At 41.9% G+C, this 125,797-nt stretch overlaps 4 protein-coding genes across 4 annotated transcripts; 1 reads left to right on the top strand and 3 right to left on the bottom strand.

Annotated features, from left to right (window-relative positions):
• Positions 1-13,057: 13,057 nt before the first annotated feature.
• DYNLT3 (dynein light chain Tctex-type 3) lies at positions 13,058-20,352 on the top strand. Its single transcript, XM_032100908.1, has 5 exons — positions 13,058-13,161; positions 14,155-14,196; positions 16,016-16,139; positions 17,087-17,164; positions 18,144-20,352. The coding sequence occupies exons 1-5, from the start codon at positions 13,132-13,134 to the stop codon at positions 18,218-18,220; spliced, it is 351 nt and encodes a 116-aa protein (XP_031956799.1). The 5' UTR covers positions 13,058-13,131; the 3' UTR covers positions 18,221-20,352.
• Positions 20,353-34,426: 14,074 nt separating this feature from the next.
• Positions 34,427-56,456, bottom strand: LOC116440296 (cytochrome b-245 heavy chain). Its single transcript, XM_032100907.1, has 13 exons — positions 56,351-56,456; positions 54,027-54,122; positions 52,531-52,641; positions 48,630-48,714; positions 47,538-47,683; positions 46,599-46,789; positions 42,932-43,061; positions 41,923-42,015; positions 40,356-40,609; positions 39,890-40,052; positions 38,918-39,064; positions 37,608-37,732; positions 34,427-36,929 (listed from the first exon to the last, which is right to left on the bottom strand). The coding sequence occupies exons 1-13, from the start codon at positions 56,393-56,395 to the stop codon at positions 36,803-36,805; spliced, it is 1,713 nt and encodes a 570-aa protein (XP_031956798.1). The 5' UTR covers positions 56,396-56,456; the 3' UTR covers positions 34,427-36,802.
• An 8,341-nt stretch (positions 56,457-64,797) lies between these two features.
• On the bottom strand, positions 64,798-82,404 carry XK (X-linked Kx blood group). Its single transcript, XM_032100906.1, has 3 exons — positions 82,096-82,404; positions 73,715-73,977; positions 64,798-68,779 (listed from the first exon to the last, which is right to left on the bottom strand). The coding sequence occupies exons 1-3, from the start codon at positions 82,338-82,340 to the stop codon at positions 67,953-67,955; spliced, it is 1,335 nt and encodes a 444-aa protein (XP_031956797.1). The 5' UTR covers positions 82,341-82,404; the 3' UTR covers positions 64,798-67,952.
• Positions 82,405-84,378: 1,974 nt separating this feature from the next.
• LANCL3 (LanC like 3) lies at positions 84,379-124,821 on the bottom strand. Its single transcript, XM_032100905.1, has 5 exons — positions 124,210-124,821; positions 94,841-94,964; positions 93,623-93,820; positions 92,434-92,641; positions 84,379-91,375 (listed from the first exon to the last, which is right to left on the bottom strand). The coding sequence occupies exons 1-5, from the start codon at positions 124,753-124,755 to the stop codon at positions 91,216-91,218; spliced, it is 1,236 nt and encodes a 411-aa protein (XP_031956796.1). The 5' UTR covers positions 124,756-124,821; the 3' UTR covers positions 84,379-91,215.
• Positions 124,822-125,797: the final 976 nt, after the last annotated feature.

Below are 125,797 nucleotides of genomic sequence, written 5' to 3'. Positions count from 1 at the left end.
AGCGGAGCCGCCTCCACCGCGGCCCCCCGCACCTCTCCCGCTGCCGATCCGGCCCCGCGGCCGCGCTCCCGCAGCGCCTCTCGCCGGCCGGGAGCCGGGCCGGGAGCCGGGGCCGCCGTCCCGACCTGCCGGGAGCGCTCCCGCAGCGGCACCTCTCCTCCCTTCTCCTCCTGCTCTCCTCTCTCTCCCCGTCTCTTCCTTCTCCTCGCCCTCCCCGCTCCCCTTTCGCTGCCCGCCCCGGGGTGCCACCGCCGTCCCATGCAGGGGGGACCGGTGGGGACCCACTCGCCAGGTTAAGTCACCCCATCCTTCCGACGGGGTTGGGAAGGGTGCACGTCTCGTTAGTATCATCTCCTAGTTTTCAGCGGGGTTTTAGTGGTGTGGAACTGGCAGCTCAGGGGGCGATTCGGTGATTTCTGAGAAAGGGTTTGGAAAGGGAAAAAACGCGGTATTTACTTTACAGTTTTATGGTTTTTCAACCTTTAATAAATAATAGCTGTATCTGCACCGGGTTAGGGTAGAGTCCAAAAGGTAAAACTGTATTTAAGAGTGTAATAAAAGGCACTTGTTATAGCTGTCCTCCTTACACCTATAGGCAAGGCTTCTTAAGGTTTATGATCATCACTTCCAAAGGTTCAAGTGAGCTGGATTTATCAAACACGTACAACTATTACAAAATATTCCAAAATCCAAAAATAACACAGCGAAAACAGCATCTCAATCCATGCAGATGAATTGAATGATTCATTCACCCTCAGGTACCTGAAGAGCTCACACAGCAGGCACCTAAGAAAGATAAGGAAACTCATTTAGCACTTACATGCACTTCCTTACTTGTTAAAATACCATTTTGGAATTGGAGCAATAAACAGAGGTAGGCCACATGAAAATACTTGAGCTTTTCACAGCTGTGAAATTTTTTCACTTCCAAAAAAGTCTGATGCATACAACCAAAATCTCCTGCTCAGCTTTCACATAAAAATTTTAGCATAAAATTTGCTGTTTATGCACAATAGCAATGGAACGTTACTCGTTACCCACAAACAATTTTTTAAAAATTGATGAGTTTGTGTTATTCCAAATAATGGATGTGTTGGAAAAATTTTATTATTGGGAGGTACAATATTTACTTGGCTAGTATATAAATACAACACCTTTGGAGTATAATTTGAGTTTGCTACATGCTATGCTTACAAAATTGTTTTTTGACTTGTTCAGGCAAAGCTATTGAATTTATTGCTCTAAATGAAATGCTCAGGTACATCCTCTGCCTGCAATTACCAGAATAACACACTGCTCTCTAGAACAGTGTGAATCATTATCAAAAAAGATACCCAAGTGAATATATTCTGTAATGCATGATTTAATTTAAAGTATTAAAACTACAGCTCCAGATTTACATGGGGTTTTTTACAGTTTCATCTTATAAATGTTGTTTGGGGGGCTGGCGAAAGGAAGGGCTGACACTTATTTGCACATCAAGAGCTCAGGTACAGCATTACCAACCAGATATCCGAGTACAAGGAGAATTTCTGAGAAACATCACAGACCTTTTGTGTTTCTCCTGGAACCGCAGGCACTGGAAAGCAGCCACTCACAGAGGCTGGAGGCCCCATATAAATTAGGTAGTACTGCCCACATCAGGCCATACTTATTAATCACCCTTCGTGGTCCATAACAGACCACATGAACCAAGGGATTTGTAAATCAGGATTACAGAAATCTGTGGCCTATTTAGAACAAAGGTAAAGTGTTCCTGTTGTTATTTCTTTGGTGGCTCCAATGAGATCAGTAACACTTGCACTGCTGTAAAGAAGTAGCCAGCTATGGTCCCAGACTGCTGCTTTATTAGGGATGAATTGCAGTGCTCCTGGCCCTTTTCCAGAGTGCTGCGACAACACTCTTGTCCTCTGGGACACCAGTTTTGCAGTCAGTTTTCTTCTCTGGATACAGAACTGCTATAGTTCCATGCACCAGAAATCAAGGAACTTCACCATTTATTGGTATCCTGGTTCACACAGCAACAAATTCTCCCAAATGTGAAGAACTTGTGCAAATTACAGAGGACAGTTCAATAACATTAACGAACAAAACCTAGTTTGCTTCCATTTCAGGTATCATTGAGTGCTCTGCAAGCTTTTATTTCTCTTCACCTTTATCTAATCTACCAGTAAATATCAGAAAAATAGGCTATCAATGCAATTTTCTAAACTTCAAGGTTTTGAGTTAGAGATCATATGCCATGAAATAGAAAAGAGATTTTCAATAAACACCCGCAGCTGTTAACAGCAAGAGCTCTCTGGCATAGCTATTTACATTTCTCTCCATGTGCTAGGAGCAGAATTTGAAAACAAAATTAAAAAAAAAAAAAGCCTTTGTTGAGGAAGCTGAGATATGCAAGTTCTCATCGTCCAGTTGAGCACTCCCTGGGCTATTTTCCAGAAGTGTAATTGCAGTCGTCATGGAGAGAGGAGTGCACAGTTTGCCAACTCTGTGCTCAAGGTTTTGAACTATCGTTTTCTGGAGGTATTCATAAAAAGTAGAGACCTCAGAAGTACCTTTCAATAGTCAAGAAGGAAGATATTTCAATGAAAGTGCCCTCTTTCTGTGGTTTTGTTTTTTTTCTTTTTTAAGCTATTTGAGATCTTGTATATTCTGCATTTTAAATTAAGGACTTTTTGGCATTTCTGTAAAAAGTCTCTCTGTTAAAATTTTAATGTGGCTTGTGATACTGATGTGCTTCTTTTCACTTCCAGCTAAAAGGGGAAAAATCAAATTTATGTTTGGAAAAAATACCAGGTTTGATGCACAAATGAATAAAAAGGCAAGATAACATTTCAAGAAGAAATACACTAACTGCTTTAGGAGGAATAGCACCGTGTTTCTTCAAACCATTCATCGGTTCACTCAGAGTTCCTTCTTGAAAAAAGCCAATTTAATTTAATCAATGTTATTATGCCTGCTGTGTTAATTTTATTTAAAATGCATTTAATTTCATTTGAGACTCTTCCTTCACAATTCCTGCTTGGTGAGTGTGTGACGTACAAGGTTTGTTGGAATTTGACATAGCCCCAACAATCTTTTTTTCAGTGTACATCATAAATTTTCATGAGATCAGTGCAACCAAGTAGCCATGGAATCCAGACCCGCCTGCTTTTCTTAGGACTTGGACTTTGTAACAATGGCATTGGGCTGAAAGTCAGAGGTTCTTGTCCCTGAGCTTACTTGATCCACTGTTTTTACTTACATGACAAGAAGAGGTTTTCTTATTACAAAGCCAGGCTTCCCTCTGAGAGGAAAGTGATATTTTTCAAGCGTCATCCCAGTTAGTCACTGTCACCTCAGCCTTCTCTTCCTCTCCATACTAAATAAGCATTGTCAAAACCAAGATGCAGGAAATGTTATAGAAGAAGAATGAAGCCTCTTGTACAAGAGGATAACACTTTGAAGAGGTTTTTCTTAATGTTAGTAACTATACCAACAGAAAAATCACGTCACAGACTTAGACAAGAAAAACAGAGAACTGATGACACTAGCTATTCTGAAACAAGGCCGTTTCTGTTACAGACACTGAAAAGATTTAGAAAAGCAGGTATTTACAAAAAGCCTTTCAGAGTAATTACAGCATCTCCTGTTCCTTTTAAAGAAGTTAAAAGCAGACTCAGAGAAATATCAAATGCAGCAACATATTTGTTCTTCCCTCTCTCACATCACAAAATGAGGAATCCATTTGCTTTCTCCTGCTTTTCTTTAGTACACTTAAAAGAAAAAGAAGAGAAGGCACTAATTGGTGCCTCACTGTGCTGTATGAAGCCAATATTTGTACTACTGCCTAGAATGGACTCATACAAGCTAAGGGAACGCTCTTACAAACCCCATTACTCTGGGTACTATTTATTTAGACAATTATTTTGGTGTCAGCTATGCCATTATCTGCACAAGAAAGAACTACGCAAAGTGAGCCAGAGCTGTAGAATGAAATGCTGCATAAAGAAGGGTTCAGTTAATATCCAGGTACCTGGTGTTTCATGTTGAAAAATATTTCTCCAGGCAGCACAGAAGGAACCATTGAATGAACTTGAACATTTATGATGTTCCTGCAAAGCACAGACTGGCACTCAAACATATAATTTCACCCTAAGTACTTTTTTAGAATTACCATTTTACTTCAAAATAACTAGCTACAATTTTACTAATTAGCAAATTAATCAGTAAAATAATTGTATTTTTCACAAATGTTTTATTGAAATAATTTTAATGGCCTCTACAAACTTCAGAAATGTTTGATGAAACCAGTTGATTTCCTATATATAAAATTTGTAAGGTTCATCAAGAATATAGTTCAAGGCACCTAAATGTTAGTTATCTTGTGTCAGTTGACAAGATTTAGGACTTTTTAGAAGGTGCAGAGTAAAGAACCCCAGAACACCCTTAAAATTCCACACAATAGAGAAGGAAGAGAAACAGTCTTCTCCTATCTCCTTAATTACTTTTTTACACTTAAACTCAACATTTTTGCTGGACCTGTGAAGAGTTATGGCATTTCTTCTAATAAAACCTCCCTAAAATTCTACAAGAGTTACATTGCTGAAAACGCAGACACAGACCCTTAGAGCCTGTCAATAATACGTGGATTGCAAACATTTCTGGGTTTTCAGGCAAAACTCTTCTTTTTCCTCTGCTGTCACTGAACTACTCTAAAGCCAAGATATTTCACCAAGATATTCACTGCATCATCCTGACTCACTGCAATACTTTGGTATAAGCCAACCAGAAAATGAGTCTATAAAACTGCAGGGTTTTACTGGATTAACATGGTGTACCAACTCGTTGATCCTCAAATTTGTCTTTCTATGGAATTATCCTGCTGTAAGCAAAGGTGCTTGTTAACACCAGCAAGAAACGTTTAAGGCAGGCTTTATTCTTTATGCTTCTCATTCTGGTCAGAAACTGGAAGGATATATTAGCTCAAACAAATTGGTTCAACTTGTCCTTGACAAGGAACACTGCTTGGGAACTGAGAAGCTGCGTTCTGCATTTAAAACAGGGTTTGGAAAAATAACTAGGGTGACAAACTTATATCTGCACAGCAAAAAGTACTTCCATTTCTTTTATAAACTAATTCTTCACCCTTTAGAAAGCTCAATGAGATGGAAAAAGTCTCTAATTTGTTTTTCTTTCATTTGCATGATGTTTTGCTAAATGCGCTTGTTCACAGTTGCACTCTTATGAGGTGATTATTGCTAAGAGAAAAGCCGTAAACTCACAAGGGGCTCTGAGCAACCTGGTCTAGCTGAAGGTGTCTCTGTCCCCAACAGGGGGTTGGAACTGAATGGTCTCCAAGGTCCCGTCCCAACCAAAACCATTCTAAAATTCTTTGATTCTATGATCTTGAATCAAGTGCTTCTCCAACATGGTTTAAGTGACTTATAACTACAGTCCAAGTGTGTTGCCTTGAACACTTGTAGGGGATGCCAGATACCCATGAAAATCTCTCTGTCACTCCCCTCCTCGGCTGGACAGGGAGAGAAAATATAACGAAAGACTTGTGAGTCAAGATGAGGACAGAGGGAGATCACTCACCCGTTGCTGTCAAAAGCAAAACAGGCTCTAATTGGGGAAATGAATTTATTTCCAACCAAATCAGAGTTGGATAATGAGAACTAAAATCAGACCTTAAGGACATCTTCCTCCCATTGATCTCTTTTAGCCAGGCTTAAATTCACTCCTAATTTCTCTACCTCCTCCCCTCCCCAGCAGCACAGGGCAGAGAATGGGGGCTGGACCACTCTGTCTGTTGGCACTGAGCTTTCCCATCAGCTCAGCTGTCTTGTGGTGTTTGCTCCACCTTAAAAATAACATGTGTTTGGGGGTTTTTCCAAACCACAAAATAAAAAAAAAAAAAAAAAAGAGAATTCAACATCTAATAGTGTGGCATTTGTATCGGTCACAGCAAGAAAACATCAGGAGTGTATCCCAGTCCTGTAACACTTATTTTCATCTCAGTAAAGCAAATAATACTGTGAAAGATAAGTGCACTGGTCATGGTAAAGAGCCACAAGTTTTATTTAACTTTCATGCAATTAAGGTCTTGCATTCCAGAAAGGGACAGCAGTGTGCCTGCTTTTAATGCTGACACTGAAGCATTTGTAAAGTATAAAAGTCTGAGGTTAAGACTGAAATTAAGACGTTTTTATGCACAGCACACTATAACAACATTCACAGGCTGGGTGTTTTTAAACAAAACCTTTTAAAAACAGTTCTTATTTTCACTTAAATGTTTATACATCATGAAATCTGTCGTCTTCAAACACACATGTTGGGGGAATATTTGGGCACAAGCTCTCAAAATTTATAATCTTACAACAGCATTATGATGTCTGCTTGAATAACATTTAAAATAACACCATTTCCATGTATTTTAACATATTATCTAATCTTATTTTCCAGAAGCAAATGAAGAGTTACAAATATGTGAATAGGCAGCCTTGGTACATTTTGATGTTTGCGCAATAAGGTCACTGAAGGTCATTTTCTTTACCACACATGACTATTTACAGAAATCTTGACAAATAAAACAGTTGTCTCAGAAATCACTCAAATTTCTGAGCCTTCGTAGTCATATAAATAGCCTTATCTAAGACTTAACTTACTTCTGGTTCTCTGACTTGGGAGGTTACCCTTGTATTTAAGTAAACCAAATAAATTGATATTGCAATAGAGAGATCACACATTGTTCCTGAACCATCTGTGGTAAATTTTGTTTTGTAGGAGGAAGTAATTCAATACATTTTGAACAAATAGATCTGGAGCCATTCTCAGTTGAAATCAGCCAATTTCTGGTTTAAAAAAAAAAAAAAGTGTATAAATTCATGGAATTTATTTGCTTTAAGGCATTTATTTTTAAATTTGGATCACTAGAAATTACCACTAAATTACTTTGCACATTGCTTTGCTAGTGGCTTTGGAAAAGTAAAATATATTCTATAGTGCTCTTTTTATCTACTTGGGAAATTAAGTATTTTCCACTCACACATGCAATTATACATTGAATTTTTAAATTCCAAGTAACAGCTATAATTGGTCCAAAAAATGTTGTACACTATCATGCCTTTGTCACAGATGTAAAAAGCTAGCGATATATCCAAAATACAATGTCCCTTGCTTTTGACTGGTTTTATCTTCCTGGAACAAAGACATGCCTTTCTGAAAAAACCCCAAACTATAGGATGGAGAATACCTAGTCCTGTTATATGTGTTAGGCTTTTCCTTCAGCATTCTGCTCCTGAGCTGTTCCTGCTGTTCCTGCTCTGTATTTATCACACAATGAGGAAAACGACTGAAGTGGAGCAAATAATAAACAATGCATCTTCCTCTCCTGCTCTAAGAAAGTTGATATTCAAAGGCCTTCAAGTAATACCTGCCATCCTGCTGCCTTTTTGTGTCTCTAATTGCTGAGTATTGCTGAATAAAGTGATGCTGACAGCCAGCAGCTTGGAGAAAAGTGCTGCTTTCAGCTGTGATGTGCAGAGGGGGCTGTGGTCTGTCTGTGTGCTGGGCTGAGGCAGAGCTTGGCTCATGGGCCCAGCCTTGAGCAGTGCTGGATCCATTTTTAAGGAAGCTGGAACCAGCTGTGCCTGACATGGAGACAGCTCCTGGTGTCTTGTCACAGAGATCACCCCTGCAGCCCCCCAGCCACAGCCAACACATCACCATGTAAACTCAGTACAGAAGGTTTGTACCATTATTTGGGACCTCACTGTCAGCACAGAAGGAAACAAAGTGGGAAATCAGATCCCTGTGTTAAGCCGTAAGTATCTTGTTCTCTCCATAGGCAAGAGTTCGCCTATTTCATAAAAGCAACAGAGGGAACTGTCCTCAAGGACCACCACTGATTGTATCAACAAGCCTAAGACCCTCTATCTCTTTATTTGAGGCTAACATCTATATTTAAAAACTGGAAAGATTAATTAGATACTTCACTAACTTTTCTTCTGTTTGGTGCCAAGGTAAATAATGAAGAGCTGATTCCCAGGACAGCTCTTCTTCATATCCTTTCCCTTTTTGTTTTCTCCCCAGCTTTAATTTTGGAGATGCTGGAAGCTTATATGAACATGAAAATCCTGAGAACATCCTTAAGGAAAAGTAACAACCTCTCCTGAGGTAGTTCATTGCACTGATTAATCACTGCCATGTACAGTAGCAATCAGTTCTTTAGACAATTTCTTTCTACATCTTGTCCTACCTTCACCAAAAACTTTTTGTTCTTCATTGCAATATTTGCTTGCTGCTGGCAGGTGGCTCTAACTCGAATGTGTGCATGCAGTGTGAAAGTGTGCAAGTTGTTTTTATCATGGTTTGTTTTGTCCTGTCATGAAAGCCACAACAAACATCTTGCCTTCGGTGAGCAGGTGAGCAGTTCCCACAAACGTCATTTCATTCAAATATCTGCTGAAACTCTAAGCTCTGAAATGTCAGCATTTCTCATGAAGTAGAAATTTAAAATGTTAATCAAGTTTTTTTCCCAAGAATTTGTACATATTTTACATCCCTGTATGTTTGTACAGTTTCCTGGACACAAAGGCAAGACACTGCTCTGTCCATTTCTTGCTAAAGCAGGTTTCAAAGCTTAGGAAGTGAAGGAGGCAGTGCTCTGCTCCCCCTCCAGCTCAGTGGTTCCTGTTTGAGTAGCCATGTTATGGATCAATAATGCTTCTGACTTGCAGTGTTAGAACAAAGAATTTTTTTAAACAGTTGTTTAGTGGCCATTCAGCTCTTCAAAGAACTTCTAGCAAGTCACTGCAGTAATATTAAAACAACTCTCAGAAAAAAAACCCCAAATCTCAGATAATCAAATAATTAAAACTTCTGCTGGGGTCAAGCATCCCTGATCTGGCCAGCAAAAGAGGTGCCATAGTGATTATCCCAAGAGTCCATCTGATCCCGTTTCAATCCCTGTGGTACTGAGCAGTGAGTGTGTGGGAAGAGAGCAAGAACAAGAGCAGCACACTGTGATCCTTCCTCCAGCACCCAGCCACGTGTAGCTTAGGAACTAAGTCAGAAAAATTAAACAGAATTCTACTGATTCTGTATTCCACAGTTTAATGTGGATGTGGAGGTTTAAAATGTTTACAGCAATGTAAAGGATAAATCAAGACAGGAGGTAGACTATTTTAGCTGCTTTAGTATTCACAGTTTTTCCTGGCTGTGCTCAGGCAGTGTAGGATCTGCACAGCCTGCCACCTCTCCAGAGCACCAAATCCTCTTCAAATATTTGCTTTTTAATCAACAAGTAATTTCAACCTCACTGTTTGTTCTCTTTCTTGTTAAAAGCTCCTGTTCTGCATTTGAAAGATGAAAGCCTTCACTTTTTTCACATTTACGGTTGTATTTCTGAGCCATCACTTTCAGCACTTTCCACATCTCCTATCACAATTCTCAGAACTGATTATACTGCCAACCCATTTACATTTTCCAGTCTGCAATTTGCAGTAGTGTAATAAAGAATTAAGCAAAGTTATCAGGTAACGCCTCCTGAAAAGAAGTGTGCTGGCTTCTTATTACAATTTAGTATTGCTCTTGTGAAATCAGTCATAGAATTAGTCATCCTCAGAAAAAAAAAAGGAAAATAATGGTGATTTATGTTATTGATATTAGATAAAAATAGTGACTTTATTAGGAAAGAAAGGAAAGTAACCACTCAATAGTTGTGAAAGTTGAATAAATCTGTCTAAAATTAGCTCAAGAATTATTTAATACTTCCTCCTCTCTAAAGGTTACCTAGATGCTTGGCAGATGTTAACAATGTGTTATTGATCCAGAGAAGGTGATTTCAAAAGCAGGTGTGCTTCAGTGCTTATTCTTATCCTTTGATTTTTTTTTTCTTAATATTTTACATAAATCTCCTTGAATTCTAATTAAAGGCATTATTTCTGGTCCTACCTTTCATCATGCATTGGCTCATTAATTACATTTTCCAGTAAATCACTGTGCAGTCAGAGACGTCTATAAAGAAGTCTGGACAAGGGTGATAAAATAAATGCAGTTCCTCCACTAATCACATTTTCTAAGCTTCCTTTTGGTGCTGCCTTCAGGAAGAATTACTCTTCTCTCTGTCCCACCATCACACTGGGCTGAGAGTTACATTCAATTCCTGATCAACACCAAGCAGAACAAAATGACTGCTTTCTGTGCCTTTCAGGGTACCCTTCAATTTAATTAGTTATTTATAACGTCATACTTGGGTTCCTATTTGTTGTAATTACATATTTTTCTCTGCAGCACTGCTGCCTAGACAATTAGACCCCATTTTGTACTTGTGCATTTGACGTCCAGGTTTTACAGACAGTACTTTATAATTTTTATGGAATCTCTTGTTGTTGTTTTCTCCAAGCTATTCAGTATTTTTAGTTTTGATCCTGTCATTCAGCGTGCTTGCAACTTCTTTCAACATGCTGTCAATAACAAGCTTTTATAGGCACTCTTTTTATTCCATTATTCAACTTATTGTGACTAATACTAATTAGTCCTTAGAGCAAAAACCCACTCATCTTCTTGCATTTATTCCTTCTACTTTCATAAACCTTTATTAGGAATGATTGTTTAGTTTTTCCCCAGATTATACATTCTTATGTGGGGGGGCATAAAAAGACAAATTTACTACAAAATAACACACCTATTCTGCATTTCCTCTTCATCCTTTAAACCACCTGTCCTACCAAAGAATAAAATCAGGTTATTTGACATATACTCTTGACACATCTGTGTTGGATGCTCATGGGTACGCTGAGTGTTTATTTGTAAAACTTCCTGGGTTAATTTAGTTTTGTCATTTTGTTATTTTTCTAGTGGCTCTTTGGATGCTGAGCTGAGCCTCATGGACTCAGCATTTCCTTGGACCTCCTGCTATTCTCTTATCTACCAAGGGTAGCTGGAGAGGAAGGATAAGCAATTTTTTTGCATTAGAACCTACACACACACATTCATCAGTCATTCAGGAAGCCTCTTTCTTTTCCATGTAATTCAGTGATGTAATTATTGACAATATTTCAAAAATTTATTTTTCTTTGAATATTTCTAAACAGAACAGAAAAACAGCCTAGGAACTATTTTCATTTGATACTGTACTGCATCTAAAGATACAAATGTAAAGATGTGAGATCTCTGAAAGATATAAAGGACAAAAAAAAGCCACAGGATGCAAGGATAAGTTATTTAAGCACTGTTAGCTTTGTCTATAGGATGCCAATGCATATACAACAAATGTTTCCACTAGCTTTTATTTCTTTAAAAACCAGCATGCAGTTTCATCCCTAGCTTAGCTCACAAAAATACTGCAGAGATCACAGAAAAAAAACCCCAAACCTTTTATACTGCAGGAGACTTTCTTTCATGTGTTTTCCTATGACCACATCCATCTGCACTTGTTCATAAAGATATGCTTTTGAAGAGGTTTAGTCTTCAGTTTTCTCCTTCCATGGCCATTAGCAAATACTGGACATGAAAGCTATGTTGAGAACAGGACAATAAAAAATGCTTAGTTTTACTTCCCCCTGTACTTTCATGTTTTTCAAACACATTCTTTCCAAAGAATGTCCAATTAAGACTGAACAAGAGACTCTTTTCTAAAATAGGTGTCTGTATGTCCAAACATATTCCACTGATACTGAAACTAGAAGCCTTGGTCTTCTCCGTCATGTTTAATCTGGTTTGGAAATAAAGGAGAAATCAGGAGAAAATGCAGGACGGATCACAGGAGAGAAACCTACACAATATTTCAAGACCCCCCCCCCCCATAAAAATAATAGTAATAATTTAAAGAACCCACACAGAAACAACAACCCCGCCCTTTGAAAATTCTGCAGTTTTGTACGAGGTGCCTTTCCTGTTTCCCAGGCAACTTCAGAGAGACAGCAAAGATCTGATGTATTTATATTTATATATATGTGTGTGCGTGTGTATATGTGTATTGAGTGAAATAAAACTCAAGATCAATTCTTTATAATGAAGGAGAATTTAAAGAACTTGAAATTAAACGTTGCCATTTTTGTAACTTTGGTGGCAACATTACCGGTGCATAATGGTAACTTTGTGTCGGAAACTGACACAAATTCATTCCAAGAAGAGGGAGAGGAAGGGGAACGCACGAACGCAGAGGGGTGTGAGGGCTCCTCTGGAGAAGCCGCTCCTGGGCGAGCTCTGAAGCCCAGCAAAGGGCTTCCCCACAGCAGTAACACAACAGAGAAAAGTTCTCCGCTCTTTTCAGGGACTGTTCTCACCCGCAGTGCCTGTGCCAGGCTGTCCGGCAATGCCGAGAGCCGCAGGAGCGGCAGCCCCGATATCCCTTGCCCCCGGCGGAGGGGCCAGGGGAGGAGCACTCGCTCAGAGAGTCACAGAATCAGAAAATGGTTTGGCTTGGAAGGGACATTAAACACCATCTTGTTCCAGCCACCCCGCCATGGGCAGGGACACCTTCCACTAGCCCAGGTTGCTTCAAGCCCCGTCCAACCTGGCCTTGGACACTGCCAGGGATGGGGCAGCCACAATTTCTCCGGGCAACCTGTGCCAGTGCCTCACCAGCCTCACAGTTAAGAATTTCTTCCTAATATCTAACCTAAACCTATCTAACCTAATATCTAACCTAATATCTAACCTAATATCTAACCTAATATCTAACCTAAACCTTTCAGTTTGAAGCCATTCCCCCTTGGCCTGTCACCACGTGCTCTTGTAAATAGCCCCATCTGTCCTGTAGGCTCCCTTCAGCTCCTGGAAGGCCGCAATTAGGTCACCCCAAAGCCTTCTCTTCTGGAGGCTGAACAGCCCCAATTCTCCCAGCCTTTCCTCCATCCCTCTGACCAACTTGGTGGCACCTCTGGCCTCTCTCCAACATGTCCCTGTCCTTGCTGTGCTGGGGACCTTTCCACTCCTTCTCTTCCCGGCTCGGCAGGGCCTGTTCCGCTCCCGGTCCCCGCGGTGCGGGCGGGTCCGGCCTCCGGCGGGAGCCCCGCCCGGCCCGGCCCGGCCCGGCCCGGCCCGGCCCTGCCCGCCCGGCGGAGGCGGAGCCGCGCAGGACTCGCTGCCGCCGCCGCTGCCGCCGCTGCCGGAACCACCACCGCCCGTGCCGGGGCCATGGAGGATTTTCACCCCCACAACGACGAGGTAAGGCCGCCGCCTCGCCCGGCGCGGTGCCCGGGACCCTCCGCCCGCCCCAGCCCCCCGCGCCGGAGGGGCCGGGCCCGCGGCCCGCCGGCCTGCCCGGGGCTGCGGGTGGATGTTCCCTCTGGGAAGGAGCCGCGGTGCGGGACGCTGCCGCGGGGCTGTCAGACCGCGGCCATTTTTCCTGGGGAAAAATCCCATTTCCTTGGGAGAGCCCCGAGAAGTGCCGGGCCCGGTCAGAGCCGCGGGATGGTCCTGCCGGTTCGAGCGGAGGAGCCGATCCCTCCCCGGCCGCCGCTTCAGGGCTCTGGCCACCAGTTTTCATTTAAAGATAAACCAAAACCCTAAACAAACATTAATGCCCTTGAGGTTTCTGCCCCTGCCCAGGTGTTTGGAATTCGTGGCTGTGAAGTGGCGGGTGGCACAAGGGAACGTGCTGTGATTCCTTTGGGAGCCAAGCCAAGTGCCCATGAGCAGGATAGAGTAGAAAATAGGAGGCATTAAAACCTGCAAGCTTTTTCTGTGCTTGAGAAAGGTGTTTGGGTATGGTAATAACTGTGCGTACCAGTCTTTTTGATATTAGGTTTGCAAAACCGTGTTTTACCCTCGGGAAGCAAGAGGTAACCTGTGGGTTAGCAAGTTTGTGACTCCAGTAAAAACACAGGTTAAGACCCAGAGGAGAAGATTTGTTATTTAGTTTTTCCTGGAGAATATTCGCACGACAAGCATAGACATGGTGGAATTTATCTTTACGGAAAATGTAAAGTGAACCTGTTTCGAAGTTCACTGAGGTCTGAGCTTTTTGGTCCCACTCAAGCATACTAGAAAAGCAATACTAAATAATATATGCATGGAACTGAGGGAAAAAAGTAAGATTTAAAAATTATACTAACAGACTACAATGCAAATAACCAGACCCTAATCAGTTCCTTAGAGTAAAACTATATTTTGTTTACTTTTCTGACAAAAAATGACAATAATTAACTTCTGTTGCAGATGATCTTCAATGCTGATGAGGCCCACAACATAGTTAAAGAGGTATGTTTTAACTAACAGCTGTATTTTAAAGAAATTCTTTACCATACCTTGCACTGTAGTGAAAGCAGTTATTTTTCTTGACCATCCCAGATAAATATAAAATGATATAGAATTGTATTTATATAAAGACAGTGATTAACTTGGAGCTGCTTTAAGGTTCATCTGATTGCTGTCTTCAACTGCCTAAAGAGGAGAAGGTAGATGAGAGGAGAGCCAGATTTGCATTACAGTGGAAAGAGTTGGGTGACAGTCACAAGCTGCAAGGGAAATTCACTCTGATTTGTCTTTTCCCCTATATCCAGCTAGACAGAATCCAATCTCTGGAGAGGCTGCAGGGAGAGCTTGTGGAGTCTCCATCCTTAGAGATCTTTAAAACTTGACTGGACAAGGCTTTGAACAGTGTTATCGGACTTGGGAGTTAGCCTTGGCATGTGTGGGAGGTTGCACTCTATGAGCTCCTTGTTCTAGCTTTTAAAAAACATTTTTACAGAGAAAGAACAGGCTGGAATGAGCAGCCTGATAGTCTAAATTAAATACCTACTTACTAGAGAGTGACTAATGAGGAGCCTGGGGCTTACAGATGCTCTGAGGTTTTGTGGGGAAGTAGTGTTTTGAGACAGGAGTTTCTAGAGGGGCTCTGCAGGTCCTCTCCCACCTGCACTTTTGAAGCTGCTCCAGTACACAACAGCAAGCTCTTGGATGTCAGATAAACAACAATTCAGCCCTTTATGTAACTGTTCCTGCCTTGTAAAGCCAAATACGGTGTGACACAGTCTTCAGGCACTGGGAGTAAAGCCAAGTGTTTCTGCCTCTTATTGGAAGCTTAACCAGGGCCAAGGAGCTCCAGCACTGGGTACATTTCTGGAAGGACCAAAATCCCTGAGAGTTCTTGTCCCTCTTCTGCCTTCTGTTGTGTTTTGTGAATGTTTGTTTCCGCTGACTCCTTTGGCCAACTTTGTACAATGTGGTCAGAATTAACTGAGCTTTTCAAAATCTGGGACACAGCTCTCTTACACAGCCTGTTAATGGAGGATTAGTGCATGGGATACATCTCACTGAATCAGAGGAGAACACAGTTTTATTTCCCTCACCTTTTCCAGGGTTGTGTTTTTTAAGCGAATTCCTCAACTTTAAGAAGTATCCATCAGCACACAATTCTGAATTTCTTAGGAACAGAGAATGCAATTTAAGAGTTACAGTTTGAGAGAAGGATTTTTATTCAATCATTTTAAGTTTAAGCAAGACTGGCCAATCTGTAGCTGTGAGAGATCATCCAATTTTCAAGCAGCTCAGATGTTTCTTGTGCTGCAAGATACGATCCTTGAGTATCTCTCATACCTTTCCCATCTTTTAAGCAGGGATGTGCATTTCACTGTTGTCACTGTTGCTCTAAAGGTTTTGGAATCTTGCTGAAAGGTTGGCCAGCCCAAGCTGATTAGTGATTTGAGTAGTGTCATCCCCATTACAGCAGCTTCTGAAAGCCAAGCTGGAGCAGGCAGTCATTAGGAACAGCGTTAGGATTTTCACTGGTTAATAGATCCATTCACTTGTATCCAAATCATATGGCTGAGGCCTTTCCTGCAAGAAATGTTTAGTCAGAGCCTCATTTTTATTCCTGTGATATTGTGATAAATATGTACTAAAAATAAATTTTCAAGAAGGGTCATTTGACTTCCCATTCAGCAACTGATACTTGATGAGCTTGAGTGATTTAAAGTAACCTAATTGTCAGAAAAAAATTCCTCAGATTATGCAAAACATTTTAAGACTCTACATTTTGAAGTATGTTTACTGTAATATCTTTTCCCCTCTGTTTTAGTGCATAGAAAGTGTTTTAGGCAAGGCAGATTATAATCACAACAAAGTCAACCAATGGACTGCTGCTATAGTAGAACAGTCGCTGACACATCTGGTGAAACTTGGGAAAACCTATAAGTACATTGGTAAGTACAAGCAGCTGTACTTGTACCACAGGCAGTCACAATAAATAATTGCCAAAAGGTTCAGGGGAACCCTATAAACAAAGCAGAGCAGGTACCTGAACTCTTCTGTTACACAGATTTTTAGTAATACCTGCGGTAAAGCTGTGGCAGTTTTACCTGGGCTGAGCATCCTGGCAACACTTAACACAGATTACATGTTACATGGTCTTTCCTGATTGTTGAGCAACCCCAAGACAATTGTGTCAACCTTTTAGTGTCAGTTCAGGAAAAAATTGCTACCTTAAATAAATTTTCAGTCGGATTAAGCCTCCTATAAATACAAACATCTGGAAGACTTTAGTCCTGTATGCAAGGTCATGTCCCGTTATATTTATGTGTATACCTGTGGAAGGAAAAAGGTAAATAAAAAAGTTTAAGCCACTTTGGCCCTTTTGTGGGGTGCTGATGTAATGGCAAGTGTTTACACTCTGTTCTGTTTTGAAAGTCTTGGACTCAGGTTGTCAGTACTTTTGTGACCATTGCAGGTCCATCTAGAAAAGCTGCACATTACTGGGGTGTGATTTCAGAGAGGGGTCAATAAGTATTTTTGGGAAACAACTCTCATCAAGTATGACTTCTGCTGTACCTGTGAGGACAGCACCTGCAATCCCATTCTGATGGGCCAAGCCATATCTAAGTAGTTTAAAAGATTAAAACCCATAATCCTATTAGCAAGTGTTTTGTTGAAGCTGTTGTCTTCATGTGAGTGAAAATAATGATGAAATAAGTAACAAGTTCTTAAGGAAAATACTGGGGGCAAAGGGATTGTCAAAAAAGGTTTTGTCTTACCTGAATGCCACGTGCCAGCCCTTTGAAAATGTAATACTGGCTTGAGTTTGTAAATGCTGAGTGATTCACCTCTTCTGCTTTAATAATTAATTCCCTGGTTTTATGACTGTGTCTTGCAGTTACCTGTGCAGTGATGCAGAGGAGTGGAGCTGGTCTCCACACAGCAAGTTCATGCTTCTGGGATACCACAACTGATGGTAAGTTTCTGTGTCTGAACAGAAAATTTGTGGTCAGAGAAACATTACTTCTTGCTCAGCTGTAGTAGTTGGGTTGAACATTTTCAGGAGTGGCTGTGGAAACAGTATCTTTCAGGATGAGATGCTTGTTTACAATCCCAATAGAAATGTTACCAGTCAGTGCCTGCATTAAGAGCAGTTGCTTTGTAAATTGCGAGAAGTGGGAATAGGAAAGCCTTTCATTCTGAAACAAGAGTCAAAACATTTAATTCTCTCAGCTGAAGCGGCAGAAAACGTTGCTCATAGTAAATACATGTGGGTAGCCCTAAACATATCTGCCTGCTGTGAGGGGACAGCTACTTTGGAGGAAAAAAGAACTTAGTGAAAAGTAGAAATAGTTTGACTTAGAGTATGTGTTTCAGCTGCTTAACTGTCAGCCAGGCTTTGGATGCATTGTATTGCTTCACAATTAGTTCTAAATGGACTTTTTCACAGGTTGAGAATATTACAGGGAAACAATATTACAATAATTTGTTGTCTGTCACAGATTCAGAATGATCTTTTTAGAGGAGGGTGCAAGGTTTAAAACAGAGAGCTTCAAAAAGTCAACCAAGCTTAAAAAAAAATCATGATATGAAGTTAAGTAAACAAGCACAGTTTAATCTTCATGTTTCCTTGTCTGATTTCTTGTCTGACTGTCATGACAATTTCAGTATGGGAATTTCAAGGATTTTTGCAAGTCCAGCTTTTAAAGAAAGATACTGGAATGGTGTTGTCCTGTTAACTATCTTAAGCATTCAAGGCTCATGTTGGGTAGCAAACAATGTATAAGTTAATGAAAATGTTTGGAGGAGTTTAGTCTCTTTATAGCCAAGATGACATATTTCCCTTAAATTACAATTTAAATATTTATACTAATCTGGCATAATTTACACTGCAATAACGTGACTGTAGTAAAGACAATGGAATTCTATTTTAATTTTGCAATAATCTCTTCCAGGAACCTGCACAGTGAGATGGGAAAACAGAACCATGAACTGCATTGTCAATGTATTTGCTGTTGCTATTATCCTGTAGCTGACTGGAAGAGAAATAGAAGCAACACCGAAGCCTTTAAAAAAAAAATCATCGTAACATATGGCTAAATATTTCAAACTCTTATTTGTTTCTGTATGAGGAGCATACAGAAGTTCTCTACAGAGAGCATACAGTCTAAGCCAGTTCTCATAGATTAGTTATGTGAAAGCTAGCAAAAGAAATTTAATATATATATATGTATCTATCTAAAGAGAAAGTTTTAGTAATTTAAATATTTAGAAGTATGTTAATGAGAAGGTGCCACAAAGATCAGTAGAATTTATGTCAAAGCTAATATCAAAGATATTTTATTCCAGAGGAACAAAACACATCAAATCAAAGGAAATATCAAAAGGCAAGCAAGACCTCTCAGGATTATGGTGCCTTTGGGAACAAATTATGAACGCAATTCAGAGTGGATATACTGTAAACAATACTGGTTCTCCATGCTTCACTAAACAAAGCAAACTCTCCCTTTGAATGCTGGTGCTTGTGAAATTGCATGAGCATCACTTTTTGGTGAAGCATGGATGTTTACATGGACACTAAATCCAGGTAAGCTTTTCCCCTGGAGGCAGAGGAGAACTTTGCTGGGACAGAGGTGAAATATACCCAGTCCTAGCAGAATTCTAATTTGTCTTCAAATGAAGAGCATAATATTTGTTAGCAATTCAGGGAAACATGCTGGGGATCTGACACCAGCCCTTAATTCATCATTTATAGACCTGAAAACATTCTGAAGGTACTTAAATTTGATTTTATTCCATGATTATAGAATTTGTGACAAGCACTTTATTGATTCCTTATGCAGTAGCCAGGAGCTAGGGCAGTATGACTGCACCCACACTCCAAGTAGGATTAAAGTGATCAGTGAGAAGGCACACACATTTCTAGAGGCTCTTGTTAGCTTTGAAAGCATTTATCAAAGTAACATATCTGTTCTTTCTAAGAGTTTTTCCTACGTTCTCTAGGTCTAGAATTGGATTTTAGTCCTGTGAAGTAAAGTTTTGAGCACTAAGAATTCCCCTCCTTTAAAGATTTATGCAAGTTCTTAACTTTGCTCATCTGATGAGTCTTAACTTGAAGTATTCCACGTGGAAGAAAAGCATTTGCACACCTGCAAGTATTTGCTGGATTGGGGCCTACATTTTTGTTGATAAATGCACAAATTATATGATAAAGAGATGTATCAATACCAAAAATGCCTAAATGATTGCTGCCACTAAGTGGCAGCTGCATTAAGTTGTTTTCTCAGATGCTGCTTAAGGATAGAGTTTTTTGTTTATACTGTATGTCTTTGAAAGAGGCTGGTAACTACCTAACAGCTACTGTAGGGCTGTTTTGAATTTTAAGAAATGAATATTAAAGCACTATTACGCAGTTTTGTTTGGTTTTGGTTGTTTTTCAGATAACTGACTATTAGGGTATGAAACAAGTGTCCTGTGCAAAGAGCAAGCTAAAGAATATTTTGCTGCTTAAATTGTGTACATGTATAGCTAGTGTGACACTACAGAAGGACCCCTGTGTATGTGTAGTTTACAATACTGTTCAAAATACCTTGCTCTGCAGACAAATAAAATTCTGCTTTTACCGAAGTGCGAGTAAAATGAATACTGTAACACTGCATTTGCCAAAGGCAAGTGTTAAGATGTATGTGTATGTTGTACTGACCTTCAAATGTAGATTAATAATTAAGCATTGTTTGGGTTAGAACAGAAATTTCTGAATTAGGTACGAGCATCCAAGAACCAAATTGTGGAACTGACAAAAATACATTAGTTTTACCATATTTGGGACTGTGCAATGTGAAAAAAATATGTGGGGTAGCAACTGGAAAAGGTTTGGTCTGATCAGTATGGTTGAAGAAGTGGGTGAGTAAAAACAGTGGTGGCTGTTGTGCTCCTTTTATAGGTATTGAGGTGCAATGATCAGAAGAAATATTCCACATAGCCACTTGTAATCTCATTTAGTATTTTTGCTTTACTTGAAAGCCAGATGCACTGAGTGAGACTATCAGTTTAATGAGGCTTGGTGAAGGTCCTCCTGCAGAAGAACCCTAGAAAATACTGCTTAATTATATGACTGTTTCATTTTTCTTTCTACCAAAAAAATAAAGTTTTGCCTTAGTTGTATTTTTGCTTTGTGTTTTTGATCAATATAAAAAGTAACTGAGAAAAATATTCCTCTTACTTCCCTTCACTTGTATATAACAGTGAGAACTTGGGAAATACATTGAAGCTGCACTTTAGACACAAGATCTTGTCAAAGCCTTGTTCCCAGGCTTGCCCTAATTTCTTACACCTCTGGTCTACTCATTTCTCAGACTTCTTCCCCCTACTGTGTCTTGATGATGCATGTTAAAGCTTTTTTACTACAGAAAAATTGTTGTGAAACTGGGAAAAGTATTTTCATTCTGCATCACATCCTAGTAAACTTAATTAGTTTTCCATCTTTCCCCCACTCTGTAGGTACAAAGAGCTACTTTTAACTCTCCTAACAAATGCTGAACATTATTATCTGCTTTTCCAAATAGTTAATTTCAAGAATAAAAGTTATGAATTGCAGACTATGAAAGCCCACAACATTTCACTGGTATTTTCTATAAATACAAGTTTTCTTTGTTGTGGCAATCAGGGGTATGAGTTATGGTTAACAATGGGGGTCTTTTTAATGGGACAGAAGGGTTTGCATTAAGGTGCAGCCCACGTGTATGGAGCTGTGTGTTCCCACGTATGATTTCATGATGAAAGACACCTGCTGTTCTTCCCACCCAGGTTTTGGTAATGTAAACAGAGGAAGTGTGAAAGTTAGGGAGCAGATTTGTTACTTTCCTTCTCATTGCCTGCCGGGTGTCTGCCAGTGACTCATTACCTTTCTGATGGCTGTGATACCATTACACTCGATCTGTGCCACCAGTATGAAGTCTGATGTGTTCAACTCAGATTCAGGCAATCTAAAGCACTTCACAGAAGCCGCTGAAATCCCAGCCCACAGCAAGGCAATGTGGGGTTGGATGTGAATGTCAGCACACTGATATTTTAAATACAGTATAAAGGAGAACATTAGCTCCTGGTAGCCTGTATGCATCAGTACAGTGGCTGCCATATAGAGGCAGACAGGGTTTGTTCTAATTTGAGAGCAGTTCCTGTAATGAGCAATTCTTACCTGATTATTGGGATGTGCCTTGCTGCCTCCTGTGCAGTCTGACCAGGTGTGTTGGGTTGACCCTGAGTTGATGGACAGTCTTTAAGACCAATTACGCTTCTCACAATTTACATATTTAAACCGCACAGAAAGGCGGGACTTCCCCTTTTTTGGGTCGGAGCTCGCCTGCTGGAAGGTGGGGGGGCTCCGAGCCTCCCGGCCCCGCTGGGCCGGGCCGGGGCCACTGCCCCTTTCCCCCTTTCTCAACACCACGGCACGGACCCTGGGTCGCTGGGGGGGACTGTCCCAGAGCCGCAGGCAGCTAAAACCAGCCATGAACTGCTCACAGCTAAACCCATCCAGCGCAGCTTCTGGGGACAGGCGGGTCCCTCTCCTCTCCATGCGGAGCCGGCGGAGCCAGCGGGAGCCGGCAGAGCCTCCTGTCTGCAGCCAGCACACTCCGTGCTGAACTGAAGAGGACACCGTGCAGCCAGCAGCACAGAGGGAGCGAGGCTTTCCCCACCGTCAAGCCCGAACAAGAACACCCTTCAACATGGCGGTTTCAGAGTCAGAGAAAGAGAAGTGAGTCACGTGGGACGGAGCTGGAAATGGCGACGGGAGAGAAGAGGGCGGTGCCGCAATTCTGGCGCGCAGCTTAAAAGAAACCTTCTTGCATGCCGTGGTAAGAAACCGTAATACCACAAACTGTTTGTCTCTTTAATCCAATGAAAGAACATGGGGGGATGGAGTATCCTCGTGTGCCTGTGAAGATTGTGAAGAATGCCTATGCCAGGCTATATAGAAGTAGTGAGAGGCTGTTAGAGACTTGTGGCGAAGAAAAGCCTCTGTGTGCAGGCCAAAATAACTTATCCTTAAAAAGATGAATAACCCCATGTGATGGCCCATGTTTTGTAGTATGAAAGAACTGTAAAATTCTTCATGAGAGAGATGTTCTACACACAGCAGACTGTTTGTTTCCGGGCGGGTGTGCTGTTGGTGGCAGTTTGGGAACCACGTGCAACTGAAGGAAAACCTTTTCTTCCTTAAGCATAAGAGAAAGACTTTTCAAGAACTGCAACACTGACTAACATCCCATGTTCTGTTATCCCTTGTGTGAGCTGGATAAAAAGAGAGAAGTGCTGGAAAGGGGGGGGGGGGGGGAATTTACTTTAATTTTGTTTTGTTGTTTTCTCTTTACTTTTAATTCTGTTAGTAATAAAGCTCTTTCATTGTACTGCAACTGTTTAAGGTTTGTGCCTGCTTTGCTTTTCTCCTAATTCTTATCTCACAGAAGGAAAATAAGTAAATAATGGATATTTTGAATCAAAACCACTACATTTAATTGGTGTTTCCGCCCGGTTTCGAACTCAACCCGCTACATCAATGGTGGAGAATGCGGGCAATTAATGAGCGCTGTGAGATGAAGATTAATTAGGAGAAAATAATAAGCAGAGCAAGTAGAAAGTTATAACATTAAGTAGAATAATAGAAGAAATTTGCTTTGTAGTAGTGGTAAAAATTCTAGGGGTGGAGGTTTATGGAATTTGTTTTCTTTTAGCTCTGGTTTTGCTATTTTAAGTAACTTTTGGATATGTAAATTTTAAGAAGCGAGGGGTGGAATGTGTTGGGTTGACCCTGAGTTGATGGACAGTCTTTAAGACCAATTACGCTTCTCACAATTTACATATTTAAACCGCACAGAAAGGCGGGACTTCCCCTTTTTTGGGTCGGAGCTCGCCTGCTGGAAGGTGGGGGGGCTCCGAGCCTCCCGGCCCCGCTGGGCCGGGCCGGGGCCACTGCCCCTTTCCCCCTTTCTCAACACCACGGCACGGACCCTGGGTCGCTGGGGGGGACTGTCCCAGAGCCGCAGGCAGCTAAAACCAGCCATGGACTGCTCACAGCTAAACCCATCCAGCGCGGCTTCTGGAGACAGGCGGGTCCCTCTCCTCTCCATGCGGAGCCGGCGGAGTCAACGGGAGCCGGCAGAGCCTCCTGTCTGCAGCCAGCACACTTCGTGCTGAACTGAAGAAGACACCGTGCAGCCAGCAGCACAGAGGGAGCGAGGCTTTCCCCACCGTAAAGCCTGAACAAGAACACCCTTCAACATGGCGGCTTCAGAGTCAGAGAGAAAGAGAAGTGAGTCACGTGGGACGGAGCTGGAAATGGCGACGGGAGAGAAGAGGGCAGTGCCGCAATTCTGGCGCGCAGCTTAAAAGAAACCTTCTTGCATGCCGTGGTAAGAAACCGTAATACCACAAACTGTTTGTCTCTTTAATCCAATGAAAGAACATGGGGGGATGGAGTATCCTCGTGTGCCTGTGAAGATTGTGAAGAATGCCTATGCCAGGCTATATAGAAGTAGTGAGAGGCTGTTAGAGACTTGTGGCGAAGAAAAGCCTCTGTGTGCAGGCCAAAATAACTTATCCTTAAAAAGATGAATAACCCCATGTGATGGCCCATGTTTTGTAGTATGAAAGAACTGTAAAATTCTTCATGAGAGAGATGTTCTACACACAGCAGACTGTTTGTTTCCGGGCGGGTGTGCTGTTGGTGGCAGTTTGGGAACCACGTGCAACTGAAGGAAAACCTTTTCTTCCTTAAGCATAAGAGAAAGACTTTTCAAGAACTGCAACACTGACTAACATCCCATGTTCTGTTATCCCTTGTGTGAGCTGGATAAAAAGAGAGAAGTGCTGGAAAGGGGGGGGGGGGGGGGGGGGGATTTACTTTAATTTTGTTTTGTTGTTTTCTCTTTACTTTTAATTCTGTTAGTAATAAAGCTCTTTCATTGTACTGCAACTGTTTAAGGTTTGTGCCTGCTTTGCTTTTCTCCTAATTCTTATCTCACAGAAGGAAAATAAGTAAATAATGGATATTTTGAATCAAAACCACTACATTTAATTGGTGTTTCCGCCCGGTTTCGAACTCAACCCGCTACACCAGGTCATTTTGTTCCCATTTAATTTGGAGAGGTGTTTTTTAGCACAGTCATGCTGTGATACAAGTACAGAGCCAGTCTACACCCCCATCAGAATATTCTGACTCAGGAAGCTCTGCCTGTGTGCTGCAGGACATTCCCAGCTCAAAGCCAGCACCAGTTTGTCTCTCTGGGAGTATCTGAGCTCAGATGCAATATCCTGTAAATGCAGCAATAAACCCAGTTGTACAGTGGCTCCAAAGCTGTGCAGTCACATTTATACCTGATATTGTTGCCTGTGAGCTGCTCTGCCTGCTGGGTCTATGCCAGGTGAGTGTCTGTGGACATTGGTAGTGTATGGAAAGGTTTCTTCCTCACAGACGGCTGCAGCCAAACAAAAGGAGATTTTTTTATACTTCAATGAATCTAAATCACCATTGAGTAACTGGAGGTTTTAGCTCACATGTTCCACCAAGAATCTGTTTTCAGACACAGGATACATATGTGGCAGCAGCTTTATTTGTACATTAAAGTTTTCTAAAAAGAAACAGGGTCATGAGCAGTCACGACAAACATGCAAGCACGTGATAGAGGAAGTTCTAGCAAATAAATCACAGGAACTGTGAAATGGTACAATGTCAAAAACAACTATGGATTTATAACACGAGATGATACAGGGGAAGATTTATTCGTTCATAGAACTGCCATTAAAAAGAATAACCCTGAAAAATATATCCCAAGCTTAGGAGGTGGAGAAGTAGTAGAGTTTAAGATAGTGTGAGGAAAGAAAGGGTTACAAGCAGCAGAGGTCACTGGGCCTCGTGGTGCTTCTGTGAAAGGCAGTATATATGCTAAAAATCGTAGTCATGTTAGACAATATCCCCATTATAAGCACCCCGTACAGCCTCCCTTTCCTAATCCCACCTTTCCCTTTTACCCTATACCCAATATGAACCCTTTCCTAAGTTTACCCCATCCCCAATTTATCCCTAACCAGTTTTTCATCCTATGGCTTCCCTATACAATTCCCTTTCCCTGCAACTCCTCTCTGATGTCGAGGGAGGAATGAAGAGAGGGAGGGAAGAATTTAATTATTGTTGTTTAGAGTTCCAACAGGTACAAATTGAAGAAACCCTCTCCTGCCTCAGTTCCCCACAAAGCATGCTCAGAAAATATCCATTTGGACATTAAAAGACTCAAGAGGGTGGCTTGTTTTGTTTTGAAACTGTCCTTGTTATCTCATGTTTATCCAGTTGTTTTCAATGTTAAGTTTTAAATCTCTTTTTGTTAAAAATAAATGGGTGAAATGTCAGGGTCCCTCCCCCCTGCCATGTAGCCCTGGGAGAGGGGCCCTGAGGGGAGGCACGGGCTTTCCCTGCCCCTGCTCAGCCTCGTTCCCCGTTGGTTGTTTTGTGTTCCCTGCGCGGGCAAGGACCCTCGGGTCCCGTGATTGAGCAGTTCCTCAGCAGAGCCCCAGCCATGCAGCTGGAGAAATAAACATCTCTGAAACATCTATCAATAATCCATCCATATATATTTCTTTTCCACCGGCCTCGTTGTCTGATACACGTGTTGCAGCTGTGCAGTATCCCCATTGCATGCTAGAGGACATGCAGACACCCTGAAACTCCCATCCCACAACTAACCTAGAATGACTTGAAAAGGGGAATCAGTCACGGAAACGCCTCACTGGTTATTATGGTTTGTGTCAGGCACTTACAGTCACCCTCATGCAAAGGAGCAGCCAGGGTCACAGAGCACAAGTGCTTGAAGCAAAAGGGAAAGGGAAGATTTGTAGTGACACCAGCATTTTAAAATTTTAATTTTTATTATATTTTTAAATTAATGACAGAGTTTGTAATCTATGCTTTTGAGGCTTCACAGCATTGAGACCATAGAGTTCAGAATCAAAGCCATTAAAATCCCTTATCCGGGGGGGAGGTGGTGAGATGGACTTAACCGGCTCAGATGCAACATGTTCAAACATCTTTCTAGTCAGCAGGTTCCCATGGGCCTATATAGCATATAATTAAAATAATTTCTGAACAGCACCTCCTAGAGTATGAAACATTATCATGCTAACTGCAAAACATCCATATATGCTTAACCACCTTAGGAAGAAATTAAACATGCCCTGCTTTGTGATTTTGTAGTTTACTGCAATTTTTGAGGCATCCGTTACTCAGTGTTTATTCATGACCAGCTGGGTAAAATTAGAGGTTGGGGGAAGGGTGATGAATGAAATTAAATCCTTATTTGACAAAAAGTAATATGATCTCACACACACACACACATATATATCTAAGTATGTTCATCTCTTTTTATTTATCCATTTCCCTAAAAATTTGGAGTCATTGAGACAATTTTGTTCATTTAGAATTTCATCTCTTGTTGCTTATTTCCACTTCACCCATGTCTAGGTATCAAGACAAGGACTCCAACAGCTTTCATACAAACAAATATCCTGACCAGAAATAATAAAATTCAGCATTTAGGTATTAGCCATCAGAAGTGAGAGGGTGAGGCAACAGCAAGGCTGTGGCTGCCTCTACCAGTGCTCACAGCACTCTGCTTGAAGCTGTCATGGCTTTATCCAACCTCTGTCAATAACTCTGGGGGCTTTTTTCTTGCTGTGTGAGCTTCTACAGCAGCTGTTGAAAGTGGTCTGGCCAAATCTCACAAGAATCTGCTGCAGGGTTTCAAGTGAGGTCATTTTTTCATCTAAAATATCTTCAAGACTATGTAAGAACCTCACAGATCAATGCTGTAGTAGCTGTATAGTGTTCATGCTTGAGTTAAATATTTTAGGAAATGAATCTTAAACAGTAGGCACAGTTGTAGCTGGGTGGACTGGTGATGTTGTGAGCAAATTATAGTTGCCTATTTCATGGTACTCATTGCAGGTCCTCTGAATGATAGTTGAAATGATTTTTTGTAGGGAAAAGCTTTGCAAAAGCTGGTTTTGAAAAGGAAGGAATTGAGTAGCTTTAATTTAAGGTTTATATCTGGATCAGCTGAGGCTTAGGGATCAGAGATGAGACCTTCCAAGCTCACCTCTTTGTAGCATTGCTTTGACATCATAAGCAACTTATGCAGTTGCCTTAGGGCCGTCCGTGTGTGTCTGTGCAAAGTTTAGGTTTCATTTGCATAACAACTGGAAAACGCGTGCTTTCCAGTTTGCTCTCCATGGGTTGCTCCACATGAAGCAAACCCAGACCTCTCTGGCAGTTCTGCTGCTGCTGGTTCCAGGCACAGCTACAGCAGGAGAGCAGTGGGCTGGGGTGGCTGGGGTGGGGCTAGCCAAGGAGGAAATGCCCCAGCCAGCTGCAGGCTTAGGAGTCGTAGCTATAGCATGTAACAGAAATTTGTTACACAACAGCCAGGGGCAGTTATGGTTGTGCCATTCCTCTTGAAACCCATATTTTCTGTGAAATTCTCACAGCCTCCAGGAAACAGGAGGCTGCCAACTGCCTGTCTTTGCTGGCTCGCAGATACCCCACAGATGCTCTTTTTTCTTCCCTGCTGGGAATTTCAGACTCGGGGCCACAGCTGCAGCTGTGAGCTGGGTGCAACAGTCACCTGCCCATCTTCTGACTTGGACTGTTTTGGTATTACCTGTTGGGCCCAGTAAAAGTAAGCTTTTGTACACATGCTTAACTACAGATATTACATACTTTTAATAGCAGTGTTGCTGCTATTAAAAATGCCTTCCCTTTAGAAGAGACACAGGACTGACATTCATGTATTAGACCACAACAGTAATGATATCTATTGATATTGAAGAGAGGTTGGTGAATTAAATATAAAGTTGGTGTTACATATTTCCAACCTCCTTCATCCACCTGCTGCAGCTGGTCAAGGGGCTGTACAGTCTCATAAAAACTTGTACAATGTTTTCTTCTTTATAAGCTGAACCTGAAAGTGAGAAAAGCAAAGAAGAGAAGCAGTGTGAAGGGGCATGGAAAACACCAAAAACTAAAAAAGAAACTGAAGAAAGAACTGACCTTCCAATTTACTTTCTGTTTTCCAGATTCCAACTCAAAGAGCCAGCCCTGAAATGCAGTTGAATTTACAAAATCTGGTCTCCATCTCTCCCTTTTTCAGTAATCTGTTTGTTCCCACAGCTCCTGTCTCATTTCTTTAGGAAAATAGATTAAACAAATAAGCCTAGCTTGGAAACTGATCTTAAGCATTGCTCAAACAGTAGCCACTGGAATGTGTGTTCCTGGTTGTCCACAATAGCAGTACCAGTAGTATTGTTCTTCCCATAGTATTATTACTGTATCATCCAGAAGCACCAAGTTTGGAACTATGTCCAGCTACACTGGATATTATTCAAACATAAAAGAAAATCCCAACTACAGTCTCGAAACCATTCAGTTTGACTGTGGAGAGAAAACTGAAATGGATGGACACAGCCAGTCCTAGGAACACAAAGAAGTAATATCAGGCACTCCAAACTCAGCAGTCCTAGAAAGGAATTTGAGCCCAGCAGTTGTCTCAAGATGAGGACAGAGATGAAGGTCTCTGAGGAAGGTCATTGCTGAGCATGTTGGTGCTGAGTGTTGGGAGCAACAACAACTGAGGGGTAGGGACTTTCCTGCTTAGAAAATTTACCCGCAACATTGAGAGTCACACTGAGGTAGAAGTCAGAGAGAAGAAAGTTTAAGATGAAAACGGAAGAATCAACAATAGTGTAAAATACTTTTTCAGGTATGGATGGAAGAAAAGAAAGTTTGGTAGTTCTATTCACAAGAAATCTTTTCTATTAGCTTTTTAAAATATGAATGCATTCTTGAGTTGGGTGGAGAACAGGACAATGAGGTGAGAGGTTCCCTTTGTAGCTTGTGTGACATTTACAAGGTACACAAAGTCCTGGGCGACCTTCCCCATAGACACTTTCCTTGGCAGGAGTAAATACCTATTTGGCATGTAAGGCAGCTGTTTGCCAGCTTGCCCTGCCAGTATTTTCTCTGCTGTACCATTCCTTATGTAGTTACAAAAGCAAAAGCTGTCCCTGTTAGCTGGTAACGAAGAGTGTTTTCATCATTTGGTAGGGGAAGACTCAACAGCTTGAAAGAAATTAAAGGGCTGTGGACATTACCTAAATAAGGAGGGAACATCTGTTACTTCTGAAGGGGAAGTGACATCTTAGTAGGTTACAGCTTAGTCTTTGCAAATGACTTGAAAGTAACATGATGGCTTTCATAATTTTCTTGGGTTTGGGGCTGGTTTCTGTTGCTTACATAAACGCAAGTGTGCCTGGTACATTTTCCTGGTAGTCAGTTGCCTATATCTATCACCCTCTGACTAAGTCTGAGAAATGCAGATTTTTTATGCAGTGTGAACAGTTGGGGGATGGTGGATTTTTTTACCCAGTCTCACAAGCTAAGACTCATATAGTGTCTGTCATCATGTCAGCCATACCCTGGGCTGCATCTACAGCAGTGTGGGCAGAGGGTGAGGGAGGGGATTCAGCCCCTCTGCTCTGCTCAGGTGAGACCCCACCTGCAGTGCTGCATCCAGCTCTGGGGTCCCAGCACGGGAAGGACCTTGGAGAGGGTCTAGAGGAGGCCACCAAGATGATCAGGGGGATGGAGCACCTCTGCTATGAGGAAAGGCTGAGAGAATTGGGATTGTTCAGGCTGGAGAGGAGAAGGCTTTGGGGTAATCAAGTTGTGGCCTTTCGGTACCTGAAGGGAGCTGATAAGAAAGACGCAGCAAGACCCTTTACAAGAGCCCGGAGTGACAGAACAAGGGGGAATGGGTTCAAACTGACAGAGAGTAGGTTTAGATTGGATATTAGGAAGAAACTCTTTACTGTGAGGGTGGTAAGACACCAGGACAAGTTGTCAGAGAAGTTGTGGCTGCCCCATCCCAGGAAGTGTTCAATGCCAGGTTGGATGGGGCTCTGAGCAAACTGGTCTAGGGCAGGGTGTCCCTGTCCATGGCAGGTTGTTGGAATGAGATGATCTTCAAGGTCCCCCTCCAACCCAACCCACTGTATGATTCTGTGATAATCTCCCTCCAAGATCTCTCCCCAAATGTTGCTACAAAGATCTCCTCTCTAATCCGTCACTGCTACCTGTACCCTGCTTGCTCACAGTTAACCACCCCACCCCATGGAGGTTTTAGAGCATAAAGCACTTACAGAGGGCAGCAGTGCATAAAGGGCTTTAATAGGATATTGTCTTTTTGCAGGCTATATACAAGGAGCAGTGGGAAATGCTGTAAATACACTGGTGTATTGGCCCTGTACTGCAGTGCTCAGGCCAACACTCATCACTGTGGTTACCCAGGAGGACAGTGTGGGGGTTCAGAGTGTTTGCTTGGGGAAAAGCTGCTGGGATGCCCCAGGCAGTGATGTGAGGCTACACAACAGACAAACCCACAGAGTCAGTTCATTTAATATGATGGCTTTTACAGTGGTACCTGCTGATCATCTGACAGATTAATGCAAATACAGGCATTGGAACATTCATTAAATTACCAACAACAATGACTAATTTGAGGCAAGATTCCCTGGCTATGTTTGCAACACAGACTCAGCTCCCTGCCTCAGAAGATGTGAAATGGCGGGGAAATGGCTCACTTCCAGGTGCAGCAACAACTGGGCAGAGACCATAATCTTTAGAGGTTTCCTATAAAATGAGTACAAGCTAGTACTGGGAAACTGAGCATCAGTTAGTCATCTGCAAGCAGAATGTCACTGCAACTCATGTTGCTGTGCTTTACACACAATTTTTTTCATTATTTCCTTTGGATTGTAGCAATAGGTCTTTGCTATCAATTCCTTAATTTATGCATGTGAGTCATGTTGCTGCCCTTTACACACAGTTTTTATCATTATTTCCTTTGGCTTGTAGTGATAGGTCTTTGCTATCAGGTCCTTAATTTATGCATGTGAGATGAACAACAGTGATGGACAATGATCCACATATTTACTTAACCATTTGCAGCTTTATTACAGTGGGAGTATTGCATGAATTTCTAACAGTTGTTGAGAAGAACTTTCATAATTTTGAGTCAGAAAATGGCTGCTCACAACCTGCAGGGTTCTTTTGCTGCTTCCTCAGGAGAATTTGCTTTAGAAAGTGTTTCTCACAGTTGGTTTGCAGTCTCTGCTGATTATTTCCTTTCTGCTGTCTGAGCAAGGGTAAGGTTTCAGAGGGCTTGAGTGAATTCACCACCTGAAAACAGGCTTGAGCTAGCACTGGTAGCCTCAGATGAAAGGGAAGTATAAGAAAAAAGCAGGGAGAGTGATAAAACCTCAGCAGCAGTTGCCTTCACTGACTGCTCATGGGAAGTATCCCGGCCTTGGGTTGTCCTGCAGGGATATTCACTTATGCCCTGGCTCCATGGCATTGCAGGATAGAAAACTCTTTGGTCTATAGAGGTGAAGAGCCTGTGACCTGAAATTGGACAATTTCTGTGCCAAAATGCCCTGCTATTTACACTGGTACTGACAGCTACATTTTGGCCTGTTAACTGCAAGGAGATTATGGCAATTGCCTTGTGCCAGTTCTTCCCTATGTCATTTCTGCACCCAGGAAAATTCCACCTGAATTTTCTCAGTGCTCTCCATCATTCACAGAGAATCTTGCAAAGCCACAGTGCAGATCCCCGACCTTTGCAGGGCCCAGTCTAACTCACAGGAGTGTGAAAAGTCAAAACTAACACAGGAAGCATCCACACTTTACTTGAAAGATGACTTGGCCAAATATGTCTCTGCAATTTGTTTGTTGCAAAGGTCATAAAACTTACAGTGAATGGTATTTGCATATTTTTTGGTCTTAAACCCAGTTGACCTACAAGTTCCTTGCAGGACACTTTGCTTTGTAGATCACTTCCAGAATAAGAAAACATCCCTTCCAAGGAGTAGAGATTCCTCCTTCACTGGCCTTTCCTTCCTACATCCCTTCCTCCCTCTATGATAATGATTTGCAAGGTGGCTCAGTATTTTGGTCCCTCATTTCTGAACAATGAAAATGAAATAAAAGTCAAAAGGAAGGCTTTTTTTACAGGATAAATGTACAAAACTTGACTCACACGCGCTGAAAATCTAGAATACCGCAGCTCACAAATTTCTTTCATTTTAGAATTTAGCATTAAAATCATTAAGAAGGAGGAGATCATATTATTGGAGAGGTCCAAAACAGTCTGGTTTGGCAATCCAGAGGTGGTTACTGCCCTGGTCTGTTTGAAGTGACAGGGGAGGCTGCAGCAGAACCATGTTTTGTGAGATGTGCACTGCAGTGGTTGGAGTTCGGGCTGAAGCCCTCGTGTCTCTCCCTGAACTTGCATTGGGCACAAGCACTTATAACATTGGCAAAAACATCATGAGAGCTGGAGATGTAGAGGAAATCTGCAGAGACTGGGAGAAGGAAGGAATGGACAAGTGAAGCTGGGGCAGCAGCAACTGGTAGAAGAAATGAACAGAGAGAAATCAGCAGTAGCTCTCGGGGCGGAAAGGCACCAGTTTGCCAGGCAGAAGTGTACCAGTGGGAAGGGAGGAAAAGGGGCCAGCAGAGGTGCAGAATGGGACTGGAAAGCATTTGTAATCTTTCAGCAAGTCTTTCAACAATTTTCCACTCCACTGTGATTAATTTTGCTGTTAGTCTGGGCTGGTTTGTGTGTGGTGAATGTAAATGAGACCAGTAGGTTGTTAACATCTGTATCAAATGCAAAAGTGAACGTCTGGTTCATGACAAGTAAATACTGTTGCTTGTGTCTGTGTAACTGATGCTGTTTTACAGAGTCAGGCACGAGGATCTTGATCCTGCCAACCCTTACAGCTGTAGCATCTTAATGTATGCTCCTAAATTCCTTTGAGCATATATAACTATGTGTTCGGACACTTGGCTCTGAATTCTACAAAGAACTCATTGAAAGATGAAAAAATATAAGCAGTCAACATTAACTTGCTAAAAGTACTCCAAAAAAGAGCAGGATCCTCAGAAAAAGTGCCATAATGAGACCCTAATATTATTTCATTTTGTTCAAAAACATGTTGTGTTTCATAGGCAGCTTATGGTTTTTTTTTTTTTTCTGTTTCTAATTTGGTTTAACCCACCATGTGAGAATGGAAAGGCAGAAAATCCCCACCTAGCAGGGAAGGTCTTACAAGACTTCAAAGAGGAAGGTCTCTTTTTCAAATGGGATGGTGTCCCACCAAGCACAGTAGCACTTTTATTGTAGGTTAAAACTTAGGAAAACTTGGATTTCATTTGCCCATATTAACATTTTGCAAGTAGGGAGCAGAGAGAAGTGGGGCTAGATGAGACCCAGACATATCAAGTTCTTGCTTGAATACATTATCTGAGTATGGCCCAGTTCCATGTCCTCTCCAAATCCCCCTTCCAGTTTCCAAAGTCAAGATGAAGCCATTGGGAGCCAGAGCTGCCCGGCACCCTAGAGGGTCACAGTCTTTAAATGTAAGACTAACTACAGTGGATTGGAGAGTGAGAATACCGATGAATTAACTGCTTATTTCATATGACTACACATGGGAAGACAGAGAAAAATTATATAAGAAGGGAAGGAAAACATCCCAGGCTGAGGCCGTAAGTGACACCAACTTTTCTATCCCGTTACTTTGAATTGAACCCATAATTGCTTCCATTAGCTGAAACAGTTATTTTAATAATCCAAAACTGGCTTTTCTTGCCCTCAGCAGAAAAAAGAAAAATTTGTCGTTTGAGTAGCTAATTTTTTGGAACTGAAGCAGAGATCAGACTTCAATCCACTTTGTAAACTCAGGTAGAGCGTAAGTTCAACAGTGTGTGAAAGCTTGCTGCCAGAGCAAGCACATTATCTCATTTACTTTGGCTCCCAACAAATAGGGAGCTTAGTAAAGACAGAAGGAAGAATTTTGTGGTGGCAATTGACCCTCATCAATGAAATATGGAGCTCCCTCAAGTCCTGCTTTCAACCATCCAGTGCCACCCCTCTTGTGCTGCTTCTCTCAGTGGTTCACAGAGCAAGTCTGAGACAGCCCTGACTTTTAGAAAACCTTGCTGGTGCTACTGCAGCAGGGTCCTGGTGCCTGATAGCCTTGACAAAGCTGCTGAGTACCATGTGTAGTGCCTCAAACAAAGGTGAGAGGCCACTCCTTCTTTCCAGGGCAGCCCTTTGGAATCAGCAACTTGACAGCAAAAGTACCAGTTTATTGTGAAAGTGACCCTTTCCCCATCTCTGAGAGAAAACCCCCAAATACACAGAAGCAGGAATTTTTCAGCCAAAAGCCAAGCTGATAGCAATGGTCAGATTGCAAGCAGTGGCATTTGGCCACAAAAAAGGACTCTCCTTGCAGCTCACCTGTAGCCCACTACCCTTAGGACTCAAACTAGTTTGTTTCTTATATTTGTATTTCAGTGCTGTCTGTTGTGCTCTTTCACCCTAGATTTAAGAAAATATTCATGTTCAGATCATGACTGATTATGCATGGCTTGCTATTTTAGCAGGATTTAATATAACAAACTTTTGAAAGAAACTGAAAGACTCTCACTTATTCTTTCATATGTTTTAGGAAGACAATGATTTATTAATAAACACAGAATTACATTCTCTGAATTCAAGATGACAAGCCCTGGTACAAGTTTGCAGCTGGTCAGAGAACATCACTGCAACTGACTAATGTAAGATCCCTGTTGTTTTAAGAATAAACATGGCAATATTTAGAAAATTAATGGTGAATTAAAATACACTCCTCCAACACTCTTATGATAAACATGCTGTCTCCATGTGACCTCTTGCAATTCCTCTTTGCCCACTTTCTACGATTATAAAAGCCTGATCACAATTCCATTAAAATCAAGGGCAGATATTTCAGTGCTCTTTGCACAGGATGAGACCCTTAATATATTTCAGTAGCGATATTTTTCACTCCACAGAAGTTTTTTTGACTATACATATGTTCCATTCTGACTTAATAGGTGTGTTTCAGACAGAATTACTTGGATTTGAATATGGCCATTCTGAGGGAAAGAACTGTAAAATTCCCACCAAGAGTTGATCTTTGCCAACATTCGTCGATAACTGATATTAATAAATAGGAACTGGTAGGCTTTCTGAAGTAGCATTCAGAGCCTGGATAACATTTTAAAATGCTCTAAAGGGAGAACACATCCTGTCTGGCAAGCTGAGGTGTAAAATATGCTGCATGCAAACAGATGGCTGCACAAGCTTGCCTGAAATTGCAGAAGGAGAATCAGCCTTTCTTCTGTGGCTGCAAAAACCTGCCAAGAATGTCTTGTGCTGTGCAGGAGCTAATGCAGGGCTTGGTTGTGGAGTTTAAAAGTCACTAAGCAGGCAGCTGGGACAAACAGGAGACATGGTATACTAAACTGTGTCTTTTTCAAGGCTTTTTGCACTTGCATTTTCAATTTTTTTTCCTATGCTGCTGCTTTTAATACTTTTTTACTCCCTCTTGCCAGTATTAAAAGTTTTTGTTCCCTTTTTCTGTTTGTTTTTGAGAACCTGCTACCTGTAGTGTACACACGGAAGCCCTGTGCTGTGTATGGGAGTCTTGTGCACATGAGAAACTTTACTCACAGCTGTTTCATAACTGTGAATAAATTGACCATTGCTTTCTCAGAGCCTGTTTCAGCATCAAAGAGGAGCAGCTGAGCAATAGGGCCAAAGGCACTGCTTGCATTTACAAGTGCTTCAGAAAATACCCGTTAAATCATTCAGCAACAGTTTGTTTCAGCCTTGAAAGTAAGAAATGGCAATCTTGAAAACACAAAACCTCTTCTTGTATGGATCCCCGCTCCACCGTGTGCCTGAAGATGTGAAACCGAGGGTGTTCAAAGCAGCCGAGCAATGACTCACACGCCAGGTGCGGGACTTGGATTGAATCCGTCCTTGCCCTCCCTCTGCAGCTGGGGTGGCTCTCGGAAGCCCAGGGGGTTCCTTTTCAGTTCTCCACTTTCCCGAGGAGAAGCAACTTCTTCTCAGCTGCATGTTGCAGTTCTCTCTTGCAGAGGAAGTTTGAGGCTTATGTTGGAAGCCTGGAAGGTGCTGGTGCGCAAAGGAGTTTTCCTCTTGTATGGAACTGACTTTCGCTGTCACCCTTTTCCAACTTCCCTTGTTCCAGGGGCTGCCTGCAGCCAGGATAAGCTGTCTCCTAATAGCAAGCTTTATGCTAGAATGCTTTATTGTTTAATAGCACTAAGCTTTATGAGTGTGAATTGGGTCCCCAAAGCACACGGCAGCCTCCACTCTTAGCAGTCATGGTGAATAATAGGAGGATAAAGGCAGTTAATTGAGGGTAAATCCCCTCACACAGACAAAGAAAACAGATTTCTACTAAATAGCCAGCACACAAAGGGCAGTGAAAACTTCCCTAAGGTAAAACTTGACTCTTTTACTCTACCACAGAGCCAAAATAATTCCCAAGAAGCAAAGGGACTTGCGTTAAGTGTAGCTGAAATTTACGAGCTGGGCTGTCCTTCCCAGACTCCAAACAGACAGAGTCAGTCTTTAGGCCTTGCATTTAACGACTCCCACGTGCTTGGGAGCTAGAAATTTTCTTTGTTAAAAATGAAGTGTACTCCTCGTGGGTCAGCTTCTGAGTTGCTGATGCTCTGCTTGTTGAGTGTGTCAGCCAGGCCCTCAGGGCCACAGAGAAAAACACCTATTCTGGAGCTGTTAAGAAAATGAAAATAGGGTCAGAAACTAGGCACGGAGCAGCTGGATATTCTCCATATAAATAATTTTTATGTTCTATAGATGAAAGTTTTTTTCACAATTACAGGAACTGAAGTAGAACTGGATGTCTACCCCTTAAACCTTATAATCCCTTAAAACTTATTGCTGCTTCTAAAATAAATGCTGGGCTAAACCTCAGCCTAAGTCAGTGAAGAAAAGTTTATTGACCCCACTGAATCAAAGAAATAGAGCTTCAAACAGCTTATGGCACAAATTCTTGAGAGGAGCTGTTCTGGTTTTTCCTACAAATTTTGGGTGGTTAGCTAAAGGTCATCCATATTCAGATTTGGTTTTTAGAGGTAAAAAGTGGTTTTGGGTATTCCTATCTACTTCAGCTGGAAGGTTAGGGTTAGTTTTTTCTAAATATTCTGCTAGTAATTAGACACTCCAAGAAGTATCTTGTGAAAAAGAAACGATTTTTTAAAAAATTGTAGGTCAAAAAAATTTGGTCAAGATCATAGATCATGTCCATGGCCAAAAAAAGAATAGAAGACACCTGGAGGTAGGTAGAAAAAAAAAATCTCCTCAAATTTTATCAGCTAAAGGAACAAGATTGTGCTGTACAACCATTAAATACAGGAAGTCCACAGACACTATAAATTTGCACAGGTTTACCCAGGATGCTTCCCCGCAATCGTTTTGAACTCGTTTTCCCAGTTAGGTCTTCCATACAAGGTTTTCTGTTTCAGTCCTGTAATCACATCCTTCTCTTCTTCATGATGCACTACGAAGTGAGTGGCCTGTGGGAAAAGAAGCACAAAGGACAGTTAAATACAGCAGCATTGTGTTCTTGTTAAAAAATAATAATGAGGTCAATACTCATTGAATTGTTTCCCTGATGAGATTGTGGAATTTACGGTGTTTTGCAAGGAAAGCTAAGATTGATAAAATCCTGACCATCAGTGTCTACCCCTTCCTTCTCTCCACACTGGGTGACCTCAAGAGTTAAAGCTACGAAACATTGAACCCAGCAATTAATTGTGGGAGTTTTTTGCAATGAACTGGTTTAGTCTAAGAACTCCAAAATAGGGCTGCAAATTGAAAAAAACCCTTTCCTTTCAGATACAATAACACTACTTCCTTGACCATAATTAAGTCCTGCCAGTTTGTTCTCTGGGAGGTTTGATCCATATCAGCAGGTCTTGCCTGTGTAACTTCCAGGTAGACCAGCTAAGTCAAGTAAAGCCAGAAAGAGAAGATGTGGTTAAAGGCATAAATTCAGGCCTTGCAGAGTTCTGCAGCCCTTTTGTATGAGACAAAAAAAGTTACAGGTAACTTTATCCCTAAGGAAAAATTGTGGGACTTTTCTTCTTTGCTTTCTGCTTTTTTGATATTGCATATGTGATAGCTTCCTTGCTGCTCCCCCTCCCTGTCCCTAGCTGAGCTACAGCACTTTGGGCACATGGTGAATTTTGCAATGGTGAGAGAAAAGTGGTATAAAACATCACTAAAAGTAACAGAGTGAGAGCCTTTCCTGACTCAATCACACATTCTCAAGTGTCTGCTCCTCTGCGCGCCCACAGCAACTGGCCAGCACAGAACCAGACAGAGAACTCATGAGTCCTGAAACAAATATGCTGCTATTGCTCAAACTTTGTGCATTGGCTTCCCTGCTCCCTAAAGCTCTTAATTACATGCTTTAGGCAGCACCAACTGTTTTAGAGACATGTGCATGGGCAGCTGAGGTTGCTCCTGTGAACAAAGCCTGCCTCCCACAGAGCACAGCCAGAGTAAAGCAGAAAGGAAGTCAGTGCAAATGAACAGCGGATCCCACGTAACTTCTGATGGATAACACCTGTCTGCATTCAAAACTCTGAGAGCCAGATGGATGCCCAGGATAAAATATCATTTGAATAGTTATGAAAACAGATTTGCTAGCATTAACTCCAGTTTTATGGCAGTGATATCCTGCACCGTGTGGTTACCTGAGTTTCATCCCAGCCTGTAAGGTAGATGTTATAGCTCAGAAAGTCTGCGTTATTCCTCTCCTGCATTTGAGCCTCCAGAGATTGCAAGAGATCAGCAAACCATTCAAAGGCATGAGTGTCCCTGCAAAGCCAGTAAAAATAAATCTGGAAGAGACAAGAATAAACTGTCAGGGGACACAGGCACTTATGTTTCCCGGGTTTATGTATGCTGACAGAATGAGGATTATAGAGTTCTTGTAGAAAATGTTCTGAACACTTCAGTAGATGGATAGGATGGTATTGAAGCTACGCAGGAATTTTGATGCTGGGAGGGTTATAAAGCTGAATGACTGACTGCAAGAACAAGGAAATATCTTTCTATTTATCTTCATATTTTTAGTTTGCAACATTTCCCCACTTACCTCCTTGTAAAACGGTTTGTTAGGACATAAATAAATGATCTAGAAGTGAACTCGCTTTCTGTCTGCTGGCAGGCAAGATAAAGTAGGTAACAAAACCAGTTCTGTTCCCTGAATTTGACCATAACTGCAAAGTGTGACCCCACATCTCTGCACAGGGAGTTTCCAGGGGCAGGAGGGGAGAGGAGGATGCTTCCATTGCTCTTCCACTGATGAGAAGCCTTTCTCTCTGTGCTGGCAGAAGGAATGCAATATTTGCCCAGGCTGTATTAGCGCCTTGAACTTTGTGTTTCTCAAGTAGATGAACACTATTTCCACTGCAACTGGAAATCCCCAGGGCCACAGTCAGGATTAGCATGTGTAATTTGGCTTGTAGGCTATTTCTCCTTTCGTTATGTTTTTGCTTTAGATCCTCCTGCTTTCCTCCTGCTAACCTTGAGAGGCAAATGGACTCTTCTTTCTTTTAGGACTCATGCATGCCTGGAGCCAGATCACCTTTGCAGTGCCTGCTTTGATTTAGGCCCTTGGACCTTGAACAGCTGCAGGGGTTCTGGGAAAGAGGACACAATACCTTCTTGAGCTTTAGATTGGTGGCATCATGGCAGTATTTGTACCAGACAGACTTGAGAACAGATGCAAAGGGGGTGACTCCTATTCCAGCTCCAACCAGCATCACAGTTTCATAACTGAACACGTCCTCACTTGCTGTTCCAAAGGGGCCATCCACAGCTATCCTGGAATTGAAAGTATGCTTATTAAATCAATAGTGAATATTTATTAACACCATGTAAAATACCAGTAAAAAAGGGATTTGTCTGCTGCAATGCATATTTGGCCTGAATACTAGTCAGCAAAAGGAGAGGTGGAGTTGATAGAAAAAGCTGTAAAGAGGCAAAGAGTTGATAGAAAGAGCTGTAAAGACCCAAATCTGTGTCACCATTTAAGGTTTGTATCACTGGTGCTATCAAATTGGTTGAGCAAAATTTAAACTGTCATAGGTGTTTGTTGATTTTACCATGGAGACTCTTTGTACCTACTTGGGTAACTTCCATGCCTCCTGGAATTCTTGTTTATCACACCCACAGGCATTGAACAAGCCCTCTGTCCAGTCTCCTACGATACGGACATGAATGCTGAAGTAATCCTCTTCTGGAGCAGAAGTCAATGTAAATGGATGCCATTCCAGTTTAGACACTGCTGGACATTTGACAAAAATGTATTGTCCAACCTCCATCTTGAAGCCCTTTTTCATCATCTGGAGCTCAATTGTTTTGAAGGGATGAATGACCACCTACAGTGAGAAAGGCAAGGGGGAAAAAAGGGAAAAGAAAACGTCTGTTTTCACTAATCACTGGTGTATCTCACTGATGTATCTATATCCACCATCACTAACATCATCCTCTGCTATGAGAGCAAGGAAAGCTGGTAAAATTTTCTTCCTAGCAGAACTGAGAGGGAGGAACAGCACCTGACAGGCAGATGAAAGCCTGAAGAGAATGCTGATGTTTTGGCTGAAGTATTTTTTCACACCACACTTCAGTCACTCCAAAGGGAACAGGCCAGGCTGGCACATCTTGTAACACATCACCAGATCCATGTGTGCACACTGTTAATTCCAGCTGGACCTTACACATGGCACAGAGCACAGTGTTAATGGACCTGACTGTAAACATAGGGGCAAAAACATAGGGCTATCCCACAGATAGGCACACAGAAAGGTAGTACCACTGAAAATAGATGTTTTCTGGTTATAGTTGGGTGGGACCTTGGCTATTCTTTAGCCAAGAATAAATAGAAACAATATTATAGAAGCAAGACCAGTAATTCTGTCACTGTAATTTTTAATCCTAAAGTTTTATGCCAAAATTATTTTCATTTTTCAAAAGAGATTTGCAAGAGGGAGAATCAAGTCTCTCTGTCTGATAATTTAGGTATTAATAGTGGTGTGTAGGATTGTGAAGGAAATTTTCTGCCAACAGGGCACTAAATAGACACCACAGAAATATAGTGTAGAATATTTTTGGTAAAATTACCAAAAGCACACTAATATTTAGGAGCCTTCCAATGTGTCAGCACCATTACAGAGTGTGGTAGAGACATCTGATATCATCCTCCCAACACTGCCATGATTTGAACAGGGTGTGTCCTAGGATGGAGCACAGTGCCATGTGAGGAAATTACACTGGGAAAGGCCAGGATAGTTTTCATATGTCTGAAGTTAGTGCTGTGCTAATTTGGCTGTCAGAATTTCAGAACACACCATGGAGAATGGAAGCTCCACGTTAGATTTGGATGAGTAAAATAAACATCCTCTAACTCATTTTCAGGGGTCATTGGTTCTGGGCCTTAAATTAGTCTCAGGTCTGTGAAATTTCTGCATTGTGGAATTTTTCACCCAATACAAAGAAAATTCATTTCTTTCCTAAGATTCAGTCCTGTGCCTTAGCTAACTTCCTCCTCTTGCTCATTTTTAGAGGCTACTTTCAGATGTCAGAACATTCCTTTCACTGATAACTTTGTTGTGTAGGAACCTCTGGCTTTGCTGCACCCTTTGGGAAAGAAGGTGATGCTTTTCTTGGTGTTAAGTGTAGCATCAGCACTTACCTTTGTGATAACAACCTTCTGCTGTGACCTCCAAAACCGCACCAGCCGCTCACACAGGTACAGAAACATGGGACCTACCACCCACTTCCACGTCTGTAGGCAGAAGAGAATAAGTCAGGTGATGAAGATCATAGAATCAGGGAAAGGTTTGGGCTGGAAGGTATCTCAAAGATCATCTAGTTCCAACCCCCCCTGCTGTGGACAGGGACATCTTCTGCTAGACGACATGGCAACTTAGATCAAATCAAATCCTGGAAAATCTATAAGCAGAGGCGAAGCTCAAGTAATCCATGTTCTTTATTAATCAGATGAGGGAATCCTTAAGATACATGACACCGTCAAAATTCTGGTCAGAGAGGGAATTTCTTTCTCCATTGAGAGTTGCAGCTGGACTTTTAAGTTTCTACTAGAGTTACAGCAAGGTATTTTCCTGTAAACAATTTTGTCTCTATCTAAAAGTGAATGTAAATAAGTGAAATGTGGAGTAAAATTCTTAATTTATTATTGACTCAGGTCTGTATTACTGCAGTAAAAGATGTGGGTTTTGTTAACAGATCAGTCTGAAATGTGAAAGAAAAACCAACCTAGTTAGTCAATAAAAACTGAAGCTTCAATTTCACATTTCCAGGGTGTTATTTTCTGTTAATGATCATCAGTCCATTAATAATGTTAAACTACTTATTATGAGAATTATAGAACTTTTAGATATCCCCAGAAGCAGTTTACTTTTTGGATAAGCATTTCTCAGATACCAATTGCTCTTTTGCTTTATCTGTTAATTGTGTTTATTTTACAGCACGCTGAAAGTGTGCTGTCCGTCTGGAGTCCATTTCTGGTTATAATCCATTGTGTCAAAATCTATTGCTACATGTAAAGAAAGCTGCCACTGAAGAGTGCTGAGGGTTACATGGCTGTTTTTCTCTGCAATTGCATGTATTATTTAAGAAAAAGAAGAGCAAACTGTAAACATTTTCAATTGGATTTACACTCAAGACAGCTGTTTTCTTACCATAGGAGGATTCCCTGAAAACTGGGGGATTGGGCAAGCCCCATTCTTCCCCCAGTGACTGAAGTTCTTGTAGCAAATCTCTGGGTTATGTTCAGCCAGACTTTCAGCTGTCTGTCCCCGTACAATACGACTGGAAAAAAAGTAAAGATCATTAAGGCAATGAAATTAAAATGAAAGTATCTGTTCCTTATTGTTATTCTATTTATGTACTACTCTGCTTATATGGAGTTGTCAGCTTCTGCAGTGCTACAGCTTTCATGCAGCTTTACCGCTTTAATCCACCCACAAAGTTACCATGAAAGAAATAAAAATGGGGAGGGAAGTTTGTGGGATAAAATCCTCATTTCAAGATTAGGCGAGGAACTGAGAGTTACATCCATTACCACTTTCAGGATGTGGTCACAATTAGAAAGCTTCAATCTTTTCTGAGTTATCCTGCCTTTTTCTTCAATTAAAAAAAAACCTCGACCAAAAAAAAAAACCAAACAAACACCAAACAAAACCACCAAAAACCAAAACCTGGAATGGACAAGTAATCAATTTCCTATTGACCACTGAAAAGATTTTTTCTGCTGTTTATTTCAGAAATTTGGAAATCCCTTTCCAACATACATTCTTCCTTTGGCCCTTCCTCTAATGCTGTGGAGCATCTTTTCAGGTGGTATGAATGAACACAGATGCTTTTGACACAAAGCAGCTATTGCAGCTATACCAGCTTGCATCAGCTGATTACCTGGCCTCTAAATTCTTACTTGGTTGGGGTTTTTTGGTTGGGTTTTTTTTTTTGGTTGTTGTTGTTTGTTTTCTTATAAAGAATCCTGACTGATCCAATACAGATTTATTTCCAGTGGCAGACCTGGTGCCGAGAGGTAGTTTCAGTTTCAAGGGTCTTGTTCACTATTTCCTGCCTCTCTCTGGAGTTCTGTCAACCTCAGGATCTTAGTAGAAGAATTCAGGTTACGATCTGCTGAATTTTCCCTAGAAACAGTCTGCTTCTGATCAGGCTGTTCAGTTTCATGCCAATATGGTTCTGTGATATCTTCTCCCCACGACTTCTCTTTCTGCTTTTCTAGCTCAGTTTCTGTGGACTAGACTACATTTCTGATATTTCAAAAAACCCCCCATGGTATCTAAGCCATATGCATACCTAGCTCCATGCGACAGATTTTTCAGATGACTATTAGAAAACCTCTGCATAGTGTTGAGAGATAACATATTGCTCATAAATATTACTAATGAACCTCTTCTTCATTAAATGTTTGATTAATATCCTGTCTGAAAAATAAAGGGAAGCAGTGAGACTGTCCCGGGGCATCACGAGTTGCAATTTGCAGGAATGTCAGCAGTTACAGTTCACTTCCCCACTAATGACAAGGGGCTCAGCTGAGCCGCCTCTGGGATGAGTTATGGGAACAGGAGGAGTCCATTTCCTCCACTGCCCACCCCATTGCTTAAGGGAAAGAGGCCCTGGGGGTTTTTTTGCCTTGCCCTATGGTCTGTTCAACGTTTGACAATGTCAGTACCCTGTACCAGAGAAAAGAAAAGCTTATTTCCCCTTATTAGTCAGTGTAGATGCTCTTTCTAGTACTGTAATTAAGCTCCCAGCAGTATAACATTATGATTACTTCTTCTTTGGCTGAAAGTTTTTCTTTAACTTAAAAACAGAGTGAACTGCACCTCTGTACTCTCTCTTTACATTTACTATGATTGGAAATTTGGTACATTTGTCTGCGACACAGCTCATGCACAAAAACCATCAGTGTTACGAAAGTGCTGTAACAGCTTATAACAGACAAGAATTATTGTACAGGCAAAAAATCAAATCAAATCAAAGATTGACTTTGGTTGGAAGGGACCTTAAAGATCATCCGGTTCCAGCCCCCCTGCCATGGGCAGGTACATCTTCCACTAGACCGGGATGCTCAGAGCCCCATGAAACTGGCCTTGAACACTACCAGGGATGGAGCATCCACAACTTCACTGGGCAACCTGTTCCAGTGCCTCATCACCCTCACAGTAAAGAATTTCTTCCTAATATCTGATCTAAACCTACTCTTAGTTTGAAGCCATTCCCCCCTGTTCCCTTGTAGATAGTCCCTCTCTATCTTTCTTGAATCTGCCCCTTTGATGCTATCAATAACCTTTGGCTCAGCTTTCTGTGTATACACAGATGTGTGTTTGTATAGATACAGATGTGTGAGAGCCTTCTCTCCCCTGAGACAAACCTGCATTTATGCCTCTTCCTAACATGTTACTTTGAGATTGTCAGGTCATACTCATTCCATGATACCCATCTTTGCACACCTGAGATGCCTTCCATGAGTGTAACAAGTTCATCTTATATTTCTCAGTGTATTTTCTCTGAACTCAAAATGTCATTATTGCCTTTAAGGCCAAATAAGTGAGATCACTGAGTTCACAGCCAGAAAGCATCCTTCCCTCTACAGATGAGAATATTCCTATGTTTATCTGCTTCCAAAGGATAGCTGAACTTCGCTGACAACCACTGCTGCTCAAACTCTTGCCTTTTCATTCCAGTACAATTAAAATGGTGGGAGTACAGTGAACATCAAAGTAAATGAAGTCAACTTTTATGAAATACATGCCCTTCACTGACCTCTAGGAAGAGCAATACTTGCTTTCTGATAGCATTGTGCAGTAACTACTGGCAAGTTTGGATATTGTGTCAGTAACTATACAATATTTGCTTCAGAAAACATGAACCTCTTGTTCTTTTCCTTCCACAGGTTTTGCTCAAACCCTCTCCTTGTTATGAAAATTGGAATGGACAAATATGATGGGGGTGATTCCGATCTGCCTTCTATTTTTGTTCTTCCTGTTTTATTCTCATTTCTGTCTTTCTTATGGCACTAATGGACTGAAAGGAAGTGGTTTTGAATAGCCATTTTTGCTGGGCATTTTTAAAGCACACTTTCTATTGCATGAAAAATTTCCTTTAAAATGGACAATGTAGTGTAATTATGAACTATTGCAATGTAGCTTGGATACTTGAGTCTTTTTCCTTTATTCATCTGGTCTTCGGTTTTATGAAGTGGATCTAAAGTTCACTTTTCTAAGTGTTTGTAGAGCTAAAACTGTTTCATTAGCCTTTTCAGCTCTTTCAGAAGAAGATATGGAATGAGGCAACAGCAGAAAAATTTGTTTGGCATTTGAAAGTTAGAAAACCTTACAAATGCCTATATCTAAGTGGAAACAGCTAAAAATCTATTCTTAAGTGCTGCTGATATTAGAATTTCATCCAAACCTGAAACATAAATCTATATTACTATAGTTTTCTAGACTCCATGTAGTTTTTATACTGAGATCCTCTTACACATATGTGTGTGATGCAATTCCTTTTAGGAGAGAAAGGTAAAGAAACAAATAGAAAGAGAAACCTTGGAAAAGAGCTTTACAATTAAGATATCAGAAGAAGTTGAGTGCCAGAGAACTTAGGTGTGTCAGAGTCACATAAAACCTCCTGCATGTGGACATCTTGTTGCACATATCAGTGAAAGCCTCTTGACTCTCAGAGCCTGTATTGGCCCATCACTCCCAGCAAAAACAATCACTGCTCAGTGACAGAAGTCCCTACACTCGTGTGCAGGGGGCTTTAAATAAAGATTCAGTAGTTATCAGATATTTAGTGATACATGCAAATACTTACCCAGCACCGTGGATGACGAGGCCAATAAAGAAGATGACAAAGAGATGGTGGGTGTACCAAAAGACTTCAAAATATGACCTCCGGATAGTTTTGGTGGATGAGGTGATGATGAGGATGAGAGCCAGTGTGATGACAACCCCAGTGATGCCAGCCAAGTACGTGAAAGCCACATATAGGCCCCCAATGGGGTTCTGTGAAATAATTGCACACGTTGGTCTAAGGAAGCGGTTGCACCAAAGCAGAGCCAGTTGAACCACCACTCACCAAATCCTTTACCTTGTTATAAATCTTTAAGTCATCTGATGCCAAAATCCCACTTCATTTTTGTTGCACTGCAGATTTACCTTTACTAAGGTAATTGGAAGTAGAGAGAAAGGGCTTTTCATGAATTAACACACCAAACATGGTTTCTTACTCTGCCATGGCTCAGCAGGACACATTTGGGGAAGATGAATACATTTGCACAGCTCTGGTGTTAAGAACTGGAGTCCTACATTCATATTTTGGGAGCTAAATGAAAACTCTCCATTTTCTCTGGTGTTGCACAGCAGTGGGATTCATAACTCATGCAGAGTTTGGATGCTCAGTGCTCTTCTGAGGAGTAAGGAAGTCCCTTCTTTTCTTTTTCCCCACTGACCAGAGCTTAAGCTGTCCAGCTTCAAAACTTTAGTCTTGATTTCTGTGCACCTTTCTGAGTGCCATGTCTGTCTAAGTCAGAACACTGTTTTACAAGGTATGTTTTTATATAATGTTTTAAAACTACTTTGCAATCCTCAGGTGAAAAAGTTTAAAGTACTACCAAAGTTCAGCAACTATGTGACTGGCAAATATAGAAGAATGGATTCTACAAGGTTTTTCTGCAAGATGCCCCAAACCCAAACCCAGAGGCACTCTGCTCAAATGGTCTAATATGACTCTTCAGAGTCTGATGTCACTTACCCCAATAGTTTGTCTAAAAAAGTTGACATAGCTTTCATTTGGTTTGTCTCCAAGGCCAGAAAGCACAGCTGCCAGAGTGCCTTTCTCTTCCACACGAGCTTGCACACTCCACTCGACGTTGAATAAGTGTGCAATGGTGTGAATTGCTAGGAGTGACAGGAAAGGAATAATCAGCACTGACCACAAGTACTTGGTGGTTTTGGGTAACATTTGAAACTTTGTCACATTTGTCAACTGCAGCTTAAGAGCTTTGCTGCTCTTGCCCTCTTCATCACAATTTCAAATCACTGATGTGTTTTACTATTAAAGTTTTGACACCTGACTTTTACAGTTTTTGGATGGTGGAGGGAAAGAAGTAAAGGGAAATTTCCAGCATATTTTTGTTCAACAAAGGCTTTCAACAATTCCAGCAGTAGTACCCTAACAAATGGGAAACTGAAGCATGGAATGGCTTAAATTACTTGTCATGATCATTCTCATCCAGGACTGCTGTAGAAGAGCTGAGAAGTGAATCTGGATTTCTTTGGGGTCACATTTGTTCGTGCTGCTTTGTTTCGCAGTTTTGCTAACAATCATTTGTAATATTCTTGCTGAGCTGAATGCATCCAAAAATCTAAACCATCTGAGGGGTTCACACTAATTCCACTACAAGTTTTTGCAGGGTAAAGCTGTACAGTGCTTTTCAAAATTTGAACCACCTTCTATAAGCAGATACTTACCTTCAAAACAGGTCCAAGTTTTTTATATCCCTTTTTAAAAATAATTTCTATTATTTGTTTCAGACATGCCAGATAAGAAATAAGTCTAAACAAGAATTAAATCCAGGGTATCTGGTTCTCAGGGCACTGCTAAACACCCTTTATTAAACTGTCATAAATGGTACTGACGGTTCAAAATAAAAGTATTTTTTCTGGTTTAATCTTTTGCTCTCTGCCAGTTGGCACATGTTTGGAAGCTGATTTAAGCCTTGGCACATGCTGACTCCTTTAATGAAATCAGGCTTCTTCCCATGTCCTTAATAACTTGAATCCCACCTGGATTCCATGTAAATACCAAAGAAAGCAATAAACAAAGAAACATTAGAGTACCAACCAGTGTGAAGGGCGATCATCCAGGCCACCATTTTGTGAAAGGTGAGGTTTCTGTCCAGCTGTCGTCTGATACGGGTGGAGCAGCACTTTGGGTTTGAAGAAAAAAGATATCTGAAGACTATTTGTGTTGTCTATGCACACTTTTTAAATGCAGGGACAAAAACAAAGGCACTGAGCACAACAATTGCTGGCATTGCTAGGAAAGATCTAGAATTCCTAAATATAGACATATAGGTATGGCTGTCTCCTGTCTTTCAGAAAACAGGAATTACATATGATGTTTTAATGTGTCCCACTGAAACAAAATATTTGATAATGAGAAAAAATTTAACATCCAGTAGGACAAAGGAATGCATTTTATCTGTTTTAAATTGCGCATTACATACAGAAGGAGGGATCACAGTCTGACATGTCAGAGTGACTGCTTTGGTAGCATCAGGCTCCTATTGTGGTTCACAATCTAGAAACAGGCTGCAAAGTTTGGGTGTAACTGTCTCAGGGAGCTCCCACCCCAAATGTGTTAGTCACCTATGGCGGTGATATGAAGGCATACCTTCCCCAAAATACAGGGTATATTTCCCAGGCATTCACTTACAACTTGGTTTTGGTGTTACCCAAAAAGAAACAGCAAAAATCTCTGCAGATACAAACCAAAGAAATTGGTTCTCAAGAAAAACAGAATGATATTTTCATTACTAGTGATGAGAAGTTCCTAACAGGCCCCATCTGAATTGTGCTGCCATCACTGGGAGTTTTCCTAGGACTTTAAGTTCCTGTAAAGCTGCTGTTTGCTGTCTCCACACAGTAGAAGGCATGACTGTCATGTGTTGTATGTTTGCATTGCGTTTCCTGAGTGGATAAGGGAAGAAAACACTGTGCAAACTACCACAAATATTTCCTCAGAAGAGGCAAACACTCTGGGGCTGCCACAATGACTTCAGACCACAACAACAACCAGGAGAAATTGGGCCTTTTTGTATCACATCTATTGAGAGACAGTAAAAAAGATTGTAGAATAAAATGTAGCACAGTGAGGCAGTGCTTGACTCCCTGGCAAAAGCCACTTTGATCTGTGTAAGAAGCGGAGGCCAAGCAATGGCAGAGGGCTCCTGCTGCCTTCAGTCGTGAGGCTCATTAACAACAGTGATAAATACAGCAGTGATGGGCACACAAAGACAGCGTAGCTATTCTTTCAATTAAAACCAAATAACTTTGTAACATATGATTTCTGGGTGGCAGGATGGAGAGCGCAAGATTTTTCAGTACATTCCTGTTGAACAGTGTTTGAACACTTCTTTCCTCTTCTTGACCCCAATGACAATGTTGGGAAGGTCACCACTCTTCCAATAAGTTATTTGACATTTAAATGATCTTTCTTATAGACCCTCACAGCTGTTACCTTCAGAACACAGCTAATTAGAGACAACAGCACAACAAGCACAAGCACCTGTGCCCCTGTGCTAAGGCCACCACCGTGCTACGGCTGCCAGTGGCTCACTGGACTGTGTGTGTTTTGCTTAAGACCTAAAATTACATCCTTCCTGAGGTGTAGCTTTACTGCAGAAAAGCAACTGAAGCTAAACAAACACCAGAGTCCTGTTTTATGCCACTCCCTGCCCTCCTTGCTCACCCTCAGAGCCCTTTGCTTCCTCACTCCCAGCTGTCAGCAGGAGAGTGTGCTGCCAGCAGGCAGCAGGAGTGGAACTGTGTCTCCCTGTCTGGGACTCACTTTGATGCTGGGTGTAGCCTGAGTGACTCTACCACTGTGCCCAAGGCAGAAGGACTGACTCTGTAGCTTGAATACCAAGAGGGACAGCTTCCCCAAGGTCTGGGTTAGAAAAGTTAAACTACAGATATTAGGAGAGAAGCAATCTACAAGTAGCATAAAGTCCCAGCTGGAGTACAATTCTCAACACCTCAAAACCAGGTTTTTAGCCTTCCAGTAATGTCTCCACATGTATCTTGAGCTCTTTCACCACTTTGACTTCAGAAGACCCTGCGAAATCTCAAAAATGCCTTGTATGATCAAGAACTCATAATTATTTTCCAGTTGCATTCATCCATAGCAACATTAATTCTTTCTAAATTTATGTTCATTATTGACTTCTGCAGCCAGAGGAGTCAGCTCTGAATTTTGGCTGATACTAGCTGCAGTATTCCTTAGGGCAGGGGAATAACAACTTTAACCCTACAGCTTTATTTACTATCCTTTTTCCTTTTACATACATGGAGGGTTTGGTTGTCTGCTTTTGTAGCATCCCAGGATCTGAAGGAGTATAGGAAAAGACTGAAAGCCTGACATGTAGTTCCAACTTTATATTTCTAAGTGTTATTCCTTAGAAAGCCTAGAGCACTGGCCTTGCTCCTAAATGTAATTTAAGAGTTTAATGTGGCAGGCACATCTCATTTATTCAGCCACACTCATTGTGAGGATGTATGTACTAGATGGAAGTGCAGCCTCTTTTGTCTCTGGTTATTTTCTTATTGCTTCATATCCCACTTTCTTCCCTTATGAAGGACACTTGAAACACTGCATCTATTTTATCACTTCCTCTTCTGGTCTGCTTTTTCAGCCCCCACAGGCTGTCTCATTTGCATTAAAGAGTTTATACTGGGTTTAGAGATGAAAAGCAACTTCTGGGAACTGGTTTTGTTGATCGTGTTTATGTTAAAGCGTCCCAAAAGAAAGGAGGAATCATTATACATTTGGAAAGGCAATTCATGAACTTGAGGAGAATATTGCTTTTTCACTGGACCATGGCCTGCATTGTCTGCATTATTTCTGCTGTAATAGCCAGAAATTTAGATTTTGGCAGTGTGATACAATCAGTACTATCATAGGAAGCCTCTCCAGCTGTCACTTAGATTCAGTTGTCCTTTTCTTAATGTCAGTTCCTCAGTGCTGTGTATACCCATCCGCATTTGGGAGCTAGAAAAAGTCAAAAGGCCTGTGAACTATTTCATCCTAGATAGAAATGCAATTCAGACAAGAAAGAATGTAATTTATGAGCCAACTGAAAAAATGTCCCATTTTGAAAGTCTATAAAAGGCTACATTTACCTTAAAACCTGAGCATGCAAAGACAGCAGACAGGTGTGGTGTCCAGTGAACATACATTACAAGGGACAGAGAGTTCTCAGTAAGACAAGTCCCCAGTACCACAAGAACCACTTCATGTTAGGGTGACCAAAATGGCTTCTCCCAGGATGCATTGATCTGTTACATTAATCTATCCCAGTTTGAATTCCCCTGTTGCCTGTCAGCCTCTACCCCCCTCGTCATTCCCCCAGAGTTCCCCATTGGACCCTGTTCCCTAGTCCGGCCTTTTCCTCGCCCCCAGATAAAACTGTGAGTTTTGGGATCATGTTGGTGTTTGCCTCCGCAGCCTTTGACAATGTAGCAGCAATAAATGCTCCTGGCAGAACGCACCCAAATGCCCTTCTGGACTCTTTGCTGCCGACTGCAGCACTGAACCCACCTGTGCATCTGTGGGAGCACGCGGAATCCCACGGAGCTGGGCCTGGACAGTATTAGACAGGGGCTAATATTTCCCTAAGTTGGTGTAGCATCAGTGACAAACAGGGTGGATGTGGGTGAGCACCAACAGCTGCTGCCAGCCAAAAGACAGACTTTGCATCCAGGGCAGGACCATGCCCAGGAGGCAGCAAAAAAGGGAGGACTCAAAGGAGACTAATTCAAAGCTGAACACTCAAAAGAGCTCTAGATACCCCATGGGCATTAGACCTCCATCTCGCTCACAGCTCCAGGCTTATCTGCTCCTTCTAAGAGGACATCCTCAAAATATGGTATATTTGGGGAAGTTGGACAAAGTTTCTCGGTATATTTGCAAGGCTGTTTAGGTTATTATCTTTCTAAATTTTGAAATTCTTTCTTCATCTTACCGCACTTGATCCTCTGAGGAAGGAGAGCAGGTTTCGACATACTGGCAGCAGAATCAGCATGCAATTGAAATTCAGGCAGGCTGCAGGGGCCCTTGCAAGAGCCAGAGCACGCTGTAATTAGAGAGATGCTGTTACTAAATGCATCACCTAAGACATTATTCAGGGCGTGGATGGGCACAGACTTCATTTATGTATTATATTGCAACTTGTAAAGAGTGTGAGATCTAGAGTTCACATTAACACCGTGAGTGTTCAATGGAACAATGCTCTGATCAAGTCAGAAACACACGTGCAGGCAGAACACACTCCTGCAGACAGACAGACACCTTCTGTTTTCGGTTTTGAAGTAATATGGTTGTATAAAAAGCTCTGGCAATCAACAGTCAAACACAGGTGCAAATCTAAGCCATTAGTAGGGTTTTGTGTCCCAAGGCTGTAAAGAAAGTCTGTGGTTTCAGTTTGGTGGGGTTATGGTAGATGGACAGCTTATAAGGGAAGTGGGTTAAGTTCTCTGTCGGTAAAGGAGTCTACAAAAATTCATTGCTTCAGCTTTCAGGAATCTGTTTCCTTGATATTGGTCTTTACACCCTGAATTATTTAAGATTTTTGAACTGTTTGAAATGAAGGAATAATGACCATATTAATCCGAAAGCAATGAAGAGAAGGAAAAATAATGTTTGCTCTCCTTGCATGGAGACCCTTTTAGGTTTTAGACCACAGCTGTTTGGGGTCTACTTATCCAAGCACAAGTCTCTGTGACTTGAAAGGCAACTGCACCATGATTGCAAAGGACAGGATTTGATCCACAGACCAGAAGCCATATGTAGAATGGGATTTCATGCTTTGTAGGATTAAACCACGGCTTTGCAAATCTTTGGCAAAATGCTGCGCTCTGTAATCTGAAGCTTAGGCTGATTTTTATGTCTGTGATCAGGATTTTAAAATATGTGAACAAGTTAATTTTCCCTGTCATTTGGTCATGACCCGTGGTAGCTTTGGAAGTAAGTTTGTAGTAGGACACATAATGCTGCATTAACCAGTTGGACTATATGGAGTAGCCCAGGATCCAGGATCACTTCACTACTTGACTACCACTCACATGCTTGATGAATATATGAATGATGATTGCTTTTCAGAGCCAATATCTTTATAAATTATTCATGCTCTGAAAAATAATTGTAAGGGAAAATGATTGCACAACAGTTCAATGGCAATATTTTATTCATATTTTGCTTAATAAAGCAGCCACAATTAATGCTTACTTTAATTATCAGGAGCATAATAGTTAAGTGAAAACATCTTTAGAATGAGATCTCTCTATTTTGTGCACCAGCTTTATGTTCAGAAACACTGGACATCTGTCTGCATTCAGTTTGCATGTGGCTTCTAACTCCTACATGAGCCTGCTGCTCCAGCCACTAGATCTAGTTTTGATCAACTAAAACTATTCAAAACTGCTGTGTGTCCTGTCTATGACAAAATAATAATGTACTTACGCCAAGGAGCACTCTGGTGTAGAAGAATTTTGGTGGGACATCATACACAAGATAGTACCACCAAAAGAGGAAGACATTCAAGCCCAGCCACACAAGCTGAAAGAGAATTGAACAGGAAGCTTACAGTTTGTTCTTAGGAATAATCCATCTGAATTTACACAGTTCAGGTAAGAGTCAGTAGTTCCCTGTGCTGCTGTTTGCATAGAGAGCTGTACTGCAGGATATAAAGTTTTCAGCAGGGGTGATAGAAATCTTTCGGGCGTAAATGGGCTCTGATATGTGAACACAGGGTACAGGAGTGGCAATAGAGCAAAATACAGCAATGTGCAGCTGAAATATTTTCATAGGTCAAGGAGTTTAGACATGGTGGTGTCAGGACTGTCATATTACAAGTGTTTAATTCTGTGAGTCCAATTAAACCTCCAAATACCACTGAAGGTTAGGGACTCTTCCAAATGGCAGCTCCACAGGCACATTAACCTATGTGAGAGGAGGACCTGGAAGCTGTGACAAAGAAGCTTGAGATCTAAATTTAGATGGGCTAAATTACACATAAGGCTGAATTCAAGAAGATAATTTTCTCACATTTAACACATCCTGTGGTGCAGGTTTTTTTAGGGAAAGAGTTTATTAACTCTTAGGCAGCTACAAGTCCATCTGGCCAAAAAGATCATAGCGAATCTGGATATTTGCCCTCCTGGAGCTGGTTGGCTGATTTCACATCCCATTTTGAAACAACTCTGTGTCATTGCACACTCAGTCTAAGTATACTAAGTGGTGCATGAAAACAGAGATAAAGTCTGAGAACAGGGAGATACCCCAGGAAATGTGACATTACAGTCCCTTGCCCCTCCTAACCCATACATTTTGCTAGTTCTTTAGCACAAATGACATCGGAAAAAAAACTTGGGATTATTTCAGAACTTTAAAATGTAACTAAATACTGGGAAATGAAGGGATTTCCATCAGGGTAAGGCAGTATTCAGGAAATCCCCCAGTCCTCATTAAAACACCAAGCTCATCTCAGGATTAAGTGCTTGAGGTACATCAGTAGAAATGGTGTCTTCCTGTTTCTGCCAAGCACTGGACAGCTCTGTGCCTGCTCATGTGCAGTAAAGATGTAGAGGCCAAAGCAGAACCCTTGGGTAAGGTTTCCAGTGATCTCTCCTTTTATCTGGTTTCTTTACCGGTATCTCAGTTAGTTTCCTTCCCTATTCCCTGACCTTGTTACAGCTTTGAGGTTCAAAAACCAAATTCCTTATTTGAACAAAATAAAGGCCTCTTACTTAATTATTTTAATATTTCAGTTCTGGTGGGGGGGAAAAAAAAAAAAGAAAAAGCCAGAATTCACCTCTTGGTAGTTTCAACTTCCTCAAGTCACTGAAGGTGACAGCAAACACTGTCACTCCCTTTCAAAGCACTGAAGTGCCACAGCTATGGGGTTATGTTCCTAAATTACGAGTTAATACACAAGTACACAGCAGCAGAAATAGTTATTGGACTAAAGATGCTCACATTTCAGTCACCACAAGCATGCAAATTCTATGCCTTCTTTTTCTTCCTCTCAATATTTACATCTACTAACAACACGCAGCCACGATACATGAACTGCTCTTACATTTTGGTGTTATGTTTTCAATACATATATATATATGCATATATGTATATAGGTATACCTATAGCCCTTGTATCACACTGTGAAGTGATAAAAAGAAAACACTAGAACATAAACTCAGTTTTCTCCAAGGAGGACTGCCCTGCTTACTCCGTAGCACTTGTAAATGCACCTGGGATTTTCCACACTTTTAAATCTTGCTCAGAGTTAATCTAACCTACTTTCACAGCCCCTCTATGAAAGCTGTAAACAAATTCCATTCAAATACTAGTTGTCTTAATGAAGGATTCATGAATCTCTGCTCTAAATTCTTGAATCTGACATTAATAAATATTTTATACCGTCAAGACACTTTGCTTTCAGTTACACACACTTTTGTTCATAAAAGTGCAAGAAGGGGTTTTAACTGCTTTCTCTCTTGAAGTGCATATAGTTAAGTGAGTTTTAAAGTTATTTGTTTCGTTTAACTAAAATATTTCTAACCAATCAAAGTTAATACATGATCATTTCTCAGTTAACAATGAAGCCTACAGCAACTGAAATACCAGAGAACTCCTTAAAAATTATTCCCTTGAAGCATTTCCCTGCACTTGCTGCCCCAGTTTCAGCGTAATCAGGTGCATCTCTCAGTGGCACAGTGAGAACTGCTTAGCACAGCTTTCTGCAGAACTTTTTACTATACACAAATCACAATAAAAATTGTACTTACAATGACAAAGATGGACAGTCCTTCATTCTCCACCCAGTTCCCCATGGCTGCCTGAGATGTGTGTGCACAACAGCCCCACTCTCTCTGGGACAGCCTCTACGTCTTCTCTCATGAGGAAGTGAGAGCAAAAAGTTGCAGCACCCTGTTTCCTTTCTCATTCGTTTAGGAAATAAGTTAACCATTTAATCATGACCCCCATTCTGTTTCAAATATGTTTCTACCATCTTTACATATAACATTTCATAACTCAAATACATATAAATTGTTGAAATAGATTTTTTCTTTGTGGTACAAAGGATAGAAAAAATTGTACAACCAGTCAGGTTTTCTGCTAAAAAATGTATTGCCACTTTATATAACTTTTAATGCTGAAGTGTAATGTAGAAAGCACAGAAGAGTTACCTCTGCCCAGACCTGTCTTTTTTTTAATCATCTCAGGACTGAGATGCAGTTCATGCTGATTTTTGAATTACTGGAAGAGAAATAATACTAGTGATTATTTATCAACAATGTCCATGGAAACTTCAAAGAGAAATCTAACATTCCTCTTTGTCTGGTACATTCAAACCTTGCTAATTCCTTTCTGCTCTGGCCAAAACTGAGAACGTGTCACTGGATAACCTATTTTTTCATGGTTTTGACTCTTGCAGAATCCCCTTTGGTTTCCATCCCAAACAGATCACAGAATTATAGAATGATAGAATGTTTTGGGTTGGAAAGGACTTTAAAAATCATCTACTTCCAACCCCCTGCCATGGGCAGGAAGGCCACCCGCTAGCTCAGGTTGCTCAGGGCCCCATCCAACCTGACCTTGGATGCTTTCAGGGATGGGGTAACATTTCCAGGGATGCTGGATATCACCAGAGGGTCTGGCCCCCATATTTTTGTTTGTGGAGGTAGCCTCTGGAAGTTAAATAGTTGGAATGGCTGGGGAAGGAAAGGAGGGGGGCAGTTCTGATTCGTGGATGTCCATTCTTGCAGTGAAGACCATCCCACTCTCCCTGCTGAGGACTGGCAGTGTTCTCACTGCCTTTTTCTTCTCCCTAGCTCAGGACAAGCAACTTGTGCCTTCCCTGGGGTGAGCCAGTGCAGCTCTGCCTTGCCTGGAAGCTCCTCAGGCACCATAGCCCCTGAAACATGAATTTTTTGGATCAGGAGGTTTCTGGCAGACCACAAATCCAGCAGGGGCTGATCTTGGATCAACAATTGCAAAGTCTGATGTCCTTTTAAGAGCCTGAACACAGACCATGAAACAGAGTATATTTCAGCTGCCCTCAGCCTAGCAATTACCAAATGCAGTAGCTGATCTCCCTGCCTGAACTGAAAAGAAAGGGCAGAGGTGCTGGGCCCTTCCACAGCTGTTGAATTCTGGTGCTCCCTGATGCTTGTGAGTTTTCTGTTAACTCCGAAAGTGACGTGACAAGCACAGGAAATTTTGCCTGTTGCTGCAAGTGACAAATTTGAGTAGAAATTGTACCAAAACCATCCATGCATCACCCCTGATTTAATTCTGGTGGTTCCACCTTCTAAATGAATGAAACATCTTTGCTGTTACAAAAACCCGAATATTCTATACTTTGTACTAATTTGGAAAATGCATCCTGTACAAGAAAAAACAATGTTGGCAGCTGTGTGTTAATTATGTAGGAGTGTAAAACTGAAGTATGCAAAAACTTAAATGCTATCTCACTCTGTTTATAAAATTTATTTCAAGCTAGTTGATTACATACAGCATTTTTCATCCTTCTTTGTGCTGAAAAGTTCAGGAACACTGATCCTTCTGCAGCATGACAGTATTCCAAAAGTATTCATGTCTCAGGGTTCTTCCTTTCCTCGCAGTAATTTTGCCCCATTGCATAGGAATTAATTTAGTTCCTGTCCTTCTCTGTGCAATAATGGCCTGTGTATTGCTGCACAATTTAATGCCAGGTGCTTGCAATAGGCCAAGGGGTTTCACACATGTCCCTAAAAGGGACAATGAAAAATTCTGCAAGTAAAAACCCCAAAAAAGAGAGTGATGTGAAGAACAGAGAGAGAGATCCAGCTCCTCCTTCCCATTAGCAGGAGGAAAACCAAGTAGAGACCTTGATTAACTTCTTTTTATTTTGTAGCCTGAAGTCTTTATTTTGAATGCTGTGCAATCACTGTTTACCAACCTTCCCTTCATTCTACACCAAAGAGGAAGAAGGAAACAAGGGACTTGTCAATCTGTCTTCCCTGAAAGGACTCTTCACAAGCAGCCTGAGTCTGTCCCTGGGTGCACTTGCCTTCACTCCACGGAATGACATAGTGTGAAACTTCTGCCCTTTCTGTTTTGTTTACAAAATAAATGATTCCATGCTGAGATAAGGGAAAAAAAGGGGATGGATATGAGCCAGGGGAAAACATATCAGTGAGACTCCAATAAGGACTGGCAGCTGCTTCTAGGTCTTTGCTGTACATGCAACTCTCAATGCAGTTCCCTGCTCCAGTACTTCCTCACTCTTTTGCAATGATCATGAGAGACCCACACGCTGTATTAAAAAAAATCCGTGTCTGATCCAGACGCTGTTTGCTGCACCAGTCTTGGCTTGAAGTCAAGCAGCACCACCACAAAACAGGCTAGAACGGCTGCACACTGCTGAGTTAGTGGAAGGAAGAGCCACCACCAGCAACGTGCCCTAAGTACAGACAGAAATTTCATTTCATTAAGCAGGCAACAGTTTCCAGGAAGAGCTGGAGTAAAGCTGGGACAGCATAACCTCCCATGCATAAAGGCAGAAGTAAAAATAACCGGGCTTTGCATGGGACTGACGGACAGGGAGCCCAGATGGCAGCCCATGGGCAGGCTACCAGCTTTATGGTGTGCTAATGCGGCTCTGGAACGCAGCTATCATCTGTTTGCGAGGCTTCTCTTCCCAGGGCTGCAGACCCACTTCATTTACACGTGCTGGTGACAGCCAGGGTAACTCTTCTCTGCCAGGAGAGAAGGACTCCACCGGCGATTTCCAAGCACCTCGGAAGGTGGGAGAGGAGAGAGGGCAGTCTCTCCTGTGCCCGGCTCGCCCGGCTCGGCAGCCCCGCGGTGCCACCCGCCGGCAGCGCCGGCCCCGCACCGCTCAGGGGGACGGAGCTGGAGCCCCGCTCAGTCCGGCCCGGGCCTTCCCTCCGTCTGCCCCTGCCCTCCTGTCTCCTTTCCTGTTGCACGCCTGTTCAAAACCATTTTCCTGCTTTTCCCTCTCTCTTTCAGCGCTGGGCTGTCTAATCCCATTTCTAATTAGCAGCTCACGATCACAGTCTGGGAAAGGACCTCCAGAGATCATTAGCCCATTTCCATTCTTCCAAATAGGATCTGCTGAAGCTGCATTACTCCTGACACACGTTTGCATCCCCACTTCCACAACCAGAAATAAAGGAGGTGCCTCCAGCCTGCTAGAGCTGTGCTGTGGTAGCTCATGATCGTGGTATCAGTATAACTACACATCTATAGAAGTATTCCAGCGTCCCCCTTCACACCCAGGAACAGCCCCCACGTGTGAACACCCCAGTGCCCAAACCCTGCAACACAGGGTAACATTACAGGTCTACAATGCTGCAGTTTGTCCTGTAAAATACAAAGGAGTGCTGTGATACCTTTTTTGTTGATTTTTCTCTCTCCCAGTCCTCAGTGTGGAGGTGTGGGGTGACCCTGCTCAGTTAGATAACTGTCCACAACCAGACACCTGACAGACACAGTCCTCAGCCCTGGTTTTATGTTCATCTTCAGTAATATATTAGAGAAAACACTGAGGAATGACGTCATGTTTAATGGATACGTCTAAGCAAGACAACATGATACAATAACTTATGGCACCAAGGAAGAAGCTTTTGCTTTAAAATTATCCTTCAGCTAGAGTACTAAAAGAGGGTTCATCCCTGTGCCAAGATTTAGCATGAAGCCTATATGCTGCTAAATCACATCTAAACTGCCTCTTATTATAGAATTACACAGCTCCAGCCACACAATCACTGGATTTATATGTTTCCATTAACTCATCTGTCTTGATAACGCTTTTTTACTTCTGGATTTTCCCTGATAACTTGGACACTTGCCTGAGAATATCTCACAGAGTGCTATCTGGCTTAATTTACACTCAAGAGAAGTTTGGAAGCAACCATCCATCTCTTTGGGAAACTTAGTGAAGACACAAGTGTCATATAACTTGAGCTTTGAACTGAGATGAATTTCTTCCAAGTTAAATTACCACTGGATTAGTAGTTATTGAATCTTCCTATTGCAAGACAGTTTACAGCAGTTTATTCATACACAAAACCCCCCTCCCTCCTGTCACCCATTTTTAGCACTTCCAGAGAAATCACTTTGAAAAACAAAATTTCAATGAGTGGGTTAGATTAGGGACTACAGTTTCCCACAATATTATTTATTCATTTGCTTTCTTGTATTTATGACTTCTTAGTTTAAGTTTTGATGGTTTAATCATATTCTGCTATTTTCACTGCTCAGGTTTTCATGGGAGCAACAATAGCTGGAGATACCTAATTTCTTTCTCAGCTGGATTTAGAGATCCTTCTCTCACGTAGCTTTCTACCAAAGCTCAAGGAGCTGTGTCCACCTTGATCAAAATCAGAGCTGTTGACTGCTAATTACAGTGACATATGACACTTGCATTAAGGGACACAATGCCATCTCCCTGAGACTTTTGCTACCTGGCAGGGACTGTCTGCCAAATCATGCTCCAATCCTTTGTCAGTATTTTTCTCCCATACAAATACACTCCTACACATGCTAAAATTGCATTTAGTTTTCTATTATACTAGAATTTTTTTTGAATGAGTGATACATTTAAGACCATAAACAGTTTGTTGTTAATTTTAGACCTCCCACTAGTAAAACTTCCCTTTCCCTAGTGATTTTTTTTTCTTTTCTTGCTTGAAGAGACAACTGCTCACTTGCTGTTGTGCCCTGGAAAGAGCAGTGATGTGTAGATTATTAAGATAGCAGCTTAAACACATAAGCCCTTGACTGCTAAAGGACACTGTAGGGCAAGTGATTGATAGTTGATGGCTAATAGATTCCTGCTTGGTGTCCTTGGGGGTTTCCACTGCATTTTGTGCCAATCTCTCACTGACATTTGAGTTGTCTGATGAGTTAATGCTACAGCATTCTGCAGCCTTCCCTGAATTTGCCTTACCATCAATCCTCATGGCACAACACCAGCATCCTCACTGAGGCCTGTATTTCATGGCAAGGCAGAAGTAATTTTTCACTTATTACATTCCTTGCCTGCTCCCACCTGATAACCTGTCTTCCCTGCAAAGTTTCTCCTTTCCCTTTCTTTCGAATCTGAGGAATCTTGGTTCATTTCTGATCCACACAGCCAAATCACCATGAACAAGGCTTAGGACGTGCAGCGTCCCAGGTTTCTTCAACCTATAATCCTTTATCTTTCTGTAAAGGGCAGATTTTTTCAGCATATCACATCTTGTCAGCTGATGAAGAAAACAAGACCAAAGCAGGAACCATCCAGCTACCATGTTGTTTAAAAAACTATCTGATATATTACATGGTCCATTGTTTTTCTTTCTTCCCATGCATAATGGAATTGTGTAAGCAAACTGCACATGACAGTGGTAACATTTCTGTTCTGACCATTAGCATGGAAGTTGCCTGTCTGTGCTTAGATGCAGAATCAGCACTAATGTGTGTACTACAATACATATAGTACGTAAAATATACATATAATTACATATTTCTATATTATATGTATTACATATATAAAAAGACATATACATATAATTAAGACTGCTGCTATTAAAGTAGTCAAACAACAAAGATAGATAATGATTTTTTTTAACAAGATGCTATGTCCTAGATCAGTATGACCTTCACAGTTTCTGCCTCACTGTACCTGGATTCCTTTCTAGGATCTGCATTATGCCTCTCCAAGAGCATCAGTGGAGAAATCTAGGCTTACTCTCAATGCAACCTGTTTGTGAGTTGCCACACACATTTCCATAGGTTTGCAGTGACTTTTTTTTTTTTTTTTCATATAATATTTCTCTTTCTTCTGTTTGGTATTTTTTCTTCTTGTTGCTTAAAAAAATAAGAAGAAGGGCAGGGAAGACCACAATAAACACAATGAAAAAAAGTTTAAGAAACACCTAATTACTGTGCTTTCATAGGGCTCGCTTCCTTTCTTTGTAGCTCCAAAGTGGAAGTTACTTCTTTTAGAAAATTCACTTTCTCCTTTAATTTTTTTTTAAATGACATCTGGATGCTTTGAGGTACTGCACTGCCCACCATTATTAAAATATTTAAAATGGCAATGAAGAATTCATGCATTCCATGAGTTCAGCCCTTTTCATTGCCAGACATCTTTGGCTCCAAAAGAGCAGCCCTACTGAAATATCCAGCTGAGCATTTCACTGTGCCTTGTTTCTCCATTTCTGTTTAAAATATCCTCCATGAAGTAGCAGAGAGGGAGGAGGAGTAGCCAGGACACACATTCTGAAGAATATAACTGGTGCTATGAGGGCCAGCAGCTGCAGAACTGAAGCAATCACAAACATCTCTCTTCTGTTTGCTGCTGAGTCCAGCACACAACTTACCCAGTTACAAAAACTGCAAATCCATGCATGAGCACAAGAGAATGCAATGCTGGCACCTCATCTGTAAGGTGCTGTGCTATCGTTTTTGACATTTGCTTCCCCCTCTAGAAGGCAGATGTGAATTAATCTTCACCTTGACTACCCCTGGCATTGCTCTTCATCTAAATCTGCTCCCGATCATTTTCCAGAAAGTGTCTGTGGCTGATTAAAGCTCTGTACTGACAGAGCACATTAATCAGATGAAACAAGTAGCTGATGAGAGACATTTCAGAAGTTAAAAAATGTAACATTTATCTGCTGTCATTTTGTTTGCTCTGTCAAAATAGGAACTTAAGCAATTATGAACATGAAGGCGCATACCCCATTTAAGACATTAGTTCATCTAGTTCATTAAGTCAATCAGGTCTCACCTTCAGGGCCAAAAAGTTACAACTGTAATGTTACTCCAGAAGGATCTCAGTAAGCAACATCCAACTGCATCCACCCTCTGCTTAGGTGTGTTTCCCCATTAATGGTAGAATTCTGTGATTAGAAACCTTTACACACAGATGCACTCACATCTGAATTTCACATCTGAAAGGCAAAATTTTCATACCTGAATACAGACATTTATCATTTCCATAAAACTTTATTTCAGTGGCAAGAGATTTTCCTTGTAACTGCATGTAATTTAAAAAAAAAGGATAAACCTGTCCTTTTTGTCCAGGATATGAAGTTGTTCATTAAGGGCAGAGATTCAGTAAGCTTTCATATTGTCATTTTGAAGCACTTACCTTTCATTTTTAGTCTAATTTTAGGGTGGCCCCAAGACCTAACAGTTTTATTATACATTGTTTTCTTGGTCAGTAGGAAATTACATAATCCTTAATACATCTTGCTTTTCAAGTCTTCTGTCTCTGGTAAATCAAACTTACCATCTCTGCCATATTACTCTCTATTCATGTTTCTGTGATGATTCCTGAGTGACTTGAGGCACTCACCACAACTTCATTCTAAAATACAAGATTATAAGTACTATGATGTCTGGCTTGCAAATATCTGAGTTCAAAACCCCATTTTCTTTGGTATAAGCCCTTCAAATAGGTAGAAGGAGATAGAAAATGGTTCATTGTTGTAGGCTACATATTATCAGTTACTATGGGGAAAAAATAAAGGAACTACTTGTAAATTAAAAAAAAAAAAATTAAATTTAAATTTCAGTTTACCAGTCCCAAGTATCCACCAATTCTGTGTTATAGGCAGACAGTAGTGTCAATCACCACCAGGACTTCTAGAATCTTTTCTCAATGCTCATGTAAGTGATGTACACACATTACAACTTGTTGCAATGTATCTATTTACACCCACATTTTAAAAATATGTGTCTATTTTATCTATTTAAATTTAGAAACACTTACGTGTTGCAAAGTTTTGTGCATTCCTATACCTCCACAAGAATCCTGAGCATTGATTTTGCTGGATGTTCCCAGGCTCAGATATAAGTACATGGTAAACCCAGATGCGTGTGAAACAAGTGTGCAGAAAAGAAGTTAAAAAATATTCTTTATAAGGCAACAATTTCCTCCCAATTCCCAATGTAAACCAGTAAATATTCTCACACTGACAATGAATAACCTATACTAATTTTGCTCCATACAACACTGGTCTCTTAAGCTGCCCCCTCTTACAAAATTTTCTGCTAAACAGCAATGGAAGCTTGGAGATAAAGAGCTCCTAAATCAATCACAGATTAATTCTTCTGTCACGTCTTCTTGAAAACATTTCTGCTGCTGCATGGTGGCAGATGACAGCATGCTCTGTAACCTTTACTTTGGATTTCTTGCAAGCAGCACACTAAGAACTGATACCAACACACCTTGTGGGATAGTTTCAACATAATTTAATTTGTGTTGTTTTACAAGTATAAAAGAAAGCCCACACGTCAGACCTTGCATACTCTTATACACACAAATAACCCTTGCTGAGCCATCTTTTGTGTGACTCAAGACTACTCAAGAATACAGTTTTCAGCAGCAGCCCTAAACCCTTCCATGGAAAACACAGGCCCCTCTAACATTCATAGAGGAGAGTAAAACCACAGGGAACTTGCAGCAAGAGATCACTCATTCATACACAGACAGACTTTGTAGCTCATACTGTCCTCTCTGTGCAGCCACTGGGTGCACTGATAACAACACCCTCCAGACTATCATCTTGAGAAAAACTGCCTCTCCCAGCTTTACAGCACACTTCCGAAAAATCAGCCGGTCCCTTAAAACCTTGATCTAATACATTATTGTCGTCTCCATGCCTCCCTCCTGCACCTTTCTACCAGCAGTGGCAGCACAGCTGGATAAACCCCTCAGAGCAGCCGCGCTGCTGGCTGGGCTCCACCACGGCCCATGGTGACACGAGGCACTGCACAGGCAACAGCCCCTCGTGCTGGTGGAGGGTTTGAACTGTGTTTGGTTATTCTGCACAACTAAGGCAAAACTATAGGACAGTAATAGAACCCATATAATTTTTTTTTTTTTTTTTCCTCTCATAGCAGTGATTTAAATATTCAGCTCCCTATGCATGCACTTCAGGAGACTGGTATAAAAATAAGAAGTAATATGGCACACACTCTAAATATGCATATACAGTACTCTGTGAGGTTTAATGGTACTCACTGTGTATTCATTCTGGGCTCCTGGCTGTGTAACTCCCCTACATTTGACTTCACTGCAGCACCAACATTTCACTGTAGCACCAACCGGCCTGAGGTTTGTGAAGCTTTCACTGTTTCCAAATGGCACAATCACAACTGCACCACCACTTACAGTGACCAAAGTCTGTTTTAAGCTCTCTTGTTAGATATGAACTACTTCTACATATGAAGTCACTTTTAAAATTTTCCCCCAAAGACTAACATTTCAGACCCAGGTACATCTGTAGACAAGCAACCACTGTAATTCCCTGATTATTGATATTGATGAGTGTCCAGCTATAAAGACAGATACTCAGTTTTGGCTAAGAACACAAGAAAATTTGAGCCTGTGGGCTGAACTCCACAGGTTTGGAATAAAGAGTTACATTTTCCCTTGCTCCTTAAACTCACTACTGAAAAAAAAAGAAAGTTTTTTGCATCTAGAAAAGCACACAGAAATACTATACTGTACTTTTACACACAAAGGTACAGAGAAACACAGTCGTGTCTTCAAGGAGTCACTTCACTATTCTATTCTCCTCAGAGAAATTAGAATGGAGGTGTTTGGTGTCTTCCCCAGATATGAGGTACATTCCCATGGCAAAATCAGGCCAAAAATCCCATTACCACCCACCAATAATTTAATGACATCTACATACACATACCATACACAGACACATATTAATCAAAATGAAAACATTACTCCATAATAAAACTGAAATATGAAGACATTAATTTACAGTGTAGTAAAGAAAAAAATAAAAGCAGGTTTGGTCTTTGCAGCACTGCAGGTGACATATTTCATTATAAATGACCCCAGACCTGAGTTTTGAGACGCTTCTAAAACAATTATGCTGATGTCGTCCTTATTAAGAGCTTCACATCCTGCATGATGACAGAATGGAAGCCAAGCTTTGTACACTGGGATATGCTTTGGGTCATCAATTATTTGTTTCCATGAGCAGCCATAATGTTTAACACTCAAAAGAAATGTTAGGAAGGTGCTAAGCAAGCAAAGTGCAAAAAGCTTTCACCTAATTTGTGAAAATATATATTTTTTTTGTATTTTCACTAAATTCTTGGGTGAAGCTAAAGCTAAAACCTTTCTCAGCAACTTGCAAAATACAGAAACACTTTTATTTGTACTGATGTATTGCTGAGAACAAAAAGTCAATGACTTCCATTTTCTCTTTCAGACTTCAAGGCTGTGATACTCCTGAGGTAAAGAAGTCAGAGGGTTTTGAATTAATGATATTAAATTAATCATAACAAATCACAGCTCAAAAAGAAGGAATTGGTGACTTCTATCCCTGTATAAAAAGTCAGTGAGCTGCCTACTTGGTGCACTGCCAAACCCCTGGCAATCAGGGTAGTGCTTACCCTCTAACTTCAGCCATCTGAAAAGGAGATGGATAGTCAGAACTAATTGTGAAGGCATCTGGTTAACACTGAGTAACAGGTCTCCAGAGAGTGATTCATATCACCCACATTTTAAGATGGGGTGAATCACTCCCTGGAGATGTGCACTGGAGAGCACCTACATGACTGGTACACACTGTCTGCCCAGCCTCTAGATATTTACATAAAGTGAACACCACCCTGACACCAGAAGGTCACAAAGTATTACATAAATGATAATGAAAAAAAAAAGAGCTATTCCAGAACATCACAATTAATGTGTTAAATTTAATTCCCTTACTAACAAGCAGTAAACATGAAGGGTGAAACAGTGCAAAGCCAATAAGCCCTCTGTGCATCCTCAGTCACATTTCCGTATCAGTGCTGGCTAATTGGCTGTTTCATGGCAACCCAGACTACAGTGCATTGTGCAAGTCCAATTCTTCAACCACTGAGAGAAGTATTATCTTATTACACTAATTAGAGTGTAAAATAGTCTGCATTTTGATCAAAGCAGACCACAGCTACGGTCCATACGTAGTCCAGGTCTAAGCTCTGTTTCCATGCTAGGGTGACATGCCATGGGACATCCTATCTGAAATAAAATTCATTGCCTTCTATCCTCAGAATTCCTGAGTAAGATGAGCATCAGGCCAGTTTCTGAAGGATGTCTCCAGTAATGACTTAAAATAAGCACATGACAATGAACTTATGTGCAAAAAGGCTCTGAAATAGAAATCTACAAAAAACGATTGCTCTCCATACACAAACACACACAGACACAAATACTCATACACTGTTCTCCACAAAAACAGGCTTGTCAGCCATCGTGCAGTGCTACACCTGCAAGAAAGAAATCCTATCCACAAGACACAATGTCTAAGATACACAATGTTCCCAGCAGCTGATCTGCCACCTTCCGAAGGCACCTACTTGCTTCCAGTTGTACTAGGCATTGGAAGAAACACTTTGATGAATACTCCTGTTTTGAGAATCTATTGTCTTGCTACTGCCCCTTGCTTCATCAGTATTTTCAGGAGATTTCACCATCACCTTGCCTGTCAGTAGAGTGGATTTTTGATGCTGGCAAATAAAGTAGAGGAGCTTGAAACAGGACAGCAAAGCTTCGGTAATGCTGGAGGAGAAAAGCTTTTTGCATGGGTGGCAGAACTGGTAGAACACCAACATGAAGAAGATGCCCATGCAGTAACCTATCAGGAGCTGCAGGACCAGCATTGGGGCGCAGACATACAGGTAGAAGTCTGTTCTATAGATGTACCACATCAGCAGGAGGAAGGCGTTCTCCATCAGCCGCACGATGTAGTACACAGTCATGCGGTACCAGTTCTGGGATTTGCTAATCAAGTCAGGGTCACTGAGCTCCACGTGCACTGCCGACCAGCAGAACATGTTAATGCCAGCGTACAGGAATGTGAGAAGGCACAAGACGATGGTAGTGCCCACCCTGCTCAGTTCCTTTTCTATGTTCTCAGGAAACGGGGACTTGCTAAGCCAGAAGAGAACCCATGGGTAGAAGCAGAAACCTAAGAAATTCAGCAGCACGACGAGGAAAACCCAGATCCGAAGGACTGAACCGAAAAGCACCAACACTGTGACCCGCGTGGCGATCTCAAAGCTTCTCCACAGGAATATGCAGAGGTAGGCAGCAGGTTTCACACGGACATCGTAATCGTCGTACTTTATCCTGATAGCCAGGATGTTGCAGCGTAAGGCGCCATAAACAATCGACAGGAGAGAAAGGACCATAAAAATACCTACAAAGACAAAAGACAAATTAGGCCCTTCAGCTTAGCAGCAGACATTGCATCAGAGGAGTGCAGGTGCAGCCGTCTTCGCTGCACTCCTGGGGATTCCCAGGAGGGTGTAATGCCGTAGGAGCCATTCCTAGCCTACACTCGTGAGAAGAAAATTAACTCTACCCCAGTCAAACCCAGCACATTATTCTAATCCTACCTCCTGTTTTGGTCCCTGTTTGATACTTATCCAAGTAGCCAGTAAGAAAAAGAAGGCACTTAGCAGTCATAAGCGTCTCTCCCTCCTCACCCTGCCAAGGGCTGTTCATACATATTCTGTCCTTGGTAATTTCACAGCTCAGTCATAAGAGTATCCAACTTGCTCCCAAACTCCTACAGTACTCCACAAGGCACAGGGGTGCTAATCCCTTTCCATACAGATGAAAAACTGGAAAACAGAAGCTGAAACTTTGGAGTAACTTGAGCATGCAGATAACTCACTGCTTGTGAAGTTCTATGTTAAAGCAAATCACAAAAAAGCTATATGATACAGCTCAAAATTGAAAGCCAAAGGAATTTAAACCAGCACTGTCCACATTGACTATGTAGAGAGATATTTACTCACCTGCCTGCACTGTGTTTTCCTGTACCACACTTTTCTTTATACACCCATCTGCATCATGCATTTAAAAAACCACTCCTATTAAAAATGTCTTTAAATTCAGATCATCTGTCAGTATCTCCCACCTATCTAAAATCCCTGAAAGGAAGGTTTCACATTTAAATTCTGCAGAAAGTGAAGGCGAAGACCAGATGTTACCTGGCATGGCAGGAGGCCATCCCATCTTGCCATATTAAGTAGGTACAAACATACATGAACACTGGACACAGAGAATAAACAAAGTGCTAACTGCCCACAGGTATTTTAGTATTTGCATACACAATTATATAAATATTTATTCACAAGTTTTACCAACATGCTGAATGGCTGATATTGCATCAGATAAAATAATCGGAGTTGGGAATTCTTAATGATGTCAATTACATTTGCAATGCTTAGCAACCAGTGTTTTCTGCGGCCTTCAATTAGTTTGTGTGCCAATATCCTACAAATAAACTGGATTCCCTGTTTTGCTATAGCTATATGGCCAAAATTATCAGGGTTTGGGCTTTTTTCCTAATTAAAATCATTAATTTCTAAGCAATCCTTTGGGAGAAACAAGTGTATTTTAAGATCTCTAACACTTTTCTAAGAGAATTTTCTGTATCACTTCAGCTAATCTCTCTTCCATTCTGATCCACAAACACCTCTGAATTGCTTTGGAAAATAATCAAGTCTTTATATCTAATTTTCCAAGGCACTCAGTAAGGTGAAAAGCATTTACCATTTTACATGGTAATTTTGTACATGCCAGTTTGGTGGTGCATATATTCTCTGAAAATGTTTATGTTCAAATTGTTAGTAGATGTTTTTAAACATCTTTCTTACAGCACTGTATTTAAGCTGAGAATTTTTAAATGTTATATCTTGGAAAAACATTGGCTGAAAGCAGAAGAGCAGGTGAATTCAGTAAAGAATATTGCTTGATGTCCTCTGGTTTCTTACAAAATCTTTCCTGTAGTTTTGAGCTGTGAAAGAACATAACTTCCAGCAGATAATGAAGCAAAAGAATATTCTCAGAGTTAAAGGAACATTAAGACCTACCCACCAGGGACTGAGTACTGCTGTCCTGGAACTCTGCTTGCTTTCTGCTTTGACAAGCTGAAACATTGATCGTATTCCCCAATTTCACTTTAGGGAATCTATATTAATCTCAAAACTATCATACAAACTCATGCCTTCAAAAGAGGCATTTCTCCATTGATAGAAAATAGGTCATGCTGACTCCATTAGTCTAACAGACTAATCCAGTCCTGCTCCTTTCCTAAAAGCTCATTACTGTCACCAAACCTTCAGTTCAAACATCACTTTTAACTCTGTGAAAAAGACAGTTTGAAGCAACCACAAAGGGAAATGTGGGAGGGTGACACTGTTGCTTTTACTCATCCTGAGCAGGCAAAGAAATGTAAATTTAAAAGGCAAAGTGTCTTCCCCTGGAACAGGTCCAAATCCTCCTACAGTCCTTATAAAGGTGGCATTTCTCTTCCTTCCTCCTCCCAAAAGGCTGTATTTTTCTTACAAATTGGAGGTGGACACTCACAGAATCATCCAGGGAAGCACTGTTTTTCTTTGGTTTTTTTTATTACATCTGAAGTCCTTTCAAGACCTGATCCTTCCCACTTCAGAAATTGCTAAGACAGTGAATTCTGCTCTAGATGAGCTACCTCACAAATACCACTGAAATGTGTTATAAATACTATAGTTATATGTATACAAAATAGAACTAGGAATCAGATTAGGCTAATACGTGTGGGTTTCCAATGTTGTATTACATCCAACATTTTTACACTTTTCATGATAAACAGTCACCAAAGCTTTATGTCACTCATCACTAACCTCGAGAGTTGGTCCTGCTTTTGCAGCTCTCTGGTTATCTTGGTCTTACATTCTCGGCAGACTGTGAAATGACAGTTTTGAAGAATGCCAGACGCTGGCAAGACCCCAATAATGCAGAAGAAAACATCCAGAGAAATTAATGAATGCCATGAAATACACGAGAAATACACAGCATGGCTCTGGCTGACAAAAGGCTAGGCAAGGATGCACGCTCTTTTCAGAAATGTTCAAGCCAATACTGGAAGCAATAAGAAGTTTCAAACAGATTTGAAAAGGACAAGCCATACCCCCAGCATGGTGGTAAACAGCTTTTGATTCTCTGGTGATACAGACCTCATTACCTCTGATCAAACCTCATAGCCCCTGAACAAGCAGAATTTACACAGAATGATGGGCTATGTAGGAATCCAGAAAAATAACAGACTGATGAGGAGACAAGACAAAATATGTGGAAGTCAAAATACAAAGTGATAATTATAACAGATGCAAATGGAAGAAAGCCTGAAGTTTTGAGGACCAGTGTCAAAGAACAGGAAAGCTGAAGACATCTGAAGTATGGAATAAGAACTGGACTGGCTGGATAAAGAGACTGTAGAAAGTTTCAGTATTTCAATAGCTAAGATACACACAACAAGAATAAGATTAGGACTCTTGTTTTTCTGATGAATGAGCTCTAACAGACATTGACACTGTTCCTACCACTTTTTTTTCTTTGCATTTCTGTCTTTTAGAATTACATCTGCATGGAGATGCTCCTGGGAAGCATGAGATAACTGCTGCATTTGCAAGTGGGTTCACCAGACTCTCTGGTGAGCCAGTTTATCTCTGTTCATTTCACCCAAGGAAGGTCACTTACCAGTTTGTGATTACAACTTATCTCAGCAGTGACTGAAAAAGCTAGAAGCAATAGAGCATTACAAATGATTATTAAATATGTGATTCTCTGACCATCTGGAACACAGGACTTCTCCTTGGCAATCATGACCAGTAAAGTCAAAACCAGTAATAAAAGAAATACAATACAAAAGGGATCTTTCTCAAGTAAATGCCATCTACAGCAAAGTGACTGGAGATTTTGCTATTTGCACCGTTCAGCAAAAAAGTCAATTGCTTTGTGCTCATCCCACATTACAAATGCCACTGTTATTTGAAGAATCTACCTTAGTTATGAAGAACTCAGGAACTTAGGAGAAATGTCTTCTGAGAAGCTACTGCTATGATGTTCTGATTTTGGCTGGGGTAGAGTTAATTTTCTTTCTAATAGCTGATACAGTGCTGAGTTTGGATTCAGTGTGGGAATAATGTTGCTCAGCAGTGCTTACTCTAAATCAAGGACTTTTCAGTTTCCCATGCTCTGCCAGTGAAGAAGTATACAAGAAGCTGTGAGAAGCACAGCCAAAATAGCTGATCCAAACTATCCAGAGGGATACTCCCTACCACAGAACATCATGCTCAGTGTATGAACTGTGGGGAGTTGTGTGGGAGGGGCCAATCGGTGCTGGGGGGATGGCTTGTGCATCACTTGTCTTTCTTGGGCTTTTTTCTTCTCCCTCTCTCTCCCTCTGCCTCTCTCACCCCTCTCCATCCCCTTCATTACTACTACTACTACTATTATTATATTTTACTTTATTTCAATTATTAACTTGTCACCTTAGCCTCAGCCTCCCTAGCTGTGAAGCTGGTAAAGATCCCTGGCCTCTCAGGGCCTTAGAGATACAACAAGAGCTATTTTGTATTTCAGTGGAAATGCACCTTCAAGTTCACCCAGGTGCCAGTCCTTTCTTACACTGAAAAGCTGTTTGTCCCGTGACCAGCTGGAGACAGTTCTTCATTTAGCAGCAAGCCAGCAAATCAAGAGTGCATCATGGAGCAAGATGCAGAGTCCCACAGTAAGAGACATGTGTCCTGGTAAGTCCATGTGGTGCAGCACTGCTTGGTGAAGGCTTAACAGCTTGGGTCCAGAGATGAGATGGTTACAGTTCCATAGCAGCTTATTGAGTCCTGCCTTTTGATTCCAAAATCAGAGTCTGGCACAAGTGAAGATAGTTCATGTCCTCAGTCCATATTTAAAACTGCATTCCTGAACGTACACCTTCCCTAAGGCAGCATGACAAAACATGCTCGGCAGTGTACCCCAAGGAATTTTCCAGAAAGTTTTGCTCAAAAACCAAAATGGAACAGAGGTAATTTTTTACTTCTTCATGAAGACAGTTTGGTCCCTCCAGCTGCCTCCCTCTCATGCCATAATGGTCACTTGATCAAATCCGTGTTTTTATAGCAACGCAAGTATCCTACAGAAGGTGTCATAGTCTAAAACATCATATAAACTTGAAAACAGCATCACCATCTGTCATGGAGATGAAACCCATTGCAAAATGCTTGGTTGTTCTCCAGGGCAGACACACTTGACTGCCCTCCCACCCAAATACCCAAAAGGTCATAACAACAGCTCTACCTACTTCTGGCAACCGTGACCTCCTGCTGAAGGACACAGATGTAGAGTTGGAGCGTGAGCTGGGGTGCTGAGCCGAGGAACGCCTGGATCACGGAGGCCCTGCTGAACGCAGACCTGTGTGTGCACAGCTTGCCTTCAGCCTGTCCCACTTCCTTCTCAATTTCTTCTGAGTACCCATCCTTGGGTATCTGCCTCTTCTTTGTGATGCTGACATAGGGCTCCTCAACTCTGCCAGCATGGAAGTAAATATAAAAGGCCTCCACACACCTACAAGCAAACAAGTAAATAGAATGACAGGGCAAAATGAAAGAATGAAAGGTCTCCCCACTTCCTGGTATTTTAAGCAAACACATACTAAGTCCTAAGCCATTTGTTCATAGAGCAAAGCCTGTAGGTTTTCTCCTCCTGGTAAACTTGGAATACGACAGATTGCACTCCTTAAAACGTGAACTACATGTTACTAGAGGGCAAGAACCTGACAGTGCCCTTTGGGCTGTTTGTGGTACTCAGACTTGGGCAGAGGTTTAGTTGTGAGCTGCTCTTGCTCTCTGGTGTCCCATTAATGCCCTTAAACTGCTCATCTACTACTAGGCTGCCAAATCCAGGACCCAAGCTGGAAGTGTATTTCTTCAGATTCTCATGTCTTTTCCTCTTGTTATCCATACATCTGTGACATGTTAATGGGACATGGCAATAAACCCACTTTTCATACCTTTGCCTTAAAATATCTGATGAGAGAAGCTCAGGGTACAAGCACATGCACACACCTCAAAACTTTACCAAGCAATGGTTCAAAACACCAGTAACATGCCAGAGCAGTGAAAAGGAGCAGTTTTGAGCCTCACAAACCTTGAAATAAACATTTTTTAAAAAAAGACACAAGAATAGGAGCTTTAGTTCTTAAGTTGCTTATGTTTATTGCGCTGTCAAAGAAATATTACATATAATCTTGCAAAAAGATTCTAAGTAAGAAGATGCAGTGTTTCCAGTTGCTGCAGCTCTTCTTACTTTAAACACAGTGGGAGCCAAACCCTCTTGTTTATGCAGGTCTAACTTACGGCTGACTGGCTTCCAAGGAACAAACTGGTACCAGCACATACAGTTCTGTTAATAAATTACATATTGTTGTACTATTTGCTGCCTTTATCCATGCACAGAGACTAATCCTTACATTTGGGAGGGAGTAGAAAAGGCTGTCTGCAGAAAACGCTGTAGCAACAAGGACAACCTGGCTCCTGGAGTATTAAAGAACATAACAGCCCCAGACAGATATCTGCAAGGAAAGAACAGCTTCTGCAACTTCCTTACAATGACTGTTTTTCAATTGTCAAAAACTTTAGAAACCTAAGCACTACTTGAGTATGAAGGTGTCAAGGGCAGGCTTGGGAATCAAGCAGGACCCAAAACACACAGGGAAATAGTCACCCTTGTCCGGGAAGTAATAACAAGCAAGGAACAACAGAGGTACAGGTGAAATCACAAGATGAGGGGGAAGTGAGATGAAAGAAAAAAAATACTTCTGTTTATTTTCATAAACTTCACTTAATTTTTTCCTCTAACTGGACCACTAGCAAGTTTCAACTGCTCTAGATGAAGAGTAATTTTGGGATTGTGTAGTACTATTCTTGATTCATTAGGCTTCAGACATCGTTATCACTAAAGCTATTCAACATTCCTGCTGCTCTGGAGGCTCCATTCACAGAGGTGACTTTCTGTCTTCCCCTCATTAATCTTTTCACTCCCTGTCAATTTTGTTCCACATGAAAGAATCCATACAGCCAAAAATAAAGTGTGAAAAATTAATAAAGCACTGTGGCTTTATGAAGTCAGCATAGATTCTGAAACCAACACATTGATTTTATTCCAAAAGAAAGATCCTAGATTATTTTTGTCTCTCTTAGTATTCACAGCCATGTATTCACCCTGTGCTGAGGGCAAGCCTGAGTATATTATGGAAAATTGGATCTCAGCATCAGGCTCTGAACTCTTGCAGTGCATGATTAGAAGCAGATATAGTCTAGGGACCCATCTAAAAAATATGCAGTGATCCTATAAAAGAGATCAGATTTATGAGACTACTGACAATAGCAAACATTATAATTAACCCAAATCTGAGTTTTGGAGTAAGCATTTGATTTTTATTTATTAGTGGGGTATTAAGTAGCAGAATATTGTTTGTGATGGGGATATTTTTGTCCATATAGAAAAACAAACATAATGTGAAATGGTCTGATGAGCAAACCTTAGAGCCAAATGGGGCTTTTACCAGTACAACAGAGTAATAAAAATGTTATGTGCAAGCACTCAGATTACATTGATAATGATGCCCATTTATTCCCAGGCCCTGCCAGCCCCATGCAAGAGTGTTTCTAGAGGTGAAGCCTTCTGGGACAAATACACACTCAAGATTCTAGCTGGTGCCACTGCCCAAGAAACTGCTTCAAATAGGAGCAGGCTGGCAGCTGACACATGAAAAAGAACAAGTACCAATCTAAAAGTTTAAGGAATAGAGTGTAGGAGGGGCACAGGCACTCAAAGGACTATCCAGGTGAGAAGGGTCTAGAACTGTGATGAAGAATCAATTCAGATCATGTACCTGTGCCAGATTATGACTTTGCCTATGAAGTACATGCTGAGAGGTTGGGCATCTTGTCTTTAAATGAACTACCTGGCTTGTTCTTTTTTTAGCATGAAACACAACAAAGAGACAACGCAAGAAGGGGATTGCTTCATGCAGCTTTCCCCCACAGTTACAAGCTCCTGCAGCATGGTGAATTCCACAGAAGCCCTTGTTGCTCGTTGCTGTTCTGCTCCAGAGGGACAGGAGTGAGAGATCCCAACTTCTGCACAATCCATCTCCTGCAATGCAGTGATGTTTAGGGCCCTTTCAAGAGCCCTTACATGGTGCCAAGAGCAGAAGGCAAGCAGCTGGCTGTCTCCTCTGCATGTAAGGCATTGACAACCACAGTACAGCCGCTGAAGGAACTAAAATTGCTCCAAGGAAAAAAAGTCAGATCTACTGTCTACAGTGAAATTTGAGAGGTAAGAAAAGGATGGCGCTACTTTCTCTCCTGCTGCCATATCTTGGCAGAAAGAAGAGCCATACTTTTCAGGGATCCTGATGGTGCCCACAAGGAGTGATTCAGCCGCAACACATTTGTCTTCTACACAGTAAGTAGGAGGAATAATCCTACCCTTATATGCTTGCTGAGAGTGAGCACCTCATTCCCTCTTTTAATCACAGATGTGTGGGATTTGAACATAGGCAAAATAATGGTAGTGTGAAGAGGGAGAATGCAATGAAAACAGGGAACTTTCCACAGCCAACCAGCACTCCAAGAGCAAATGGCTATTTGAGACCTATCCACACATGCCATCTGCAAATGTACAAGCAGATTTCTCTAATTACTTAATTTTTACTAATTCCTTCTCTTTAAAGAAGTGTACAAAAGACTTATCAGTCCTGCAGATTTACTCACCTGCACCAGGCAAAGATCTGTTCCTCACTCATTGTTCTACCTTTTACCTGCACTGACTTTCTGTTCATCTCACCATGGACACCTAACATACCTGCTCAAGAATAAAGGAAAGAAAATACCCTGAAGAGAGTCTAGACATATTCTTCCCATCTGGAAAAGAGGGAGGTGTATAAACAGCTGTAAAGTGTAGAGCTATCAGGCTCTCCTACTGTGACGTCTGCTGATGAAGTCCTACAAGGAAGGGAAGTTTTCAGACCTGTTCTATTTTAACTATTAAGCAGGTCACTAGGAAAGACAGACTGCCCCTGAGAGACAAGGCTTCTGCACAGTGTCACTGAAGCAGTATCTGCACCATTAGAGCTTATTAGATTTCAACCTGCAGAATTAGATGCCCAAAACATGAATGACTGTAAAAAAAATTGGGGTTTTTGTTTTTTCTTTTTTTACTTCCTGCAGCTCACAGAATCAAGCTTTGGCCATAACAGCAGCTCCTCTGGCAATTTGGTGCAAGCTTCCTCCTGCATCTGCTGTGCTGCTGTCTACATGGTACATAGAGACATGTAATTGTTTCCTCTTATGCCTTGACAAACAAAGCCTGATTCCATAAAAAAAAAAAGAAAAGTCTGTTGTTTATGTCCTTGTCCTTTTATAACCTGAGGAAAACAGTCATTAGTGTTCTATATAGGGGGCCTGTTATATTTGCTTGAGATGATTTTTGCAAGTGTTTGTCCTACTGCTGACCCAGCCCTCCCCTGATTGCATCTCCTCACACAGAACAGGGCTCACGCTGCACTAACAGAGCACCAGGGAACACAGTTCCAAAGACACGTGCAGTCACTCAAGCTCCGCTCTCCATGAAGGTGATACCAGAAGGAAGCACTTCCAGGTTCACACCAGTCCCTTTTGATGATGCCGCTTCAGTACAGCCTTCAGTAAATCAGGTGGGAGGGAACCCCCGCATCCAGCAGACTCACGGTCCAACACCACCAACATCCCCAGTGTGTAACTGTAAGCCCCAACTGGCCAAGTCAAATGTGTTGGAAATCTGCACTTCAGCTCCTGATCTACTCGTTACTTGCAGAACTAAAAATGGCAAGCAAGTTAACAGGGGGTCCTCTAGTGCCTTTCATGAAGGGTAAGGAGAAAAGGAGGCTCAGGGGGAACCTTATCTCTCTCTACAATTCCCAAGGAGGTTGTAGTGAGGTGGGTTAGTCTCTTCTCCCAAGATAACAAGAGACAGGACAAGAAGAAATGGCCTCAAGTTGGTCCAGGGGAAGTTCAGGTGGATATTAGTAAATATTTTTTCACTGAAAGGGCAGTCAGGCATCAGTAAGCTGCCCAGGGAAGTGGTGTAATCACCACGCCTAGAAATGTTCAAAAGGCATGTGGATGTGGCATTCATGGACATGGTTTAGTGGTGAACACGGTGGTGCTGGGTTATCAGCTGAACTCAATTATCTTAGAGGCCTTTTCCAACATAAACAATTCCCTGATTCTCTGAGGGGTCATTTACACTTGGAAGAAATCCTTATGTGTAGAGCAGTACACCAGCAAAACTACATCCAGTAGTAGTTATTATGTGTTGGAATTGTAGCAGCACCTAAAACCTCAGGATGACCTTGGTGTTACAAGTGCCATCCAAATGAAGGGAACAAAGAGAAAGACCCTATCAGAGGAGCAGCCTGAGCCAGAAAGCTCATCATGACCTTCCTTAGAGAAAAGGCAAATGTAATAAAACTCTCATTGACACTGGCTACTGTTTTAAGTAATTTTTTCTGTTATAATTTACTTAATGTGGTAAAATAATCTCCTTTTATAAAAATAAAAAACAAAAAACAACCAAACCAACACCAAACCTATCCAAATACATCTTCTAAGCATTCAGACAAATTAGTGCACTTGTAAGGAGTGGCACTGACCTGAAATGCTGCAGGAATCCCCCATGATGCCTAGAAACCTGCAGTCACTTGGTTCCAGCCAAGTCTCTGCAGAGCCTCTGGCATGCCTGTATCCTGAGGATCACAGCCAGGCCACTAAGGGAGATAGGAATTTTGCTCTACAAATTGCCTCAAATTTATAGAGAAACTCCCAGGGAGTGGGAGAAGAAGTTAAAAAAGGGTACATTAACAGTACACCAAAAGTCCTCTCTAGGAAGAGGGATGCTACCTAATTTTAGTCCTTCCAGTGGCAGCAGCAGGACAGCGAGTGCCTCCCGAACAGGTGGAGTGTGGGTGTTTGGGAAGGTGGTGGCATGCAAGAAGTTCTGTGAGAGAAAGTACTTTTTACCCATCACTCAGATGATTCAAAATAGGCTGAATCATTTGGCTTGCAAGGCTAAATACCCTCCTTCCCTGCCAAGATATTTCCAAACCATTCCCCAAAATTTAAAGTTGTGGGTTTTGGTTTTTTTAAGGCAAAAAGGAAAGGGAAAAAAAATCTAGATTTAAGATGATGAGGAAAATCTCACACAACATACATGGGCTGTTGGTAAAGCAGTGCACTGATCTCTGAGTATTTGAGTCTGAACAGAAAGATCCTGACTCTCCTACATCTTACCAAACCAAATAGAGATAGTTAAAAAGTTGGTGTTAAGTTTATTTTAAAGCCAGCCAAAGCTGCCAGCTCTGTTGCAGAATGTCATCACACACAGCCTGAAGGTTCTTAAACGTTTCATTCCCATGCCACAAGCAGAGAGAGCCTGGGGGGGGCTCTACCGTCTGTGTCCTATTTGACCTAATTTGACCCAGCCCTCCCTAAACAGCCCTGGGCTGCGCCAGTGAGACACAAGAGTCCCAGCAGGGAGGATGGAGTCAGGCTTCACACAACGGAGGCAGATGACTAAGAGCAGAAGATTCTCTGGAGCAAAAGTTTGCCTACAAGGATGGAGTAAAATGCCTCCAAGGACAATGGTCCTTTTCAGCTTACAAAAGTTAAAACCACAGTGCAGTGATGATACAACCAAAAAATACTTTGCCTTCTAGCTATCACCTCAGCCTTGTGTGTATGCCAGTCCACACAGGGTAGAAAGCCTCCTTGCAAAGCAGGGAAAGGGAAGGTATTTTGTGTGCTGAGAACAGGACAATATTTACAGCACACAGCTATATCTGACAGGAAGCAATCAGTTTCCTCTTCTGACAGATACAGCAAGCTTTAGTTGCAGGAAGACAAGGAAGGAAAAATCCCCCAAACCCCAAAATCCTGTCCCAGACCCCAAAAGTCTGTCTCAGAGCACTTTGCCTTCCCGCACTTCTGTGCTGTATCCTACAAAGTGGCACATTTCCCTAAAAGTAAAGAGAGGTTGTTTTCTATTAAACTTTTAATTTGTAGAGTCTTTCCAGCCTTTAGCAGAAAATAAGTTTTTCAGGTAGCATGAATGTACTACCCTTTTTTAATTAGTAATTATAATTCCAGTTATCCCGGGTTTAGAGAGAGGTCAACATACATCACTTTGTCATGCCTAAATGATGCCATGGAGACTATGGCACAAGTATGCTGCAGCACATCCAGAATATCCTCAAACCTTCTGGAAACGCTAAGTTTGTAAATCTTTGAGAAAGGAAGAAGTGCAGACTTGGCAACACACTAGAGGAAAGGAGAGGGCTTCCATATGCTCACTAGTTTTACAGCAGTGATTGCAGCTGGGAGTTCACCGAGAGAGCAGGAACTGCATTCTGCACAAGATAAGATTTGTGTTGCAAACACAAAACTTGATGTTGAGAAAGAAACAGAAAGTCAAGTCATGCTTGGTGCTCAAGGTCAAAATATAAATATATGTTTCTTTCATATAATTAAAAAGAAAATCCTTCAATTTCTTCTTGTTGCTCAAATCCTTTTTCTGTTTCTTAACATATTCTAGCTTGACATTATTCTTTCCTTGTCTGACCTCAAGAAATTAATTTCAAATGACAAAAGTCATGTATTAATTTTTGATCGTTTCTTTCTCTTTGGTTCCTCTCTTATTTTCCAAGAATGTGGAATCATTTTGTTCTTAGCTTGTAGAAAATCAGAGCTCTTTAAGAACTGTTAAGTCATAACTTAAACATCTTTAAAATATTAACAAAGTAAACAAAAAATCCATTCATAGTTATAGAAGAAGTCAATGGTTTTGAAGTGTAAGATATTTTGTAACACCCAGACTGTTCACCTTTCTTAGTGTGAACAAATCTTTCTTTTACACACTATCTAGGAATTTCAGAAAGTTGGTGACACTTCTCCTAGCCTCTGCTACAGACACACTGCATTTAATTCCCTTTCTTTTTAAAGAGAAGATTTGAAAAGAAGTTTAAAATTAATGTCCTCCCCAGGAAACATTTTGTCTTGGAGTTGAACACTGCTGTTACTTTTCATCGAAACATTTTGAATTTTTTTTTCCTGGCAGTATTTTCAGTGAAACATTGAACTGGAGTAGAAAAAATCTCCAAAGCAGTTTTGGGCAGGAAGATCACGTTTGGAGAGAAGGGACAGACTAGAGCACCACTGATGTTCCAAGATGCACGGATGGGATGGGTACTATCGTTATTCTAAACTCGCAACCGAGTGAAGAATCTCCCGTTCTCTCCTGGAAGTGCTCTGAGAGCAAAGCGCTGTAGATGAGGCGGCAGCGAACAGACACAGCCATCTGCAAGAAGCCACAGCGATGGAAACCCAGAGCAGAGCGGGAGGCGGAGGGGGCTCTCCCGACTCCCCGCGGCCCGGCAGGGCTGAGCCCCCTTTCCCCGGGGGTCAGCCCGCAGGTTTCTGCCCGCGGCATTCCCAAAGGATGCTGTTCCTCCCGCAGCTGCGGCAGGACGAGCTCGCGGCTCCCGGCGGCGCAGAGCGGGAGCGGCCCCGCCCGCATCGCCCAAAGGCCGGGGGGCTCCGGGCGCCCCCGGGCTCGGCCCGCTGAGGGCGGCACGGACTCACCGACCTGACGAGCGGCCCGAGCTGCAGCAGGTGCAGCAGCAGCACCAGCGGGCGGTCGCGGCTCACGTCGCGGTGGATGAAGACCAGGCTGAGCTGCACCAGCGCGCAGGGCAGGAGGGCGAAGAGCAGCGTGAGCCCCTGCCACATGCGGTCCCCCGCCGCGCGGTACCCCGCGCTCAGGCACAGCGCGGCCGCCGTCTCGGACACGAAGAGGACGAGGGAGACGAGGACGGAGCCCGGGAATTTCATCGCAGCGGCCGCCCCAGCCCGGCCCGCCCAGTCGCCGCTGAGGCGCGATAGGGCCCAGTGCCCGCCAGAGGGAGCGCCGCTCTCGCCGCCGGCCGCGGCCTCTGCAGGCTGGGGCCGGATCCCGGCCGGAGGTCGATCCTGGCCGGGCTTGGATCCCGGCTGGGGCTCGACCCTGGCTGGGGCTCGATCCTGGCCGGGCTTGGATCCTGGCCGGGGCTCGACCCTGGCTGGGCTGTAAGCGGAGGAAGGTTCCCCGGCGGTGCGCGGCGGGCTCCCCCTCACCGTGTCTCCTCCGGCCCTAAGATACAGAACTGCACTGAGGGGGGTTGGTGGGAAGGGGCGAGCGGGTGCCCCTCAGGACACTTCGTCAGGCTGGGGAGATCACACAATCACAGGATCGCTTAGGTTGGAAAAGACGACCACACCGTGCCACTGAGTGTCACGTCCACGCTTTCCTTAAACACCTCCAGGGACAGTGACTCCACCACCTCACTAGGCAGCCCGTTCCTATGTGTAATCATCCCTTCCGTGAAGAAATTCTTCCTAATGTCCAACATAAACACCCCCTGGTGCAGCTTAAGACCATGTCCTCTAGTTCTATCACTGGTTTCCTGGGCGAAGAGACCAACCCCCACCTGGTTACACCCTCCTGTCAGGGACTTGTGGAGAGTGATAAAATAGAGATCCCGAAAGGAAGAGGCAAGGGCAAAGTCCTGCACCAGGAAGAAAATAACCCTGTGCAACAATAAAGGCTGAGAGACAGATGATTTAATAAAGAAATAAGTAAAACAAATAAATCCCACAACTAAACCAACCAAACAAAAGGCAGAAAAAGAGTTGTGAGAGCTGTGGAGCCTCCTCTGATGCACCCAGCTCAGATCCCCTGAGCAGGGCAGTGAGCAGTGTCAGAGGTGCCCTTTTAGCACTTTGCCAGGTGGATCTCTCTTGCTTGCCAGACCTTTTCCTTCAATGGTTCCTTGGGCCACAGACCTGTAAGCCCTGCTGTGACACCGGCTGTTGACCTGCAGCATTTGCCCACTGCCCCTGAGCCTTTCCCCTTCACCAGCAGGATTCTTTGTCTCTTGTGCCACCAGAGCTCTGGTGTCCTTCTGGAGATGCATACTGTCACCCCGGCAGTGCCACTGATGCCCGCATGGATGAGCAGCACAAGGTGACAACCTGAGGAAAAGATAAACCTTTTTAGTCTCTCCGTGAGATCCTGAACCTGAGCACCTGGCAAGAAACAAAACTGAGGTACCAAGCCAGGTTGGCAGATGGTGCCTCTGTCCTGCACAGGAGTCTCCAGACGCTTCTCTCCTCCTCTTGATGCAGGTCCTTGGTTCATGCTCAGCTGGCTCTGGTGATAGATCTTGTTTCTCCTTGCCTGTTCCCAGGTAGTTCCTGATCTGCATGTGGGGGTTAGCTACAGGCCTGGGACCTACAGGAGCACAAGAGGAAGGCAAGATAAGGAGTCTGAGATATTATTAATGGGGTAACACTACTGTCTACTTCTGCTTATCTGCTACTGTTTAATGCAAGTTAAGGTGTCACCAGATTTACACAAAAAATGCCAGTAAACATTTGGCCATTTCTTTAACTGCTGCACTGGCAAGTCTGAAGTGTCATTGCTCAGATCAAGTTGAGCTCTGCTCATGATGACAAAGGTAGAAACCTCGTTGTGGGCAGGCCTAGGTGAATTTAATGCTTGTGTCCTGGACTGGGAATGGAGAGGTCTTTCTGCAAAGGGAAGAGGCCATGAAAACTGAGATTTAAGCAGACTGACAATAAATACCTAGAGTGGGAAACTTTAATCTACAGGTCAAAAACAACCTGTCTTGTCTTGTGGGAAACTACCATGAGGTGTTTTACCTAAGCACTGTGCGCAGCCTGGATGATTTATCTCATTCTAAAATGATTTATTTTACTTTTGATAACCACTGAAAAGCTTTTGGAGCACTGAGTCATGACTATTCTGGAAGGAAGACTTCCCAGCACTATGAAAGGTAAGTACAGAAATAAACAATCCAATGCAAAATCATACTGTTCAAGGTTGGACTTTTATTTAAGGCAAAATATAATCACAGCTTTAATATTCATAATATGGATATACACAGTTTGTTCTGCCACTATGAAGCTTAGTATTATCACTGCTTTTAAAAAGCTATAAAATCTAGTTTCTATCATATTCTACAATACAAAACTAATACAATAAACACATTCTGAAAGATCACAGTGTTTAAAATATTAGAAAAGCAGGGGTCCTGCTTTCAACCAATAAGGTGCATCTCTAAAGAATCAAATCAACCTTGATTCTACAGGCCTGTACCACATCACGGCTGTGAATGGCTGTAACACTGAGAAACCAATCTAGGGTGTGGCACATACTCAAGGAATGAACATCACACACTGGAATATACCTAATAATCAAGTGTCACCAACACAAACTAGACAAGAAATAATGCCATTTAAGTTCCCTGTACTTTTTATTTGTATTGGTATTCATGTATATTGCAGAGATATTGAGATAAAATGTGTATAAACTGCTATCAAATAGGGCCCTGCATATGCAAACATCTGTGCTTTCCTCATACTGTACAAACAAGTCTTACTAACTCCATGGGACTCATGTGTAAAGGAAAGTTTGTAGGCTTGGGGTCTGGAATGACATAGTTTTACCCCTGCTTTACACGTGTGGAAGGAGCTGCCTTACATGCCTGGAATCAAGTGGATGTTCATCACTGACATCAGCAGGTCGCTTATCAGGCCCTTAAAATGAGGGCAGGAGGCCAATTCAGTGGCAGAATCAGACCACTGTTAAAGAAAATCCTTCTTCTCTCATGTGTGGTCATGGTAATGAAGACAGAAGCAGAGTTAAATTTCCGGTCAGACAGCCTTTCTCTTCTATATGAAGTAAAAATACATGTTTGACTAGAATCTGTTTTCTATTCCCTATGGGATATAATTGACTTAAGGACTTCTACATAGTCCTACAATGCTGTTGCTGAATATCAGTACACTATAAAATCTCTTTTATTCAAATATCATTAAGCCACTGGGCAAAATGAGTTTTTAATTGATTTTCTGCCATTCTGGTTGGTATTGCCATACTTGACCTAAGTGCCTCCATCTTCTCTTTGAGTCATGCAATGAACAAAGTCAAGAGACTCCCTTCTAAGAATTAAAAATAAATATGGTCTGTATTTTCAAGCAGATTGCTATTTATAAATGAATTTTTTTTGAGAGCACGATGTAGAATTTCAAATATCCAGGGTATAGGACCAACGGTGACAGTAAAAATTAGTCAGAAGGTTTAATAATTCAAAGACAGATTGAAAAGTTGGTGCTTGTTGGCTTCTTGAATGTATTTCTTTAAACTGCCTCATCATGGATAGTGCACATCAATTCTGTTCCATTAACAGACAGGAGTAGGCAGTGGGTTCAGCTACAGGCAACTCCTTCACAGGCAAATGTTTTTCAACATTTGATGACTTTGCTATAATGACAATGAAGTGCTGTTCAAAGCAGCTGAAACCTGAACAGTGCTTGTTGTACCACTACCTGTGCAATGAAACACTGCTATTCCCTTGGAAAATGCCTATTCACATCCCTAAATTGCTGTATTGTTTTGTGGGCCCTGAGCATTTTTGGCTTATGGCTTTGAAGTATGTTGTTCCCCTTATAGTGGGATTTTTGGTCATTTTCTTATTTCTTTTCAATTTAGCTTTCTGCTGCTACTGCTTAGTCTAAGACATATTTATATAAACTGAAATGTCTTCTCAGAGCAGTCCAGGCTATGCTGCTAGCCAGCAATTGCTATCAGTGTAGTTCCTCAGAGAAAGATTACTCTTTGAAAATCTATAGGGCAATTTTAGTCCTGATATACTAATCTTCCTACAGATTAGAATATGCACTCATGCCAGTGAATATTCAAGGTATGTAGGAGATTACTGCACCTGAGATTTACCTGGCAGACCTCAGAGATCCAAAGAACAAGGATATATTCTCAAAATGCATGCATACATTAAAATAGGTCACTGTTGGCATAAAACATGCAATATGTTGGCAGATGCTTTAACTGTATATGCAGAAAACTATATGAGTACAAACACTTGATTGCTTATCAAAGTTTCCATTTCCACATATTGCCCCTCTACATTTCTGAATACAGCAGAGATCTACGGTTCACTTTTTCCACAGTATTAAAAAAAACCCGATCAGTATTCTTGTCATATTTTTTCCATGTCCATATATAATCAGTATTAGAACATCAAAGTGGCATTACTTAATTTGACAGAGAAGCAATAAAGGTGATCCCTTTACTTGCATTCACTTATGTATATTTCCCAGAACTATTTAAAAGTGTATTTTGGAATGTTTAGCCATTTCACTTGGTTTCGACTGTCCTAACAGAACTGAAATACTGGAGAAGTGACCATGCTCCCCACAAAGTCTCTGTTTTATTTAATGATGTAAAACTCCAGTGACAGTTCTAACACATGATACTGATTTTTCCTTAGCAGGTGGGAAATGGCACAGCCAGTGAGAAGAGACCATCCGGGAGCATTAAACAATGTAATGCAAGTTAATACAACACCCTGCTTAAGGAAAATGAATCAATCTTATTTTCAAGAACAAAAGACCTGGGCTGCTTCTTCAGTCTCCTCAAGTTATTCATAGGTTGGGAAACAAAGGAAGGGAAACTGAAGGCAACAATGATGCAAACAAAGCCGATATTGAAAGCAGTGGCACAAAATAAACACGTTATTAAGATGAGAAGTTGTGAGTAGCAGGTAGAAATAAAGATGTATTTGTTAGAACTGTACTATTGATAAAACTTACTGCATCTGGTTCTATGAATCCTGAAATGAATAAATGTGGATACTACAGATCTAGTTTCCCTCAAAATTATTCCCTCACAGTAATCTATGGATGGCAGGCTAGAAGTCATGAACAGTGTGTAGCTCCTTAAACTGATGTGTAATCTACAGCTTTACTCACAAACAGCACCACACAAACACAGGTACATCACAAATAAGCACCAATACCCACACAATGCATCCTCTTTGCTTTAACAGCATAATCAGAAATACTATTATATCACTTAAATTCCTATTGCCTACACTTTAGAAACTAAACACAACCAAGAAACTAATGTGCAAACATGACATAGTTACTGTGTTTTACACTTTGAAAGAGGCTTCTCAAGTTTCCCATAACACACTTTTGTCACAGCACCATGGCAGAATCTGTACAGGAATACATTTTTCAGTCCATAAGGGTCCAGTCTGGGAGCAGGAGGAGACAGCATCCCACGGAGAACATCTAGCAAAGGTTGCACGATCGATTTCTCAAAGCAGGAAGAAGGGTACACAGAGGACCTTACTTTCTGTTACACTGGAAAGTGCTGACAGCCCTACTCAGGTTGCTTTCCTGTCAATGTCTTAAAAACAAACAAAGGTTGCAACAGCACATTTGTAACAGCATATACAGTACAGAGAAAAAAATGAGATAGACAATAAAGAGGGAAAAGATGAAAAAACCCTGCTCATTTAATGAGTGGCATTTTCTGCAGAGCTCTGGGGTGTATTTGCACTGTGTTTAGGAGCTGTGACTGCAGCACATCTAGTAGCCACCTTACCCATCCAGGTCAGGTAAGAAAAGCCACAAATCTCTAAGAGTGAGCTCAAACTGCCATGTCTGATAAAAGAGGAACAATTATGTTCCAAGATTTTTACCAGATGTATCCCATGAGACTGGATGTTTGTGTGCTGCCCTTGCCAGAGTCAGCGCCGAACTCACATAACCTGCAGAGATGTTTGGGATCTAGATTTCAAAAACTGGGTGGTTCCACGGGTTTTCTCATTGTTGAATGGACTAACTCTTATTCAAATAACTGTTTTCTTTCTCTCAGGAAGCCAAAACATGTGGCTTCATACACAGAGAATGGGGACAGAAGATCTGTTTTGCATGTACTGTTGATCACAACACAGAGCAGATCAGAGTCTCCTCTAAATGTGAATTGGAAGAAATTCTACAGAGACACACAGGAAAAACCACTAGAAAACTGACACTGAGCTCTTAATGTTTATTTCCTGGCACTTATGAAGAATCACATTTAAAAATAAATGCAAACTTGGCCACTAGAAGTTAAGTATAATAAAACAGAATGATTTTATCTACTGCTATTATGGTAAGTTTTAATATACATGTGGTATATGTTATAGTATCAGCACTCATAACTTGGTCTGAATCTAAGTTACTGATTTATAATGCTTTGGATTTATTAAGATTTTGGCAATGGTTTTCATTTTCAAGACACTCCCAAAAAATAACTAAGTGGAAACATTAACAGTTGTGGCCCACTGATAACTAAAGAATAGGCACTGGGGACAAAATCAAAACATCATGATTACTACTGTGATGTGTAGATTCTGCTAAGGCTTAAGTTCGGAGTTGTTTGGGCTTCCTTTTAGGGTGTAGTTTTCAAAATATAAGACAGCTTTTGTTTATGTTTGCATCTCTAAATATAAGGGTTAGCAATAAATGAAGGATTTCTAAAGTGTGAGTCTGTATCACAGCAGAACCTATTTCTTTGTCTTCCAGTAAGACAGAACACAATTACAGGAGCTATTTAAATGCAGTGGCACAAATATTACTACTTACATGTTTGAGCTGAGTGACATCACCCTACAATAAAAACTGAGACTGAAAAGTGATTGACCACAGGGAAGAAATGTATAGGCCAAGTTTTACCTTCCTTAAACTTTTGTTTAAGAAGGTTCCAGTTATGAAATATATGAGCCAAATGCATTGCAGGAACCAACTAGATAAAAGATCCTAATGGGTTTGGGATCTTCACTACTGACAATTGACTTTGCTCTGCTCTAACAGGAGCATTTCCACAGGCTGGGCAGAGCACACTCACATCTCCACTGATTTTTTGATTCAGCCTCATGTGTACATCCTCCCTATGGAATTCACCCTTCTGTGTGCACACATCTCACTGCTCAGAGTAACCAAGTTAGTGACATTAGTGGCTTTCTTAAAAGACCATCTAACCTTTTAACTTACGTGTTTTAATAAACACATAAATGTATATTGAATTTTAACATTTCCATTCGTTAAAAGATACCTAAATTCTTGTCAAACTGATACAGAACTGCACTGCTTTATTCACCAATGAAATATGGTTATTTCTATGATTAAGTAATTAATTAAAGCTGCACAGTGCAAGACAAAGTAACAGAAATCCTTATCTGCAGCTCATAATAATGCAAGCTATCTCATTAAAATAACAGTGGCAAAACCAGGAATGGGATTATTATATTAAAATGTGGAAGGATTGCAAGACCCGGCTCCAGCTTATAGCCTGATCAAAGCCCACTGAAATGAAATGGGAACTTTAATCCATTAGGCATTAAAAATAGAGAAATTGTAATCTCCTCCAGCTGAGAATGCAGGAAGAGACACTGCTTTGTTTGGCAGTACATGTACAGCAGCTTTTTCTCTCTAACTTCAATTTGCGACATATTGGTCTTCCTGATTTGTCTTTACAGATATTATTCCCATATAAATAAAAATAAAGACATAAATAGTAAATATATTTTAAATACAGATATTAATTTTCTACTTTTTACTACAAATCTATGTTAGTGTTTTCTTTAGCTTTCAAGTACCACGTCATCATATCTATAATACATAGAAAACAGAATATAATTGCAACTTTAAGTGCTAGTGCAACTACTGTTGAGCAACCCATTTATTTCTATCTAAATTATTTTCTAGCTAAAAATCATTTGGGCATATACATGGTTTTGTTAACTAGGAAAAGAAGCAATTTTGAGTTTTGTTATCAGTTTTTTTCTGAGGATCAGTATGCCATCCCAGGATTGTATTCACTTTGCAGGGTTTTTAGTGAAGAATTTCTCAAGGAAAATAGGTTTTCCATCGTCTGAAATACTTAGGGTACTGTTCAGAAATGCTGCTATAAGTAATTAAGTTTTAAAGGAAGCTTTTGTATCACTGAACAATACTTATCTAGCAATGCTGTACCATGAAGAAAGCATCTGCCTGCTGTATCTTTGCTACAGAACTTTTCAATCCAAGTCCTCTCCATGGCTCCACCTATCTTCCATGTGACTGGGAAAACACTAACAAGACATGACACAGTTTCAGTAGATCAGAAAGGAGACCAGCTCCTTGCCACAGACTGAGCTCTAAAACGAAGGGTCCAATTCCGTGCTAATTTACACACGTGAGACCCCACTTGCTGAGATGAACTGTGAAACTGCAGCCTGAACACATAGCTATCTACAGAACTGCCATTATATGTATCATATAAAGACCAAAGAGCTCCAAGATACAGGTATTCCTAATACATGTTACTAAAACTAGCAGATGTGGTTTAGGTAAAAAAAAACTCCAGATTTTGCCTTTGTGGAGTGCAGTGACATGTCTACAACACCCTCCCCAATAAGTGCATTGCTCCACAAATGGTTTTTGCAGGACTCTTTTTAAACCTACTGGGTGCATCACTGCTTCTTTGCATGATCCTGCAATTCTAGCTTGCCTTTTTTTCACCAAATTAAAGTTTGATAATGCCCCCTTCTCTCTCACTTGAATAATTAGATAAATATCTATGATTCAGTTAGTTCCCCATGGGTTTTTTCCCCACTGACCCATTTATTTTGACCACACACTTTCCCACTCCCCAAGCCCCAGTGTATTTTCTTTTTGATCTGACTCCCAGCTACATTAAGGCTAGCATTAGTGGTACCCCGGCTCATTTTGTAAATAGCCTGTCTGGACAAGTAAGTGAAACTGCAGGTGCCCTCTCCCATCACCACCGGGATGTGGCTCTGAAGAACATCAGTCTTTAGACAAAGACACTGAAGAGAGGAAACTCGGCTTGGTTGGGTTGCAGCAAGTCAGTCAGGAAACACACAGTTCCTGAGAAACCTTCATAGAGACTATATACACTTTCTAGTGCCCGGGAACCAGACTTAAATTCTTCTGTAAATAAGAACTCTGCAAACCTAAGAGAGAGAAAAAAGAGTTTGTTATTACTTGATGTCCCTCTCGGTCTACTTGTTGTTTGGAAGCATCATTTTAATAACATTCAATAATTAAAAAAACCAGAATGATCAGTATTTAACCTTTTCTGCAAATTTTACACTATCCAATTTCCACAAGAAACTGAGGTCCATTAGATCCAGAAGAGACAAACCTTTGCAATCTGTGCATGCATTATGCTTGCTTAAGAGCTATAAACTTTTTCTGACTTCTGTAAAACATATCATTAAACAAATACTTTTTGATAAGTTTTAGGATGCAAGCAATGTTTCACATCAAGACAAGAAATTCTGTAGTGCTGAAATAGCTACACAAATTAAAAAATAAGCAAATGGCTGAAAATCAGTCATCCTAATTGCTATACCACTTCCCCTTGTTATTCTGTGCTGTAAGGAAAACAGTAACATTGAATACTATGTTTTTAAACAGGCACAGTAAACTAGAGATACATAGTTAAAGATAATTGCAGCACCATGACAGAATTTTCACTGGACCACATGTGCTTGCATCCAGACAAAATAGAATTAACCCCACTAGCTAAGCTAAAGGTGGGAACGATAAATTAAAAAAAAATATAAAGTAACTGCACACCACATCCTACACTTACTTTCCACTTCTAGTAATATGGAATACTGTTAAAAAATGCTCTGAAAAAAACCTAACAAATCATGTTTTACTCTGCTCCTGGACCTAGGTACACAACTTGTCTGAGTTCTGTCATCACATCAGGATGAGCCCTGGATGAACATCATTTCTCCACATCCAGTCCAGTTCCCTCTGAAGGAACGCAGGCTCTCGGGCAGGGAGGGAGCCTGGGAGAACCCAATGTTCTCCCACCACAGGCAGCCTGGAACCAGACTGCAGAGCTCCCACAGAGTGCACCCACCCCACAACCTGGCTAGAATTGACGCTGAAGCTTCAACACTTGGGTTACATCCAAGGCTGGTGATCAGACTCTACTCTGTAAATGTTCCGGAAACTTTCTGGTATTACCCTAAATCCAGAAGACAGGAATGCTAACCTTTGTGCCCTGTATATGTATTTTGAGTTCCCAGTGAGCCTATACAGCAACAGGAACACATAAGCACTACCAGCCACCCCGTGGCATATTCCAGGGCCCTTCTTCAGCAGGCCCTTCTGCCAGGTAAGCTCTCCACAGCGGATACAAGTGTCCAGATACTGAGGCTTCTTGGAAACCAGGTAAGCTTTGGCAAAAAGATATGCAATGCCTAGGAAAAGAGCAGCAAGATTGACTTTTGTAATAGGTACACCAAGGGTTTCACAGAACATGTAAGAAAATAAAGATTAATGCACTAAAAATCTTCAGTCTTGTGCTCTACACATGTCAACATTGCCTCTAAATGCTCCGTGTGGAGGGGGGAGTATCTGCTATGCTAAAGACACACAGCAAGATGTACTTATCCACCCCCTGCGACAACAGCACTCTGAATCTTTTCAAGGCATTATTGAATTTCAGGGTTTACTCTAACATTCCCAGACTTTTATCATTTTAAAACACAGTCATGTTTTTGACTTTAAACAGTAAATTCTTAGCAGTGTCTTCTATTGGTTTCAAATCCCCATTCATCACACCTGCTTAAACTGACAGAAACACAAGGATGGGCAAGATAATTTCTTACACTGGCAACAGATGCCATTTTTTACTACATGAGAAAAAGAAACTCCCTTTTTCCCCCCAATGAGGTCCACACAGCTTTATTCTAGTTATATGCAGTTATGCATACTAACTTCTGTTTACCAAAAAAAAAAAAAAAAAAAAAAAAAAAGCGATTTGGCTTATTTTTAGAGGTGATTTAAATAAATTAATCATAATCTTCACCAGAGCACCGCACAGCTCAGTTCATGGTAACCTTATGAGAATGCACATAACAAATAACCAACTCAAGTGCCTAAGGAAATGTTTAGCTCACTTGTGGTCTGAATTTAACAAACACTGAAGTAGCTGAAGTGTTCTTGAAAGCTACATCTGTCTTATTACCCAAGAATAGTGACGGGATACAGGTTTTACTGGGGAAGAACAATAGCAATTACTGCATTTGCACATCTCTATGTTTAACTTCTTTACGTCCCTTAGGATTTTGTCACTTTGGCTGAATTTAACCTGAGATTATCTTCTACATGGAATCACCTAATGTGGAAAAGCAATGTGATCGACATCTGGCTATTCATAGTATCAGTGGGAAAAGAACCTGGAGCTCCATGGCACCAGTGTACCAGCTCGTTCTCCCGCTCGATTGTCTCCCCCAGCTCAGGGGGCCAGTTGCTGTTCTGTTCTTGGTCCATCAGGAAATCCACGCTCTGCCACACGAGCTCCTGGTCTGCTGGCTGCAGGTACTCATAATAGGAGAGCAACATCTGCAGGATTGAGGACAGCCCATGTGCTGCACCTGTAAAGAGTAGAAACAATTGAATTAGAGGGTGGGCTTAGGTCCTGTCTCCACCTCATTGCAACTTTCCCTTGGGAGAGATTTCCTTGTCAAATGCAGAGCTCCTTCATCTTCTTTATGCATATTAGAATAGTGCTTGGAATAAAATATTTCTAGGTGCATAACACCATATTTTACTACTTCTGTCATTTCTAGTTCCTCTAACTTTGCAAAAATATGTATGAATTCTTTCTGCTCTCACTCTGATATGACTGAATCTCACTGTGTGAAGTTAAACCAAACCTGAACTGCATTCTGTCTCAAGGTGTTACTACTCTTGACTGACTGCTGAATCTGAATCTTGAAGTCTTTGTTGAATGCAAATTGAAACTGGGCCATAAATGGGTATTTCCCAGTTACTGACTGACAGTATCAGTGAGCTAACACCTAAATTTCCGTGCAAGAACTGTCTGTACCTGCCAGAGTCTGTGGAACACACTGCTCAGTGACTGCGCTCTCTGCTCCCCTGCCAAGGAATTGTGAACCAAGCTCACACGTGCTGCAGTGATACTGTGCTTTGAGAAACCCATAAGGGAGCTGCTCAGTGGCCTTTCACCACTGCTTCAGATGAGCTCCAACTAAGCTGCCCATGAGGGGAGCAGATGACCTCGTGCCTGAGTCGCACTGCTACGGCCAAAACTGCTCTGCCAGTCCCGGCATGGCAACAAGCAGCTTAGAGAGAAAATCCCTGACAGTGCCCTGAGTAACCTGCTCCATACAGGCACGGACACCACACCTCTCACAGCCTCTGCTGGCAAGGCAGATTTACCAGGGCAGAAAGAAGAGGGAATGAGCTCAGCAGCATCAGCCCTTCCCTCCAGCTCCTCAGTCCCACTTCACAGTTTTAGGAGGTTGGATGGTCCCAACTGGCTCAGGAGAAATCCCACACTGTAGATTCTATGTTTTTTATTTCTGAAGTGCCTACTAGCTCAGCATCTCCACACAGCACCACTCTCAGAGGTGTTGGTGTGTTTTACTCACCAAGATACTCCGTTCCATAGTAGGAATACATGAGTGGGACTGGTTTTCTCTTCTTCACTGCATACTGTTTTCCTGATTCTAGTATGGCCAGGCAAATGGATTTAATTTGTGCTGCGGTCAGCACCTAAACAGAAACATCAAACAAACAACAAGTCTGTTACAATGATTTCACTCTTTAAGACATTTTTCAGGACTCTGCTTTTTTGCCAGTGCACAGGATGAAGTACTGCCTTTAATCTAATAAATATGCTGTAATGTACATCATTATTAAGAGCTCCTTACATAACACAGTTGATTTACATAATGTTTCTCAAAACCAGAGCTTCATCCTGTCTCAGGAAGTCAATGTCAAACCTTTAGCTGCACAGATGAGGTGAAAAGAGGCCCTCTAAGAGTCTTTTCTTCCCTGAGATCCTTCAGTCTGATGGAAGCTGACAACAAGCAGCAGGCAAGAGGCAGAACAGCAGCCTCCAGACTGGGGGAAGAAGCATTAGGAGAAGACAAAGGGAAAGATTAAAGAAGTAAATGCTACAGGCTTTACTGGGACACACCAACCTAGACAGATTTTTCTACAGATAAGATTAAAAAAAAAAGGAAGCAAGGAAGAGGGTACTAAATTTTACTGAAAATCACTACTATATATGAGGGTTCAGAAACCTCTTAGTAAAAGAATCAGCCTTTCTTAGTACAGAAAATGCTTAGAAAAATGAAGTGCAAGACAGGCTTCTATGAAGATAGGCTACCTATTCTTGTGGGACTTAAGCATCACAAACAGGCCAATGCTGCCTTTAATGCAGTCCAAAAAATGACTAGTGCCTTACTCTTAGAGGTGTCAAAGTAAGACTGACAAATCCTGTATTTCATGAGACATGAACTTTTCCACGTTAATGACCTAAAGGATTCAGTGAGAAATCAGTTTTAGATGTTTTAACTACAACTCTAATTACATGCAATTCACTGCAATCATCAGCAATCTCCTGTGTCAGCCACACCTGGACATTACTGACCAATACCTAGGCCAATTATGTAATTTAACTGAAGTAGTGTTTTGGCTTTAGGGGAAAGCTCATATGGCAGCAGTACTTTGAAGAAATATATTTCAACTTGTGAAAACAGAACTGAGAAAGAAAGAAAGTAAAATGACACAGAAAAAGAAAAAAGGAAAAGGCTGTACAAATACTCTTGACAAGACAAATGGCAATCCTAAAATTAACTGGAATATTAGAATATCTTTGAAATGATTCTGTACACATTTGGGTTTGCTATAATTTTAATTATATAGGATTTACAATTAGTTCTTCAAGTTTAAAAAATACTGATAGTTTTAATATGGAAACAACATCTGTTATGAACTATATTCTCTCATTTGGACTGCACAAGATGCTGCAGATAATTAATTTCACTTAAAACTTGACTGAAAATTAATGGCTGAAATATCTTGTTTGTGTGTCTCACCTTGCTCCCTGATAACAAGGGATTTTATTACAACCTTGCTCCAAATGACTCTGATATTTGTACAACCTGGAGAACAATCTACTTCTGATTTTGATTAGTGTTCTTTAATGTTACTGCAGTAGAATTAAATAAGCCATTAACATCTGGAAATCTCACTCATTTCCAGTAATGTTTAAATTAATTGTTTTACCTTCACAGAATTTAAAGAGATGGTTTGAATCCAAAGGAAATGGGAGAGCAAAGACACGGTGAGAAACACTGAATTCTCTCCAGAACTCTCACTTGACTGTCTTGAAATTTGGCACCTACTCTTCCAAATTCCATACCTTGTAAAAGCATTAATAAGGTCACCTTTTAAAAATAAATGTGAAAGATAAGGTCTACTAATTGTAATTCTGAAAGGCAAAGGCATGTGGATTAGAAAAATCTTAATCAGTTCACTTTCTGTATGTAATGATTCCTTCACTTAATATTATCAACTAGCTTTCAATACAAAGCCTGTTTTGCTAAGCTTATTATTATGTTTGGCACATTTAATTTTTAAATTGAACTAATGACTATTTTAGAATGCTGAATGTGTATTTTAAATGGATATAAACTTCTATCCAAATCCAGCCTTTCAGAGTGCTGCATAAAGAAGTATTAGCTAGAGAGGAATGCACTGTTCACTGTTTTTTAATATAAAGTAAGTGTAAAAAGTCAAAACACTTAAGCACTGTGAACACTTACATCTATACATAGTATATACCCTTTTGGCTGGCATAATGAAATATGCTAATGAATATCACCTCTTTTTCAGAATGCAAAAGCAGCCCATGTGCAAAGACAGACGAAAAATGGTATTTAAAATCATGAATGGATGGCAGAAATCAACCCACCTGATCCACTTCCACATGACCAAAGAAAATGGGAAAGAAAATGACCTGTGTATCTTGAAAACAGCCTTATTTCTGGCTGCTCAGACTCACCTCTGGGCTTACACCAGGTAGATGTGTCCTAACTAACAGCTAAATAAAAAAATCTTTATGTTGACTACAAATACCTCTTCCTAAGTCCCTCAATCCACATTAATTCTAGGGCTGCTGCCTGTTTCCCAGAACAAATATGAAGGATTTGCATTTGCTCCTTATTCTGGGAAATGGGTGGCTGGAACAGAAACTCTCACTTACCATCACTATTAGTTGCCTGCCAAAGGCTGAATAATCAGCAATCCCATTTAAGATCTCCATTGGTCTGACACATTATATTTCAACCAATTTTGTGTTAAAATCCCCTTAGATTTCTGTCACCTTACCAAAAAAAAAAATTCTGTGGCTTGTCTCTGTATGCTCCCTCACAGCACACTTTAATAAAACAGCTAAATCTTATTACCAAAACAAAAATCATAAAATACACTAATCATAACCACAGACAGCACAACTGTGGTCTTACAAACTTCATTTTCAGTTCAGTGTAGTCACAATGACTCCTTGCCCCTGGGAATTACCGAAGCAATGTTTAATCAGGGACAGAAAAGAAACAGACTGATCATACTCAAGGCTTTGAAAGGATACATTGTATACTGATATAACATCCTCTGGAGCTGTCAGATGCTTTGATGCAAATAAAGCCAATATGAGAATATGCTACCTAGACAAGAATTTCATGCCTGAGATAAGATACATATTTTGAGAAAATTCTTGAATGTCATTTAATAGGAGCATATGTAAAATTACCCTCTAAGCATGTCAGTACTTGAATGGAAGACTAATGACACCAACAGATACATTGCTAGTGCTTTAAAATTTCAGCTAATTCCTTTTCGTATTTTTAAAGACATCACAACCTGTTCTACCATAGAATTACAGAATGGCTTGGGTTGGAAGGCACCTTAAAGACGGTTTAGTTCCAAGTGCCCCAGCACGGGTAGGGACACCTTCTACTAGACCAGGTTTCTCCAAACCCCATCCAACCTGGCTTTGAACAACTTCCTCACAACTCACATCAAGGACTTTCTTCCTAGTATCTAGACCAAACTGGCCTGCTTTCAGTTTAAAGCCATTCCCCCTTGTCCTATCACTACCTGCCCATGTAAAAAGCCCCTCCTAAGCTTTCAGCTATTTATCACACACATGTTCCTTTTCCACATTAAGTCCAGGTGGCCTGCCCACTTTAGGTGAGTTTGCCTCAGTTGATGTTAGAAATGTTCATTTTGGTCTCCTCACTAGATTGAAGTTTGGAATACATGCATTCCACATACCCCCTGCAATTTCTGTATCAATTGGTCACTGGAGTTCTTTAGAGTTTGTTTTACATCATTATTCAGTGATGCTGAGCGCTGCCAAATAACTGCTCCACTCCCACTGGTGACAGCTACATTCCCATATACCTGTTACTTTAAGCACAACACATCAGTAGCACTACAATACCTTCTATTTCTACCACTGTCCGTGTCTAGGAGCCCGACTTGCAGTAAAAAAGCCACTTTGATTGTTCATAAAGTCTCTCAATTTTTCTCTGGTGCCACTGCAGACAACATGCCTTTTCCCATAAAGGCACTGCGCAATTTTGTGAATTATTTAAGGCAGGCCCTTTATTCAGTAAATCCCTGTTAAAAGCCAGCCAGGAAGTGCTGTGTCTACAGCAATCATTCTGTTTTTTGTTAGCAATCTCTCACCCTGAGATTGTTTAGTTGGAAGTCAATAATTTCACAACTCCTTTTAACCTATTAAAAGAGATTTCACAATTACCGGTTATGACAGTGCTAAGCCCCACACTTGTGTTTTGAAAACTGTACACAGAAATCTTGACCTTGAGGATTAGGCAGAAAGCAGCAGGACAAGCTCTTCTGATTAGGGTAACATTTTCAGCACTTTTTCATTCCTCTGAATGCTTGTACAAACCCCTTGGCTCATTCTGAAAACCACTGCTACATCAAACTGCATACTGCATGGAGTGTATTAGATGACTGTAAGCTTTTAATTCTTTTAACAGATCTGTATTTATTTCCTTAGAGCTCTTTCCTGTAACAGAAGGCATTACTGAAGCCAAGTATCATTATCTTTTGATAGATGCATGAGCACTTTCAGGAGGTAACAGCTACATTTACATTATTGTGGAAAAAACCTTCTGTGCACATAAAACCATTTTATTATGCACCTAACACATCAAACCTTTCTCTGACACACTTCTAAAAAGCCATTTACATGAATTTGATTGTACACTTTTTCTGATGCTGTACAAACTGTCAAAATAAGCTGAAGAAAATGGGTCAGTCTGCAAATAACAGGAGCTTTGCCATTGCTCTCCTATGCTGGTAGCCCAGCAGAGGGAGCTTGTGAATTAGTTATAATAACCCAAAATGCTGCAAAAAAGGGCGTACATATTTGTGTTCAGCAGGACAGCAGACAGTAGAGTCAACTTGGTAATTTCATGATACTTACTACAGCACATGACATTTAAGCTCATTCCTTAAGCTTGATCTTTTTCTGCCAAAGACAGGGATGGGCATTGTTTAGGAACCTTTCCATGCAATGTCACAGCCAGGTTTTTGCCTTTCAGACAATGGTAACACCTGAAGCCATGGAAGAGTAGCAGGTACAAAACAGGGGTCTGCCTCCCCTTAGTGTTATTCCACTTTGATTGATGTACCTCTCCTGTGGCACAGTGGGAAACCCAGCTCCAAGTGGACAGACACAGAAGCTCATGAGTTTGCTTCCCTCACGAGCATTGTCAAGGACACCCTTCTTTTAAAGATAAAAAACATACGGTTTTGAATCTCCTGAAAACTTTGGTCAATATATTAGATTAATTCCAGAAGTAGTGTTCCTAATGCAGTCTGTTTGATGCTGTAACAGCACCATGTATTGTCTTGAGAGTGTACTTCCCCGAATTTCTCATGCTAACACAACTACATGGCAGTGTGTTCAGACTCAGAAAGGCTATTAATATGACTGTCAGTTCACTGGAAAATGGTACTTGACTGCAATCTCGAGTAAGTCAGACTTCCCTATAGATTCCAATGGCATTGCTTGTTTTTAACATGTAAATTTGGGGGGGGTTGGGGCTTGCTCTTTGCCTCAGCACCACGGAAACAGCGAAGCCAATCCTGTCCTGTTTTGTGGGTCACTAATCATGACTCCAGTCAGAAACTGAAAGCTGCCTTTATTCCTGATGAATCAGATTACTGGTAGGTAAGACAATGCTGATATTTTGTTATCAGGTGCTACTCGCCAGGACTGTGTAGCACTAAACCCACCAAATTCTGCTGTTAAACCTGTCCTTCAGAAGGAGAACATGAAGTATTGCAAAAAGGATGGAGCACAACTCTCACTGTAGACATGTGGCTGGCTGAGAGCAGCTGGTGCTCCTACACAGTTGGTCAAGTGCAATGAGCATCTCAGTTCCTTATGTCTCCACTTAAAAATGAAGAGTTTCAAAGAAAAAAACAACAATTGGACTTTTGTGATGGGTGACAACATTCGAGTCTTCATGTGCATCCTCCACACACACTTCTCTCCCTTGTGATTGTCACTGATGGGCATTTTGATTTGTCCCAAGATAAGAACACCAGGTAGGAATTGGAGGAGTGCCCAGTTGGCCCAATCTCCAGCAGCATTTTACAGCCTTTTGCAGGCTGATGTGTACCACAGTCAGGGGCAATAATCACAGCTCCCCCATCCCTGGAATGCATTCAACTCCCTGCAGGGAGGTTGTAGCAAGGTGGGGATTGGCCTATTCTTCCAGGCAACCAGCGACAGGACAAGAGGACAGTGTCTGACGCAGCACGAGGGGAGACTTAGGTTGGACATTAGGAAGAATTTCTTCACAGAAAGGATGATTAGACATCGGAATGGACTGCCCACGGAGTCACTGTCCCTGGAAATGCTTAAGGAAAGACTCATGCAGTGCCATGGTCTGGTTGACATGGTGGTGTTCAGTCACAGGTCAGACTCAATGATCCCAGAGGTCTTTTCCAGCCTCCTTTTTTATGGGATTCTGTACTTATGCAAGCAACCACATAGTTCCTCCTGAAATTTGTGCATGGTATTCTTTTCTTAGGACATTTCTCCCTAGGTGTTCTTAGGACAAATCACAATGCCCAGCAGAGACAATGGGAAGGGAGAGGGTGGGTATGGAAGGGGAGGAAGCACAAGAAGACCTGACTATCTTTCGTTGCTGCCATACCTTTCTTCAAGCTCCCCCTATCCTGGGTCAATGAAGAGAGAGGGAAACATGAGTTTCTCCTAGTTACACTCAGGCTCCCAACACCTCTTACTCTGCTGCACCAGGGTGTGGCTGGATACAGCTATCCAGTTGTAATACAGTGGCTCACCTAGGTCTTGGGAAGGAAAAAACAGGTCTCCATCACAGTAATTACTTGAAAAAAGTATGGAAGCACAACCACTGTGCTCTCTGCTGCTAGAGAAACGAAGCACGGAGGATGTCAAGGAACAGATCCCAGATCAGAGCAGTTCAGATAATCACCATGATTGAGGAGGTATCAGTCTGCCCTTATAGCTGAGGTCCTGATCAGCCAAAGTGTTGGAGTGAAAGCTCCTCTGGACTCAGGCCCAGAGGGAAGCCAAAGCACAGGGGTTGAATTAAAACCTTTGGATAAGCGGAGATACATGAAGCCACACCAAAGTGAAACAGAAATACAGATTTTTTAACTTTTAGTAGAAATATATGCTAAGTACCTGAAATGTTAAAAAGCTGTAGCAGAGACCTTAAACACAGTTCTTGCTGCAGCAAGAACAATTTTCACAGAATTCTTTACTTCAGACAAAATATAGATAGAATTATACTGTTCACATTTTTTAGACAGAGTGTTCACGTAAACAATAAGAACTGATAGAAACTGTACACACAAATCTGTGTAATACCTATGTAACACTGGTGCAAGACTTAGGATTGTTAGAATTAGACCAGGATAGGTTAAGAAAAGGAAAACTAGAATTGTGTGTTAATCTTATTGGTCAATTAGCAAATATAATCCACACTTCTGTAAGAAAAAATATCGAGTCTAGAGTATAGAGCATATAGAGTCTGGAGTACAGAGCATATAGAGTATAGAGCATATAGAAGAAGCTGGTTTTGCCTGCTGTTGCTGTTGCTGCTTGCCTTTATCATGTAACCCCCTTCGAACTCTGCCTTCAAGAAAGCTGTGAGACTATGAAATAAAGAGCTTAGCAGAGCAGCAGCCTCCTCTGCTCTGTTACTCTGGTCCCAGAAGGACAGGTACCCCGTCAAAAGCTCAACACCAAAGGTGGCTGATCAGCAGCAAAGCCAGCAGGGCATTTCTCAGGAGGACAAGTCTGATCACAGGACAAATGAGGTATCCTGGGATGCACTCCTGTGTTGACGCTTTTGAACAGCAGCTGTCTGCACCCCAGCTGCATGTTCTCTGCTGCCTAGTCGAGGGTTAGAGTTACCACAGAGCACAGAGAGCCAACAATTTAATTTCAAGCATCTCTCCCTAGAATTGCACCCAAATTCAAGAGTGTGAATTGAAAAGCGTGTTTAAAAACATTTAAAAGATTTGCAAATTAAGTGAGAAACAAACCCAGCACTGCTTGGAGAGGCTTTTTCTTACATTACAGAATTTTACCCCAATGTTTTTCAAGAGGCGTGTAAAATCCCTTTTTTTCCTTTTTCATTGTTATTATTGACTAGCCACATAATGCATGGCTGAGCAATTATGAGGACACAGACCCTGGGAACTGGCTAAAATGGAAGTATCAGAGATCACCTTTCTGCAATCCAAACCCTTGTTTGGAGCTCCTGTGTATCAACCACTCCTTCATCAGACACTGGAGCAGTTTATGAGAGCTGCAAATAAGCAGGAGATTACTGCTGCATGGATACTGCTTTCCTTCCCATTCTCTCCTCACAGGTAGGAAGAAGATTATTCATGTATAAACCTCATCACAGTGGGAAATCCTTTGACTCTCTAGTCTCAGTCAGAAAGTAAATCAGCGAGTGAGTTCTGTAATTAGCTCACGCCAAAAACACAGCACAGAGTTATCAATTCCTGATGGGAGATTTATCCTTCTGCACTCCGCATACGTGTCCCTGACAGTGCTGACTGCTTTATGATGACAAACACCTTCCAAGCTGGGCACCTTGCACTCTAGTTGGGGCAACAGGGAGCCCAGCATGCTGTAGCTGTGCTGCCCTAGGATCCCATCCCATTTATAACACTACTAAGCAAGGAACATCTGCTCTGCCTGTGTATATTGGATCAGCTTACTTCCCCCTAACAGCGGGTCTGCTGGTTCTTTGGAAGTGATTCCATGCCTTCATCTGTTCCACAGACATTTCTTGTGGTAGCAACGCTGTGCTGGTGCTTGGACTGGTTCATGAACACAATCTATGCAGAGGCATAAGAAGTACCATCCATTCTTCCAGCTCCAGAGCAGCAGGAAACAGGATTCATGAAACTGGCAAGAGACAAAATCTTTGTAACCACAAATGAGAGACCCTCCCCAAACACTGCATAAACCTGTGCCTTTAGTCTGCATTAAAAAGTGATGCAAGTCCAGTTCAACTAGTGTAGCGGGTTGAGTTCGAAACCGGGCGGAAACACCAATTAAATGTAGTGGTTTTGATTCAAAATATCCATTATTTACTTATTTTTCTTCTGTGAGATAAGAATTAGGAGAAAAGCAAAGCAGGCACAAACCTTAAACAGTTGCAGTACAATGAAAGAGCTTTATTACTAACAGAATTAAAAGTAAAGAGAAAACAACAAAACAAAATTAAAGTAAATTCCCCCCCCCCCCCCTCTTTCCAGCACTTCTCTCCTTTTATCCAGCTCACACAAGGGATAACAGAACATGGGATGTTAGTCAGTGTTGCAGTTCTTGAAAAGTCTTTTCTCTTATGCTTAAGGAAGAAAAGGTTTTCCTTCAGTTGCACGTGGTTCCCAAACTGCCACCAACAGCACACCCGCCCGGAAACAAACAGTCTGCTGTGTGTAGAACATCTCTCCCATGAAGAATTTCACAGTTCATTCATACTACAAAACATGGGCCATCACATGGGGTTATTCATCTTTTTAAGGATAAGTTCTTTTGGCCCGCACACAAAGGCTTTTCTTCACCACAAGTCTCTAACAGCCTCTTACTACTTCTATATAGCCTGGCATAGGCACTCTTCACAATCTTCACAGGCACACGAGGATACTCCATCCCCCCATGTTCTTCAAACGGATTAAAGAGACAAACAGTTTGTGGTATTACAGTTTCTTACCACGGCATGCAAGAAGGTTTCTTTTAAGCTGCGCGCCAGAATCGCGGCACCGCCCTCTTTTCTCCTGTCGCCATTTCCAGCTCCGTCCCACGTGACTCACTTCTCTTTCTCTCTGACTCTGGAGCCGCCATGTTGAAGGGTGTTCTTGTTCAGGCTTTACGGTGGGGAAAGCCTCGCTCCCTCTGTGCTGCTGGCTGCATGGTGTCCTCTTCAGTTCAGCACGGAGTGTGCTGGCTGCAGACAGGAGGCTCTGCCGGCTCCCGCTGGCTCCGCCGGCTCCGCATGGAGAGGAGAGGGACCCACCTGTCCCCAGAAGCCGCGCCAGATGGGTTTAGCTGTGGCAGTCCATGGCTGGTTTGAGCTGCCTGCGGCTCTGGGACAGTTCCCCCCAGCGACCCAGGGTCCGTGCCGTGGTGCTGAGAAAGGGGGAAAGGGGCAGTGGCCCCGGCCCGGCCCAGCGGGGCCGGGAGGCTCGGAGCCCCCCCACCTTCCAGCAGGCGAGCTCCGACCAAAAAGGGGAAGTCCCGCCTTTCTGTGTGGTTTAAATATGTAAATTGTGAGAAGCGTAATTGGTCTTAAAGACTGTCCATCAACTCAGGGTCAACCCAACACAACTAGGCATGACCATTTGCTACTAGGAACTTAGGCAGGCTGCTCTTGGGAAAAGGAATTTATTAGTGTTAGCTCACATCTGCAGGTCAGCATGAGATGGGCAGAACTCGATCTCGAGTCAGTCAGTAATGGCTAACATTGGTCAAAGGGAAGCTGACCTAGGCTCAGAGCTCTACAAATGAAAATGACAACTGTATCTAGAGACCAAAGAAATCTGATGAGCCATATGTGAGGATGACTTGAAGGTCTCCAGAAACAACTGGACACTTCAGTTTCCTCATTCATTTACTTCATCTGTAAAGGAGAACACTCAGTGATCTAATAAAAAGTAATGTATTTACTTCTGAGGAGTGCAAATTTGCAAAGAGAAATGTTCATGGCTAGGAGTTCTTAAGATTATGAATTGTACAGCTGCCAAGTTTATGAAGACATAGTTAACTTTAAAGATGTCACTAAAGAGAGAAGTCAAATCAGCTACTCAAAAGCACTGTTGGCAAGGAGTAACAGGAAATGAGGACATCTCTGGTGCACCTCCAAAATTTTAGCTCTGAGAAACTTTGTCTAGCTTTCTCTGGGAAACTGGTAATACCTGTGAAGTTCCTTTAAACTGGTGTTTGGTTAAGGAAGACAAAGGGACAACAGCACTGTATATCACTTCACAATTAACAAAACTCCACTCCTGGTAGCAGTTATGTCCTTGCTGGTTGGCTGGTGTTCCTTGTTTGGGTTGGGAAGGAACAGCTGGCTGACACAGGGCAAAAGGTGGCACGAAACAGATGTTAGCCTAACTGGCCTCGGGAAAGAGGGTAGAGAGAGCGAGAGAGGTGAAAGAGCTCCTGGGCTCCATAGGCTATGTTAGCTGGCTGTGTTTGAAGAGAACAGTCTATATCCAAATTTAGTGGGTCCTGGGCTGGAGAGAACAGTCAGTGGTTTGTATACAGCCTATTTGGATGAATAAATGTTCTTCTCCTGTACCCTTCGCTGAGGGATCTCTCTGACCAAACTACTGCACAGAACCTCTATGATCACACCACCTTTCTGTATTTCCAGCTTATCATGCCATTCTCGTGCTCCAATTGTAAATAACATTAAAGCTTCATTTGCTTCAACAACAGTGATTAGATGTTGTTCATGTGAGATCTCCAAAAAAACCAAATAAAAATAAGAGATTACACTTAAAAGCAACTATGTAATACAATAAATTAAAAGTACAGGATGAGGACAGAGGAAGATTGATTGCTAGTTCCTTGAGAATATCTCTAAGGATGCTCATCCTTCAATTCATCTTAAGTAACACCATATCTTAATCACTCACAGTAATGGAAAAGAGCCTTTTCAGCCTCATGCAGCACTTTATTTTTCAATTTCTCAAAGTCACTTCACCTATTAGATCATTTGTATGGCTTTTAATATCAAAGTCCTCATTGACCTGAACGGGTCTTGACTGGGGAGACTGTTACTCCTGGCAAGTATCATGTAAGAAATGCTGAAAGTTTTACAAGTTATTAGGGTTTCTATGTCTTGCTAGTAACACCATAGGGCTGCCTCATAGTTTGTTGGGACTGATAATAATTCTGTCCAAGTTAGCCCTCAAAGACTGAGATTTCAGGAACATGAATTACTTGACAGAGTGAAATGCTGACCTTGCTTGCAGAAGCTGAGTAGAGAAACCTAACAGATACAGCTGAGCAAATATCCAGCTCTTCAAGAATTGATCCTACTCTCATTTCAGTCAGTTTGGAGGGAACTGACTAGCACATGCATCCTCACTCATTGCTCTAAACCAATGTGGAGTGCATGACTTATAGACAATAAAAATACTTGGGTTTTTTTAATCACTTTTTTCCAAGGCTGTGCATACTTTATGCCTCTATTGAATAAAGCTGCATTTATAAGCAGTAGTTCTCCCTCAGATTCTCAAAGAGCTGTCAACAAATATTCTCAAGAAGACTGTCCCCTGTGATGAGCCAGGCAACACAGTCTTCTGCATCTAAATGAAACAGATTAAAAATTTCAGTTGAGGTATGAGGCACCACTCCCCTGAAGCCAGAATTCCAAATAATGGTCTATATTTTCTGTCAAGGCAGAGCTTTGCACTCTTGCTGTGAATCTTCTTTGCTACTGCAAATATATTGTTTGAAGAATTAAGAAGTTTAAAAAACTAAAATAAAAGATTGCAGTTTATACACACACCAGCAAATTGTATTGGATCAAACTATATCTCATCTTGCTTGATAGTCAGTTTAACAGGAATTCACTTGCCTTTCACACTGTTATCCTAGGTATCCTAGGTTCACAGATGCAACTGAGACTGTCAGACATTTACATGTCTGTTTTCCATGGGGAATTTTTTTTTCTCTCAGGACTACAGGATTTGGCCTGGACTACACCTGTCAAAAACATTTTACCACTTTTCGACTAATCAAATATCACAATGTAAGCAATTGTACATCCATTTACTTTTACATATGAAGTGTGTTGCTGCGTGTCATAACTTATTCCTTTCTTCTCCTTTTGGCTTCCTCAGTGTTTTGCTGAGCATTGTTGACATGGTTGCAACTCACAAAATATGCCAGGGACATTTGGAATTCAGAAAACAGACACTTCATTCTATACATTATTAGGCAGCCTTATATTTTTTCCCTCTTTACGTTAAAAATACCGCATTCCTTATCTGTCACCATCATCTAGTCCTTTTATCTTTCTCATACAAGAATTCCCAGTCTTCTTCCAGTGCCTTTAGGCTTGTTTTGTAAGTGTTCAGACCTCCTCCCTCTGTACAAGTGAATGTGCGTCATTCACAGGCTTACCAAACTAAATAAGAAAACAGAAATGTCTCCTCAAAGCCTCGTGGCAGAAGTGTTGGAACAAAAAAAAATTGATGGAGGAGGAGGAGGAGGAGAGGCTGCAGAAAGTAGCATTTGGAAAACTATCCATAAAAGCATTTATAGCTTGTTACTGGTAAAACTTGCAGAAATTATCAACTACTCGTTTCTTCATTCGTTTCAAAGTAAGGTTCAGAAAGAGAACGCAGTTGCTGCCAGCATCAGCAGCTCCTAACCACAATGCCTTCAATGCTGTGGGGTTTTTTTCCACATTTAAAATGAATAAAAGCAAGGGCTTCCATCCTAACATGCTACCTAGGGATGCACAGAATGCCCTGACAGTGGCTGTATAATATGGGTACAGTTGTAACAGCTCAGTACATCAGAAGAGTCCCTGACCTCCACCAAACCCAACACTCACGGAGGAGAAGGACCTAAACTATGTGTGACAGTTTGCCTAGAGCTGTGGACAGGTCAGTGAAATCCCTGCTCAGTGTATTGCAGCACTGCAGAGAGCAAACAGAAAGCGTTAGGATGCATGAGAGTAATACTGAAATGATTATTTAACAGCTACTTGAGCTGAGATTGCTTTGTTCTTTCTTTGAATAATTCTCTGGGTCTGTTCTCCCATTATCGAAATAAACAAAACAAACAAAACAAGAAGTCAAGCAGAAACAAGTACTTAAGAGGTAATTATGAAATTCTTCTAAGTGAAGTTAACATCTGTTTTCTGGACAGGAGATAATGTGTTAAAGGAGATAACACGTTAAAGAACAAAAAATTATTTTATCTTGCAATGGACGAACAAAATGATAGCTTATGAAAAGGTCAAGTTTAAAGGCAAAATATCTCTCTGCTCCCCCAAGAATCAAGTAAGCTAGGGAAATTATTTCTGCAAAATTTAGCTGGGTCCACTTACACTGTGCAATTTTAACAAACCAAATGAACCTTTCTATAATTGAGAATTTTTAGAAAGATTTTTGGCTTAACTGCTGAAGTGCTCCACCACTCCAACTGAATTAAATTCGAATTTGTCAGAACCCATGTTGTGTAAATAAATAATTTATCACCTTCCAATTAATCCAATATTACAATATAAGAACATTTAGTCCTGACTTCGAGAGACTGGAATGTTAATGTTTAATGACTCAAACGATTGCCCATCTGTGCTTTGCTAAGGCCAGGCTTGCACCCCTTGAGGGGCAGGGAGTTGAGTTTCTGGGCGTGTGGTGGCCCTTCCCTGCTTGCATAAGACAGAGGAGGTGAGCACCCACCGAGGGCTACAAGCCAGGCCTTGAGCCAGATCCTGCAAGGCAGAATGGTGCTTTTTATTGGGCCACTTGTCCTCCCTCAGTTGTAAAACTCCCCCTGCTGCCCCAGGGAAAGGTCCTGAGGGTGGTTCAGCCCTTCTGATGGGGCATAGGCTGACTGAACTACATTGACGTGAGAGGCAGCTCTCCAGTCTCAGAAGGTGTCATAAACCATCAAAGATCCCTGAACTGCCCCCAGACTCATTTCTGAGGCTTCCCACCAAAGGACTGAAAGCTCCCCCCTGCCAGGGGAAGTACCTGGGTGTTCCCACCGAGCCTGAGTGTATATTAACCCATTGGGCGGGCTTCACCCACTGCTGATGGATCACGACTGCAACCACCACTTTGCCATCACTTTGCAACAATCAAGTCTCGTCACAGGATCCATTGGTGGTGATGTCTTTCTACTCTTTCTTTTCTCTCATACATTTTCTTAAGTGTTATTTTTATGCTCTTATATTGCTATATTACTATAGATAATATTAATCAAAATGGCCACATACCTGGTCTCCTTTGCAACCAAACTCTTCCAAAAGAAACCCTAATAATAAATGTATATTCATTTACAAACACCAATCATTCAGTGTTGTTTCACTCTAATCTGTCCAAGGGATCTACTAACAAGAACCTGGGTTACTCTCACCTTCAGGGGTGGGTCGTAACACTGACAGATGTTGCAAGGCCAAGTCATAGAATCAACTCCCAGAACTTAGCCCATCAATTCTGGAAGAAAAATAAATCCTCGTGTTTCAGAGCATAAAACCAGTCCTTAAAAAAGCAAGTTAGGCATGTTACAGACAACACATTTCACTTTCCACAGACATTTGTGTAGGTGAGTCATCTAGCACTGGTACAAGACATTAAACCAGATGGAGCACTGGAAACAAATCTTGAAGGAGAAACATTTGTTTATACACTAGTGCTCCTGACTGCAATCACGTGGAAGCATCCAACTGTCCTTGCTGTGCTGTGTGTGAAACAGTTTGAAAACTGTTACTTAAACCTGTTGTGCAGTTACCGTGCCTCTGCCATGCAGCAACAGCTTCTTCCCATGCTGTCACTTCAGGCGACAAAGACACAGTTTGGGGCACTTCCCTCCAGGCCTTGCTGCGCAGAATGTTTTGAGTATTAGATGGGAGTAATTTCAATCAGAGGCACAATAAGAGACACTTGCTCTAGCCACCAGCACATCCCGCTTAGAGGCATCAGCTTAAACCACTGCACTGTATCAGAAAAAGAAGGGAGGTGAATTTGAATTACCAGGTCTGTGATGAAATCTCAAGGTTATTGCATATAAAAAGGAAGACCCCCACTTGTACTGTAATTTGCTCAGAGCCCATTTGGTCTTAAAACCTGTAAGGGTGACAACAGGTGAACACATTCTGCCCTTGCTACTGGGAAAAGACGCCAAATTTGCTTTTACTCCGCAGCAGGTCAGACCCTTGGGGCTCTGTGAGAAGAGCACTTCCAGCAAAATGGGAGGGATGAGCTAGGTGGGATGTGCTCCCCAGCTGCAGCTTTACAACCTCGTTTGGAGGATGTAGAGATGAGTTATGGCAGGTGAGATGGAGTGCAAACTGCCACTACCTGTGGGAAGACTGGAAGGAGTTGCATAAACACCATGGAGAAAAGAGAGCACTATAAATCTGTACCAGAGCTCCACAGATGGTGAGTAATGTAGCTGGTGGCTTATGAATTTTGGCATGGCTTATGTGACCCACAACACAGCACTCTCAGGATCTGCACACCTATCAAAAGATGCCCAAAAGATTTCCAGGGCATAAATCAGGTGCCTTGGCCATTCAAGCAAATTCAACCTTAGTCACCAGCCCGGGAAAGTTTTGACTGCAAAACTTTTGGTATCTTAGCATCCTGGGTGAGTTTCAGGCAATGGAAAGGTCTGAGGAATCCCAGAGAGTGAATACATAGTATCTCTGTTAGATGGTACAGCCCTGTAGGGAGCCCAAATTTCATTGACCTTGTTGCCACGTTGTGATAATGAGAACTGGTTATGGCTTTTCACTGGTATTAGCTGTTCATTCCCTTGGAGAACAAAAGCAAAGGAACGTAAGAATTTATATTAAAGTCAGTGTTGAACTCTGATGTACTCAGGCCCTGTCATGTCCAGCTTACTTGAACCTCAGTTTCTTCCCAGCATACAGGATAAGTATTACAGATATTTCTTCCCAGATACATGTGCTTACACTAAAAAATAAGAATAAGCCTTATTTTAACTCATTTTTTAATCTCTTGAGCTGTTTTCATACTTTCCCTCTGCCTGTGCATAGTGTCTGGCACTTGCTTCAGCTTAAATGCCAAAGCAATTCTTATCCAGATATCTGCCTCCTCTGGATCATTAATGAAGATAATAAATAAGGCTGGTTGCTACATCAGTCCCTTATTAGTACTTATGATTAGCTTTGCTTGCGGTCTTTCAGCCAATTCCAAATCCCCAATATCCCCATCCAAGCCAGAATGAATTAAGTTTTCAAAGAAATTATCTTTGACACTGCATCAAAAGACCTATTCAAATGTAAACAAGGTATTGGCTACTGCTCTTTCATCAGGCACTAATTTTATGATTCTGTTGTTTACAACACGTGATCTTGGTTGTCTCAGAAGACTTCTTTATGTCATGCTGCTTTATATGCACAGTTCTACTATGCAGATCTTTATGAGGCATGTGACACCTGGAAATATGTCTAAGTATTTGCTGCTGAGGAACAATGTGGCTACCTGTGAAATTAGTTAAATGAGGTAAGCGACACAAAAGCATCATTCACAGGCTAACTAAGGCATAAATTAGTCACTTTAAAGAAGCACCAGCACTGCCTTCAAGCGGAGGGAATTCTAGAGAACTCCATGCTGGCATCATGTCACTTTTACTCTATGTGATGATCTGCAATTTGTGCCATGCCAATAAGCCACTGAATAGAAATATCAACTTAAGCTACAGGAAGAATGCTGACAGCATAATGCAGGAAAACCAGATGAAGGTGATCAAGTCCTCTGAGTCATCTGAATTTTACTCTATCCTTAGACTGTGGTAGCAGACTGATGTAGTAAAAATCCTGATGTTCTGTATGTAGCTCCCAGATACTCCAGGGCACCTCGACAAGATGGTTCTGAAGCAAAAGACAAAAGAGTTTCCAGTGGCATACAGTGCCATTAGCATTGCCTGGAAATATGCCCACAACTCCAAATACAATCCAAGTCATATTTCAAATACAGACAGTCACTTATAATTCAATACTGCCACATTTCAAGGGCACAGTAAGAGTCACGGGATTTATTTGAAGAAGTGTGGAATACTGCTCTTTAAAACGTAGCCTACTTGGTAAGTAATGGGATTACTATCTGTACTTTTCTCTGAGTTAAAAGATTGCCATTTGGTACTGTAATAAAATTAGGAAACCTTTATCAATCTTCCCTTTATGCTACTTATTCTCAGTTGTGACTGGGTGTAAACCAAGCTGAGTTTGGGAAAAAGAGTGTCAGAACACACAGTTCAGATTATTGTAAGAGTTCTAACCTCAGACAGCAAGGAGGAAGAAAAACAGCCATGAGAAAAATCACACCACTTCTAACAGTAATAAAGAAATATTCACAGCATTTGGCCATTAGCTGCATGTAATTAACTAACAGGAATTACTACTACCTCATGTTACAGATGACACATGGTGCCCTGGGAGCACTCAATGCCATCCTTTCTTTTGCAGGATTTGTCATTTTACATGACTGTTCTCTGCAGCCCCACAGGAGGAACTGAGCAAAGTGAGACAGGAGGGCCCCACACAGCTATTTCTGGACTTACAGATCACAAACTGTGTTTTCCAAGGCAAGCTTGTTAAGTCAAAATACATGATTTAAAGCTCTTTACCATATGCCTTTCATACCCTATTTTGTGTGCTTAATATTCTGATGCCCTTGGAGTAAAGCAGCTTCACTTCAAGGGCCCAGAAGGACACTGAAGTCCTCTGATGTCTGTCATGCAGAATCTGAAAGAAATTCCATAAAAATAATGACAGGAAAGAACCTCCCTCATAGCCCTCATGCTTGAGGGATGTCCTGGCCATCTGCAGACACCGGAAAGAATGTTTTATCATTCCTTTGCCTGTAACTCAGCTTTCAGAAAAAGGTTTTGCCTTTTTCTCCTGATGCATCCTTGGCTGCTCATACATCACATAGGAAAGGGAATTCTCCTCCTCCACTGGCAAACAGTGTAGGGGCATAGGCACTTTCAGGGTATTTCCTGTTTTCTTTCAATGGTGGGGACATGGTCTACCTCCTCCAATCATCCAGGCATTTTCACTAGCAGACACTCAGTGCTGCAGGGCTGCAAGGCCCTTGAGAAGCGTTTGAGCTGCAGCATCCACTAAACCAGCTTTGTTTTTGTAGGGAAAAAAGAAATCGTTACACTAAAACTTTTCAGATCCACAACCTTCCCAATTGCCTGCCAGAACCAGAACAATTTTATCAAACCTTAATATTTAGGTGCTAAGAGAAGATTCTGCCCTTCCTTTATACAGCAGACTGACAAGGGGACCATGGTGCTGAGTGGGTCCTTTTGACCCTTCTAGACTTTAGGCCCTTCCATGCTTGCAAGTGCAAGGAAAAGAAATTGCAATCCTTCACCCATTCAAGGTACTAGAGGAAGTCAGAGGAAGTGGAATGGCATTGTGAGCCTGCTTTTGGGGAAAGCAAATGGAGCAGGAATGACTGTGTGCTTTCTATGCACTGCGTCAGGGATTGCTCAGCCCGGAGAAGAGAAGGCTCTCTGGAGATTTCATGGATGTGTATAAACACCCGATAGGGGAGAGCAGAGGAGACAGAGCCAGGATCTTCCTAGCAGTGCCCACTGACAGAAAATTCTACTTAAATATAAAAAGAAGCTTTTTTACTGTGAGACTGCCCAAGTACAGGAACAGGTTGCCTAGGAAAGGCATGGAGTAGAGATATTCAAAACCAAGGGGACACAACCCTGGGCAACCTGTTCTGGCAGACCCTGCTCTGAACAGGGGGCTGGACCAGAACATCTCCAGAAGTCCCTTCCAACCATGGCTATGCTTTGACTCTACAACTGAGCCAAATCCAAATCTGAGCATGCTAATCCACTGTTCAGATAGATGGTGTGGATTTTATTAATTTAGAGACATTTAGATTCAAGTCCAAGTTTGACTCAGCTTACCTGTGTGTTACTTTTTTTTTAATTTACCTAAAAATATTTGTTTTACCAAGATAAGTTAGCAGTCCCACAGTGCTTAAAGAATAAAATTAAAATAGGACAAGTGCATTCATACTACAACTCTGTCTACATTTTGTCTCCTGGATGTGTAGCAGTTAAATGGGCATTATTTCCAGGCATTTTTGATGCCATAATAAAAAACATATATGGATGAAAATGGCAGCCTGGAATAAGAAAGCTCATGATGAATTTAGCTCTGCAAGACCAAAACCAAACAAACCAATATTTATTTAAAGAGCCTGAACAAGTTTCTTTTTCTGTTCTACTGCTAAGACTTTTCCCCAAGTTCATATTTGACTGACTTAGCTCGGATCAAATTTAAACAGCTCCATGTGGAATGTGTATCTTGCAGTCCATTGTTATTGTAAGTGGAATTTTGACTACTTAATCACTGGCTTAGTCCTAGAATACTAAAGCTAGTATAGCATTAGCCATTCCACAGATGGCAAGAACAAGAGACAACCCTGAGCTTTATCTTTACATTAGCAACTAAAGTAAATCACAAGAACAGACTAAATTTAACCTCCACACACTTCAGATTTCACTTACTCCTTGATTTCTAACGTGGACAAAATAATTGACTTAATACAGCCCTCTCAAATATATTGTTCCAAGGCTACTTCCACAAAAGAACTCTATCACTTCACAGATGTCCCCTGGATATGTAATGGCACACCTCGTGTTACAACGTAGAATGACACATTCCCAGCTTTATTCAGGGAACAAAGGAAAAGAGATTCTCTAGTTGGCATTAATGACACAAAGCTCCTTCAGTTGAAGAAGCTTCTCATCTTGCATATCACAGCACAGAGTTCAATGATTCCCTGTCTCTACATGACCCCTACCTACTTCACTTTTTCAGAGACTTTTCCTAAAGAATACCTGTCCATGAGCTGCAGCCCATTAAAAGGGTGCTGGATAATAGCAGGTCATGAGCAGGAGGTGACATGAGTCAGTGTCACGCTGGTGTGAGATGCAAACACCTTACTGAGCTGTGTATATGGAAAAAAGGCCTGAAGGAAGAGAGTTGTCTCTTTGTTAAACTAGAAAGGTCTTTGCCAGAACCATGTGTCCAACTTCTGGCACTCTTCAGGAAAGGCTGGAGGGAGACTGGCAGAGTGCAGTGGGAATGACCAGAGATGTAGAAAACATGACACACATGGGAAGACTGGAAGGATTAGGATTGTTTAGAGAAGAAAAAATAAGAGTAAAAATAATCACAGTCTTGAAATATATAAAGAGCTTCTGCACAGAGAAAAAAATTTTTTTGCTATTTTCAATGGAGAGGACAAAGAAAACCAGGCTTAAAAGCAAGATTCAGATTAGCCATTAGGCTGGACTTTCTAAAAAAGCAGTGTGTCAGACATCCAGGGCAGGCTGCATATCCCTCATCACTGACTGGGGGTATGAAGAGCAGGTTAGAGAGCGGCTGCCAGGAATGACAGGCACAGGTACATCTTCCTGTGGGCTAAATGGCAGCCTGAATTACCCCTCAAGGTCCTTGTCAGCTCTTTGATTGTGGTAGGGATATTATCTGGTGGTCAGGACTGAGCAGACAAACTACAGAACAACACCAGTACGGATAAGCAATAATTACCATTCTCCAATTCTGCACCCACCCACCACCACAGGGCTGCTTTGTCCTGTGCTGCTTCTAGCCCCAGGCCCACACATTTTTAAGAGCAGCCTTCATTTCCTTGATGCTGAAATCTAAATAGGACCAGCACATCCCCAATTTATAACCCTCAATCACGTTAACATTGTACCAACGAGGGATTGGAAGCATCCTGCGAAGAAAAAGATTAGCCACACAAAATAACTAAATGCCTTGGACAGATAGAAGGTGTATTTATCTGCCACATTTTTTCTTCTCCCAGATAATTCAGTGCTATCAGACATCCACTCCATCTCACTCATGATCCACTGTTTTTCAACAAGAGATACTAAGCCAATAAAATGAAGAATTCAGGAATGCTGATGTACTGCAAAAATAGATTTATGGTTCTTCTCTCAGACATCAAAATATATTGAGCTGAGAAACACCAAATGACTCAGCCACAGCTTGGACTGCTATTAAGATACTTTTTGATCATGTTTACCTAAAATGAAACAGTTATTTGAATTATTTTGCCTTGGTACTCCAGCTCACTGTCAATTGAGAATAATCCTACAACACAGATAAGAAATAACGTTTTGACAGGGTATTGTCCCTGAGCTCTGCTGTAATGGAGTGGACAGAAGGTTACACAACATCACTCGGTGCTTAATCTCATGCTTGTCAATGGTCAAAGAACTCCCTGCCATGACAGACACAGACAAAGACATATTTTGACAGATCATCTGATCAAAAATAGTGACCTGATTGCATATATTGAATTCTAATTTTTTTTAAAAAGGGGGTGGAATAGAGAAGTTGGGTGACAGCAGGACCATGGGACTTGCCCATTTTGACTGGCTCCCTGATCCTCTCTACAGAGCTTCAACACTGCTCAGAGGCAAGGCTGAGGACCTGCTCTGCAATCTTTACACAGCCTGCCACTGGGGCTGTAGGTTGATTTTAAGACTGTCCAGCTGAATTAACAGAGTAAAGTGGGACCTATTGATTTAACGAAGGCGAGACAAAAGAAGAGGATCTTTTCCACATTTGCACCCTGCCAGCTGTGATGCATAGCTGTCCTACTTCTTTATGTAAAAATCTAATGTTCTAACAATGTATATTAAATGGCTACAGAGGAACTTGCAGTTTACTTTTATCCCTCCATTTCAGTGCTGTAAAGTGCTGAGGATGTTATGCTTTTACAGTGTAATTGTTGTTAGCCTGCTGCTCTTTTCTTCCTCATTCTTTCATATTCCTGCTTCTTTAGCCTGGTACCAAAGTAAAGTTTACTAACAGCATTACTGTTTAGGTTACACACTAATTTATAGTACTATATGCACGTAACAGGAAAATGTCAGTGTCAGAAGTACAGCAATTTTCATTAAAAAGCCTCTATTTGCTCCCAGACATCAGTAGTCTCAGTTATTCCTTAAAGAAAATATGGAATATAACACATAAGGCTGTGCTCTGATTTGTAAGCACTGAATGTGATGACAGCTATTTCTGTAAATGTATGAGCATATGCAAAGAGAATACAGGGACAGAAGAGTGACAAACAAAAAATAAGCAGACAAAAATAGTAATTTTCCTCAGCAAAATGTAGCTTACTCCTCTGCCTGTCCTCTTCTCTCTGTATTTACTGTTCTGCTGAACTTTTACCTTCTTCTAAATTGAGTACATTGGCCATCAGATCTCTACCAGTCTGTCAAAGAATCTGATTTTAGTTTTAAATCTGCCCCGCTCCGGGGTCTATGTTATTTCTTGCCTTTTTCCCTTCATCCTTGAATTCTGCTACCTTTCTGCAACTTTCCATTTTTCTATTTTTGCCAGCAACTAATTCTTTTGCTTTTAAAATAATTTTTAATTGTCTCTTTCTTTGCCTCTCTGTTCAGCCTTGGTCAAATGTCTTTTTTCCCCATGCCTGCCTGTCTCTGCCTCCACACACTCCATCACATATGCATGTTTGACATGCACATTCCTCCTTTCTGCTGTGTCATCCAGTGCTACCTGTGAGTTAGCACAGTTAACTGTGGCTTTTGGTCCTGTGTAAGCACCAGGCCAAAAAATCATGAGGGAAAACATCAATGTCAAATATTGCTGCCTGTGGAAACACAGTATTGTAATAAAGTTCTTTGGTGTACGCATAAAACACAACATACAAAAATCTGAAAACCCAAGGCAATAGATTTAAGAAACCTGTGCCACCAAAGTGACCCCACGTAACGAATGCTGTGAAAAACAGCAGCTCCCAGCCCAACCCTGCACCTCTCTGCTGGAGAAATCCCCTGCGTCTCTGCTTCAAACACTGGTGACTCCAGATGCTTCCAGAGATTCAGTCACCAGACACCACAGGTCCAAACAAGTGCCCAGCACCTTTCCACAAACATGCCCTCATCCCAGTTCCTGTGTTTTGTCCTGCAGGTCTCACCTTCAAGCCAGAGGCAGCACAGCAGCGGGCAGGCACACTGCCTTGAACATCTCTGCTTCTGAGCAGCACCGACAAACTCCAAAGGGTGACCTCAAAGTTCTCCATGGGGTTGATGAGCAAGGTGACTGAACTGACAAAGTTTAAGAGTTAAATGCTGGCATATGAAATTTAAAGGAGTTAGGAGAAGGATGGGAGAGTAGAAACCTATTCTGGATACAAGAGATGCCTCTGCATAAGTACATGTCTTTTTTCTGTTAAAATCTCTTATTATATCATCAGTATTACTGCTTGGGCTGCTTTTTCAGCAGAAAGAAGCTGCTGCATAGACAAACGTTCTTCCGACAGCAAAAAGAGGTACAGAGATGCAGCACTGCTTTTGTACAGAACTCTTTTTAATACCACTCTTCAGCCATAAGCGGTTGAAATCCGTATTTCTGCAGCAGAATGCATTACTTACGTCGCTAAACTTGTGTCAATCAAACCTCCAATTCCAGCAGGATCCAGTCTGTATTACAGTGCTTTTTTGCTGGCCGGTAAACAGTGCACTGGAAAGTCAACATTTTCAACCTCCAGTTTTCTACTTTGACTCTACAATTGAATATTCAGTGTCCACTGCGTTGAACTGAATCCAGGCAGCCATTATCAAGATGTCCCAATCTCCCAGTCTAAAGGCTGTTAAAATAAAAAGGATTTGCATTGCCTTGCTGAACAGAAACAGGGAAATTCTGAAATGTAGACCCAAATTATCCAGATTCATTTAAAAAAAAAAAAAAAATCCAGATGCAAATAATTCCCCTTTTTCACTGTTTACTTTAGAAAAACTCAGTTTTCAACTCCTGCTTTAAATTCATCAATTAATGCAAAATTTATCCCCCGTGTGTAGTTTCGGAAATCATGACTAGGAGACTGTACATTTAAAAGAGGCCGGCTAGGATCAAAAGATTTTATCTTTACTGTTAACTCATTTTAATCCCCTGGCAAAAAAGACTTCCTGGCTGTGTAGTGGCGTGTGTGAAATGAAATAATGAAATCAGCACAGTCCCAGCTAGCACCACGATATCTGACATTTAAAACACCACAACGTTTCAGACAAACTGGCAAATTCTTCAACAGAGAGAAAGGACTTTAATGGCCACAGGGGAGGAATGAAATCTCACCTCAAAGGCCAACTCTCCCCTTTCAGGCACAGGTGAGATTAAAAGCCTGACACAGAGATTCTGCACTACAGCACTTGGAGGTGCCTCAGTTTTGTGGGTATTTTGCAGATATCCCTTGCTAAGATCTATAATTTGTGTGTCTTTCAGAAAAACTATGTTCAGCATTAATACAGCTACATTCCACTTTAAAGAGCTGCAAATGAACATGTTCCAGGCAGGGCTCAGGAAGATTCTTCCCCTCATACTTTTGAATTTTTTCCTAAGAGATTGAAAAAAAAGAAAAAAGTGGAGCAAAGTAACCTACAATAGTCTTTAAAAACTAGCTTACTATCTGGAGGGAAGACTCTAAGGAACAAATAGCATCATCTAGAATTGTCTGAGGAGCTGAAAGAAAATAACTTTCGTTCATTTGTATCTTCTCTCCCAGAATATTACAAAATATACACAGGTTGGACCCATCAGGTTCCACACACTGCACATCCCTCCGTTCCACTGCCTTTTAAAATAACACCTGATGCTTCCCTTGCTCTGGCATCCAGATTCCAGACATCCCACAGCAGTGCCATTCCTGCTTTCCACATACCAGGTGGAGTTCGTTCAGCTTGATTTGCAATCCTGTGAGATCCAAGACAAAAGAGGCTTCAGTGACAGAGGGCGGGCAGGGTAAGAATGGTTTTTAGCAGGGCCTTACACTGAATGAGGTCCTGCTAGAAAGACCATTGCCCTTTCTGGGTAGGCCCCGACAGAATATCAGAATTGTGTACACTCTGACAGGACAACACCACTGGAAACACACACCAAATCATGACCTAGCACTGGCTGGAAAAGGAAATTGAGATGCCCCTCTGCCACACAGACAACAGAAAGCTTGACCATTGTGGCATGAAGAGCCTCTACAGGCTCTCAAGACTCCCCAGCGCCTCAGTCCCTGAGGGAACAGGTTTGGCCACACTGCTGGCACAGTGTGCTAGTTAAGCCTGTCACCCCTGCAACTGCAGGCAAGGGTCTCTCACAGGGTCCCCAATGTCTTTTGAAACCACGGTCTCCAATGAAACCACAGCACCAGGCTGTGCAAAATGCTGCCCTGTTTCCTACAGGGCACCACTGCTGTCTGTGCTGCTGCAACCCCGAGCCAGTGGAAGTCAGTCGAGCCCATCCATACAGTCAGTTATTAAAAGATAACCCAAGCTGTGCTAAAAGGCAGCAGCATCTTTAGCAGATGGTGATACAAAGAGCCACTTGAACTTCTGTACCTTTTCCTCTGTCATCTGACAGTTACATTGCCAGAAGGGAGTGCAACGACCGAGGCACACCATGCTCCACCAACCACAAAATGGGACAGAAGCATCACGGAAAAAAATTGAGGAGAGGGTAAAATATCATCTGAACACAGGAATGGGACCATCATTTTAACAGTGTCTTACTGCTGTTTGCCCAAGCAAACAGAGACTGAGTGAAGGTAATTAAAAGCAGGACTGACAGATTTCCCCAAGGACACACAATGAACCAACACTACAAGAAATAGGAAAAGATGTACTTAAGAGAGAATAAAACAATTTTTTTCCTTGAATGGTGAAAACACAGCAGTTAAGGGCAGCTAAAGTACATGCACCCTGTACAAATGACACACTGTTTCTGCCAACACAATATTTTACCTTTCGCTGTCTGGGAAGCACTGACTGCAATATAACGGAAATTAAAGAAGGGATGAAAATAAACATCTTTCCTAATGCACAGTGCATCATGAAAGTCAAATCCTGTTAAGCCTTGACTGTTGAAGTAATCCTTACTCATGCAAAAAATCCCAATTAATTCATCAGGGAAAAATGCTGTATTAGCCTAAAAATCTGAAAACCAGATGAATGTAAATGCTTTCTTCACATGAGGTCAGTGTTATCCAATAGACTGGATCCTTCAGGACAGTCCATTAATTTCATGAAGAACATGTGAAGCTTAAAGATGCCAGGACTCTTTAGCAAGACACTGAAGTATTGGGGCCCAGCAGCTGAGCTAAATTTGTGTTTGCTGAAATAAAGCTGTCTCCTTCCGTCCCTGCTTGGATTAAACAAAAAACAAACCCAAGATATAAATTATAAAATTCCCTCAAAAGGCTTTTCTCAAGGACAAGCGATTTCTCATATATAGGTCACCATTTGACTCCTTCAGAGGAAAAAGCCATGCGGGCAGCAGCGGCTGTGTTTCAATGTAAGGAATGGATTTCACTTTGTGCTGCAAATGTTTGCAGAGTGTCCTCAAAAAAAAAAAAACAAAAGAAAAACCAAAACGTGGGAAATAAGAAAACATGATGCAATGAGCCATGTGAGGCTGTGCACAATCAAATTACAGGAGGTAGCATTTTCCAGCAGTTCGAATCACAAGATATTGCTTCTATTCTGGGATGTACCTGGCTTACAGTTTGACCTTGGGTAATAAATGACATGCACTCTCTCTGGGCATCCCTTTCTTCATTTGTAAAAAGATGCAGGGTTTGGTCTGGCAATGTACTAATTAAAATAATTCTGTACTAGGCTGGGAATATTTATCAAAGGACACAAATTTTGCTCAAGCTTGAGTACATATAGACTAGAAATCATAATTTTCCTCACAAAGGAACAAAATATTTCAATTGCAAGCTTTTAAAATATTTTTTTAAATTAAAAAAATTAAATTTGAATTTTAAAATAATTAACAGTGTGCTTTATTTCTAGCACTATGCATTTAAAATTACGACATATTTGACAGAAGTAATACTATAGAAGGACATCATCTTATCAATGAAAACATCAGCAAGGGGTTACAGGACATGTTTTATTGGCAAAACAGCAATTAACCCACCTGCTAAATAGATTCCTCTGTAAGTGCATAACTGTGCTTATCTGTGGGGATGTTTAACTCTTTACAGCTGCCTTTAGTATGATTTTTCAGCAAGCAAACAGAGGAGAGCTCTCCCTTTCCTCACGCTGCCTGTGAGAGGTGATTGCACTCACTCTCCCAACTGTTCAGCAGTTGCTCTCAGGGATGTAAGACAAATAGAAAAAGGCATTAAATAAAGCAGCAGAGTGCAGGGTGCCACCTCCTTCTGCTGGTGTGTCACGACACCATCATAAGCACTGACATGGGTGCTGGACACACTCCCCCAGTGCAAACTGAACCAACAGGGATGGCTTATTTCTCCATGAGAAACCACCTTCAGGCAGGCACTGCTGCACATAGGACTGTGATGTCTCTACAAAACTTTCCTGTCATGGGAAACGCCACCAGAATGAAAAGTTCGGCTATGGTTACACATAACAGAACCATGTTTATGGTTATGGTCTTCAGACAATCCTATACAAAGAAACAGCATGCTTGCTATGCTACTTGAAATGCTTAGCGTGGTAAGAATTCTAGTTGAAGGCAATCACAGTATTTAACTGACTTAACATTCTTCCTGGCTTCTCTGAATACCCTCGAGCCTCCTGAGACCTCCATTAAGCGAATTTCCTCAGACTCCAATTGCAGTGACTAGTATTGGATGGGGCAGAGCCACTGGTTTTTACATCATTTATTTACTTATAAATAAATGTTGCTTCCTCTCCTGGGAGGGAAGAAAGCCAGAAGCATATGAACTTGCAAATCAGTGATTAACAGAGGAAACACAGATTGGACCTGACAAGAGGACAGGGGAAAAAAAAAAACCTACCAACTGTCTGGTCAGATACCACACTGACTACTTAGTTACAATCACCACAGCAAACACAATCAGTTGCAATAATTGTAATGCCATAATCATTGGAAGCTCTGAATTGTCAGCTAAATTGTACTGACAATGACAATGTCTAGGGGTAAAGTCCCAATCACTGAAACCAATACTATATTGAACCATAACCACATCTCAGGTTTCCAGGAAAAAATCCCCTGCTCTCTTTCATGAAAAGCACCAAAATACATGACCAGATTTCCGGAAGTCTGAATGCTGGGGTTAGCAAGACCAAATGCCCCTCAAAACCTGGTTCCTCGCTGACAAATTACAGCACAGCACCGCTTAGTACTACAGGGTTCCTCACTCTGTTTTACTCAACGCTATTTCTTTTCTTACCCACTTCATTTTACGGAAATACTCTTGAAAAGCCCGGGGTGGCTTCTGCCAAGTAATTAACCACCTGGCAACCAACAGCTGCTGCTCTCGGCGTGCCCCGGGATGCAGCGCTCCGCTCCACAGTCGGGACCCCATCCCGCTCCCGCTGGCCAAAGCTGCATCTTTTTCATTTCGGGGAGGAGCGCTGCGGAGGAGCAGCTACCAGGGAAAGCCCCCGCTTCCCGGGGGCTCTTCCTGCAGCTGGTCCCCAAAAGTGCAAGCTGCAGATGGCCGCGGCACCGCTACGTCCCCCTCTAGCACCGCGGGCACCGTCCCGGCCCGGCAGCAGCGCGGGAAGCCGCCGCGGGGGACCGCCCCAGCTTCCCGGGGACCCGCCGACGGCAGGGCCGGTGCCCCCGGGGCTGCTCCGCTGCCCCCGGCCCGCCCTTACCTCCATGCCCAGCCGCTGCTTCAGCACCAGCGCGGCGCACAGGTACCCGGCGCGGCCCACGAACAGCTCGTCGGAGCCGCACTCGAGGAAGGAGAGCGGAGCGCAGACCTCGCTCAGCTCCCTGAACTTGCCCAGCGGACGGGCGTAGTCGGGCAGCCCCAGGGCGCGGTAGACCAGCGCGGCCACCGCGTACACCCCGGCGCCACCGAGCAGGAAGGCGGCACGGGTGTCGGCGTCGGCCTCGCCGCATCCCTCCTGGTAGCGCAGGCAGGCGTCCACGACGCGGCGGGCGGCCCGCAGGTACGAGTCCCGCGACGGCGCGAACAGCGGGCACTGCGCGACGTGGTACAGCATGTAGGCCACGCCGGCCACGCCGCCGTACAGCCCGCCCGGGCAGCCGCGGGGGCCGCCCAGGGGCGGCAGCTCCCGCAGGATGCGCTCGATGGTGGCCGTCACCAGCGGCACCGCCGCCTCCCTGTCCGGCGCCGCCGCGGGGCTGCCCGGGTAGTCATCGAAGCGGTTGGCGAAGCAGCGCTGGCTCTCCATCCCCCGCCGGCACGGCCGCTCTGCGCAGCGGGGAGCGGCGGGCGGGAGCTGCCGGCCGAGGGGGCGGAGGGAGCGCGGGGGAGGCGGGCGGGGAGGCAGCGAGAGGCGGGAAAGGGGCGCTCCCGCCGCCCGCGGCTGCCGGACGGGGCGGGCGAGGCACTGCTGCCGCGGCGGAGGCGATGGGTGGTGCTGGCCGGGAGGCCCCGCGGAGCCGGTCCGGGTCCGGCACAGCGCGTTCAGTGCCCGCCCGGCGCCCCTCGCCCGCCGCCGCCGCCCCACCTGCGCTCGGTGAGCGCTTCTCGGCGGCCGCCCGGGGTGGCTGTGGCTGACCCGGATCTCCGGACCTCCGGGCTAAGCCACTCGAAGGGCCGACCCGGTTCTGGTGTCCGGCTTTTCCTGCCGTGGGGTTCTTCCACCACACAGGGAAGCCAGTGCATCACCTTTGCCCGACCCGTCTGTGTATCCCCTGCATTTTCTCGGGGGAAAAGGGTTAATTGGGTTTTCCATCCTCCCCCACGCCGCTGCTCTCAGGGATGCTGCCGTTTGGCTCAGGGATGAATGCTGGGTCTGCTGGAGGGATCCAGGGGCTGGAAGGGTGGCCGGAGAGCTGCAGAGTTATTCCTGGCCGTGGAACGGCCCCTGAGGGCTGCTGCAGCCAAAGCTGAAGGATGGAGCCAAATCCAAACGAGGGCAGCCCGAGGCCAATTTACATGGGAAGCTAAGCAAGTCCCCAGCAGACCAGCGGTGGCACAAGGCCATCTTTGGCCCCTTTCCTTCATGCATGAGCCAAGCAGAGCTTATGAGGAACAGAAAATTTAGGTCACTGAATAGATTCCAGTTAAAAGAAAGAAAAGAAAAAAAGAAGGAGAATCATGAAGTAGACATTAAGAGCAATTCTTTCATGATACAAATACACAGTTGTTGCTTCTTCCCCTGATGATGGGAACTTCTGCAGCATAAGTGAATCAAAGATCTGTGACTTATGGGCACCTGGTAATCTCTGGTACTTTCTCAGGAGATGCAGCCTCAGTAATTGAGGACC

Source organism: Corvus moneduloides, chromosome 2 (assembly GCF_009650955.1).
Source record: "Corvus moneduloides isolate bCorMon1 chromosome 2, bCorMon1.pri, whole genome shotgun sequence".
In the NCBI taxonomy this organism is placed as follows: Eukaryota; Metazoa; Chordata; class Aves; order Passeriformes; family Corvidae; genus Corvus; species Corvus moneduloides.
Note: the sequence above shows the minus strand (reverse complement) of the source record. Positions and strands in the feature narration are given on the sequence as shown.

Coding starts and splice junctions, on each gene's coding strand:
- DYNLT3 (XM_032100908.1), top strand. CDS start 13,132: ATGGAGGATTTTCACCCCCACAACGACGAG. Junction 14,197..16,015: donor CCCACAACATAGTTAAAGAG/GTATGTTTTAAC, acceptor CCTCTGTTTTAG/TGCATAGAAAGTGTTTTAGG. Junction 17,165..18,143: donor CTGGGATACCACAACTGATG/GTAAGTTTCTGT, acceptor AATCTCTTCCAG/GAACCTGCACAGTGAGATGG.
- LOC116440296 (XM_032100907.1), bottom strand. CDS start 56,395: ATGGGGAACTGGGTGGAGAATGAAGGACTGTCCATCTTTGTCATT. Junction 46,790..47,537: donor TTTTTAGACAAACTATTGGG/GTAAGTGACATC, acceptor ATTATTTCACAG/AACCCCATTGGGGGCCTATA. Junction 36,930..37,607: donor ATTGCGGGGAAGCATCCTGG/GTAAACCTGTGC, acceptor TTTTCTTAACAG/CTCCAGAATAGGTGTTTTTC.
- XK (XM_032100906.1), bottom strand. CDS start 82,340: ATGAAATTCCCGGGCTCCGTCCTCGTCTCCCTCGTCCTCTTCGTGTCC. Junction 73,978..82,095: donor CAGCTCGGGCCGCTCGTCAG/GTCGGTGAGTCC, acceptor GTTTGCTTGTAG/GTGTGTGGAGGCCTTTTATA. Junction 68,780..73,714: donor GGAGGTCACGGTTGCCAGAA/GTAGGTAGAGCT, acceptor TTGTCTTTGTAG/GTATTTTTATGGTCCTTTCT.
- LANCL3 (XM_032100905.1), bottom strand. CDS start 124,755: ATGGAGAGCCAGCGCTGCTTCGCCAACCGCTTCGATGACTACCCGGGC. Junction 94,965..124,209: donor AGCAGCGGCTGGGCATGGAG/GTAAGGGCGGGC, acceptor GTTTCTGTTTAG/GTGCTGACCGCAGCACAAAT. Junction 92,642..93,622: donor CTGGTGCCATGGAGCTCCAG/GTTCTTTTCCCA, acceptor CTCTTTTCCTAG/GCATTGCATATCTTTTTGCC.